We start from the raw sequence: 120,029 nt of genomic DNA on the forward strand, positions 1-120,029 counted from the left end.
GCTGCTGGGTTCCTGCCAAAGGGCCCCACAAAGGCAGCCAGATCGTCTCCCTGCAATGCAAATACGATGACAGTGGCAGCAGGGGAAGCCTGGTTGCGCAGACACCTCCTCCTCTCCCCTGCTCACCCTCCCCAGTGCTGGTACCCAGAGACTATGCGTACTGAAAGGGAGGTCACCGGGGAGCGCTGACTGCAGAGGGATTTGGGGAGGCAGCCTGCCTTCAGAGCTCCAAGCTCACACCTGCCTTGGCTTTGGGATGGGACTAGTAGCATCCCAGGTCCCTTACTGATCCTTCACGTCGGGTGCCTTTGGTGTTTGGCTGGTGGCCAGAGTGGGCAGGACCATTCCCCGCGTGAGGCCCCAACACAACTTTTAACAAAACCTCTCTTCTCTGTGCCTGAATGAGGAGGCTGGCGGGAGCTGGGGGAGGAGCACCAGGAGGGCAGTGCAGAGCCCTCTGCCAGGGAAAGGGCCCACGGAGAAGTTGCCATCACCAGCGTGAGCGAGGGGGGCTCCTCAAGCAAGGATCCCAGCCAGTCACCCTGCGCAGGAGGTACGGCAGCCCTGGGACAGGGGGAAACTGGAAAGAGGGAGGAAAGGGAGTTAGAAAAGTGCTGAGCAACTAGGAGGTGAAGATGACAAAGAGAGCAGAGAAACCAGGATGGAGGGGCTTGGAAGAACATGACTCACTGCCTGCAAGGAAAATGAGATTCAGTGAAAAGCTCTGCTATGCAGAAAGTGGGGAATAGTGATGCTGTGCGGAGCAGAAGGAGAATTTATTGTAGAATTAAATGGCTTGATTCAATCCTGAGTATGCAAGGACTGAAGGATTTGAGTGGGAATACCCACATTATAGAGGCAAATCTGATGTGCATTTTTCTTTAAATTTTTACTCTGCTTACATTACTTTTTTTTTTTTCCCCTGGTTCCCACACGTCTTCAGAGTTTAACAACATAAAATTGTATTCTACATTTCTGATCTTCTCCTAAGCTATGAAGTTTGAAAACTGTCTGAAAACAACTTTCAAAACTAAAAGTTTCCCTTCCTGAAATCAGCAAGTAAGGGATTCACTGCATCTCGGTCCATCAGGTTTCCCATCTGTTCAAAAGGTTATGGCTGCTTCCATGAAATTAGTATGTTTATTTATTTATGGAGGAGAGCAGTAAATGTATGTAATTTGGGAATAAGATGTAAGAGATGGTATCCTCTTCTGAAGGGATGGATAGACCTGTTCTTTAGCATGTGATAAAGTTCAAATATGATTTTTTTTTCTCTTCGATTTGAATGTCTTTGAAGCCCAGATGCCCAAGGATAAAGGAGGTTTTTGTTTGTCTGTTGCTTGTTTTCTGAGTGGAGTTTTATTTATTTATATATGTGCAGAATGATCTATTCTACTGGGTAGGATGTCAGACTATTTATTTTGGCACCTAGTTTGAGAAATAGGTGCTTTTACTGTGCAGCTGAAGTGGTTTTGCTTCAAGTACTCTTAGGATTATAAAAACCCACTGGAGTAGTGGTTCATTGCACAGTGAAGAGTGAATAGTACTTGGCTTTATAAATTTCTCAACACTTCCTACGCTCTATGTCAGATTCATGCATATAATCTTCCTTTTTCATGAATCTCACATGAGTCAGCATGCTTTGATTTACTGGTATTCTTTTTTTCATTTAAATTCTTATTGGAAAGCTAGTTATGTAGGATATTAAGTTCCAAATGTCCCTATACAAGATTGCTTACTGCTTGATTAGGAAAACTTGTCCAGAGTAACACTGTATATCTCATGGAAGAGTACCTTCTATACAAAATGTTATTTTACAGTATTGATATTTCTCATAAGACTTGTTGGGCACTTGGAAGCCACACTGGAGACAGATGGCCGGTACAGCCATGGCTTAAGCTGTATTCTGTCACTGTCAAACACACAAACATACAGCACCATATACAGGATAGGATCTCTATCCACGGGCTGGCTACAAGCCAGACTTAACTCCCTAGGTAGTTTCTGCTCAAAAAGAGAAATCAGAGCTGGAACAGCAGATATAGTGATGCATTTCAGCCATCTCTGCAACGTGTGAGTGTACGCACTCAGACTGATGGGGCTCTCCCATGTCCTTGGGACACGGGAAACACCGTGGGAGAGAACAAGTAGTAGATTCATCCCTCAACTTCTTTGCTGCCCATCCAGACCGGTGATGGCTGCACGAGGCTCCTCTTTTACCTCTTCAGTAAATACAAATGAGGCAGCTTACAATACAGCCTTGGTCTCCAGCTGGAAGAGAAGTGGTGACTTTGTGGGGCGGTTGGGCTCCCCACTCCCCTGTCCCCCCTGGGGCTGGCCTGTCCCCATGAGCTCTTTGCTCTTCTCAGGCAGTTGGCTGGCCCTATACACTAAAAAAGCATACTCGTTTCTGCCATAGTCTGTCTTGGCTGCCTGCTGCTAAAATCAGTCTGCTGGTATCTCACTTTCCGGAGCAACATTTCAGGATCTTCATTTTCAATCAGAAGGTGCAATTTTGTGTTTTGATTTTTGGTGTGAGGAAATGTTGCAGTTTTGTATTTCCCTAGAGATTAAATTTCAAGCTTTCAGGCTTAAGGGATAGGGTGGAGAAAGTACCTTCCTTTTTTTTACTTATGACAATAACTGTGAATGAAAATCGCTACACTAATGAGACTTAATGAAAGTATTTTATTAGGGAATGTGCAAACCATTAACTTTTCAGTAAGGAAGTGTAAATGGCCCTTCTTATATTTGCATGTGAAACTATAAAACTTAATTTCCTATGCATATAAGAGCATTTTTGTCCATCACAGTAGCCAAAGAACTTTAATAAGTCATTTTATTTTGAAGTAGCGCTGTTATTTAGTACTGTCATTTTTTCCTCCACCACCTTACACCAAATTTTCTTTTAAATGCAACACTTACATTCCCAAATTCTTTCATAAAAGACAGCATATGATTTTGTGAATGTAAAATTAAAAACATGGGTGAAGTTCTGTGGGTAGAATCCTCATTTTGGAAACTGCTTTGGAGAGTGGTTAAGCACCATTACTACTGAATGGAAAATTTTCTTTACTTGAGCAGCCAGTTCTTTTTACTAGTGGCTTGACAGAACATTTTGTTGCATTTGTTTAAGAATTTCCCAGTGTTATAAAGCATGATTATTCTGCGGTTCATGTACACGCTAGTAGCAAGATACAAGTAGACAATGTAGAAAGAAATGAAAATGAGGAATTGATTAACCTAGGGTATTTTCATAGGTCTTGAAAATAAATAACAATTTTTGTCACCTTATTAAATCTAGTGAGTTCATTTTTAATGAAATGGACTAAAAGATCAAGCGAAGTGTTATAGTATATATCTTTAGTATGCTCCAGTTCTGTGTTTGCTGCTATTTGCAACTATAAATCAGCTTTTTTGAAGCTTCATAGACATAATTTCTTGAAAATCTTAGTGGTCTTGGCTCTCCAAAGTGCTGATTTTTTTTTTCTTTTTTAGTTGCTTATGTCACGTTAAATTTTGATTATCAAGAACTTTCTTCTAAGGGAATGTATATGGCATAAGTATAGAGCATCAGGCTCTGGGAATTATTCAAAATGAGTATTTGTGTAGGTATGATATGCAGAATAGCAGCAGTGGTAGACTGAGGCACAGAAAGAAGACCCTTTGAAGAAGGTGGAGAAGAAGGGTAGGCGCGCTCGTCACAGAGAGAAATGCCATGGCAAAATGAAAACAGAATATGACTAGAAGACAGAAACCTAACATCAGATATGGGTTTTTTTCCTAACAGAAGAATGTAATGAATGCTTTGTGTAAAGGTTGTAAAAGATACGGAGAAGGAAACCTCATGGCAAGAAATAGTTGTAGAAGCATACCCCATTGAGGTCTAGTGCCATTTTTATCTACAGTATTCTTTGTTGTTTAACTCTAATAGTTATGAAATGTATTAAATTCATGTGAAAGAGAAACAATTTTTCTTGGTCCTAAACCAATAATTTTAACATCCTCCCAATTTCTAAAAGAAAAAAAAAAAAAAGTTGGAAATTACTTAAGTGCTTCTCTTTTACAGATGCACATATATAACACATAGAAACCAAGTGTCATGGTAATAAAAATTGTCACCTGCACTTGACAACAGGAGGCCCCTGTGTGTTTTCCCTTAAGGTTTGAGTCAGCTGAGGAAAAGTGCCACGTTGAGCATTACACTGTTTTTCTCTGGATAATTCAATGTGTGAATTGTTTTACTATTATTTCACTGTTTCCCGATATACTAGATTTCAAGAAAGCAATTTTATGTATACAGTATTTAAGCACCCGTGAAGGCCTGCTGACATTTGCTGGGTTGACACATAAAATCCCATCACAGATGCAGAGAATACTCAGCTTCTTCCTCCAAAAGGCTAGTCATATCTTCACATATGATGAGATATTTATTGAGTACAATGTTAACAGCTACCATATTGCTGTACTCCCACGTTGACACAAAATGTTGGCAAAAGCTACTGTGCCAGCTGCCCACTTACACACTCTAGTGGCACCTTTGCTATTCCACAAATCCACAAATTGCCATTCTCATCCAATTAATTCTTAAACACTGGTGGGTTTTTTCGGCCTCACATATTTAGCAGATTTCTGACAGTAAATAAAAGATGAAAATGGATACACAGGAGCTTGTCAAACCAGACCAAACCCAGCAAAGTTAAGACTTTTTCGATGCCAGAAAATACCCCGGACTGGTCTGTAGGAATATAATGAAAGAGAATCAAGGATTAATGCAGAGGTTGAGGAGATTAAACCTTCTTTAAAATGAGCACTTGTATACAGTACATATGGCAGACAAATATTCTTATAGCTCTAATGGAGCAGAAGTCTTCCTGCAGTTACACAGGTCCTCCCTCTCATCCTACCCAAGGAGGGGGTTCCTGCAGCGGCTGCTGGGGGACACATTGTTTAGGTCACTACAGAGACATGCAACTACAGAAGGCACCCCAGGGCACAGTGCTTCTCTGTAACAAGGCGACTTCCATAATCAGCATTTGTATCTAAACTGCACATGCAGTTTTTGCCCTCCTGCTCATAGGCTGTGGTGCTCCAGCCCATGATGGTATGTTTACTACCAAGCCAAAGCATGGGATCTGCATTCCCCTCCTGAGTGCACCAAAGTGGAGGTGACGATCATTTCTGATAACTTTTCATCTTTAGAAGTATTTATCTCAATCTAAGACAGTCTCTGCCTGCTGACCTCCAAAATATGCTGCAAAGCATATTCAAGACTTGAATTTTTGTCCCTTTTTACTTCTAAACATGTTTACACAATTTTCTAATGAAGTTACACTTCTCATGTTTAAAAAAGAAAAAAAATCATCATAATTTTGTGCATGTCCTTTCTGTGGTTGTATAATAATTCTTCTCTGTCCATGAAGCTTTATTTTGATTATCAGGAGGGATTTTATATTCTACAGACTTGTACAAGAGGCATGTACATGAACAAGAGGCATGTAAAGATCATACTGCAGTGATGTTGATCATCAAAATGTGAGGAAAAAAACCCTGCAACTTGGTGTACATCCTTTCAGAACTCAATGGCCACTTCAGTATTTTGAAGTAGAAATACAGAATATCAAAATATATCTAGATGACATGCCAACATCTTTCCAAAATAGTGGCACTACCATTCTTGTCTGGAGTTTGTGTACTAAGTCTAGAGGGGTTCTTCTGTAGTGTCACTGTGTGAACGCTTCCAAAACTCCTGATGTTATCCAATTGCTATCCAATATCTTGTTATTCTCCGTTGAACATTTATTGGAAAGATGATACATGAGTAGGCCATAATTAATCGTTTCCAGCAGTTCCAGTTGCATACTCACAGCTGCATGGAACTATTTACTCTTAAGTAGGAACCTGAAGGGTCTCTACATTGCAATGGTGTTCGCCAGTATTCCCTTCTGATCTAGTCTGTGTTTTGGTGTAATGTTATTTTAGGGGCATGTTTGATAGTTTAGAAGCAAAGTCTAGAAATAGACATCTGCATGTACATTGCTCAGAGAAGCAGGGCTTCTGCAGCTCAAGCTCTGATAACTTCATTCCTTTATTTTACTCAGGGCTTGATGCACATAAAGCATTCCTTCAGATCACTGCCAAATTATTTGTTTATTTCAGGGCATGAAATGTTTAAATTACTTGAGATAGTATCATAACAGGCAGAAACTGATTATTCTAATCAACACTGAAATACAGTGCCGTCAAGTTCCAGGTGTTGCTTTAGAAGGTCTTTCTGTGAAAATCTTTCTGTTCTATTCTTCTGAGGCTAACTGGGCTGGATCCTTCTGTTTCAACCCCTGTGTCAAAGGCAGAGAATTTCCTTCTTGCTATCATTCTGGGAAGAAAGAACATATTCTCATTTAGGGGACTTTGTAGGAGATATTTTATCCTTACACTTTTCCCTACCCCCTAAAAGTTTACAAAAGCAGAAAGAAACTGTTATTTCAGAATTCTAATAAGCAGTATTAGTGACTTTTAAAATAATAATGTCTGCTGGGGCACATACAGAGGAACACTAAGAAAGCTCAGCTATCTGGTGATTGCCAAATGATACCGCTCTGCAGCCACTGCCTCCAACACAAATAGCTCAGCTACATTTAAGTATCCTTATTGGCGGCAATAACTCACATATGGAACAGAGCAGTTATAAATAAGGTCTGCCCTTCATATACATTCAGTTATTTTTGCAACTAAGTTATATTTGTGTCCAAAATAAATATTTGGACAACTGAATGTCTCCCTCCTAGAAGCAGTAGAGAAAAAGAGTGCAAATTGTCAGCATAGGTCAAGAAATAATTCAAATCCAGAATTCAGTCCTGGATGCATTTCATCTTCAGAACCAAAGCGTTGCCACCCTGTGCAACCTTTGGAACGACATTGGTGCCTTAGGCTTAAGTACCTAATGTCACAGTGAATGAAGAGATCCAGACAGCCAACTTACTGCTTATGACGGAAAACAATGCAGCAAGTGGAAGGAGGAAAAGCACTGTAAGGATATTATAGAAATTGCAGAGATAGTTTAAAGAAAATCATTAATAAAAAAGATATCCTTGAGCAGAAAATTAATTTCTGGAAATTTCCTGTGTGTGTCTGCTTCTCAGTGTGATGACAGCAAAATGCTTTAAAAACATTGATATTTTTTTTTTCTTTGCTATCAATGTCTGCGCCACAAAGAACACTTGTTTTAGAAATATCAATCAAATATATATCTGCCCACTGTGGGCTACCAGCTCTCCGGGACTGTCTCAAAGACTCCGTCTAAAGTATGATGAACTCAGTTTGCATACATAGCACCAGTGAGAGTCACAGACAGATTCACTTGCTGGGCACAGGGCAGCAAACAGGAGACTCGCAGTGCTGGTGTGTGCAACAGCAGCACTGAGCAACAGAGCCAGAGAGCTCAGCGGGGCTAATGCCATCAGCACCGTGGTGACAGGTCTACTCACATTTAGTGATTCGGTAATAATCATGGGAAAATCTCATTTTCTTAATTGACTGAATCTAGTCAGATGATTGATATGTCATTAATGATTTTCTCCCATGAAACAAGAGCGTGCGTTATATCTTGCCCTAGTTTTAGGGTTTTTTTCTCCTTACTTTCCCTCTTTTTGGACATTCTCTCTACTTTATATTTCAGAGCTATTCTGCAAGGCTTAAGAGAAGACGCATGCAAGTATTGTGTTTGGATTTGTTCTGCCTGTGGTATTTCATTGTTAGCTTATAACCTTTTTTCCCTCAAGTCTGGCCTTGAACTTGCTGTCGAGGAAATACACATCGACACAAATATTTTGCATTTTAAGGAAAAAAAACAAGCAGAAAAATATTTGACAAGTTTCTGATAAAATACACATATGTAGGCTGTGGTTTCCATTTGAGAGGATGATAGAATCCAGAATGAAAAACATTTTAATGTTAGCTAATTTCAGAATTACAGCTTCTTGAATAGAAACAAAACAAAACAAAACAGATACGAGCCCTTTTGTTTATAACTAGTGTAGCGGCAAGGCAGAGGTGAAAATTCCTTAGTTCCTTCTATCTTTAAGAATCCAGTCTTTATCAGTGCATTATTCCAAATCCTTCACTGAATAATTTGTATAGTGATTTCAGTTACTGTGAGTCTCATCACCAGCAAATTCATTCATTAGAATGTATATAAGGACAAACATAGAAGGAACTGAACACAGCTGAACTGAATTCATAAAAAAGTTTGAGCAAATACTTGTGGATTTTTTTCCCAGTATTTTCTCATCTCTCTTAAGTAAGAGCAAATTCAAATCTCACCTAAAAGCAGTGAAAAATCTCCATCACTTACTAAGTTTTGTAAATCTGTGAGCCCTCTGTACCTCATGCTCGGAAGTAATGACAGGACAGACCTCCTGATTTTGACCTTTTTTCTGTAGGTATGGAACTTGTTGAGGTATTCTCACATTACTGCAAACAGCCTCCATCCATGAACATTGTTAACCTCTCTGGTATGTTCAGGTCTTGCATGTGTTGGCTTATTGCCATTTTATTTGAGCACAATGTTCTTAAAGCTTGCAGTATGACAGGTGATACAGAAAAGGACGATAAAGAAAGGAACTGAGCAGGCAGTAATACACATACATGAAAAGGACAAAAGAGCCTCTGCATTTTCCATCCATTCTGCTACTCTTGCTCCTTTTTCCTTGTCTATTTCTTTTCTTTTCTGTTCTCTTCTTTCTGCCATCAAGATTTTAAACATTTTAAGTCATTTCCTCTGTCTTTCTCTACTACAATCATGACTTATGAGGAATGAGCAATAATGAATTAATGAACTCTTCCTTAGGAGCAACAAGCAATACACTTACAGCAGGAGCAGAATGCAGCACACAAGGAGACTGAATGGAGTAGCAAAGCACAGTTTCATAAATCAGCATGCAAAAAGTGTCAGACTGTGTGCCACTGTGTGGTAGCTGGTTAGGAAGAACAACGTGTTTTTCTCCAACCTGAACCTACCTCAGGAACAACCCATTTGCAATCTCTAGGCTCATTTTTGGAGCTTTTTGTTCAGTTTTGGTTTTGCTTCACTCAGGATTAAAACTTACTTGCTTAGTTACCTCTCATTTCATTCACTGAATGTTGCGTTAGCTAAATACCAGGTAGAGGATTATCACGCAGGATTCTGTGGTGAGATGCAACTCTTATTTAAGTTTCTTGTGTATATTTAGAAGAGGGTGAATTTTATTTCTGTTGGATTTTTATTAGCTTTAGGTATTCAGAAAAGACTTTCAAGATGGCAATACCTGTGCTGAGCTCTAGATCCCCTGCTGTTTCGCTGTTCAAATTCTGTTCTTTATATGTTTTCTTTCTCGGTCCTTACATAAGGAGATTACATAAGAGAAAACTAATCTCCAAAATCATTTACCATATGAAACAGCAACCACCATCAATGGATCTTTATCAGCTGCCTGGAGCAGAAATGAGACACGTGGTTGTACATTTGGAAACCTGTTGTTTACAGTACTTGTCAATTCTTGCTGCCAGTTGTGGGCAGATGTCGTCAACAGTCATTACGCGGCTCTGAAAATAGAAACAAACTTGACCCGGACAGGTCCTAAAACAATTGATAAACTGCCTCTGAATGATGGAAATGTGTGGAGTCTATTCTCTCCACCAGCCTCTTCCTGCTCGGGGATCCCGCAGACCCAGAGAATAGGGCGGCATGGGGAGGGGGCACTCAGTTGGGGTGTACATGTCAAGCTGAAATCTCCTCACCCCTAAGAGTTATGGTTTCTCTGTGTGTCCCTCATCTGTACTTGTGGAGAGGAGCATGACCAGCATGTGCCTGCCGATCCTTGCAGCAGTACTGTGTCACCTCTGGAAGTGGCAAGTTATATCTGCCCCTTGTTGTTTTTTCATTTTCTCTTTTCCCCTGGAAACCGCTGTTAAGCAAAGACAGTGAGCAGGAGAAAGCACTTCGGGGAGGAGAAGGGCAAAGAGGTATTGAGAACACCTCCCTCTGCCGTGAGTGTGCTTCTCTAGCTGTCCCAGCTGCTGTGCTTGCCCTGGGAAGGGAAGAAATAGCATCGGAGTGCAGAGGGGTTCCTGTGCCTCTGTCTTGCCACTTTCCCAAACCGCGTGGACTCTGTATCGAGAGCTGGCACCGTGGCCCTGACAGCACTCCTGCAATTGCTGCGTTGCGTGGAAGGGGCCAACCTGCTGTGGTCTTGTGTTCATACGTTTTCCCAAATCTGGCTTCCTCTGCTTAGCTCCCATGAGAGGATAAAGAGTACAGAGAGCAGTTTCCCTTCCCCTTCCTTCCCCCGCCCTCACACAAGGCTTGAGAGGAACACTGCCTTCTCCTTGTCTTTGAGAAGTGCTGGCGAGCACAGGCTGTTACAGTCTACTGCATACAGTGCCTTGGCATCAGAAGCGGTCAGCTGCTCCCGTGCTCCTGTTTGCTTGCTGGCGTGTGGCAGAGGGCATGAGAGAAAGGAAAGCAATGCTATGCTTCTGAAATGAGGCATAGCAAGTGTTGTGTGCCTGTGGCTCCAGCCCAGCCCGCCAGTGTTTGCTCTTTAGTTAGCAGGTAGAACCTTACAAGTGACTTGCACTTAGTTGCTTCCCTGTGCAAACCTCTCTGATCTCCAGCAGGCCTGGAAGACATGATTTAAGGCTGTAAGAAATGTGTTGCTTAGCTCATTTGGAAGTGCACAGGTAGCGTTCATGTGGTAATAGTATCTTTGAAATTACAAGAGTGCTTTGTAAAGGCTACCAATACTGCTAAACGTAATGACAGAAAAAAATAATTTTTAAGATATGTTTCTGCCAGAATGATACTCCGTTTGTCAGAAATAGCCAACAGTCCTCCCACAATGGAAGAGGGCTGGGTTCCTCTTTGCCTCTTTGCTTCTCCCCCTTTACAGTCTCTAGAAGGGTGCATGCAGATGAGCTTTCTCTCTATTTGTCTACTTTCCCCAAACAAGGGGGACACCACAGCAATAATCAAAAGGTGACAAAAATGTTGGACTGAATCAAAGTTTGCTATGAGCTATACAGCAGAACATACTGCTATGCTTTATCTGTGCAGGGAGTGATCTCTCTATTTAACAGCAGTTACAGCAACAGAAATGTTTCTGACTACAGTTTTTGTTTTGATGTTTTTCCAAGTATTCTCCTTCTCCCTTTTGGTTGTTCTTGAAGTTGTGACATGAGATCAGGGAAGCTTAAGAGCTTAAGTGACTTCTTAGCGTACCATCATTTCAAGACGAATAAGTGTTCATGAAGACAGCCTGCGGGAAGGGAATTGATGTACTATCTGAATGCCCTGACTTTATAATTCATACAAAACTCTCTCGGCAGGAGTGTGCCCAGTGCTGAAAACTTTGCCTTCCAGTTCAGATGGATCACGCAGTAATAAGACTCCATGGCTAGTTGAGGGGGAGGAAGAGGAGAAAACAATTTAAAAGCAATGAAAGAAGATACCCACAATTATTGTTCCAGCAAAGCTTTTGCTCCCACAGCCTGTGGAACCACCACATAATAGGTTGGAGAACTGACCCCGCTCTTAGTTGCCTGCCTTGCAGCTGCATGCGGGATTGCAACCTTGGTTTGGGAACAACTGGTTGAAGGAGAGGCGGCTGGCTGCTCTGGTCAGCTGTGGGTTTAGGTGAGCAATTTTCTGCTGAGGTCAGCGAGATTGACAGTATATGGAGTTCAGACCATCATCCCTAGAGAGGGTGAAGAAATCCAAAATGAGAAAATAGGGATAAGACCATACGTTCTCTCTAAAACTGGTTGCATGATCTATTTCAATCTGAATATACGTGTTGATAAAGTGTTTTTTCTCAACAAGATACAGGAAGGAGGTTTTACTCCAAGATGAATTCACAGTTTGCATAAAGCTTGCATAATATTTCCATTTAGACAGGGCTGTCAGGCAGTCATTTTAATGAGTGCTGAAAACCCCAAACTAACTGTAGTCTAATCCCACTGCTTGCTCCTATTTCTGTATTGACACTCCTGGCACCTCCCGGGCATTTGTCTTCTGCAACCAAACAGCCACACTTTGGGAGTGAACATCCTTGCCCAAATTGTCTGCTATTTAATAATCCTTGCGGGTAACAACTGTTCTCATAAGTTCTAGGTGGCTCGGTTTCAAATGCTGAAGCACTGTGCACCAAAATAAAACCAAGACTCAGATAGCTTGGTTTTCCCCCCATTAGCCATCATGTTCACTGCATTTTTTTTTTTAAGATCATTTTTTGCAAGTTTTAATTAAGAAGGTAGTTTTGAACTACCTGGTGAGAGGAGTGGGGAGACCAACCTCTGCTTTTACAGCTGGGCTTCCCAATGTGTGTCTCATTTGTCAGTAAGCATCCCTTACCCCTCCTAAGCATGGGAAGAAGCCCTGAAAACATCTTGGAGCACCTTCCCATGTTTTCTCCATTAATTATTTGCTGTCTTGTTTTTATCAGACACCATTGTTCCAGTGCTGGAAGCAGAAAGGTTTGCTTACAATTCATGTAGAGGCCAGTCATGTGCATTTTTTGTGTTTGTGATAGCCCTGTTATTAACTCCAGGGAGCATAAATCTCAGTGGTCAGGCTATAGATAGCCCATGTGTCTGATAGATGTAAATCTCATTAGCCCTCAGACTTAGCATGATTTGTACTTCATTGGCTTCCCCTAGTTTATAGTGATATATTACTCAACTTCAAGAAAGAACAAAACCACAGGGTAGATGATAAAAAAGTGGTCATGGAGCATTTTGCTCAGGCCTCAAACTCTCTGCAGAGAATGGAGGATTTGGATATAGTTTAATGCCAGTGGCACTCATTTCTACTGCACTGTTAGGCAAATGTGAATAGTCCTTGGTCCATACTAAAGAACTTAAATTTTCAATCTCTCCTTAGGCTCACTCAGTGCCATATTTGCTTTTTCTGAATAACTTTGCTTGAATAAATATTCTGAATGTAAATGCACGTGTAGTAATAAGTTTCTAGAGTTTTTACTATAAATGAACATTTGGCTCTGCACCAAAAATATGCACAGGTTTCAGTACTGTCTTAATACCAGGGCTAATGCATTCCTGGCAGGAACTCTTTAGTGGTACACAGAAATGAAGGGGGTTTGGGGCTGAGTTTTTGTATGACATTAGCTAGATCACTGTAGGCGTGTATAATTAGGCTGGTGCAACCTCTAAATTATTTTGATGGAGCTACAGCTATAAAATATGTTTAAAAAGGTAGTGACTGTTTCAAAAATGTAAGGAAATAAACTGTAGCAATGTAGCTATTGCCCACACAAAATAGTAGGACTAGGGGACTACCATCTAAAGTACAAAACTCTCTATAGCTCCACCTTACACCATTACTTTTGTCACTCTGTTGGATCTGCTATTGTAAAACTTTTCTGTCACTTATATGCACAGATTCATACTTCAACAGCATAACAGGGAATGTGTTATGAGAGAGATGAAAGCCATAAAGACACCTTTCTTGTCTAGTGACAGCTACTGTAAATAGTTATGCTAAGGACAAGGCACCAGAAAATTTAATTTCACTAAATAAAAATGAAGACTTCAACACTGAAAGTAGGTTTTCCTTTTTTGCTCTTCCCTACCTCCTTTCCCCTCCCCGCCCCAGAAATGACCAAGTGGATGTCATGTGGTCAAACCTAGAAAAGTCAGTGGCTAAATTGAACTTCTGCAGAGATATATTAATCAGAAGCTGGCATTGAGACAGAGAGAAGCAGATGATGTTAGACTAAAAATGGAGAAAAATAAGAACAGAGAGAATTAAGAAGAAAAATACTGGTATTTAAAGGAAAAAAAAGGAGAAATAATTCAAGTAGATGTGGTAAAAAAACCCTTATGTAAGGTATCAGGTTAGCAGTTAGCATGGAAGAAAAGGAGGAAATTAGAGAAAAAAGAATTTACAGATGATGGGGTTTTGATGTGAGTTCAGCAGGTCACAGATAAGCAGTGATCGGACAAGTCTGAACACAGACGCGCGTTCCATCACCCAGGGGCCACTGTCAGACCTCTGTCATTTGGCAACAGCTGTGCCTGGATAAATGACTACTTGTTCTGCTCTGCAGCCAGCACCGTCCCTGGGAGCATGTGTAGTTTAAGCCCCCTGAACTTTGGACAAGGAGGTGAAGGGCTAGTGTTAGCCAAGGAGAGAGAGTTTTGCCATATTTATTTGCTCTTTTCATTTCTCATTCCAGAATATACTGCAGATTATCAGAGACAGCTGTTGCAAACACATATAAGAATAATTTAGGGGGCATTCACACAGACTAGGTTTAGCCTCAGGATGCTTTTCTCTCCCAGCCTCCTGTAGAATCAAGAGAGAAAGCATTCCCTCTGGGGCAACGCTGAGCACCTACAGTGAGCTCCCATTGAGACACTCTGCCTGTGCAGCTTGGTTTAAGAACGAGGAACCGTGAATCACTCACTTACAGATTTTGGAGTCAGTTCTGTGATTTCCAAGGCTCACAGAATGCCACAGTTCCTCCACTGACTTTAAGTACTGTGAGGCACTGCATATATACAGCAACCGGAAATCTGTAAGGTTTGCTATAATATCAATAAATAACATACTGTAGGGCTGTCATATACTCAGAACACTGGTAACGGTGACAGGACATCATTCAGAGCAGAACATGATTTAATTAAAATGCTTGTGGGCATTATTAACAAAACAGTGTTATAAATGAACAGGTCACTTTATTGCCTGTTTGTGTACTCTCTCTATCAAATCTGCCTGTAAATGGGTGCTAAATGGGCATACATTCCCACCAGAGAAGAAACATGTGAAAACCAGCTCTTAATTGGTGTTTCTAATGTATTTCCTAGTGAAATTCTAATTGTGGATCAGATATTTAAGTAATCGCAGATCTGAAAGACAGTGTAAGAGCTTGTAGTAAGTGACTATGAGTCGAATGAAATTTAAGACTAGTCTCACTAGGCATCCAGGCTAAGAGCCAAGGAGAGTGAATGTCTGGGTGTTTCTCCTCTCATTCATTTAACATAATTTTCCCTCTGTTTCTTAGCAGTTAATTAGCTGTGTTCATGGTAGCAGTGGGGGATAAGACAACGGTGTCTTTTCTGTCTTGCCACGTCACCTCAGTCATAGCAGATCTTGATGGTACAAAAGCAGGCAGGCAGCAACATTAATCTAGAATGACCATTGTCTGTGCTTATACAAACAGCTTAAAGCTCTATAGTTACAAAAAAAAAACTAGATCGGTAGATAACGTTGAGGAACTAGTCACTTGGACTTCTTTCATTAACTTCATATATTACTGAACTGTACCTCCTTCTTGGCTGTCTTTGAAGTGTTTTGACGTCATCCAATTAGAGGATGTAGTATTATGAGGAAAATCCAATTCCCAGGATGAGTCAAAAGAGCTTAAGCAAAGCTTTTGTGGAAAGGGGAAAGGGCAGTAGGAAAGACTTGAGAAGATACTGTAATGGAAAGCCAGCAGAAACATGTCTTGTTCCAATGAAAATGGGAAACACTGAAAAGAGGATTGGTCACTGTGGGCTACTTAAGCAAGTGAAAGTAAAATATGAACTGCAATGGAAACAGAAAACTGGAGGGCCACCAAAACAGGCTTTTATATTCCAAGTTCAGTGCACATGAGAAAAACAGGGACAGCATGATGATGCACTGAAACTGTTGCCGAGAGGTTGAAGATAATATGAAGAGACTGTGTTAGAAGTCCTGAAGGCACAATAATGCAAAATGACTTGACCAATAAAACATTAATTGTAATTAATTTGTATTGAGATAAATTTTGAGACCAGTTCTTATTCCCACTAAAACTAATTGGACTTTTGCCATGAAGTTTATTGGGAAAGGGATTAAACTTTGGATAATGGCTTGGTTAAGAAATCACTGATGTAATTTGGAACTGCTGGGAAAAAGTAACTAAGAAATACATAATGAAATATCATCACTTGAACAAATGCATCTGAGGTGTCCCTCTGGGTATTTATAGACTGACGGAACAACTAGTTGCTAAAAAAGCCCACAGAGAGTTGAGGAAGTATCAGGAGATTAATAAAGTGTCAGCATGCTACAAGTCTTTAAAAATTGAATTAACTATGGAAACTATTGTCTTATGGGCATGGATCCAAAGTGAAATAAACATTATAAATATTAAAGCAGAAGGGGAAAATGTATTCATATGGCCATGAATAGTATAAGGAGACTCAGATATGACACAGGTGTACTACAGTAAACTAAGCCAGACAAATTAGAACATTTATCCCTCCACTTCTTTTTGAGATGAAGCCAGAAGATTAGTAGAGTACAGAATAGCATCAAAACTTTACAAAGGCATTTGACACTCTGCCACATAATATCTTAAGGGAATTACTGATACAAGTCAGCTTGGGCTAAAATTCACTTAAAGGTATCACAGGCTGGCCACTGAACTGTAGACAAAGTAAACCTGAACAGCAGTCAGCATTGTCAAGGATAAGCAGACAGTAATATCCCTTAAAAGTCAAGATATGGTCCACTATCTGGAGGAAAGCACTAATTAAGTGTGAAAATGATTACTAAAGTAGGAAGAATGATTAACAGCACAGAGGAGAGAGGAAATACAGCAGGTTCTAGTTGTTCTCTAGGGATACTTTGGATCTAATAAAGTGAGGCTAAACTTAAAAGAAAAGTAAATTAATAAATGATAATGCTAAGCATTAACAGTCCTTTGTGCCCATTAAGCAACAAATAAATTTTATGAAGCTGCAAATACATTATTTTTGTCTGTGAAAGAATTTATCTTTCTTAAATGCTTATCCAGGCTTTATAAAGCTGATCAGAAAACTGGAATTCAGAAAGCATGGGCATAAATAGCATTAATGATAATTTGCTTGATATCTTTATCTGAGAAGAACACTTCCTTTTGTTTACATTGCTCAGAGTAGGTTGGGAGTTGCAAACCCAGATGATGCAGTTGGAGGGCTCCACACTCTAAAGTGTTCATTATGAGCAAGGACAGCATGGTGGTGAGTGGTAAAGAAGGAAGGCTTAAATACCAGAGTATTTCCTTGTCTGTTATGGGTCAGACCAAAGACTGACCTAGGCCAGTATAGTAGTCTCTTTAGCAGTGGATGAAAATGGATGTTTGCAGGAGATGAAGAACAGGACAAGCACACATAACAGTTTTCAGTAACTCTTCCCCAGACTCTAGTAATTTTCAGTTTAGGGCATCTGAATCACTTGTAGATTTAGTAACTGTAAAGGATTTCTTTTCCATTAACCTTTCCAGCCTCTCCTTGAACCAATTAAAACTTTTAGCATTGACACTATCCTTTGGCCTTACAACTCTAACAGAAATTGCACGAAGTCCCACCTCCTTCTGTTTGTTTTGAAGCTAGTTGCTGTTAACACTCCCTAATTCCTGTACTGGGAGACTGCAAGTGGTCAGATTTTGGCTTATCCTGGTTGTGCTACTCCTGCTTTTAGTGAATCTTTGTCACATATCCCCTTGGTTGTCTCTCCCACAGACCGACTGTCTTTTTATCTTAGTAGACGACTAGCTTTCCCCCATACAGAAGCCGTTCTCACATCATACTATACAAAAAACTGCAGATTCATGAGTAGGTCCCCTGGCACCAGAAGTCACAAGATTACTTCAAAATTATATCTCTGACGTTTTGAAGTATGCTTTATGGCCTTGCAAGAAAAGCCTGAATGCATGAACTGAATGCAACTGCTGAAATAAAGTCTTCCTAACAGGAAAGGGGAGACATTTTGATGTGTATGAACTACTGCATACATCTCACTGGAGAGTTCCCAGAAATAGCAAGGGCTTTCCAGCATTGTGAGCAACATCAAAGCAGAAAACAGCAGACAGGCGCCTTTCCAAAACAGCTGCAGCCTCACTGCTGGACTTCGTGTCAGGGTGTCTGGCTGCGGTTGTTACCTTTGCAGGGAGTGGGAGAAAGAGGAAGAGAGACACTTGCTCCAGAGCTAAGACTAAGCACTGCTGCTCTGCAGATTTTCCTAGAGCAAAAAGGGAGACCTGTGCCATCATCCTCCTTGTTTGAGCATTTGAGGAGGCTCTTGCCTTGCTGTCTGACAAAAACAAAGAGGTTCCCAGTGTGATACTGTGCCTACTGCTCTAAATTGTCATACATCAATGTCTGTCTCCGTGTAGAGAAGGAAGCTGTGTCACACTGCACATTAACTGTACGTAGTCACAGCTTTCACTTAGGATCTTAAAACTTGTTTTTTTGTCTTTCTGTCAGCAGCTTGTGGATTTTATTTCAATCCTATGGTATTTCAAGAATATCTTGCACACAATCCTTTGCAAGTTTGTGCCTTCACACGCTTGAAACACTTGGCATGTCCGCTAAAAACAAAGAATGACCGTGAAATTGCAAAGCATTTTTTTTTCCATGAAATTTCAGGAGTTAGTTGTTAAGCTTAGTCAATGCTCCTTTTAGGACTAACCCAAAGTGCTGGATACCGGTTTTGACCCTTTTGTTTATCTGTCTTAATATTTTGTTTTTCTTCTCAAAAATGACATATTAATAGGGAAAAAAAAAAAAAAAAAAAAAGGCTGTCTTTATTTCCTCCCTCGTTTTTCTTTCCTGAAAACTATGTCTGTAGCCTTTCTGCCTTCTGCTTGCACAGTCCACTGAGCAATAATACAAGTCTTTTTTTATTCCCAAGTGGGAAGGAAGAACTGGAACTATGAGTCTTACTGAAGTCTGAGAAAGGAGGTTTCTTTTATAACTTGCAATACAAACCTGCTACTGTGAAATACAAAAGTGTTTTCAAATAGGAAGAATGGAGCTACCTTACAGCTGAGTGCTGTGCTCTGCTGCTGCTGCCAAGCAGTTTTCCCAAAATGAAGTGCAACACAGGTGGGACAGAACTTTGTTATGGTGTGTGGGTTGGTTTGTGAGGAGGAGAGGAGCACACAGCACCTTTTCCTCTTGCTCTTATGGCTAGAATGAGGTTGTGGCTTTTAGGAAAGAAGCCATGCACCTCTCCAGATGGCTGGCAGCCTCTCTGCCTGTCTGCAGTAGAGTGGTGGCCCTGCAGCAAGATCTTGGTGACCTACCTGAGGGGCTGCGAAAGCCAGGCTAAGGCACGAGAGCCAAGACACTTGAACCTAGCCAGGCAAGAGGTGTGTGTCATACCTCATGTTTTTTGGTGCATGCAGCATGCTAGAAAATTCTTCTCTCTCTTTACATGAGGTTGTGGTAATGACAGACACGCTTTTGTTGAACTACAGAAATGGGTACTATCCTATTTATCCAAATGTTGAAAGTGTGAAAGGTTGCTGTTGTGGCAAATTCTTTGCAAGCTTTTGCAGTTCTAAGCATGTGACACCTTGTTGTCTCTAATGTTGTGCTGCTATTGGCAGACTTTCCACTACATAATGTTGACCCATATTTGTGATATGTGACATTTTGTGCTAAACACTGTCAGGGATAATCCATCATAGAATAAACTTACTGATTGGATGCTGAGACTCTGTTATCCTTTAGCACAAACGTAATTTGTGCCTCAGACAATGCTATTCCTTGTTAAGAAAAGCAGAGTACAGTTCTTTCAGGTAAGAAAAACACTAAGAGAGTATTGTGTGCTTAGAGACTAAAATACCTAGGAGTAAATTCGGCGCCAAGTGATTGCACGGAATCACATCTGGGAGTAATCTGAGCTTTAAAAAATGTTGAGCTGGAGCCCAGGTGATGGGAGTAGCGATTGGCTGAAGGAAGCGTGAAGTCTGAAGTGTGACTCTGCAAAATGCTGTCTCAGGCGGGTCCAGCTTGTTTCATGCTTTAGAAAAGCAGATATATGGAAAAGGTTTCTCTGCTCTACTCTTCCATTGGCGTCTGCCTGCATTTGTAGATTTAACCAGTCTTTTATTAAAAAAAAAAAAAGGTGTAATGGTATGGGGAGATAAATAGATACAGCTCAGCCTGGGGTTATTTCTATAAGGCAGTTGAGAAATGGCAGGCCTTGGAGGAATGGGAACATCCCCAAAACGGTCTGCTTTCAAAGAGCTATGCAAAATCCATTCATTCTTAAAAACCTGATTTCATTTGCATAGAATAAGAAGCAGAGGAGAGAAAGGTGTATAAAATAGAGGCAGAGAAAATAAAATGGGAATTCTCTCAGTATTCAAGAATAGGATCTGCTTCAAACGGACTGTATATAATGTTGTAGCCAAAGAAGTAACAAGATGGTATGAGCTGCTGAAGTGTCTGCCACATTGTGGAAAGGAATGAGTGTGGAACATAAGGCCGAGAGACTAAATACACCGTCTTCAGAGGAAGAAATCTTTCTGCCTTATGTAGGAGATGACTCTGTGCTAAGAGCAGTTGCAATACCAAGGAGAAGGATTTTGCTTCTGTGCAAGGAATGAATGCTTGTCAGAGCCAAAATTAAAACCTGATGAATGCAGTCTCACCCACTTTCATGTCTTCCCTCTCAGAGTCTACATTTGTCCTCATTCTGTCTGTGCATTCATTCATATATTCCTCTTCCTTCCCACCTCCCCACTGACTCACATTCTCCCTCCCTGTTTGTTATCACTTCCTTTTCATTTTCTCTTCCTTTAGGTTTCCTTCCCACTCATTCCATTTCTCCTCTGGCTGACCCCTCTGTACACATTTTCCTTTGTGATGAAAAAACAGCAGAGACACAAAGAGGAGGAAAAAATAGAAGACAATGAGGAAGGGAGGGGGTGAAGAGTAGACAGCACAGGAAGGGTGCTCAGCGTTGCACTTTCTCCCCATGCTGCACTACAGATTTTTGAAAATGTCATAGAAGTCAGGGCTCCTAAAACCTGTTCCTTCCTCCCAGGCAGCAGCACTTGGCAGTGGCTTTGTGAAAGGCAGCATCAGAATTCATTTCCCTAGATTAGTGTCCCTAGAAACCATCAGAAATGATAGAATAATCCCAAAGTCCAGTGGCAAGCCACCTCTGAGTGACAAACATCTGGCTGTGCATGGAGCTTGCTACTGCATCAGATCCGTAGTGATGGGAGGAGACTGGCTGGTCTCAGGATTCCAAAATGGGAAATGGGAGTTTTAGGGACTCTTTGGGCATGACGGCATGCAATGCTGCCCAAGAAACATCACGGCCTCAAACTTGTCAGGGGCCTGTGTGCAGTGAACTGGTGTTTCTCAAAGCAACCAGTGCTGGTGTCTCGGAACCGATGGCCAAATGGTGCCAATTTCAGATTAGTGAAACAACAAAGGGATGCCAGGAATTACATTGTTGTAATGTGTGGTAGGAAATGGGCTGAAACCACTTTATCTGGAGACTGGTGATCCCATCCCAGCACGATGAGCTTTGATCCCAAAGTCAGTCTGTAACCTGGAGAAAACACTGTGCTCCAGCAGCCCCCGAGGCTGCTCCCGTGTCCAGCCAGCAGCCCTGTGGGGGGAGAGGGAGCTGGGCTTCACAGGTTTAAATTTATCCTCCTCTTACTCTTTATGTAATTTTTCTCATTTTCTGGCCCAATTCTTGTTCCTGAAACTGCTGAGATGGAATAGGTTCTCCACGATTAAAAAAAAAAAAAAAAATCCTTTCAAAAGCTTGGTAGAAATAGCACCGGTACACTGCAGGTTATTATTTCTCCTTTCCAAAATAAGCGGGGGGGGGGGGGGGGGGGGAAGAGAAGGGGGGGAGGTGTGTGTGATGGGGAAGCGTGCAGGACAGATAGCCAGAGAGGCCGCATTCCTGCACCCTGTCCGGCCACCCGTAACCTTCTGCCAGCTTTTCTCGGTTTATCGGTTTCACAACGGCTAATCTTTCTTCCTTCAAATTCTTGCATAATTGAAGGATCCAAGTGAACGCACGCAGCCCTTGCCGTTCAGTGGCGATTTATGTGCAGCGCCCGTGGTGGTCTGCGCGCTGAGGGGAGGGGGAAATCTGTAACGGCGGCTGCTCGGGGGGTTTTGCCAGGGATGGGACTCTCCGCGCGTTACGGAGCAACCTCGAAACAAAACGTACAACGGCGCCGAGCGGGGCAGGGGCGGGCAGCGGTGCCCGGGTGTTCGTAGGGACGGTACCCAGCGGCGCCTAAACCGGGGAGGGGGGGTGTTCGAGCCCAGCCGGGAGCGCAGGCCCCGAGCCTCCGCGGCCGCCCCCCTGCCCGTGGGGGTGCGAGCCGGGGCCGGGGCCGGGGCACGGGAAGGGCCGGGCGGGCGCTCTGGGCTCCTTGCCGCCGCCGTTACATAAGGAGGGGCGGGGGAGGGGAGCGCTTTGCGTCGGCGGCCCCTTTAAAGGCGGAGCCCCGCCGCTCCCCCTCCTCACTGCGGTGGCAAATCCGCGCCCAGCCCAGCCCAGCCCAGCCCAGCCGGGAAGGCAGCGCCGGGAAGCGCTGCCCGCGGCCCCGCTCCGCACCGCCCCGCTCCGCACCGCCCCGCCCGCCGCGGAGCCGGCCAGCCCTCGCCCCAGCCCCCGGCGGCGCGACAGCAGGCAGCGGCGAGGGGCGCGATGGAGGCTCCGCGCCTGGCGCACACCATCAGCAGCCCCACCAGCCCCTGCGAGGAGGTGATCAAGAACCTGAGCCTGGAGGCGATTCAGCTCTGCGATAGGGACGGTAAGTCCGGGTTCCGCACGGCTAATCCTTGCAGACGCGAGATGCTGCTGCCCTCATGGACGCTAATGCAAATTAATCCCCGCGGCGTATGGTCCTTTGTTATCCCCCATGTATCTGTGGGTGCAGGTGTTCCCCACCCCTCCCGCCGCCGCCGCCACCCTCCTGCCATTGAGAACAAAAGAAAACAAGAGAAGGTTGCACCTTGCCGGAGGGAAGGGAGGGAAGCCCGCCGCTCCCTAAACCATCCCTTGCGTTGCGGTGCCTTTACCCCTGGGTGAGCCTGCTGCACAACCCTGCCCCTGCCAGGAATGGACGCTGGGGCTTATTCCGGGAGAGGCGATAAGGAGAAGTAGAGCCGGCGCTGCAGAGAGTCGGGATCGAGAGACGGGGTAGCGGCCCCGGTGGGTGTTTTTGCTTATCCGCGATCTCCAAACTCCTTTGTAGTGTAGGGCAGCCCATGCGCTTAAAACACAGCGGCGAATCTGCAGGCTGGCGTGGGCTCACGGCGAAACTTGTTGCCGGTGGCTTGTGCGAGCGATAAGGCGGGGAGCGGAGCGACACTGGGGCTCGGCAAGATGGGGCGCGGGAGGCGGCGGGGCCCCGCGGTTCAGCACCGCGGACAGCACCGCGCCGCCGGCGGGAACGGCCGCGCTGGGCTGGGCTGGGCTGGGCCGGGCTGGGCTGGGCTGGACTGGGCCGGGCTGGGCTGGGCCGGGCCGGGCTGGGCTGGGCCGGGCCGGGCTGGACTGGGCCGGGCTGGGCTGGGCTGGGCCGGGCTGGGCTGGGCTGGGTCGCGTTGGGTCGGGCCGGGCGACCCTCAGCCGAGGGAGCCCGCAGTGCCCCGCAGGCAGCGGCAGCCCTCCCCCGTCAGGCACAGCTAGACCGTCGAACCCCGTGAAGTTTGTTTTTAGAGTCGCGGGTGCGGATCTTAGAGCTTATCTGGGTCGAAAGCAACCGGAGAAATGTAAGGGGCTGGTGAGGGGCAGCCGAAACAAATCGACATGCTTGAAACGACACCGAAAGCTGACTGTGGTAGAAGAGCGTCGTATTGTTTATGCACGACTACGAGTGGCAAAACTGAACAGCCAGGAGTAAACAGGGAAATGGAGAGTCAAACAATGAAAAAATATTCTTTTGTAGAGTGGCATATAATTTGTGTTCCTATACTGGTTTATTCTCATCTTCTCATTTGACACTGAATCATCAAAAATAACTTCTAGTTTTGTGATGCAAAATGGGCTTTGGATGTAGCATATATTTTATATGGTAAATATACCGAGGAATGGAGATACTGTGTCAGTGAATGGTACAGCTGAATTTATTACACCATTTCCTTGTTGTGAATGTATTCTTGGAGCACAACTGATAGGTGACGGTTATAGAAGGAGTCAGTCCAGCTGTCTCAGTTATTTTTTTATCAATTTAGTTGTGATTAAATACTTCACTTTTCTGACCTAGGCAGACTTGATATTTTAAATGCTGGATTTTTGTAAGCTCTTATTTTTCTTGAAATATTCAAGAAATTGACAAGGCATTGGAAAGCACTTTCAGTAATTATTTTTATAGCTGCATTGTAAATTCTTAGATTTTTTTGATGTTTGAATTAAGATTTAATATGCACTTCCAGCCATTCATGCATAACTCACTGCCTGGAGAAACTGAACTGTGTTTATAGTAGTAGAGGCTAGACAATTATTTTTTAAAACACTTTTCCCCATACATTTCTTTTTATTAATACTAGAGAGAAAGAAAAGTAGATAAATTATGCAGTGCTTCATATTTGTCTATCCTAAATAACTGTAGTGAAGTACTCCATGTTAATCATTGCAGACTCTATTTGGTTCAACATACTGTAGTTAAGGACTGCTCGATTTCTATGGAATAGTGTCATACAGACAAGCAAATGGAAGAATATAGTATTTTTAATTTTAATTCCCTTTTGAATAAGCTTCACTGGAAAACAACAACTTCCCTGTAGATCTGACTTTACAAATGAATCTTCATCAAGTAAGCCCCTATCCTGCAGGGTCATTGCTTCCTAAAATACATGATCGGGTTTCTGAAGGAGGCACCTATACTAGGCATGTGTAAGATAAGCAACTCAGTGCCTAATTTGACACAAGATTGCACTTGAACATACTTCAGTATTTCCTACAGGTGGCACTTACGCATCAAAAAGCTTGTTTTAATGGAAACATAAAAACAAGCAAACAAGGGTTAAGGAATTAATCTTTCTAGGTAAGTGTGCAAATGTATATGCAACACATTTAGATCCCTCATTGGCTACGTGGGTTTAGTTAGTGCATTTATATCATAAATACTTACAATTTATTTTAGGATGTCTTTGTTGTAAAAGATGTAGTTCTTAAGGTGATATGTTGGCATCACTGAGGTTAATCAAAGTTTTGTGATAAATATCAATATATTATCCTTAGTGAATTAAAAATAGGCTAGATTTTCATATTCTGAAAATGTCCTTGATCTCGAAGCTGTAGTAACTGTAAAGGCAACCAGTGAAATTACAACAGTACATATCTAGCTATGATAAATTCTGCCGCACACTTAGTTTGGAATTGTGGGCAGTATTGCAGTATAAACATAAGCAATAATGGAATATTTATGTAGTTAAAAAAATATTTCTCTTGTTTTCTGAGTGAGTGAATATTGAAACATTTTGTATCCAAAAAACTGGGTTATAGCTACTATAGAGGTATATGCAGGTGCCAAAAATTCAGAAACTGGAGCGAGCAATTAATAACATCACAACAATTCATATCTTTTTAGATTTTTCCCCTGTTTTTTTCAATGTTTTTTTGCAAACGTTGTCATCTCTCTTAATGAATCAGGATCATTTAGAAAACTTACAGATGTCAAAACAAATGTATGCATTTTGGAGATTTTTTTTTTTTTTAATAAAAACACTTAGTACGATTTGGTTTGAAGTTAATGCAACATTGTAAAGCCAATTATAAGCTTATATTTTCAGCATTCTCTGTTATTTACAAATGTACCTTGCATCATTATTTTTTTATTATTTTTGGTGGGTCTACTAGCACAGCTCAGTATTAGTCTCTTGTACAGCCCAATGTAGTTAGAACGTTACTGAACTCACTTTGTGTATAGGAAAATGTGTATCATTTGTTATTCTCCTTTGCCATATTTCAACATTTCAGCCATATTTCTGTAAATTTAGGTCAGGAAAGAAAGCTTAATCTGTGCTAAAAATTCTGGTGACCTTTTTATAAAATTTGTATTAGCCCTAGCCAGGGATTAAAACTAGTAGATGCGATGCCCTTCATGTCATGAGCAGGCCAATTCTATGAAAATATATCTGACTTCAGGAAATCATAAGCCTTTGAAAAAACTGTGCTTTTCACAGACTTGGTAGAAGAGTCTTAGATTTTAGCAGCTGAATTTCCTGAAGCTCCCCACTGTGGTTGCACAGCGCTCCCCCTACAGATACCGCACTTCAGCTGCTGGGGTCCTGCCAGAGCCAGGGCAGCGATGCTGTCATCTGCTTTCCGTGCTCTCACAGTTGGCAAAGGCAGCTGGCAAGTGGAAGATGCCTATCAAAATGCAGAAGGGAGAAAAGCAAAGCAGCAAACCTTCAATGAGGACGTTGGAACTTGGGAGACACAGATTGAGAAGGGGGGCAAGGAAACTGGCCCCAAAGGCACTAATAGAGGCTGAGGCAGTGGCTTGTCAAGCATGGAAGAACAGGAAAGACTTAGAAGCTGGGGGTGTTTGGGAGGATTAAATTAAATGGGAAGGCAAAAGTGGGTACAATGACCCTGAATGAGAACAGGAAAAGAAGCTAAAGGAGCAAGGAAAGTAATCCAAATTCATGCGGGGTGCCCAGGGAAGAAAAACTGGGGGGAGAAAAAAAAAAAAAAAAAAAAAAAAAAAAATGGAGGCATTTACCCAGATTAGATGAATGAGGATGGAATGAGAATTGGGAACCTGTGAAGAGTAAACCTGGAGACTTGTTTGCAAAGAAGAGATGGAAAGTACAAGAATGTGGAGTGGGGAACTGGTCAGTTTGGAACATTGAAGTTAGGAGTAAAGGAATGGAACTAGGACTTGCTGAGTGAAGAGACTGAGACTGAAAGGACAGCCTTAGGAATGCAGAACAGGACTTCTGAAGTGTGACTGGGGTGTAGAAGAAGGGGTGGGACAGGTACAAGTTCAAGGAACAAGGCAGAAGTGGCCACGTTTTGGTGTGACAGCCAGCGAAAGGTCAGTGTTTATCAGCACATGCCATCTCCCAGAGCTACACACGACCCCCCCAGGATACCCATTTCTTGTTCATTTTCCAGCAAAGAATGGTACAGTGGTATCAGAGCTTCGGGGGAACTGAGAATCGCCAGCTGCAGCTGACTTCAGTGAGAGCAGGACTTTGAAAATACAAAGCATGGTGCTGAATGATTTGAGAAAAGAGATATTAACCACCTTAAACAGGCACTGAAAGTTAGCAACTATCTTTTAACTTCTCTGTGCCTCAGTTTTTCATGTGTAAAATGGAAGCCGTATTATTGCCTCCCCTCATGGAGATGTTTTCAAAATAAACTAATGAATGTTTGTTAAGCAGCCAGGCACTATAGTATCCTAGAAAACCCATGAGGTACATGGAAAAACCCATGATGAAATGCATAATTTTGTCTTCAGAGCAGCATATGAATAATGTGTAGCAAATAAGTCCTGGGACTACACACTGAACAATAGCAAATAGCTGTTATAAGAAAAATAGTTCATTATGTACGCACTATTCATTATGTATGCTGGATGAATCAGAATTTATGTGGAAAAAATTGTATGTAATCATGTAGTTAAAGACTATATCATAATCTGAACAAACAAAGAGGCCAATTTAAGGTTATTCAAGTATGCTTCATTCTGATATTTTCTAACTACTGATGGCTTGAACTATACAATCTCACTAAAGTGCTTTTACGTTTTTTCCTCTGTGTTCACTTCATATATTTGAAGACAGTATTTAGGTATCAGGATCAGAACTGGAATTGGTGTCTTGGCCAGATTCAGTTGCATAAATCGATTTCATCACCTTCCAAACACTGGACACCGTCAAAATTGTTTAGTCTAACAAGCTTGTATGAAAGCATTACATCATACAAGCTAAGTTGTCATTTCTGTCTTATGTAAACAACTTGCATCGTTGGCTTTACATGTTAATTGAGCATGTCTCGTGTTTTCTTACTTATTTCAGAAGTTTATTCTTACACTGGATTTATTGGAGCATTCTGAAGATATTTCTAGAGTTTGTAAATGGGAGTATTCATGGCCGTGTCATGTACACATTTACCTTCCAAACAGAAGGGATGAAGTGGCATCATCCAGTCTCTGGGTGCATTCTTCAAATCCCTTTCTTGGCATTATACAACATTGCTGCTATTTCTGAAATGTTATCCTGTAAGCCTCAGAGGTGGAAAAAAATTGAATTTCTAGATAGACTCCCACATTGAGGACAACTGAGACACCCAAATTTCATAGTAATTCTTAGTGTCCTGAATGGTTGGACTTGCATAGTTAGTTGGGTTTTTTTAAACTATGAGAGTTCTGAGCACAGGAATAAACGATTCATGTTTTTGTATCTGGTATAATAGAGAGGTGCTCTCTATTTTGATAGGACACAAAATTCAGAGGCATCTTTATTGTTTTTATTCCTCTTCCAAACTGCAAGTCTGGAGATTTAAATTCACTCTCTTCAAAATACAAACTATCACTTTTCTAGGGTTTGAATGATCAAATGGCTAACTAAGACATGTATTTCTTCCATTCCATGTAATATTCCTTACTGTTACAATACAGAAAAATACTAAATGGAACCAAGCAACCATTTTAAAGTCTTCATAAATGATCTTTAGAATTGTGGAAGAGAAGAAAACTAATGATTTGCTTATGTCTTTCACTTCAGCTCACCATTGCAAGTATTTTATCCTGTCTTGGTTTATATCATACTCAATGGCACCACTAATAACTAACGAGGCTCTGCTAGAAACTGACACTTCAGCATCCCTGTGTCAAGAAACATAGTCATCCCCATTCTTCCTTTATATTCCCTCATTTTTAGAGTTATTTTCCTCCCTGCTAATCTCATTTTAGAGCTTTATGCCACTCAAATCTGTGTAATGGATTATTAACTATTTTGAATGGCAATGACCAAGTTATATATTATTAACTACTTAAATCTTGCCTGGTATTCTATTTGCACCCCTACTGATTCAAATATTCTTCACTGAAACATTTCTAGATCCTTTATAAAGCAAGTGAAATGCTTGATGTGTAATTATGCCAGATTCACGTACAGAAGCACTGTTCTCTCCCAGTGTTATACACTGATATGGGTAGGTTGAAACTCAAATGTATAATGTGGGGTTTGTAGTTAATTTCTACTCATTGTTATAATTAAGGGTTTTTAAGCATCACTGTCATCCATGTATGTCCCTTCTTCTTTGTGTTTGTTTCAGATTATAGTTCCCAGATGCATTATTTTATTTATTCTGTAACAGAATCCATTTTATCATTTTCTGCCTATGTTTCTAAGCCATCTTGTGCTTGCAGCTCCTTCTGCTTTCATGTCTGCAATACAGAAATGTGATCTCTCTTTCCAGATCATTCATAAGGATTCTTATTTAGCCTGGAACTAGCCACAGGATCTATGATAGCCCAGTAGACACCTGAACTCCTTAGCTGTTTTGCCATGTATCAGTCTCATCCCTGCCAGCCAGTGTTCAGCCCTGCAGATAGGTAGTTCTTAATAAGTATGATGGCAGGAGGAATCATTTAGGGAAGAGAAATTCTACTCCCTCCAGCATCTGAGAAGCAGGAAGGCCGAGCCAACTCCTCACTTAAAATTTCATATATCTTCTGAAAATCTCAAAGGCAAATCCTGTTTTTCTTGAGTAAGAGTTAAGCCATTAGTATCCTTTTCATCTGTTTCATCTTTCACTTTAAACTAGATGTAGCAATTTTTTTCCCAGCCTACTAATCTGATGTCTACCACCACTGATAAACTGTATTCTGAGCTCACTTCTCCGAATTTGCTATTTGCACTGCAATTGTGTCTATATAATCTAGGTCAGAGCCTGCCCTACAAGCCACTTCAGCTTTTACAGCAGCTTTCCAGTGAGGTTCCTGGTCCCAGAGCCATAGCTTCTAGAACAAGCAGAATACCACTTTTGTCATGTAAGGTGGGGGGAGGAGAGACTATATCACCTTCTTATTTAGAACTCTCTAGTATTTCATAATTCATTTTTTGAATGGGTTCCAGTCAGGCATTGTTGTGTTCAATTGTGTCCAAAGGCTTGCTGAAGCTTATCTTCCTGACTTTGCATTTTCCTTCTGGGACTTCTCCGCCTCATTAATTTTCTAATTTTTCTTCCAAAATCTAGAAAGATCTCTTACTTTACCCATTCTTTGTAATTTCCTCCACCTTTTATTTTTCATGGCCTCTATATAGCAGGTTTGGAGGCCCCAACTTTTCTCAATAAGGTAGTTTTCAGTTCCTGTTGTGCTGCTGAAGTGCCAGCACCTTCGACCACAGTGAAGGAGGTAATCTTGAAAAGTCCTTACAGTCTGGGTTTGTTTTTCTTAGTCCACTTGGTACAGTAGGTACATCTGCCATCCTGCCAGCACGCATGGCCTTTTGTGCTTTATGTGACCTGGAAGGCTATATTTAATTCTGACTGAACACAGCCCAAAAACATCCACTGCATTTTCTTTTCTCTTTTCATAGAAGTTTTAAGCATTTTACTTGTAGACTGCTTTCTTCAGAAATTTATAAACACATCTGAAAAAATAGTACTAACATTGCCCATACATGTTACATGTATAAAATATGTCACTGTCATAGGAAAGTATGAATAAATGCAATGTTTATGATGTTGGAACTAAAGAAGGCACTTCTCCAGGATCACTTCCTGTGGTTTCCACATTAGGTTTTGTTATACAGTGGAGCATCCTGAATTTGACCTTGACAAACATTTCCTTCAGCATGGAAGGTTTGGTCAGAATTCACTGTAGCGTTTGTAGCTGGATCAATTTTCACGGTGGTGTTTGTAGTTGAATCATTAATCAATTTTATTTTATTGTTTTCACAGAGTGTTCTTGTTTTATTTGTGCTTGAATGAACAAGCTGGTTTGCATGGATGTTTTCAAAAATAATGATTAGCTATACTGTTTTTATAACCTAACAACAGTTTCTCTGAGCTTTGACAGTTCTAGCTGCTATCAAAAAGGGGAAACCTTAAAACTCATTTGGTATTACTCTTTCATTCCTGCAGAATTACAGAAAATATTGTTGGAGTTGCACTCTTTCTTAGTTCCTAGTATGGAGTGGCATCTGGAGTTCATTTCTCCAATACTGTTAAGTCAGACACAGCTGGCACCTCTGGGAGAAGCATAGTTTGAGGCATTCCCATGTTAAGCTTCATATATCAGTGCACTCTCATTAGGAGAATTCTGCAGTTTCCCATTGTCAGAAGCATCCCATGAATTTATTCCCTGAGCTGTTTCGCTGGATTCGATAAGACTTTCTGTAAAAACAAATTTGTTTTCATAATGCATCATTATTAAGATCTTACAACTACTGTATATTCCTAACTTCTGTTGTGTCTGTTCTATTTTATTTCATAGATAGACATCTAATTTGCAGTTTATCTCTTTAAGTTGCAGTTTGTTTGTATTCCATCTATCTTAAGTTTTGTCCTAGAAATAACATTTTTAAAAGATCATTCTGGGTTTTTTTGCAGTTCGTTTCTGTGTGTACTCGTAGTTGAAGACCTACGGGCTTCAAAATCAGCAGGATAAAAAGATGTTAAAAGGCTCTTTCAGTCTTGGCCAGCCATAAGTACTAGTGTATGAGTATCGGTGGAGTGATTCATGCTGTGTCATTGGTCCTTTTAATCAAACTTACGTAAAGGGAAAGTATACATGAGTTTGTATAAACTAAGGGATAAAACTAACAACAGAGTGTGCAGCAGATTGTATTTTAATGCTGCTAAGGTGCATCTGATGACATAAAGTAAATATTATGCACTTACACTTTTATGATGGAATTTATACTGGTAATTTAATATAAATGCTCAGTAGTAAACATGTGGCTTTCAGAGCGTTAATGTTTCTGACAAATTTCTAGCCTTTGCACTTTCAGTGTAATTTCAAGGCATATCTCTAATCACAGGAATTGGAAATCCCCAAGCCTATCTGCTCAGTGAATCCATTACATCACAGAGAAGTTCTGTCCCTCTTGTGTGGAACATACTGGAATTTTAGCCCGTGTTACCTCAGCTCTGACACAGCTACCACTTTACCCATCATGAAACGACAAATCTGAGCAGTAAGACTTCACACACCATTTATTGGGATTGTCTCATTTCTGTCTATGTGTAGAGGTAACTTTCTCTTCACCCCTAGATGGAGACACCTGAAACTCCATGTACATTTATTTGTTTCCTCTGTCTATGAACAGCTTTGTACCATGCTTTGGAACCTTGACCCATTGAATATGTTGCTTCTGTACTTCATGCTGTCACTCTGTTTAGGTAGCATGGAGTTCTTAAATCATATTTGATTTACAGGGATCTGACTATAGCAGCCTCGTTAGAGTATGAAGAGTTTAATTTCAAGTTTCATGATAGCCAGGTGCCCCAGCATGACTTATGTAGTAGGAACATGTCTGATACTCTGTGCTTTCTCATAACTGTAGAAGTGCAGGGAAGACAGAATCAGGTCCCGTATGTGAAAAATAAATACTGATTAACCTCCTGTTTTTGTATATTCTGTAATTCTCAGCTGGTTTCTGGGTTGCTTCCTTGAGCAAACCAACAGCAAACCATCTAGGCTGTTTGGTGAGGCTGTCAGCCCTAATGCGAGTGAGCAGTGCTTGAGATGGAAGCCATACAGTGAGACTAAATTCTTCAGTATATCTTAGTAAGCTTGTTATATTTAGCTCATATAGTAAGTGATGTAAGTTGAAAGGCATTTTTTGAGATGCTCTAAATCCAAAAGATGAAAAATGGATCTAAATATGAGTTCTTTTTAAGTAACATACCCAAGGGGACTTCTTTGTCTTAGTGAATTTGTAGTAGGTTGTGAAGCTATTCCTATAGGTAATAGTTTGGTTTTGTCTTACCATGGTCGTGATTGATCACTTTTTACAATCCAGTGACTGTTTTGATAGCCTGAATGACAAGACTATGGAAGACTTTGTTTTGTGTCTTGTTGCTGCATGCTTGCCCACCTTAATGAAACTGGCAGCAACCTAAGTTATCTATGAGTTCTCTACTCTTGTCAGAGTTCAAAAGTTTGTAACAATTAACCAGTGGCAGACCCACCTTGACAATGTTTGATTGCCCTAGGAAACCAGCTAAAAATGAAACAAAACAGAACAACTGCAGCTCCTGCCAAAAAAAGCTCTCAAAACCCTTATATCCTTTATTTGTCAGGGCCTGAAAGTCTGAAACCTGCATAAAAATTAAATTAAGAAAAATAGTATGTTACAGAGTAGAATTTCCTGAACTATTGTGAATATGTAATACATTTCAAATCACAGTTAAAAAGCACAGACTAGTGTAAAACAGAGCCAAGTCCTACTCCTTACAAGAGATCTGTGTGAAAAGCACACCGTAATTGCCAGTGCACTGAAGTAAAGAAATGCTCGTTCATGCTGCAGACTGCCAGGGTATCCAGTGAGTTACAAAAGCCCACTCATGCTGAGCACCCTACTTTCTCAAGAGAAATGCTTAGTAAAATTGTGTTCCTCAGTCTTGAGTTCTCTCTGCTGCCCTTCAAGTGGAAAAATTTGTCTTTCTCTCTGGGCTTCCCTTTGCTTGAAAGAAAAGTTGGTCTTAAGTGAAAATCCTTGTGCCATCAAGGCAGTTACAGTGTTCAGACAAGCTGGCAGATCAAATTAAAGTTCATGTGAATACAAGGCTGCCTTTCCTTACTAGATTTGAACTCACATGACTTAACTTGAAGTAGAGAACGCATTTTTGGTTTTGATTGAGACACAGCTGCAATAAATGGCACAAGTGGTTGCCAGCCAAATAAGAATGAGGTGAACAAATATGAGCGTGAGGTTCATAGTAATCAACTAAAATGAAAGTGTTTGTTTGTCTCTCTCTTTTTTTTGGTGACACATGAATGTGCAAATCATGAAAGCCCACTCACTATTCTAATATATGATTAATATTAAAAGCAGTAGAAGATTAAGGCCAATGCTTTTGCCCTCAGTTACACTGTGTTAGATGAAGAGCATTGAAGAAGCAATCAGGCCAGTGACCCAGAGCAGTGTAACTTGGATCAGAATCTGACCGCAAGTAACTCATCCAGAGTAATCTGTTTTCTTTCGCTGTGAGTCTTGGAGACGTAGGCAGTTCCACATTCTCAGAGGCAGCTGTACTTGTTTATTCATCAGAAGAGAAAAACCTCATGCCATAAGAAGCTCCATATCCCTTCTGGCTCCAAAATCTGCCCCTTCAATAATCAACAGGGTGGGAATCTGCCACAAAATGTTACTCCCTGTTTTCTAGCAAAACAGTACTGAGATATCATCCTCCTGAAAATACAGTACAAAATGGGTCTGAGTGCAGTCAGAATTACATAAGGATGCATAGATGTCTGACAATGCAGGCTAAATGAATAGAGTACATGTGAGAAATTGATCTGCTTTTGCAGTAGTGTTTCTGATGTAGTTACTTGCTTTCAAAGTCTGAAATTCCATATAACTGTAGGTATGCACTATATGCAAATTCTAGTATATGTAAGTGGCTGTAAAGTTCATCTTAATTTTTAAATTACATTGAAATTAAGCTAGAAGGTGGTTTAGAGTCCTTTACATCCCTTAGTACCTTCTTTACCTTTCAGCAGCTGAGAAATGCTCATTTTAATTAAAATTTGATTTTAAAATGCGTCTTGTAGTCAACACATGCTGAGAAGAGCCAGTTACCACCCATGTACTGTATACTTGCTGTGCTGAACAAAATGGGAGCATTACTTTAATTAGTAGTAAATGCTGTGGTGGCTTAGTGTTTGCGGTCTACTACAATGTCCTGTTTGATTTCAAGAAGGTAGAATTTCACTAGCCTAGCTCTGACGGTGAGAGGCATGAAAACCAGAGTGGTGTGCCAGCAGGAGCTGTAGCGTGGCTGTAGCTGTTTTTGCCATGCTGCAGTTCTCATTCCACAGAAGGTCACAGAGAAGCTTGTTTAGTTTCAATGTGACAAGATACAGTAAAAAATAAAACCGTGTCTTTAGTATAAGCAGTCTAAGAGAACTTTAGTGGGAACAGTGTGCCGGTGTAAATCTTTTTGCGTGTATGTGTCTCTCAGCAGACAGGATGAGGAGCAAGATGCTGATGGTTGGTGGTGTTACTTGCACTCGGTCTCAGCTTATCTGGCCAATTCATTTTACTTGGTTTTGATAGTTATGGGTCATAAAAGGAGATCCCACCGTTTCTCCTCAGCTATCTACCACAAAGATTTGATCAGTCCTTAGAGCACGGTAGGATCAGTAGATCTGCATATCCTAGATAAGGGGGAAAGCAGGCATGATGGCTTGTCAATTTAATCTTCTGGGCTAGGTGTTTTTTTAGTGTCTTACAGTTTTCCCAGTCCTTAGTGAAGAAATGTGTACCTACATGATTATTCACAACTTTCCAATTGCATATTTTTATCAGATAATAAAGTTCCTCCTTTTTTATAATTTCTCCATATATTTTTTAACACAGTGAAAATTAAATGTTGTATGCATGTGTGTGTTTAGCTTAGCATTTTACGGAGTTAACACTTCTCAACTTACATGTAATAAAAATGTGAAAAGGAAAGAGGAAAAATTGGGTAATAGTGGCCCAGCCTTGTGGAACACTAAGTACTTTATAGAAGCATAGAGGCATCCAGTTTTCATTAAAATTTTTTTCTAAAAAATACCCATAAGGAGTAAGGGAAGCTCTAAAAGGGTGTCACTGTATCAACGGGGACTTGCATCTATTTCCATTTTAGTCCTCAGTCTATCAGAAAATCTAGGGGTATGGCTGCTATTGACATTCTGAAAATGTGGCTTAGTTTTGAATGAGTAAAGTATAAATACTAACTACTTGCAAGAAATCAGGATACCCAATAGGAATTTAATCTTAGTGAAAGAATAAGGTCAGCTTTGCCATATTAGTCATTGATTAGATTTTCAGTCAGGTTTCGTCTTACACTTTGAGTTTGTGAAACTTGTGTTTGCCTCCACAATTCAATTTCAGCTATAATTATGAATTGTTAGATATTTGCAGCCAAGATTTCAGAAGCTCTCAAGTAACTCGGCTTAAATCCCGTTGATTTCAGTAAGATTTTTCTAAATTATTCAGGTTCTTCTGAAGATGTACCAAATGTTACTTAAATTTTTGTTTTAGGTAAGGATGGGTCAAAAATCAAAGGAAGAATTGGCACTAAATTTAAACAGTTGGCTGCTAATAGCAGAGGGAAACTCACAGTGATATATCTGAATTTTCTTTATGGTAATAACAAAAGAGGAAACAATTATTTTGATAAATTAGTCTAACGATGCAATTGAATGCATTATTTATTTTTAATTAAAATTAATTAAATTACTGTTATGAAATAATTTAGCTATAATTACAGTTAGCTAGATATAAATTCATCCACATTCAAGCTTAAATGGTCCTGAGATGTTTGATCCTTCTAGTGCTTTCAGGAAAAATACAATGGGGATAAGTGAAAAACTCTGAAGTATTTGACGCAGAAATTCAGAGAAAGTATTCTTGAAAAGTTTATCCCTTTTAAAGTGTCAGTCCAGAGGATGTTTCTGAGTCAGTGAGATGTAGAGTTCTTTGCTATGGGAGTTCAGAAATTGGCTGCTGTGTAGTACTTACTTTTATCTCCCATGTTCTTTTTCTTGTTTCTCTTTGGCAGGAATCTTGCAAATTATCAGAGGCTGTTGTTACATCATGAGAATCATGAGAACTGACGAATGTAGTTTAGGAAATAATTAGCAATGGTAACTTCAGCAAGCTCTTAACTTCTGTGTCCTCGCTCTCCAGTCTCTGAAAAGAATTAGAGTCCTCCAGGGCAAAGTTAAATGTGAGCGCTAACTGTAGATGCTCAGATTATCCAATTTAGGAGACTGCCTTTCTTCACTGAATGGAAAGTGAGCCCAAGGAGACTTGCCACCCAAGGCTGATGTTGGTCTTTGTCAGTGTTTTCTTCTTTCTTAGCACAGTAAGAGTACTAGCGGTTTCCAGAGTAGTACATCATATCAGTATTGCACGTGAACATAGTCGTCTGAACAGTAGCCTTTGCTTTTGAATTAGAGGATGCGTCTTTTGTATAAAATTTAATCAGAGTGTAATTCCACAGACTTGTGTGGTCTTATTGCAGGAGTGAATGTTGTTCTTGTTTTTTCCTTGCTACTGTATCTACTGTAATTTTTAAGAAGCAAAGAAATGTTTGGGGTTTATTATCTCTAATTTTGAAGGACTACATATGGCCCAACAAATCCACTCCTTTGTAGATAAGCCAAAATTTATATTCCACAGAAATGTTGTAATTTGATTGCTGTAACTTCTGTACAGATACACTTGATTTCCTCTTGAACCTAATGTTGCATTCAGTGTCTACTGAGAGAATGCTTGAGCTGTAAACCAAAGCCCTGCAGTTCTGATGGTGTATTCATATTCCAAAATTTACCAGTGTATCCCTTTTTTTTGTTACTGTCAGATTTGCCACACTTGCATTTTGTATTCCCATTGGTGTTAGTGGAAAACATACTTACACACGTTTGAGGGAACAAAGCCCCTGAAGCCCCATCTGCACAAGATCTCAAAATACGTGATAGTCGAGTGCTTTTGCTAACGGCAAATGAGCATCTCAGTTGAGTTGGTATTCAAGCAAAAGGCAAAACTTCAAGACTGTGCTGAATGCTTTCCTTTCATTATGCAGTGTCTTCCTTCAGTTGCTGAGCTACACCTCCTGTCAGGTAGCAACTGAATCTCTGAGCCGTCTTCGTGAAATGAGAGGCTGCTTGCAGAACAGGGTTTCAGTCCTGTAGTTCACAGCAGGCAGTGAGAAACGAGGCTGGGGAGAAAGCGGGGCACTGCTCGGTGGGAACTAAGATCCTGCACATTTGTTGCTGTCAGTGGCAGGATTGAGACATTGAGCTGCTCCTGATTTGAATCGTGGGACCGCTGCAGAGTACAGTTGTTCTCCATGTGAGGTGAAGAATTGAGACCTTTGTAAAGAGGCTGAGAGAAATTCTTTAATATAGAAACTAAACAATCTGGAGATTGCTCGGTGCTTTATGTAGGCAGAGTTTTGGGGTACCCTCTCTGCTGAAGAAGATGGCTATACTAAAGGCACCGTTGTTCTCACAGAGTCTAGTTGTGTTCTCTTTGTTTTGCAGTGTGGAATATTCTTGAAGTCAATGCTGTAGGAAGCAGATAAAGTAAGCCTCGAGTTACAGCAGGTAACAAGATAATCTGAATGTATATGAACATTTCAGAAAGCACTCAGTAAATAGAGATATACGTATTAGAGTTATAAATAAGTAATGCTTTATTTTCAAGACTATTTTTTTTTAATTTTGGACAGAATGCACATTATCTTACTAGAAAATGCACAACAGAATATCAGGCATGGGAGGAAATGAGGAAAAGATTTAGAGGGGTTTATCCCTCTAACAGGATTTATAGAGCCAGGCATATTCTCTTTATCTAATGTAGGAATTGGTTTTGCAAGGATACTTATTTATAAAATAATCTTAAATATCCTTATATAAATATAAAAATCTGTATTGGGAGTTAGTTTCCCAGGAATCTGGGAGGAGGAGAGACAGACATTTAAGAGTCTAGGACTAATCACTCTTTTTTTTGTACATGAAAAGAAGCACAAATAAAGAATAAATGCTACTTATGTGGTTATGGATAGCAAGCTGAACTTTGAAATAGAATAGCTATCCTGGAGAAGTGATACTTACATAGCCCAGCATATAACAGCCTTGATTTGTTAATTTTATAAATGCTATTGTATTTGTATTTCCTCTGTGTTATTTCATTGTCTGTCTTGAACAAGGTGTTGCAGTCAACACTGAAATTCTTGATATTCAGGTTAATTATTTGCTTGGTAGGTACATATTGTCCTGTGCCTGTAAAACAGTTTTATAAAGCTAGTAGTTGTACAGGGACCCATACATCCCAGAGCTCAGGAGAAAAATACTATATTGTAATTTTGCTTAGTTAAAGTATGCAGCTAATATGTAATTTCCTGGCACTTTCTTGTCATTTTTGATGGTTATACAGAAGAATCCTCCTTCCTATTGATTTTTTTGAGGAAATAAAATACCTCCACAGTAAGTTGGAGAATTCTGTCTGAACTATAGCACTCAAATATTTTCAGTCTAGATCAGTTTTCTCGAATTACAAACTTAATATTTTACCTTTATAGAGCTGGTATATAACCAATCAGCTGAATTATCAAAACAAGGAAAGGTAGATTTTTTTCTATCAGCTGAATTATCAAGACAAGGAAAGGTAGAATTTTTTCTGTTTCAAAAGGTATAAAGATGTCTCTGTTCATTTTCTGGGAGCTACTGTTTCTAAATTAGTTGTTTTCAGTTGCTAGTACCTAGTAAGAGGATTTCTTATGTCATGGTACCTTGGTGCTCTTTATGATGTTGATCCCCTCTCATCAAACATTTCTACTTCAAAAGGTCACAGGTAATGTCTCTCATTGTATTGAAAATGTTGACTTGAGAAAACCACTTCCTGTTTTTCCCAATGGATATATTTTAAGATCTGAAAAAGGTGGCATTTTTTTTAAATGTGATTTGTATTATAAGTTTTTGTTTGGCTTTTGGTGTGTATATTACATGTGCAATTGGTACCTGTTTATAATGTAAACCTGATCTTTTGGGGTCTCAAAAATTGCCTTATCTTCTAGTTTATTCAGTATGGCTCTCATCCTTGTCTACATATCTTTAGATTTTCAGATCTCTTCCCAGAATGTATCCAGCATTAGCTTTTAATTTTGTGCTATCTGGGTGCAGTCTCACCTTGATTATTTTCTGACTGATTTATATTTCCATTATCAAATTCCTAGGTTTTCATGGAGCTGACACTTCACAGAAGTAACTGCAGGGGTTAATATCTCATGGGTCTTTCTAAAGACAGTAGAGTACATCACTTAGTGCACTATCTTCTGCATGACAGCAGCCCAGATAAACCCCAAACTGTGTGAACCAGATGAGTGAAATTGCATCACTGTCGGAGAATGTCATGGTGACACAGAAGTGTCATGACAACTGTTCCACTGGTTTCCTCCCAGTTACTAGTTGTGGAATATCACCAGGGCTTTCTTGTGCTTTTGGCATTCCCAGTTAGTTCTGTAGCTTCCAGGTGTCATACCTGCCATAAAAAATTGCAGCAACCTAGAGGCTGCTCAGAGTTGCTTTAGCACAGATAGCCACAGTTTGGATGAATGGAACAATTTCCAGTGAATCTAGGCTTTCTTTTTTTGTAGCAAACTTTCAATCCTGGGCCACAGGTCAGTGTTAGAGGTGGAGGTTCTTGAGGAGCTTGGCATGTTATGTAGGCTAAGTTTTCTTTGTTGCCTGTATAGTCCCCTTAAAAGATATGGTTTGTATCACCTAGTTTTCTGTCACTTTTTTTTTTTTTTTTTTCCCATCACAAAGCCATTTTTCATGATATAACTATCAAAAGATCTCAGTTTTTAAAAGTGTCTTGAACTGTTGTCTCCTTTGTTGCTGCTAGAGGTAAACTCAGAGAACATTCAGTCTTCAGATAGAATTTGAGTAGGACCTGTTATTTACTTTGCCGTTCATCTACCGAGTTTCAGTTGAGCCTTAAATGAGTGCCTTGGCTTTAAGAAGTAGTGACATTTCCATATTTTCAATTAAATTCTTTGGGAATTATTAGATTCCATGACTTTTAACACTATGTTTATTTGAAATATCTAAATATATGCATGTCTTTTGGAAGATTAAACTTTGGTTTTGAACAGATGTTTTTTGCAAATAATTATGAAATCAAAGTTTCAGAAACTGCAGTCTTCAGGTACATTGCTGTCACCTCCTCAGCTGAGAATGTGGTAGCTCTTAGGATGTCTCAGTGTAACTTATAGCTGGAAAAGACAGGATTGTAACTGGAAATAGCCATCACTAACAAGCATTCCACTGATTGTTTTGTGTTGTGTTTTGTTTTAAATCTAGACCATATTAAATGCAGAGTTTCATCCTCACATAAAGAGGCTTGTTAATAGCAACCATTTCAGATGCAAGGACAAGCATGAGATATACAAAGTACTAATTGACAGCCCAAAATGACATAATGTTTTTTATGAATCCTTTGGGAACATGTTTTCAAAGATCCATGGCAATGGTGTTGGCAGCTTAGGAGAGGCAAAAGAGGTTTTTTTGAATGTCTGATCCAAAAGCATCAGAAGTCCATGTTTCCCACAACATGACTCTAAAGACACTGAAGATTTATCCCTAAGTACAAAGAAACTTAGAACCAGATGATTTGTCTTTGTCTCTACAACTGGAGATTTTCCAGTGTGATGCCAAAAGAGGCCAATCTGTTTATACATGTTAAGAGGGGTTCCTAATGGGTTTAAATAAAAATGTAAGTTACACTTCGTTAAGCTGATGTAATTTGCATCTTGAGGGACAGAGGGACAAAGCCTCAGCAGGAAACACAGTCAATAAGAGATTTTAAAGTAATGCAAGGAAAAGCCATTTTATCGCCACCTTCTCTTTCCTGTTGGTTGTTCTCCTGGCATGTTTGGGCTCTGTGATACAAAGCTCATTTACATCACTTCAGTGACGTGTAACTTACCACCACTACTTAGGACAGCTCTGAATTTGATTGAGTGATGGTTCAAACAGACAAACACCCCCACCCTTTATTCCAAATTCTGTTTAGATATTTACATTTTTTTCCATGTATAAAATGATTAAATATTTTTTGCCCACATATTGAACAAATACCTGAATTGGTTTGATCCCCCTAAAGGGGAAATAGCAGTCTGAAAAGCTTTCTTATATTGCTTTGATGGTCATTCCCCCTAGTATCCAAGTCTAAATTACAGATAAATAGTAATATTTTAAAGCTACATTTTTTCATCCATGATTACTGAAGGGATACTTTCATGGCTTCAGCAGAGAAAATGATTTCACCTGGCCCTGCCGTCTTTTAATTTCTCCAGATCTAATGGACATCATTGCAGTTGAATGAATGTTTCACACTGAGTACAAGCAATCACTCTCATTAGGGCTCTAATATTTGTAGTTTTTTCCCCGTTGATGGATAGCTATTATGTCATTGTATTCAGTCATTTGAAGGTTCTGTTTTCTGTGAATTTGCTTCTTGACTGCTGGGTAATTTTTTTTTTATGCTTGCATAGTGCAGCAAGCTACGTAGTTATGCTGTGAAAAGCCACATATGAGTGTTACCGGTGGAGTTACAGGAAAGAGGGTGTGATTTGGTTGCCGAATACAAATCATGTGAGTTCTGAATATTTAGTTCTGCTGCAGTGTGACTGGTATACAACCTTTGATCATGAACCCATCTTTGTAATGTTTCCAAATGATGAATTACATTCAAACTATGGGAAATAGACGTATGTATATGGAGTCTATATCTTCATTACATGTATATCATACTGCTTTGGTTATTTTTTCCATTGTTAATGCTTAATAGCAGGAATGTATTTGCCAAGATATCATCAGCGTCAAAACTTCTATGAGCAAGATTACAGGTACCCAGAAATATTTTATTGGTCCAGTTTCATAAAACTCTCTTCTGTGAGCTGAAAGTATGCTTAGAGGTTGGATTACAAATTAGCCCTTTCAGAATTTCTTCTGTGGATAACATAAACAGTTTGTCTGTGAAAAGAAAAATCATGTACTCCCTTGCCCTGCTGTGGAGTTCTGCATTTTTAGAACTAATGAAAAAAAAAAGATCAAGTATTCTACAATTATAAAAATCCAGTGATTGTGAATGCTCAGTAACTACCAATCAAAGGTTCTGTTAAGGTTCTTTTCCACCATCCTTGCATGGCTGCAGATGTGATGGTTCAGCTTGTTTCGAGCAACGAGGCAAATTAAAAAAAAAAAAAAAAATCCATTTCCAAATCTTTTTAGTGTGGACTTATCAATTCCCAAGTCTTATCATTTGTCTCCAATAGTGACAGATGAAAGCCATGAATGTTCAATGGGAATTTTCTGCCTTTTTTTTCCCATTCAGAGATAATTTATGTAAGTAGAAGATATAATGAGGATACTAAATTAAGTGTGTCTGTGTGTATATAAATAAAATTGTTTTGTTACCCATTTGCTGGCATTTTGGCTCAGCTGCAGCAGTGAGTATCATAACTACTTCAAAATTGATTAGACAATTTAACTTGAAATTTAACTCTGGATATGGCAGAGAGAGATAAGCTTCTGAATAGAATCATAAAACATTAATCATGCAGTTCTCCGGCTGATCTCAGTATAGCTAGTATATTGTATTTATTCCTTGGCTTTGAAGAAATTTAAAGTCTTATGCTTCCAGTGTAACCTATGCACACACACGTGGTCTTTGCCTTTTTATTATACACGTCGAGAATCACTGGGCCCTTTTGTGTGTTCTAAAAGTGAACTGTTTTTTTTGTTGTTGTTGTTGAAACAGGTTTCTGCAGCACACAGGGATGACATGCTTAGTTTTTTTGTCAGGAAAGACCAGCTTTGTTTGACTACTAGCTCTTCTATAAGTTTCTGCCCAGGAGACCTGAAAGCAGTGTTTCTATCCAGTCCCACAGTGGCTTCTGGTGTTGAAGCAACATGAATGTGCAAAATGATGTATCCATTTTAATGGGAAGCTGATCTATTTTAATTTGATATGAAGCTGTTCAGAGCAACATTTCCTATGATACTTTCATTTTCAATTTTTGTCTGCATTGTGATGCTTCATCAAAGACAGATCAATTTAGCCTCTGAAGTGGCAAAGCGACTAACATGAAAGCAGCCAGTTCTAATGCCTTCTCCACCTATTTTCACATCCATGTAGTAACTTCCTTTCAGCTGGAGTTTTGGAGTGCTTTAGGGCAACTATATGCTGGGTTTGAGTAAGTTCAGCTTCCATTTCTGCTTTTAGTAGACATCCAATTTCCTGATGTTGATCTATTCTTTAAATTGATCCTGCTATAAAGAAGTGGCTTGAAGTGGACATGCTTTCCAGTATGAAAACCAATTCAAAAATATTCACCAAAGCACAAGTGGAAAAAAGGCAAATGTGTTACTTTTTTAGTCAGTTATATCTGTCAGTTTTTGATCTCCATGACACCTGTAGTTCACTTACCACACACTTGAAGTCTCCAGTAGCAGGAAGGCTGCTAAGCAGTCTTTTGTAGCAGCCCGTATTTTTAAGTGGTTTGGTTGACAATTATTATCAGACCCCCACTTTAACAGCAGATAGTATTTTCTTAAACACCTGACTTACAAGTTTAGCTCAGTTATCTTTCTGCTATTGAAAGTTCTGCCCATTTTATTATTTTGTCTTATAATTATATATTTTATAGCCATTGTAATGCTTTTTTGATATTGATAAACTCTAATGGAAATATTCCACATTATGTAGTTGTTACAAGTGGTGTACGTACATTGCCCGACTGGATGCGATATTATTCTTTGCTTCTGTGCTATCCTGTCATCTTCATGTGTTTCTAGTTAACTACGGTGCAGTGATGTCAAGCACTGCATCTCACATTTTTATGTCATATTCCAGTATGTCTCAGGATAGAATGCTGTTCCTAACATTGAAAAGCACTATTTTTTGCAGGACCCAGATTCTGAGTTAGAACTTACGGTTTACAAGAGAATGCTTCTTCAAAATTTCTTAGTGCTAGGGTGTCTACTGTGTGGGCAAAGCTCATCACCTGCATGTTTGATTCCTAGGATCAGCCAAATTTAAGAGAGCAAGAACCATGCTTTTCTTGCTCTGTCCTTTTTTTCCTTGTTCCCATGCAATGGCACAACACTATTCAGAAGACACCATTTTAACAATACTCACTGAATCATCATCATGCTTATTAATACTATGTATTATTATCAGGTTCCTATTACTGCCTCTCAACTCAATGGAATTTGACATTCAGGACTATGCATATATGTATCAAAATATAAGTATGCGTTACAAATATCACTGATATTTCATGTTCTTAATAGAAGGCAAATTGGAGTGGGTAAAATGGAATATTGCTTTCTGGTGATGACTGTGAGATATTTTACTTTCTTATTTCATACTCTGTTTATATTTCAAAATCTGTAAAATTATTTTTTTCCTCTTTCAGAGAGCTTTAAAGATTTCAGCCTTAAGATTTTGGATTTTGTTCCATCACAAAAAGAGGCTAGCTTAGCATTTAGTAATACAAGTGGTTTCTTTTTTCAGACTTATATTAAAATGTTGCTAAAAATTACCTGGAGATTTTCTGCTAGACATTTACTTGAACTATTTATTCACTTATTAAGCAAAGAAATTAAAAGGATCAGGAGAGCAGACATCTAAAGATGTGTGCCAGACATTAATTCCAAGATCTGGACAGAAAGCAATACCCATTTACAGAAGCACTTTTGCTCTTTGACTGTCATCAGTGTGCTCCAAAATCTTTTTTCATCTCTGTTACTTTTTGTCATTATTGCGCATGTCTCCTGAGGCTTAAACTGCCTTGGCTGTTTGTAACATGGCTGAGGCTCTTAGGAGTGGAGTATAGAAGCTCACTTTTGAAGCAAAGTTGTTGCAAGTTAACATACTGTGGATAGATATGTCTTGGATTTCCTGACTGCATGTCTGTTCAGGTCTTTATTCAGTTATTCTGTGTGCTGGGATCTGAGTCCAGATCTACAGGAGACCTGAGAACCTCAGCAGCATCACTCCATCTTCTGCTTAAACACAGAGCCTCACTCATGGATGAGCAATCATATGTAGCTTTTCAGTGAGCCAGGTAGAGCATTCAGTCATTTTTCAAATAAAAAATTCTCACAAAAGAAAGCAATGCCATTTTCTCCCTGCTGACTTCCTGAAATCGCATGTTGGGAAAAGCACTTACCCTGTGTTTCATATGAACAGAAAGCTTTCAGTGATGACTGGTATTTCTGCAGCCAGTGCAGCTGTTGAAAATGTCATTGTGGATGGCACAAATAGGGCAGGATTTTGAGCAAGACCATGCACCACCTGACTAATATTAGTTAAAAAGGCAAAAAAGCAATAGGATGCTTGAAGAATGGACAACCTGTTGGATGTAAATGCATAAAATGGAACAAAATAGAAAAGTATTACTATTGGTTTCTGAAATCATCAGTAAAATTATTTTATTCAGAATACTAGCTGGAAATCTATGGATTTCACAGACTCCATGATTGAATTTCATATATCCATTAAGAGAATTTGGAACAATCAACCCAATCTTAATATTCCCGCATTGAGGTACTGGTGCTGGTATAATTCTTTGACAATGTACGCTGAGAGGTTGAAATGTCCCTAATGTTTACCAAGTCATATTCTTAGCATTATTATTACTGACTAGACTCACCTTCTGTGTCCAGTTTTTGATGGAAGTATAAGTACTATATTTTTCTATAATTAGATGTGACTAGAAATAACTCTGACAATATGTTCCCTCACATCTCTGCATGGGCTTCTTATTTTCCTCATCTGAACAGAATTTGGGCGCTTTCCTCTCTTTCTTACATAGACATTAGCCTTGTTTTTCGCCTTTGTTTCTTTCTATTCTTATCTCTCTATGATTTTTATTTTTTGTACACTCCCTTTCTTTACTCCTACTCTTACATCATCATCTCGTCTATTTTTTCCTTTTTGCCCACTGATTTCTCTTACCTCTCTGCTTTTTTTTGTTGCTTGTTCACTTTTCACTTGTGTCTTATGTAGTGCAAGATCACCTAATGTTTTTGTTCATAGAATGCTCTACAACAAGGTTACATTGGGAACTAAGGGAAGACCTCGCTTTAGAACTTGTCATGCTTTTGGGGGTCGATGGTAATTTGTTCATCTACCATATGCACATAGAGAAATTAGAAAAAACTTCTCAAGAAAACTGCAAGGTCTCAGCTGGGCAAATAGAATAGAGAGAATAAAGACCAGAAAATTAAATTAGTATTGAGCCCTTTTACTGTGGCTCAACAAAGGGATCACTGTTAATTGTTTCACTGTGAAGGAGACAGTATTATATATATGTGTATACATATGTTTATATACATATACCATGTATAAATCTTGAAGAGATTGTCTTTAATTTGTGCTTGAAAAATAGGTTTAGGTTGAATATGATTTCTATTTGTATTTATTTCACTGATAGGTATGGATAGGGCCATTGTGTTAACACACACGTTTCTGGCATCTGGCATCTTAACTAAACATTGTAGCACCAGATAGCTTCTGATGTTTCTTCTTGTTCTCAGGCAGTTGTGTTACTAGCCAGTCTATGCAATCTGCTTACATGTTATGAGCGCTTATTCAAGTGAGGAATTTCATCCATTTCCAATATTTCCTATCACCAATACTGAGAATTGAATATTTGTACCTCATAGTGGCTTCTGAGTACCACTTATGAGACTTTGTGAAAGGCTTTTGAGAGATGTGATTGTATTGGAGCAGAGAAAACAGATGTCTTATAGGTTTTTAACAGAATGAATCATGCTTATTTTTTTATGCAGGGAATAAATCACAAGATAGTGGGATTGCAGAGATGGAGGAACTTCCCGTCCCACATAACATCAAAATAAGTAACATCACATGTGATTCCTTCAAGATTTCTTGGGACATGGATTCTAAGTCCAAGGACCGCATTACTCATTACTTCATCGATCTCAACAAGAAAGAAAACAAGAATTCCAACAAATTTAAACACAAGGTAATTTTCATTTAAAAATGAAGGTGGAAATACTTTATTTTAAATATCACTGTTCTATTAACCTTTCAAAGCCAGACCATGGGACACTGGTATTGGACATCCAGCAAAGGTGGGTTTTGATTAATCCGACTGACTTGTTTTTTATTTGGAATACCTTCTCCATCTCTAGCCTATGTGCGTGTACACACGAATACATTTGTTTTATAGAGAACTGCGCATTATCTTTTCTATTTCATTTTTAAACAGTTTTGGAATCTGTACAATGTATTGCAGGACAGACATTTTTATTCCTGACTAGTTCTTAATCATTACTTAAACAATTTCTGTATTCTGTGCCGGTCCTTGTTCAGTGACAGACTCATGAGAGCAACACATGTCATTTCAACAGAAGAGTCACAAATTCTAATGCACTTCCAGGAAGGCTTCCAGCAATTTTAGTTTGCAGCATTCAGCATTGTGACCTGAATATTCATCTAGCCTCTCTCCTCAAGCCACTGGTGCAGGGACATATTGAATGCCATGCAGAATCTGTACTTATCAGATCCAGCAAAATTTGCTTTGACCACAGAACAGTTGAAATACTGAGAAACATCTCCAGAGAAACATGGAATGAGATAGAAGATCAAACAACACAATCATCTGCAGATTTAAAAACAATGTTGGCAATATCTCTAAAAGATAAGGTTTGCCAAGGCACAAATAACCATCCAGACAGACACGAGAGCTCTAATTCTATCAGCACCTAAATTATGATTGATTTATAAACCAGTGGGATAACCAGGCAATATTTCCACCCAATTTCTCTGAGTCTTTTTATCATGACAGTATTTTTTCTGTGACTTCTGTTAATAGCAGGTGTATAATTTTCATGTTTCCTTATTTGACTTTTTTTTTTTTTTTAATGTGGTTGAAAGTAACATTTGCATTAAGTATACTGAAAAATCACTTACTACTGCTTGAAATAGAGCATTTTACATGTTTGGCCAAGAGGTTGTAGTTGCTAGGAACCAGTGTGTGAAGCACTACCAAATTTAATGTTCTAATAAACATTTTTTATGACTTATTTTTAATTATTATAGCAAATAATGTAGGGTATGTTTGTTTTTTCTTAATGTCATTACTTTTGTACTGACAGCCTTTGAATTTGGATTCCCATTTTATACTGCAGGAATAAATGTACTTTCTTATATAAATGCTTACTGGGATGGATTATTTTTAATTTATTTCATTTTATTAATGTGCATGTTTCTTCATTCATGTGCAAACTGGTATGAAGTTGTAAAATTTGTTTTTGTAAAAGGTAGAGGCACCCTAGCAGATCAAACCCTATATAGACTTCAAAATCTGTATCACAGTGATGAGACTAGTGTTAAAATGGAGAGCTAAAAAAAGGATATTGGTAGTGTAATAAAGATGAGCCATTAGATTTATTTTGTTTTTCTCAGCAATTACCTGACTTTTTACTGTGATGAAGTGTTTAGTCAAAGGAGAGAGGTAATTGGTTTTGTAGGAACAGAAGACTGAAGTCTATCAATTCAAATGATGACTAAGTTGCATGTCTTGTAAGAATTAACTTAAAATTTCTTGGTACTGATTGTGGTAGTGACTTGGTAACGCTTTTTTTTTGTGTTTTTTTCCCCCAGCCAGAATGATGGAAATCCAGACAGCAGGCAGGGTGGGCAAGAGAACTGCACAGACTGAACAACTATCTGTGCCAGAGCACATATGTGTTTGCTTTCATGCATCTTTAGTACTAAGTAATTTTTAACACATTTTCTAGAATGAGCTTTTGTTGAGAAACTAAAAATTGCTCAAATTCTGAATTTTCCCTAACCCTAGTATGGCTAGGGACAAGCAACCTTCCTTCCTGTAACGCTAGTTGTATGAGTTTCACAGCTGAGGCTTGGCGGCAGAGGTGTGCTGGGCAGGGAGCTGGTAACCTGGAGCTGCAGCACCAGGGACTGAGTCCTCCCAAACTCTGAGGGGAACTCAGTCAGCCCCCACCCACCCACTGCCTGCGAAACAAAGCTGTTTTATAAAGGTGAAGGATACCACTGCCCCCTCTAGCAGAGCTTTTTGGGGGAAAAAAAAAAAAAAAAAAAAAAAGCGAGCCCTACAACTTAGTCCTGAAAAAGAGCATTACTTTTAGAAGTCATCCAGCCCTCAGGCTGTGGAAGAAGACGGGTGTCTTCAGGGGGACAAAAATCATTCTAACTTAGCTTGCAGCTAGCGAAATTCACTGTTTGCAAGTGCTTGTGTCTCTCACCCATGATAGAACCAGATGAGCAGCTGAAACTATTTGCTAACTTGTAGAGAGTTAGTGTGTATGTCTGTTTGCTCACATGGCTGTGAGCAATTGACTTGGGATGTAGCCTTAACCTGACAGATAGGTAGGTAGGTAGGTAGGTAGGTAGGTAGGTAGGTAGGTAGGTAGGTAGGTAGGTAGGTAGATAGATAGATAGATAGATAGATAGATAGATAGATAGATAGATAGATAGATAGATAGATAGATAGATAGATAGATAGATAGATAGATAGATAGATGCGTGCATGCATGCATTCATGCTGTACCTCAGGAAAGGGGGCTGTTTGTTTCCTTTTGTACCCAGAAGAGCATACGTGAATGATTCATCCTTTCAATACTTTTTCTGTTGGCAATTGTGTAAAGTATATTCAGCATATTTAGAGTGCATGTAGTTTTATTATTTATGACTATTGTCATCATATCTGTGAAGGAGGGGAGGTTTGTATTGGTAGTAGTATGTAATGACTAGAATTCTAATAAGACTTTGTCTTTTTTTCAATGCAATTTGCATACCTCCCCTCATTTTTAAGATATGGAAGCATGATTATTCCCATGTAATAGGAAATGAGGCTCAGCTATTTAGCAAAACTAGGACTAGAACCGGAGTGTGCTGAGTTCCCACAATGTGTCCTTACGAGAATACCTGGCCACGGGAAAGATAAGATGAAACGGGAGAAAGCTGAAAATTGAAAGCTGCTTCTTTGGCATTGAAAAGGGACTGCAAAGCAGGCATCTTTTCCCAAAAAGGAGAGAGGTAGTGTGACTTGTGTACTTTGCTTCTTAGCTATTCAGTGCTTCCATGTTGTTCTTGGAAATTATTGGCGTCTAGGTATTTTTAGAGTTGTCTGGTGGGTGCTGCTGGTGGAGCAGCCATCTGCCATGCTGATTGTCTTGGCTGTCCTTGAGCTGGCGTAGAACCTCCTTTGCACTCACTGCTTTGGGGGCTCAGCCAGGAGTGAGAGCGGAGCTAAAAAGAGATGGAAGGGAGAAATGGAGAATCCCCAGAGAAATTTCAGTGTGAAGGTATATGTGAAAGTCAGTAGTGTGACCTTTAAAAACCCCCAAAAAATGTGCTTGCTTAGTGTCATGAAAAAATCATATCTGCCCCTCCTCCCCAGCTGTGCAAGAGATAAAACCTTCTATGTAATATGGTTTTAGGTAGTCTGCCCTTTTTTTGGTAGTTAGAAGACTTTCCTGCTACACAGCTGGAAGGTTTGACACACGGAGGCAATGAAGCTTTTAATGTTAAATGAAAACTGACAAAATTAATGGGGGCAAAAACCACCACTGGGTAGTCGGCACAGAGACCTGACCCAGGCGGAGGTGGTTTTTACTATAGCCAAAGAAAAGATGACAGGAAGACTAACGATTGGAACTGTCGCAGCTGCTGACTGCATTAGCAGTAGCAAATGCAGTCCAGTGGGATGCCTTTGCAATGTAGATCTAGGGTGGTAGTTTTAAACGTCTTTCGGGGTTTCTTTTATTTTTCCTTGTAATATTTCTTTATCTTTTTGTCTGGGTTTCAGCTGGGATAGAGTTAATTTTCTTCCGAGTAGCTGGTGCAGTGCTGTGTTTTGGACTTAGTGTGAGAATAATGTTGATAACATGCTGATGTTTTAGTTGTTGCTGAGCAGAGCTTACCCTAAGTTAAGGATTTTTCAGTTTCCCATGCTCTGCCAGTGAGCAGGTGCACAAGAAGTCGGGAGGGAGCATGGCCAGGATAGCTGACCCAAACGAACAAAAGGGGTATTCCATACCGTAGGAGATCATGCTCAGTATATAAACCAGGGGGAGTTGGTCAGGGGGTGCAGATCGCTGCTCAGGCATGGATCTGCAGGTGGTGAGCAATTGCACTGTGCATCACTTGTCCTTTCTTGGGTTTATTTCTCACTTTTTTTTTTTTTGTTATATTCCTTTTCACAATTACTGTGATTAATATATTCACAATTACTGTGATTGTGTTTCACAATTATTGTGATTAGTATATTTTATTATTATTGTTATAATATTTTAGTTATTAAACCGTTCTTATCTCAACCCACAAGTTTTACTTTTTTTTTTGGATTCTCCTTCCCGTCCCACTGGGAGCAGGGAGGAGTGAGGAAGCGGCTGCATGGTGCTTAGCTGCTGGCTGGGCTTAAACCACAACACTTTTATATATTATTTATTTTAGAGTGCACAACTGAATCTTTTACAGAGAAGGTTTTCTCCCAGCTGTTATTTGATTTCAATGAGAATTAGGAAAAAAGAAATCATGACAACAAAATCTTACCCTTGATTATCAGTCAATCACATTTCAGTTCTTGTAATACCACAAGTTGCTAATTTTACAGTTTCTCAATACAGAAACTGAGGAATATTTTTTGCTGACAGAAAAACGATAAACGTATTTTTCCATATTAGATGACAAGGAAAAAAAAAAATCTTTAGGTCTTGCTACAGATCTTGAACAGAAAATTTCTGTTTTCTATTTCTTTTTTCCTTAAGGGACTACTGTGCTAGTATTTATAGGTGGCTGACTATGTACTAGTATTAATAGGTAGGCAGCTATGGATGTTATCTAAAATGTCTACTTTTCACATGACAGCCATCTTACTATTCTGTGATTACTGATAAATATTCAAGAATAAATACCTCTCTCACTCTATCACAGCTCCTTGGGTACACCATGCAGAGAATCATTCAACTCCACCACAAGGCCTTTCACCCTCCATTCTAGCATAAACTATCTAGTTCTTCAATTTTTTCTTCCCCACGGTGGTCCTTGGTACTGTAGAAATTGGGTATTTCAAGAACAAGCAGCAGCTACTCTTTGTTTCACTGTGGTGCGATACACTGGGAGAGCAAAACGGAGTGTCTGAAATGGTAGTGGGGTAGGAAGCAAGACAGGCACAGGCAATCTGACTGTATGTTTGCCTTCTGGCTCTTCCTGTACATAAGGGCATTTTGATACATGTAAAGCACACAAAGTTACTCTGCAACATATTTAATTTTCTCTGTTGAAGTTTGGCTTGGAAGGTTATCAACAGCAATGTAGGTGGACTGATTGATGGCAGGAGGAATTTTGTTTGGTTACGCTGACTGACAGAAAACAACGGCCATGAGAACACAAGAAGCTATTAAGACAACCTTGTATTCAGTAACATGTCTTTCTCTGTTTGCGTACTTACTTAGGCACAAATGTCCCTAGTCTGAATTATATATTTGGACTACATATAATAGTATCGGTCTATAGGCACTTGTAACCAATAATAAACTCATACATGCAAGTTATCACCGTAGCTCTTAAAGCAAAGCTTACACCATTGTCCTCGGCCACCCTGTTAACTTTGCTGCGCCGATGGGCTCTGAGAAGTAACTAAAGCTTACACAGAAGAGCCAGGGGCTGGGGATTACATTGCAAAAACAATGAAGAAAGGGGTGCCGGATTGGTTTGGTTGCACTGCTGAGTTGTGTGGTGTTGTGTCTTTTTGTTTCCATCAGGATGTACCCACTAAATTGGTGGCCAAAGCTGTTCCTTTGCCTATGACAGTCCGCGGGCACTGGTTCTTGAGCCCAAGAACAGAATACACAGTAGCAGTGCAGACAGCGTCAAAGCAAGTTGATGGTGATTATGTTGTTTCTGAGTGGAGTGAAATCATCGAGTTTTGCACAGCAGGTAATGCAGCTGAGGAAACACGCACACAGGATGTGTGCGATTAATGCAATCAGTGCTGCCTGAGTGGAGTAGCCATCTACCAGTGCCAGCTAGGCTGGTAGCGTTACAATAGTCACACCTGGAAACTGGAATCCTATCTTTAGGCTTTGTATGTGCTCAGGTTTGGCACGTTAATGAGAGGCAGCCGGACTGCCCCTTTGTTCAGCAATATTTAGCTGCCCCAAAGTGCTGTTCCCAGGGCACCACTGCTTGTCCCAGGCTAGGAAACTGGAGAGCCGAGGTGGAGCAGGGCCACTTGCGCGCCTGTTGCTGGCTACTAGCACCTGTAGAGAAAAGGCAGAGTGGCAGCTTGCTTAAGACATTCTGCTGCTCTCCCTTCTCTGCACGCTGCGAAGCCTGAGCACCACCACCCCCCTGTCTCGAGGGGCAGTTGAGCCTGTCCGTGATTTGTAAGTCTCTTCCTTTGGGTGTTCATCACCTAGTGCCAGTGTGCTTGCCTGTGTGAAAGCTGAGTGCTGAAGCGAGCCCTCTGTGAATCCCATGTTGGGTGAAATGCCATTTAGGCTGGGTCCTGAGCAAGCTTTTTCAGTTACGTGGATTGAACCACATACGTTGTAGCAGAGAGTTTATGAAATGGCGGAAGCCAGCAAGGGCAGTTCTCTGCTCCTCTGCAGTCCCGAATACAAGGGGAACCAGCTCTAACACAGGAAAACCTGAGCTGAAAGTTGTTGTAAGCTTGCAGAGGATTTGTGGGGAAAGGAGTGGGGAGAATCAAACATGCATGTTCCTGCCATTTGTCTGTTGGCACTGTTAGAAGCTGGTGCTGGGCTATATAGTTCTGTCTAGTTGCTGTGTGGTGTGAGGTATGTTACTGAGTCTCTGTTCCCAATTTTAAGTCTGCACAGCTGGGTAGCTTTTGGAGAGTATTGTGTTTTTTCCTGCCCCTCATACTAGCAGATTGTCTTTTCTTTCCAGATTATTCAAAAGTTCACCTAACACAGCTATTGGAAAAAGCTGAAGTGATTGCAGGCCGTATGCTTAAACTGTCTGTTTTTTATCGGAATCAGCACAAAGAATACTTCGATTATAGCAGGTAAGAAAGTAAACATATGCAAAATTGTTTGGCAAATTAAGGGAGCAATGAAAATAAGTAAATGGAGGCATCTGTGAGAGAGCTAGAGCAGAATGACTGTATGGGGTTTTTTGCCAGTTCAGAAGAAGGGAAAAAATAAAATATAACTAATTTCTTTCACCTTGCTTAACTCATCACTTCCATTAGGCAGTAAAAGTTTACATTTTGAAGGAGAAACTGAAGTACTGACAGGGTCTCCAGCCTGATTGCAAAGTGTCTGTTGTCATAATGGAGTGTTTAGTAGCCAAATATTTCTATTGTACTGAGAAGCTCAGAGTGAGATGTCTAATAGTAGGAGTGCACAGCTGTGGGCATAGGCGTTTACCTGCATATAAGAGTTCCATCTCAAGTATTTGCTCTCCACGTGCAATCATCCCATAGTAGGGATAGTAGTAATTGGGGCTCTGCAATCCAAATGTTAATTTACAGATCATGTGAGGAGAGAGAGGGGATGATGTTTAGACAATTTTACAACACTGTGCTTCAGCTGGAGTGAAGAAATGGGATAGCTGGAGGTAGGTTCCTTATTCCTGTGGGAGACCCTGTGTGCCTTTGCACACGCAACCTGAAACGTTGTTACAATAGAAGACGATTCTTCAGTAGAAGGAGTGAAAGCTCATGTTCTGACTGAGCAGGAGCAGCTACCATGCAGAGATAACCTTCCCCTGTTAGAAGAACACGGCTGAGAGGTAAGCGGTGTGTCGGCATCTGTCTCAGCACTGTCAGAAGGGTGGGGGCACAGGCTGTGCTGCTTTAGTGTGCACTGAGATAGGGCTGCTGCTGTACCACATAATTCCAGTTTTAGGTGGATGTCACACGAGTACCTGTCTAGAACTGAAAGTTTTTTAAAACTGATGAGGAAAAAAAATACTCAAGAGGCTCCGACTCCAAAGAGCAGACTCCACCACCCTTGGAACTGTTCCCCCTTTGTAGTCATGAGTATCTGCCTCATTCCAGGAGTGTCTTGTATATTCCAGAGCATGGGGTTTGCTCTTTCCTCTCTGTCCTTTGGGAGAATTATTTTATTGCACATAGTGAGCAAGCTGCAAAACTCAATGGAGGTAGAGAATGAGTTGCAGTTGTTGAGGCATTTTGAGGACCTCGTAAATCTCTGTTGCCATCTTGGACTAGGTACCACAGAAGTGAAGTGCCTGTGGTGGTTCTGGTTCTCACAGAGCTTTGTTTCCAGCTATATAATCATAGTGCACCTGCCTTTGTGTTCACAGAGCTTTGCCAATTCCCACTGAGGTGCATTTCATAGCTGTGGTTTTGGCCTTGTTCTGCCAAATGAGACTCTAATTGATTGCACTGTACCTTTTCCCCTCCCCTCCTCTTATGTTCTTTCTTGGTTTGATACAAATAGAGACAAGTTTGTTTTCCTGTCTGTTAGTGAGTTAGAGACAAAAAGCTGTGTTTTCCTAGGTCAGTATGAAGCTACACTACCTGTAACTGTCTGATGGTCGCCTTTTCTGATCAGAAATGTACTAATATGGTCACAAGGGCTTGTCTTGCCACACTACACCCTTCTGAGTATTACGTTACAAACCCTAACCAAATGCTTCCTTTTAGGCAGAATTCCTTGTCATACCATGCTGCCAATGGCCTCTGTGGTGTCATAACTAGTGAACAAGCTTGGAAAAGCACAGAGCTCTGCTAGCACTGGCAAACATGCAGCTGTCACGGTGCCAGAGCAGGAACCCCTCAATGCAGGGTTTGAAGTGTGAGCTTGTAAGCAGTGCTCATGGCACTCTGCTGCTTACCTCGGCTGGGAGCGCCGTGAAGCAGCTCAGCTCCCCAGGAAGAGTTGACCTATAATTAGCCTAATTGGCCACTGGATGTCACTATCTTGCCACAGCAATGGAACTGCCAGAAGCCTGGCTTCTCAGGTTGCAGTCGGTGGTTAGTCAAGCTGATTTTTTTTTCTCCCTAATAATCGCTTCAGTCATAAAATACTAATTGTACCTCCCCATCCCACTCAATGGCTTGAGACAATAACTATGTAGTATTTGAGTGGCCCAGAAAACTTTTGAAATGTATCTTAGAGTGAAATTAGGATATGCTGCTGAGGCGATCAGAAATAATGAAAACAAAAATCATAGTTGGAGACATTACTGAGTTGATTTAGAGCTGTTTTGTATTTATACACTGAATTTGGTTGCTTCAACTGCTACCTCCTGCTTTAACCAACTAAAACCCTCTCTCACTCAGCACCATTTTACCTGGAGCTGTTGCAAGTTAAAAGCAGAGAGAGAACAGTCTTTCTTGGCTAGTTTCCCCTCTCCTCAAAAAAAAAAAAAAAAAAAAAAAAAAAAAAAAAGAAGGAAAGAAGGAAAAAACGAGAAAAGAGTAAAAAGTAAAGCAAGAGGGGGAGGTAAGACTCTTCAGCCCCACAGCCTCATGCGCTTTTAATCTGTGTCTGAAGGCATCGTTTAAGGGTGCCTAGTAAATCTTGTGTTTTGCAGGACTGACTTAAAAAAGGGAATGTTTCCCTTTTTGGTATCACATGGTTGCAGGCGCAGAGTGCACCAAAGCTGTCACCACAGCACTTCCAGAGAGCTGTGGGACATGAGTTCTGGGGAAGGGCCTGCTATATGTAAAATCCCAGGTGCTAAGGAGGATTAGATGGGGTGGTATTGACTGTTCTCCTAAATTTAGCAGCCTAAAGCTGCTGAGTGCAATTTGGGATTTAGGGTTTTAAAAATTCACTTGGTACATTGAATGTTTCTTTTCACTGGAACCAAATTGATCTCAGCTTGCAAAAAAAAAAAAAAAAAAGTTAGCCTTGTACATTTTTTCTCCCTCGGACTAGTGACTGCAGAAGCTGGATACCAACTGAATTGCCTAATGCTCTGTGCCCAGCTCAGCTCTGACTGAAGTCAGCAGTAGACAAATTAGACCCAAAATTATAATTTGGGGGGAAAAAAAAACCTATGGCAGACAGCACATTCCTTCCTATAAGCTCTCTGAAAAACATTGTTCAGAAGTAACTTTCACTGCTAGTTTTCTACGTGAAATATATACTGCTTATGCTAGAAATACACGTTAACAAACAGTATATTCAGCATATTGAGACTGACTTGCAATTTTCATCATGTGATTAAACTAAAATGTGTCTATTGTTAGAATTGTAGTGGAAAGCTGAACAAATCAGCTAATTAAAGATATTGGTGGTTTGGGGGCTCTTTTGTTTGTGCTATTCTTTGCCTGCATATAATTCCCACACAGCTCACAGCTGACAGAGAAGCCAGACTGGAGAAGCAGATTTTTCCCTTGAGCAGGAGTTTTTCCAGCTCTTTCTCAGCCTGGCATCACTCGATTTTCTCGGTCCTAAGATCATGACGCGAACCACAGTTTTCAGTTGAACGGTTTTCCTTTGTTGTCCCTCCAGTACTGTTACCAAACAGCATGACCTCCTAGCTTCCCACTTTTTCTTTAACATGTGTTCCAAAATAAACAATGCCAGTCATTCGTTTGTAGAGAGCATCACGGGAATGCTATGCAGCCCTCTGTTAAGGATAACAGCGGCAGCCACGGCTCTCCGATCAGCGGGAAGCTGGAAGGCATCTTCTTCAGCTGCAACACCGAGTTTAACACTGGGAAGCCACCACAAGATTCACCTTATGGAAGATACAGGTTTGAGATTGCAGCTGAAAAACTCTTCAACCCAAACACTAACTTGTACTTTGGAGACTTCTACTGCATGTACACAGCCTACCACTACGTCATTCTCGTCATCGCCCCTGTTGGATCCCCAGGAGACGAATTCTGTAAGCAGCGTCTTCCTCAACTAAATATAAAAGATAATAAATTTCTGACCTGCGACGAAGAAGATGGTGTCATGGTTTACCATCATGCCCAGGATGTTATTTTGGAAGTAATTTACACTGATCCTGTGGATCTCTCCCTCGGCACAGTCGCGGAAATTACTGGTCACCAACTAATGAGCTTGTCTACTGCAAACGCAAAGAAAGATCCCAGCTGCAAGACCTGCAATATCAGTGTTGGACGTTAAAACTTCCCTCGTTACTTAGGAGCCTTCAAACCTCTGTTGCCCATTTCCATAGTCAGACGTTTTTGTCAGAAGCATGCACATGCCGCTGTCACCAAAAGCAAACACGAGTCTTCAAAATCTCCAGTAGCGTTTTTAGTACTTCTTCTCTCCCCCTTTCCCTTCTGTTCCCCCGATGCTTTAAATGATTAGAAGTCCTGGATTTCTTTCTGGCAACCATTTATACCTAGATGCTGCAAAAATTGTTTTCTGTTTTTTGCCAAACATAACAAAATCCTATATAAACTGCTTTAGCAAAATAAAAATAACGGCTTATAAATGGTGTTTAAATATACGCATTCATTTTAACTACTGAACAAATACTGGGATAACTCCAAACAGCATGAAAGGTTGTAATTGCAGCATGATTTAAATTTCAGAGCCTAGAAACGTCAGCACTTCCAACGTGTTGTTTGACAGTGTTATTTATGTTATTTATATTAGCTAACTGAAAACAGAAACTGTGTCTTGACATAATAAATATAATAGAAAAATATTTTATTTGTACTGTTGTATAAAATATTATACAATCATATAGAATATATAGATTACATTTTAATATCAATTGTATACATACGTCATGAAATCATTTTCCCTTATCAAAGATGTAGTTTGTAAACATCAAATAGCTCTGTATCTGTTCCTGTTGCTCTAGATTACTTTAATTAAAACAGATTTACGAAGGAAACCATTTCTGATTCATAAAAGTTAAGTTATAAAGTATTAAGTCAGTACACTGAAACAACAATCCTCTGAGAAATAAAAAAAATTCCTTTTTTAGTGTTCATACTCTTTCCTCCAAACTACTTGAAAATGTGTACGTCTTCAAAATCATGCCGAGCCATTACATACAATATAAATACAAACATGGTTGGTACATAATAGGCTTTATAAAATGAAAATCTTATTACCAAGATAGAAAACAGGTTGCTTATACTATGTGGTCAATACAAAATGACAGTTAAAGTAAAACACTAAACATGATCCAACTTATTCAAGTCCCCTTTTTTAAAAAATTCTTCCTTCCTTTATGTCTGGGCTAAGTATTTCCCAGAATCCCTGCTTTTCACCTCTAGTACAAAACCTACTGATAAACCGTCTGTTAACAGTTCACTTTTCACACAAATGGTCTATCACAAATAGTGAAAAAAATCTCCTTAATATTACAAAGTGTGGTGCTCTGCAATTTAAGAAAGATGCATAATTCCAATGGAAAAATAACTTCTTTATATTCTTATTTTCAGTAAACAAGAAGTCTAGCGTTCCTCATCAGATAACTGTGACACTCAATTATATACCACGTACTTTATCTATCCAAAATATCTTAGCATAATGCAATAATCTAGTCTTGTTTTAATATATATATGTGGAAATTTATAACACAAGAAATACTTTGACATTTTACAAGGTGCATGCGTCTAAACGAGCTTTGGTACTTAGGAAAGCAAATGTTATAGTGTCAGGCAAAATAAAGTGCAAAGTTTAATACAGAAATTAAAATTAGCACATAGTTGATCTATTTACTGATTTTTTTAAGTACCATGAGCCAGGTCCTGTGAACCCTAGTGAAAAGGACAGCAGCCAGTATACAGTAAACTGTATCTATCCTGTTTTAGCAAACACTTTCTCTTATTTCTAAAAAAAAAATAAAACAAAAAAACCCCACAATAGTTCCATTTGGCAGTCATGTTCCAGCTTCCTTTTTTTTTTTTTTTTTTTTTTTTTTGCATAGGCAGCATCACTTTGCTCTATTCCCAGAAATTTAGACCAAATCCTGGCACTGATTCTTTCTATGCACCTTTCTTTGAAGCTACTGGAATTGAATGGCAACTCTGTCTTGAAAGATAGTTAGAGTACGGTCATGACTTTTTACATCATTTGTTTTAAGCTCGTTTCTTTTTGTTTTTTGTTTTGTTTTGTTTTGTTTTGTTTTTTAATCTAGTGAATCAGCACATTGAGAACTGACCTTAATAGTCAATTGTAGTGCATGTTAATTCTGGAAAGAAATGTGTGGTATGTTATCATGTACTAAGATGTACTAAAAACCTGGATGCCATTTCCTCACACTTTTTAAAACTAAGAGCAGGTCAAACTAAGGATCTACAATACTTCAGTGTTCTTTTAATCTCTAACATTCTCACAGTGCACTTCAAGGCTTTTTCAGAAGGAAAAAATATATACTATAGTCCACTCACCCATGCTTAATATTCTTGCATATTGCTGTCCTCTCTCATCCCAGCTAGTATAATTGGTAAAGTGCATCAAACATCTCAGTGTGTTGAATAATTATGCAGCAGACCAAGACCTGTAATACTACTTCCTTTTTCATTACTTGTTTTCTTGGGTTGTTTTTTTTTTTTTTTTTTTTTTGCTAGAGAACAATATCACGGCATTGCATTTGCTTCAAATCGTTTTGGAAACATCATGCTTACTGATGAGAACCTCCAAGAGCCTGATTTTGGCTTTAGTGTGCTTGTATTCAGAGTATTCCTCAGCCATTGGCACCCGATCTTCTTTTTGAGGACTCCTACAAAAAGCAAATGAAACTGCCATCACTTTTATGACTAAGAGGAGAAACAGTCTTTAAAATTAATTCTGTAACAACTAACGAGGATTGGGTTAGATTATTATTTTTTTTTCCCAACTGTAGATGACTAAAGATAATTTGCCAGGACCAAAAAAGCTCTAATGGACAGAAATGAAATAATTGTATTTAAATGACTGAATTTTCATCTATCAGGTGATTTCCTTTCTTGTCAGCTATGCAAGCATAACTACCTCATTCTCAAATATGCAGAGAAGTTATTACATAGTGCTTTGAAAACTGTTAACAGAATACTACATGCCCGTTTCCTCCATGGTTTTCAGCAAACACATTTGCTAAAAGAAGGGAGGAGGATAAACAAAGAGTGAAAAGTAGGCAGTATTCATCTGCGGGTGAAGGAACAGTGGCTTCTGCTTTTAAATCTGTCTAAAAGTGGCCCAACTGCCAAGTATAATCCCTGCAGCTCGACATCCTCAGACAGACCCTTTAGCATCCTCCCCTCAGCTGTGCTGGGGAGGGGTTTATACCCATCTCAGGCATGTCCTGGAAGCTCCGCAGATCCACTCCATCCCCGAGGTACTAAGCAGGGAGATGGACGTCTCCACGGGCACCAGACACCCCCATGGTATCTTCCAGGCCCTAGCTGCAGCTGCTTCGGCCCCCTCGCCCAGGAGTACCCACCCTAGCAGAAGCAAACACGCCTGCATAGGGCCCCAAAGGGGAGAAGCAGAGGGCTTTTGGTGAGCCAGTTATTTACCTTCCCGTCTGTTTGTAGAATTGTTCCTCAAACTCTCTCAGAGCTTTACGGAGCCTTTTCTTATCTGCTCTTGTTTCTCTGAGATGTTCAAGCAGAACGGGCCTGTGAAACAGAGATAATATGCAGCTGGTATTTTTTTTCCATGATAACAAAATGCACAGAAGTATCTTCACAGCATTTGTGACCAAATTATTGTGTACATCATCGAGTAACATAGAAAATCAAGACATTTTTATTTACTCTCAGTTTTGGTAGAGCCTAGTCAACTTCATTTATGCATCTAAAAGCGCCCACTCAAAACAGAAGAAAAAGATACCATCCCATAAGCTATGGGAACACATTGTTCCTGGAAGGCATATTCCTCAACAGGTTTCAGGGCTGTGATAACAGCTCCATGTGCATCTTGAGCTTTGTTGTCTCATGCACCCTGAAATTCTTAACGACAAATCAGGAAGAGGGCTTTATTCTGGTTTTATAACGGAGGGTGGTGGCAAGTTTTGCAGGCGCCCAAAGACTACTAACTATTCTTACGCAAGGAAGAACTTGAGCGTACAAACATTCGGTGACCCCCCACGTGACCATGTACTGCGTGCTCCTTCACTCAGCTCCCCGGGGCTGCTCATCTGCCTCATGTCTCTGGCAGTTTTACATCACTCACTCAGTCCTGGGACACACACACGTGCACACACACACCCCCACACTCAGAGGAGGAGACTACCCTGCTTGGCTAAACTGTGCTTTCTTTTGTGACTGCTTTGCAAGAACATACGTAATTAGATATCTAAAAATTCTGCATCAATTATAGGTAGGTCCACATATCTTTACGATGCCATTATGCTGCATCTACCGCTCTGTATATGTACTTATTTCTCCTGTCTGCTTACATTCCCTCACTTTTCATGGACTTGGCACAAAGTTGTTTGAGTAAATGGCTCAAACCACAGGTATGCTGCCAAAACAAACTGTCCTCTGTGTCTTTTCTCCCATAAAAAAACACTGAATCACTTCTTTGATATAGAATATTCCCATGCAGTAAGCATGGATTGTGTTTCATTTACAAAGTCTCCATGAAATATTTTAAAACATTTGAGGAAAAAAACAAAACAAAAACAAAAAACAAGACAGAACTTACATTGTTGCCTCATGTAAATTGGACATAGACAAGGCTGTTTGCCTGAAAACTTTCTTTTCATCCAGAGGTGAAACATATGCAGGCTCACTCTCCGCCTGAGAGTAACACAGGTGCTCATCGACAGGGAGGCAAGATATCGGACCAGATGATAACTCATGGCTGCTTTGAGAATGGTCTTCATCTGAGTCTTCCTCCTCCTGCTTTTAAAAAGTAAAGCACTATTGAATTAGTTGTTTACACTACAATATTAACAATTAATAGGATGACAATGTAAATAATTTGGATCTACCTTCCTGGATGTATTCACTGAAATAATTACATGTATTGAAAGCTTTACCCAGGTCTACCCGAGATTGTTCCTGAGCCCTCTCGTGGGGCTCACTAAGTTACTGAGTATTGTCCACCGTGACTAAACAGGACAGAAGTCGGCCCGGCTTCTGAGTATCTCCAGCCAGCAATTTACGTCTGTTTACTCAAAGACCTTTATAAGTAACAAAGATTTAAAGAACATTCTGTATTTGTGTAAGCAGCATAGTCTTGCTGAAACTTGTACTCCGCTTCTGTCGCATCTACTGCTGTATTATGTCCAGAAATTCTGACTGTAATGAGTTGGAGGTAGCAATTCCACAGTTTTATAGCTACAATTGTTAACTACCAAAACAGTGATGTCACTCTCTCACACTCCTTCATCCACAGAAGAAAACCTGAGCTTTGAAACTAAGGCTTAAACATAAAAACTCCTAAGTAACACAAGGGAACTTCAGTTAAATTTTTAAATAACTTATCTGTGTGCATGTGTACAAAGATTTACACTGGGATTTTTCAAAGAAATCTAAAGCTCCACTGTCATCTAACAAGGCAATATTTCATAACTTTTAAAATCAACCCAGCCCCAATGACTATTAAGATTAGTATTTTTGATAGTGACATGCTAATGAACTTCCAAATAGCCAGATTCCACTACCTCTACTCACAGTGAGACCAGTACTGTTACATTACATCGACATGTTATTAAAGTACTACAGATGATATTTATGTGCTACATGATTGATAAACCTTTATCAATAAAATATAGAAGGTAACTACAGTGACACTGTAGTGCTTCATGGAGAGAGAGTCTCTTTCTCTGTTACGTGTGTTAGTCATAATAGAAAATTAATGCCAGCCCGTGATCTCTTAACCAGGCGTTTGAAACGATTGCCTCAGAAAACACTGCCGTACGCTGCAACCTCTGGGATGCTTAGAAGTTGAATTTTACAGAGCATTTGCTCTGTTTGAAATACCAGCACCCTGTATTAACCGGTGAGCAGATTCTTCAAATATTGGTAGTCCTATTGCTGCCGAACTGACATGCAGGTGCAAATCAAACATAGCATTGAATATGTTTTCTTGACAATGAACATGAATTCTTTCCAACTTACAATCGTTGTGATCAAAGATGGAGTTGCGAGAAGTTTCTTAATAATCCTGTATCTGTCGTAAAGAGGTTTCATGAGACTCTTTTCTTGCTTAGTTACCTAAAGAGAAATAATATAAAAATATACTCCTCAAAAATTAAAAACAATTAAAAAAAACCCAACTTCTCATTTGCTCCTGTAAAGCTGAGATAGGTATTAGTAGAATATGAGCTGATGTGTATTTTGCTTCCATAGATATTTCATGGGAACTGTAATTTAATCTATGCAATTTCTAATAAGAAAATGGCAATCTGTTTTCTAATGGAAAATAACCAATGTGGATTCCTCACTTCCTTGAGCCGCATCTGAAGATGCCAGTAGAGTTGTATGAGTTAAGGTGTGCTCCTGCTGTGCGTCACCCTGATACCTCCCTCACTTCACTGTAACAGTGGCTGCAGGCTAGCTGCAGTGCCGTGGCAGTCTGCCTGGGACACGGCACTCAGCGGCCCCACACGAGTGTGCACAGCCCCACAGCCCCTGGGATTAAACGTCTGTTCGTTTAGTTTGCTCTTGCACTGTTATGAGCACGAGGAAAATACTATTCTCAATCAGGTGTTAAGAGCCTGATCCAGCCACAAATGTTTATAAATACAAAAAAGAAACCTTATGGAAACTATCCATGCAGTAGACTGACTTACTGTGTTAAGGAAAAACAGAGCAAATCCCACAAAGAAAAGAAAAAGGAAAAACAAACAAACAAACAAACAAACAAACAAAAAAACCCCCACAAAAACAGATAAACAACTTGTTCCTCAGTGAATAAATGTCAAAACAGGGTCATTTGCAAACTAGTCCACCACCAGCCTCTGCTGCTCAGCTCACATGCCTGTCAGCGCTCACTGGGTACAGTTTCACTGTCTTTTGGCACTGCGGCTGCGCTGCTGCGTGGAAGCCCAGCGCCACACACCCAGGTGAGAGAACACTTGGCAGGTTTGAAGAGCCACAGACTGGCTGACGACATGGACAAGAGTCCAGAGTTGCTCAGAAACGGACAAATGCCTGGTCAGCAGGAGTGGGGGTGACAGCAGGCAAATGCAGGTTGATGACACCGCATCTGTCTGGCTGATTGTGGAGGTAGAGACTGTTTCAGAGGCACGCTTCGGTGCAGAACATCAGGGCTTGCCTATCCCAGCTACTCCTCTTCCCCAGTCTTCATGTCCCACTTGATTGCAACACGTAAGAGCGCCAGGAAATGCCAACAAGCCAGAATAGCTACCTTTTTTGTTTTAAACCTAGTCATTGCCCCCTCTGTCTGACTTTGCTCAGGTAAGTCTGGATAAAGCTATTGCTCATCCATACTATACATCAGCAGGGCAAACATCATCACGAGCACTCTCTGCTGTGTTTTAAGGCTGCTGTAGTCATAATACTCTGAATATGCAGCAACTTGATGATTTTTTTCTGATGGATTCCCTCTTTGGTACTCCCAAACGAGGTTTCTACAATACCTGTGACATTGTCTAGCACTGAATTTTGCTATTTGCTTAAAAACAAACAAACAAACAAAAAAACAAACAAACAAACAAACCAAACACCAAAAAACAACAACAAAAACCACAGCAAACGCAACAAACCACCAAATTTTCTGCATAGTAGGCTCAATTCCTGATTATTTTCTTGGAACCCTCGTACACTCTATTCAGATCAAGCTTTTGATAATGCAATGGTGTGATATTTGTTAAATGACAAAGCATGTCATGGCTTGCTAAGTTCAAACGCCTAAAGCAGAGAATCTTGAGGCTTCAGCAATCAACGTTCAAGTATTGTGAAAATCCATTTTCTACACTGGCAAATGTCTTTGATAGCAGAGAAGCTCCTGTTTTGTTAGCTAATGTCACCAGCGTGCCCCTGCCCGGATAGTGGCTGATTTGCCTTCTCGGCCTCGTCACGCCCCGGCTGTTCCAAGCGGCGGGAGCTCCCCCGGCCTCGCTGGCCTCGCTCTCCCGCTGTTCTTGCTGCCCAGGAAGCATGCAGGCTCTTCACCCCTTTCCCTCCAGAAAATACACGGGTATAGATACAGAGGTTAAAATCTGCTTCTCTAAGAGACAGGATTATTTAAGTATGCAACTCTAACTGTGTGGAGCGCATCCAGGCTGTTTGTTTATTTTCAGCAACAAAAAAAAGTTGTAAAATCTTGCCTAACTTCCATTTTCCTGCTTTAAATTCTTGACTGTCTCTGTGCTTTCTGTGACTTTAAGTCAGAGCTGTTTGTGAGACCTAGCGTTCCCTCATAGCGGCTTAGTATCACCGATCAACTCTTTCCTTATGCAGTTAGCATCTTCTTGCTTAGCTGGTTACAGAGCTGCTTCAACCTTGAGAAGAAACACCCTCTCTGAACCTCGTGCTACAAAACATACTCTCTTATTCTATTTTCTATCTTTGAACCTTCAGGTCTCTTTTACCTCTATATAGTACTAATAACTCCATTTATTTTTTGTTCTTCTTCTTAGGAAATATAATTTCTTCATACCTTTCCTATATATTCTCTCCATTCCTCATCTCTCACTCCAAGCCCAAAGAAGATGGACAAAAATGATGTTATCCAAAATGCCAAGAGATCAGGTAGAGATCACAATGATTTTAACGGCTGGCCTATTTTTAGACACATGCTGATACCACACCCCTTTTCCTCTGCCACAATTAGTAGTCCGAAACAGAGACAGTGATCAGAATACAGATACAGACATTAAACAGGAATTCCTCAGTTGTGTATAGAGAAACTCTCAAATCATCATCTCACCAAGGGTGGCAGTTTTTTTGTTTTGCACCTACATACAGCAATGAAGCCCCTTGAAAGGACTTTAATGAATAGTTTTAAGTGCTGCTGTGAGATAAAGGAAAACACAGATGACAGGTCATGCCGTTTTTGCAGTCCATGTCTCAGATGGTGCCCTATAAACCTTTCTCAGCCTCTGTTCTAACCTTTCATACATTGTAGCACCGCTACAGTCTGCATGAGCCAAGTCTGCTGTGGATATATAATCTTCCACCTTTATCATCAAAACCTGCAACTTTCAATCATGAGGAGAGATACGGGGCCACTAGAAATTTGTCTTTTTTTCTCTTTTTTTTTTTTTTTTTTAAATGTAAACCAAATTCATCAGTATCAGGCACTAACATTTATACCTGAAGATTAGTTTCAAATAACTAAAATTACATTAATCATGTAAAATTCATCTAAATGTATTTAATCTATGAGTCCAAAAATATTTGTTAGAGAAGTTAAATAATTTTTATTTTACCTATCTTTCCATGGTATACTTACAGGTTGTCCATGAATACTCTCAAAATATAGTAGACATTTCTGAAGATTGATTTTTTCCAAAGCCATTTGCTTTTTTGTCATATCCTATTTAAAAAAGTTATTTATAAGATTATGAGTCAGGATTTCATGACAAAGGTACAGGTACAGATCTGTTTAATAATCTATTCTCCCCAGATAAATGTTAATAACGAATTCTGTTTCTGTCCACACTGAGGTCAGTGGGGACTTGGCATTAGCTTAGCAAGAACAGAGTCCAAATTTACATGACTGAAGTTTTAAATGAATCAAAGCACATGTTACCCCCTTAAGGCCAAACGCAAAGCTGATGAGAGCTGTGGAGATACTTCTACTGATTAGGGTAAGCTCTAGGTTAGGCCTTTACCAGTGGAAAATACCCTGTGTTTACTTTGTCTGTCCAAGGCAGATAAATGCCGAGCCTGCTAGAAAAAGGTGCGCTCTCTAAAATGAAATGGAAAACTAATCTGATCAGCCCGCAGGAAATTGCACCTGGACAGCGTGCATCTGCAGAACCGCTATGGGGAGGCTGCAGAAAGAGCCGCCCTTTAGTGACAGTGGGAACAGAGGTGGGCTTCCTTCCGCAGCCACAGTTCCTGCCCTTCGGGGCCGAACGCCCGACACTAGCAGTTTGTTTCTGTTCAGAAATCACACTGTGAATCACAGGTACCAGAAATAAGAATGCTGATTTTTCAGCAATGAGGTTTGTCAGGGTTGGTGGTGTACCGGTATATCTACAGGTGTCTGCTGCAGGGAGCACACAGTTTAACGGGTGTTTCTCTCCTCCCCTCCTTCTTCCCAAGAAGATCTGCTCTTGACACTTGCATATTTTCATCTGGGTCAGAACAGTAAGGAGCAGGTGAAGCAACTGCCATTTTCCAAATTCTCTGCCAGATCACGACAGATCTGTATGAAGTCGGGCCAAGCGTTCGGCAGTTTGGAGGAGAGCTCATCCTGCACAGTGAATTAATGTGAAGAATGGTGGAAGGGGCAGGGTCCTTCTGCAGAAAGCCAATGACTAGGTTTCTTTATTGACAGCTTGGAGAAGTATTTTTAATAATCAGCCTCTACTTTTCAAAAATACATGAAGCCCTGAGGAACTAATGCTCTTCTAATATCAGAGTGACTCGCTATTAACTTCAGCAGGAGCAAAAGCTTTTTTGTTTGCTGCCAAATACAAAAACAGCGCAGAACCGCTAATCACATTTTGCCTTAAAGGTCTGAGTTAATCACTCCAAAATTATCTGTCATTCACATTAAGGGAAGAGCTGCTAACTAGAATGCAGCAGTATTATAAAGTAGCTAATTTGTTTATTTATTGCTAGTTCTACAATTAATACAAGATTAATTCTTTCAAAAACTATTAAGCCTGGAGCAGCTGAATGGTTAGGAGGAAACAGGGGGTGATCATTAATATTGATTTTACACATGAGGAACAATCTCAAGAGGGTTTAGCATGTGCGCCTATTTCATTAGCTCATTTTATTAGCAATCTCAAGATGGGCTTGTGTTCAGCTGAGTTTGAAATGGGTGATAACTTCAAAATCTGAGAAGGGAGGTGGAATCAAAATACAGAATTGTATGAGACATCTTAGGACTGTAGGCTGAATACAGCAGCACAAAATTCAATGTTAATTAAATAAAAACACTGCTTCACTGCCAAGGAAAAGATGGACTGAAGCGGGTCAATAATGAGAGGACAGATACACAAAGGGAACCAGTCTGAGAAAAGTCTTGGGGGACAGAATGTTCAAACTAAACATAAGGCAAAAGTCGTTGCAAATAAAGAAAGAAAAAGGAGATTGCACGTAAAGCTAAGGTAGTAGTTTGGTTTTCATAACCTGGGACAAAGGCACACAAAATAGTGTATGCAGTGGTCTTCCTCACTAGTCCTCTGAACGCTTATATGCTTTTTGAGCTCGCTGTTGTTTTTCCTGGCTGCAAAGGCAGGCTCTGAGGACAGACAGTGCGACAGTGCGGGCTGGGGCCGGTGGAGGACCCTCACTCCCAGAGGCAACATTTTGTGTCCACGCGGGCGCCCAGTGCGGGCTCCCAGGGCCCACCGAGGCTGCCACGTGGGGATGCGCGGTGGCTTGTCGCAGAGCGGCATGGAACACAAAAAGCAGGAAGAAAAAAAAATTAAAGGAAGCCCACAAGCGGTGTGAGACATCCACAGAACAGTGCCGGTTCACCTCGGCTGCGGGTCAGGCCCAGCCTGGCTGCAGCCCCGCTGTGAAAAGCCGCGCCGGCTGGCGAAGCACCGCTGAGCACCACAGGGCTGCTGCTCCTCCTCGGTGCGACCCAGGCAGCAACCACGTCCCCGGGCAGTAAACGTTCAGGGTGGCTTAAAAGTCGGGAGTTGGGTTTTGGGGATTTGGTGTTTTCTCGAGTAGTGTGGTTCACATTCTGTCTACTTGACTTTTGGCTACTGAAGTCCTACATTTATCGTTTTAATCTTTTTTTTTTTCCTGAAGCCTTGTACCTAAAAGCGAGGTGAACTGTTAAATAAATCACCAGCTCCCAGCACAAGGCGCTAGTGACACAAAAATTAACAGGTGGCCACCACTTTTTGGGTCAATGAATCATTCACAGGCCAATCCCAATTTTCTCTACATCTTCTCATTCAATGACTTTACTCACAGGCTTTTTTGCAGGAGGGGTCTTTTGTTCTGAAAACCACATTCTGCTATTTCATATTCAGATCTTGTGGTTTGTCCTCTTTAGACACACTGGGTGGTTCAGGATTTTCCTCTGCACCTCTGTTAAGGGCCCGTGTTCTCTCATCTGTATTTCAGCAGGGCCTTAGGGGCTTTCCACAGCTGAACTTCAGGGGAGAACTCGGCAGGCTTTTATAGCAAGGCTATCCTCGCCCAGAAGAACTAAATCTTGAAAAAAGAAACATTTAACTGCTACTAGTTTACTCTTAATCTAGCTCAGATTCTGGTAGAGGTTCTAACTGTTATATACAAAATAAAATGTTGCACATAAAAAATATCTACAGTAACACCAAAGTCACACATAGCTGAAATGAAGACTGATCTTTGCTGTAGCCAGCAGACATCCTTGATTCATTTCACATCACCAGTGCTATAAACCTCATTCTCCCCCAAATGTCCAGGATGACTTATAATCAAAAATCAGTCATTTTTAATGTTATACTTAAGGACCTACCAAAATATATCATTTTGAAATAGATCAGTTTGACTTCATATTATTCCTTTCCAAGTCTCCGTTCCACAGCAGTTTCATGTAACTATTATCAAACACCTTTGCTAACAGTTCTCTCAACAAGAATACAAGAAGAAAATAAATAAGATCTTTTTTTAAAAAATTGAAAATATTAACTTGTGCAAACATTTAATTTACATCACTGAGTTCTCTTGTAAGAATATTTCAAGATTGCACTGCCATTGGACAGATTTAGGAGGTTCTTTCTTGGAAAATCAGAAGTCTAATTAATTGAAAAATGAGTGGGACAGAGACCCACACCCAACTTAAGTCTTATAAGAGTGTTTTTCTTGACAGGATTTCCTCACTGACATTTGTTTTGGTGTCATCTGATCTCACTCCTTGCATAATAAAAGAATATGTAACAACTGAAAGTATTATCATGCAGTCTGCACTATTGGGATTTTAGGACTATATACAGAACAGCATGGGTTTGTTGTCATCTTTTGTTTTCTTACAAAGGACTTCTGGTTATGAAACACTTTTTCCATTTCAGGTTTTGAAATAGAAGTTTATAAAAAGAAACAATTAAAAAATCAGTCATGTATGCAGAGCTCAAGATCTCAGAAGCACGGAATCTTTACGCACAGTTCTAGTTTTTATGCAGTAACTAGTTGTTTAAGAACCAAGAATAGAAGCAAAACAAAACGAAAAATTAAAAATTATCTCTTCTGGATACTTTCTGCTACTGAAATCCACCCAGAATCATTTCTTAGTTCTTGCATAGCTTAGCATTTAGTTTTTCTTCACTCTCCCTTGTCCCCCTCACCCCCTCCCCCTTTTTGTTCATCAGCCAGAGTCTAAATGTCACTGTCAACATGTATATTTTTAGGTATCTTTGAGGATGGAATTTATTGTCTTGCTTGGCTGCAAAGCATCAGGAATAGCATCACTTGACAGCAAAAATAGCCAAAAATGCCTATATATTTATGGGCAACATGTATTGCAGAACAAAGTCGCTAGACAGATCCTATAATGTGCCAGCAGCGTGAAGGTACAGCAGAATTTTTAAATATGTACTAGTTTAAAAACAAAAATAAATTGCTCAGCCAAGCAGGCATGTTTCATGGAATACTGCTCCTACATTTAGAAGAGCACTTGAGAACGTGGAAGTGCAGAGGCAGTATCAGGACAAGCAAACATACAAGATCAGAAGGGCAAAGCAGTGTGGGTGGTTGTGCTATCCACGTGGCCTTAGTGCAGTGCTGTCGACTGGGCAGAGGCTTTCAGCATTTCTCAGCTGAGAGGGAACCTTTATTGTCCAAATAACTTCAGGAACATTTTAAATCACACAGTTTACGTGGACTCAAGATAGAATTGCTTTTGCTGTCACCATCTTCAGTACACTGTGGACAAAACCTCACAGCTCCCATCTTTTTAGAGAGAAAATGCACTGGCAGTGCCAGAAGACATGGGATGCAGATGCACCAGCATACCCTGAGACAGCTACACACTAATTAATATCTGCCTCAGAGGATACAGTTCTGAAAGAAACAACCATACTTGTTAAATACCTTAATAGTCTCAGGAAGGTTAAAGTGTTGTCTTTTCTCCTTTAATCGTCTCAATACACTATCCATGGTTTCTTCTACTGAGGGAGCTGGTTCTGTGCTTGTGGCCTCCTGTGTCCCAGCCTCTTTAGAGGTCCCAGTGCTTTCACGATGATCATTTCTTTGGGGTGCTCTAGAGGTACAGTTTTGCTCTTCTGACATTTTGAGTTTCAGCTCTGAAAGGCAAATTATTTGGCAAGTAAGTAGATTAGAAATATTTACAAAGAAGTCTCCTCTGACACTACAAGAAAAAAAACCTACTTCTTGCATGCAGTAATTATCACACCACAGTTGTGTAATAAAGTAACTCTGCTTCATTTCGACACATAACAGCTTTTACTTGGTTAAAGGGAAATCCAGTGATCAAGGGATGGGATGTGTCCAAGCCAATGAAATTTACAGCATATATGTACTTCTCTTTTTCCTCCAAGTCCATCTTTGACACAAAGTTGAGGACTGAAGAGGCACTGGGATAAAGAGAGGCGGGGGAGGATTCTGGGTAGGAATCAGTGCAGAATTTCAGTGGGAGTGAGCTTAGGAAAGGGGCTTAAAAGGACAAACAGCACTTGAGAATATTTGTGGGAGGTTTGGGTGTTGTGGGGAGGGATACGGAAGAAGAGCTCTCTCCCACTTCTTCTCCTTAACCCATGCGCTCTCAGTCGATGTGATGTCTGGTCAGGTAAGAACATGTCCAAACCCTCTGTGGGGATTGCTGTCTAAGGATGTGCTCCTTCACAGATGCCTTCCTGGACAAGAGGCAATGTCTCGGCAGCCACCCTCCCCACTCCCACCCCAGCTGTGCTCGCCTGCCCTCCTGCGCAAGGGAGGGGGAGAGCGAAGGCCCATCCCTGAGTGGGGCCGGGGAGGCTCAGCTGCACTACAGAGCCCGCCACACGGCTGGGGCCACGTTCCCCAGGTCTGCATAACCAATCCTGCTCCTCTCTAGTGCAATTTAAACCCTAACCCTCCCGTCCAGAGGCCGCATTGCCATCCCAGCCGGGCTGCTGAGCTGGTCTTCACAAAAAGGATCAGCCACTTCCCTTGGCAGAAGAGCACCTGAGCAACCCAGCAAAAGACACAGGGTAGAGTGTGTCCTAGTTTCCCGCTCTGCATCCTGCCTGGACACAATAAAGCATGCAAGTGTATCAGCTTGACACCGAGCCAAATACCCCGGAGCTCTAGGAAGCTGCACAGAGCAATAAGAAAATTGAATCAGGGTCTGAACGAGCTCCTGTAAAAGCAGACTTTGTTCCTAGCACATACCTGACTGGTGAAGGACCTTGGGCAAGGCAGGAGACTGATGGTTCCAAATGTGTTAAATTTATTGCAATCCACGCAGAAGCAGTAACATAATTTTTTAGGTATGACAGTCTGAGGATGCAGGCTAGGTTTGTAGGGAAAACCAAGAATTTTTAGTAATCCCATAGAACTAGGAAGGATGGACAAGCCTTACAAACTTGAAGGTCCTACGAGCCCTTGAGTATTTTTCCATTTTCATTGCGCCTGTCTCATGAGCCTCATGAATCTTACTTCACTTAAAAGCAGTGTCATTATTCAGGATAATAAAATCAAGGGTGTTCACAGGATAGAGGCATTTTGGGTGTGAAGGTGAGGCTGATCTATGAAAGTTAGACGCCCTGGCTAGTTGAGGCAATGATTGAGTCAGAGAGATAATTTTTGGAAAGTTAACTGTATAGTTTGGCCATTTCCTCTCATTTGCCCTTCATGGATTTGCAACACAAAGTTCAAGGAGAAAAAAAATAAATAAAAAAACTAGTAATCATGCATCATACTATTTAAGGAAGAACTTTCCAGAAGAAATTTACTGAAAGATGAGTTTCTAATTTTTTATTTACCGCGATCACACCCTCTATACATACATTCTTAACTATATCCAAAACAGAGATGAAAGATAATACTACAATTTAATTAGTAGTGAGAATTCATTTGTAATAGGGAAAAAAAGATTTAGATAAAATATAAACAGTCTTTATAAAAATAAAAAAATCAGTCAGTCTTGACTACATTGTCCCTGAGGGCAAGCATGTGATATACCCATAGACATTAATGGAGTGGTATGCAGACAGTCAAGGGCAAAACTTGACCCTCTAGACCAAATCTAGTATCAGGGAAAGCTCTGTTTTTATACTCAAAAAAATAAAAGCTTTAGAGCTGTGTAACCTCAGTCCTAAAGAAACATTTTGCATCTGTATTTGTACTATCACAAGGACACTTTTAATTTTGTAGTTCTGTATTTCAGACGCTCACAAAAATATTGAGAATAACATTGCCTTTGCATGAATGTTTATAGTGATGAGGAAGAGGTGACGTCTTTTTCCCCTTCCCCTTTTTGGCCTCGTTATGAGGATTGAACAGGCTTACTTTAATCCCTGTTTTCAGGAATCGAGATAAGTCATATCACCTAATATCTCTGTTGTCATTAGGACACTTACTGCCATGCACTGTGAAAAATAGTCAGAGCGCTGAGGTTAGACAACAAACTCTAAAATATTCCCAGTACACTCATACTTCCAAAAGCTTCAGCAATAAAATGAAATGACATGCTATTATGTACCTTTGAGTTGCTTACGACCTTTGGCCAGATCATTCATCCATTTCAGAACTTCAGGGTTGGAAGTCTTGTCACCATGTGAAGGCTGAATGTAAAGAAAAAAAGGAAGAATAAAACCAGAAGGAATTGATGGTTATACAATCAAACAGAGAAAGACCTATCCACACGCAGTGTGCTAAAAAATGTCCGTAGTTCCAACAGCACTATATCATAGCGTCAGGCAGAGCACTTGGCTTCATCATGGTACTAATTTATCATGACTTACCTCTCCCTGTTGTGGCATAGTGCTACATGGGTCTGAGCATTTTGGCTCTGATCCTAAAAAAAAAAAACATCTAAGTCCCTGACTGATTGGATAAGTAATCTCAGTGACTTCAAAAGAACTGATCAAATAGCTCATGTTAGCTAAGTTTCTAAGTGATTTCTAGGCTAGTAACTGAAGCACCCTGTCCCTTGCAGGTCCCTTACTGCTCTAAGACAATGACTTCTCTTGGGAAACAGCACTTCAAAATTTTCAACTGAACTGTTTAATAAAAATGAAAAAATCCTGTGCAACAGAGTGATTTCAAAAGCAAAAAACAGCAAAATCTTTGTATACCAGTCTTTCTGTGCATTTAGAAATTGCCTTCAAATTAAAATCAATTTACACTGGTTCTTCAAAACTCAGATATTTAAAATGGCAAAACAATTTTTCAAATTAAACCTCTGAAATAATTTCTTTTCTGGTCTCAGTGTGATGACTGTTTAGGTATGAATTTTTACTCCTAAGAGTATATTATGACCACAGGGCAGTACAATTCACAAATGTACGTTTAAGTTTGCAGTCATTGATGAAATTAAAAGGTAATATACAATTTGCTTAATTTTCATTGTAATGTAGTCATAAAATACCACAAACTTCCCTGCTTCATATTGTACACATCCTTAGCATCACAGATGTTTTGATATGTTTATACTGCACAATTCACATTACACAAGCTGGACGTGAGCAATGATCTTGCATACACCGCACAGAACACACCATTGACCTCAATCAATGCCCCACCAGCAATACATCACGATTCTCAGTCCCCTAATTTCTGCCACCAGCCTCTATCGAGCCCTCTGCTTCGGAGGTTTACAGGAGTCGGCCTGAATGAAGCAATCTGCTCAGCAGAGCAACAGTTTCCAAGCAAATGACTTCTACAAAGTAAATAAGCAGGTTTTCGTCTTTTGAATCATTTTGGTTCACAAGCCTCTCAGCTATGGTTCACTGATTCACACTTCTCACACATCTAGAAGATGGATATTTTGCAACCAAGGTAATCCAAAGAAAATGTAAGTTAGAGTCTCAGAACTACTGCATACACTGAAAGATGATAAAAAGATATTCCCTCATTGATGATTTTTTAATTTCATTTTACCAAAAATAACCTTTCTCTCATTGTTTTGCATAAGTTTAAATACACTGAGATTCTTGCCTGCCTCTTGTGGTATTTCCCTTTATCTTTTCAATTATTATCTTACCAGGTATTTTTTTTCTTGCTCAAACTTTTCTTCATACTTCCTAATTTTCCTCTTGAGACTCTGCAGATGTTTGGTAAGTTGTGTTACTGTTTGTGGTTCCTTGCACTCTTCACAGTTACATCTAGAAGAACTTCTCGACCTGCAAAAGCCCAGAACAGAGTAGCTGGATCAAAGAACTGGCTGTAATGGACCATGCCCTGTTTCAGGCACACTTAATGCTTTCCTTGCACTTCAGAACTTACAGCCAGGTTCTTTCAAGGACACAGACAGCTTAGTTTTACAAAGGAAGCATAAAATAATTGCTTTTGCTTGAAGGTACCCCTAGGGTATACTACTGGGTTCACAATCTGTCTTTCACTCTCTTTTTTAATTGGGGGATTTCAGAATATTTTTCAAAAGTTTAATCTAGTAGGTCACAACCTCATCCAGTATTTACATTTAACACCCACATCTTACTTTGAGAGTCTTCCAACTATAATGGGAGACTGTAATGACATGATTTGTAAAAGTAAGCTCAGGGATATCTCTTATTACTGGGAATAAACATTATCATTTGAAGGCAGTTTAGTTTCTGATTTTTTACTATTGCAAATCAATAGATCTGATTATTATTCATATGCAGCTGACAGCTATGTATATAACCTTTTAAGAAAGTTTGGTTTCTGTCTGAAACTCACAGCCTGGTTTCTAGAGATCACATATATATAGACTGTTCATATGTTCTATGACACTCATATCTAGGGAATGACTCAAATTAGAGTTGTCTAAAAACCCCAAATTTTTAGTATTATACCTTGATAGCCCTCTCTATGTTATGTTCAGTCATCAGATTAATTACTAGCTAACATTTAAAACTGTCCTCGCTAACTATAATTAAGAAAGTCTTCAAAGAATATTGTACTGTCTTATGACTGAAAAAATGCTAGATAGTGTTTCTGATACTGCAAACTAACCATGTCAAAATACGTTACAATACGAAAATTTCTTGTTTATGACATAACAGCAACTGAAAAAACATGAAGAGTCAAAGATTTTGGACTGTACTAAAGTTATTCAAAATATGTAAGAATTAAAATATATTTTCTTACATCATGAAGGGTTGAGCACTGGGTGGGGAAGGGGCAGACTCTGTATCTAAATTAAATCTCTGACTTTGGCTAAAGATAGAGCAGCGTGGTGACAAAAGAGGATTGTCTCCATCCGTGATGTGATACAGCAGTCGACTGGTCCCTAGGGAGTGATGTTCTTGAGGGCTGCTGTCCATGTCATTCTGCCAGTCTCCGTGGGCTGGCACAGGCTCTAGAGAGAAAACATAAACCAATATGGACTAAGGGTCACTCACAAGATATTTACCTACCTAGATAAATACAAATCTATACTTAGAGAAGTTTTCAAAGCATAAGTATGTAAAGTAAACAGCAAATACTTCAGCAAAGTGCCACATGCAGGATGGGCATAGTACTGAGGGTGAGACGATAGAAAGGACAGTTTCTAGCTTAACATAAAGCATTTTTGAGTTTCACATGAGAATGTGGATGGGTGTGTTTGTAAACTATGAAGTATATTATAAAGATGGAGAGTTTCCCAGAATCGATTTTATTCAGAATTAATTATTTTTTCATATATCTGTTTGCTTTTGAAAGCCACATTCCTGAAGAAGACAATGGATGTAAAAAACAAGTTTAATTTTGTCATTTAGCATTTAGTCCTTTGGTCAAGAGAAATGCAGATCAAATATATATGATGTCCTGATGCTAAGAACCTTCAGTGTTGCTTGCAGTATCCTGCAGAATTTCTTTAAGGTTTGAATAACATATCCATGGGTCTAAAGAAGACACGATATGAAAATAACAACCAACAACAACAACGTTGAAGGTAATTATTCCAGGTAGTGTGCAGTGATTGCTACCTGGAGGAGTCACGCTTATGGTACTATGTTAATATTGTCTTGGACTATAAATGGAAACCTCACCTCAGGTGCCTCAAAAGGTAAAATTTTTTTTTATAGAGATGGTCAAGCTAGAAGTCAGGATGATTTATTCTGGACTGAAAAAGTAGGAAGTGGTGAACCTCATCACTCTAATACTGTTAATGGGTAACATGGAAAATAGTGGAACCTTTGAAGTACATTTTATTTGACCTCTGCCCAACAGATACTGAAGCTACAGATCCCTATCGCAGCACTAGGACAGTGGGGACAAACCAGCTCTGAATGGCACCCATCATAAAAAGCAAGTATTGATTTCAACAATAATAGTTACAATGGGCTAAAATACCATTTAATCAAGCATTCTGCAACTATTTTTCCTTTACAGACAAGAAAAAATCCAATTGTTTATTGCATAATCACAGTTTAGCCTGTCATGCAAAAGTTACACATGACTTTGGTATCTAAAAGTTCATCTACTCTAACAGCACCATCAGTTATAGTCACATTAAGCATTTTCACAATGAGACAATGTCATTGATTATTAATTCTAACCTAGCACCTTTCCTGTAAGTACTTCATACTCTGTAGGTCAGATTCAACTCTCCAAGATACTGGAGCAACACCCAAAACTTTTAAACCATTTATAAGGTCCAAATCCTCCCACAGAAAGATCCAGAAAGGCATCTGAGAGAAGCAAGGGTAAAGCACGGTACCAGTCATGGGAAATTATGTATGTGGACAAAATATAACGATAATGGATGGAATAAATGTTGTTCTGTAAGCAAAAGTGTCTTTTTTCTTTCTGGCAAGTAATCTTTCCTTATCCTGTAAGACATTAAAAAAATTAAGTTTTATTTGGGTTTTGTTTTGATTTCAGAAAAACAATATTGTCAATGAGAAAAAAATGGCTTTCTTTTATTTCACCATATCTGAACTTCAAGAAACATATAATCACTGTGAAGTTGACTAAGAACAGTTTCACTATTTCTCATGCTCTGTTATTAAAAGGAAGACATTCTTTTATAGTCATATGAAGTAGCAATCTCCACATGAAGTTATTAAAAAATATCATCCAGTCTGTGTATGATAGGTGCAGGAAAAGTTTCCAACATTTGAACTCTGATTTTCTGTGGACCTTGAAGTACTCCTCTTTCAGGAGGCAGCCTGTACACTGCTGATAAACTATCTGGTCACAGACATTTGCTCCTTTTCACATTTACAGCCAGGCAATTTTACTAGGCCCAACCCAGTCTCAGAAATGAAAGAGAAGTACACATTCAGGACTAAACACTCCTGGAAGATAAATGCAAAGGACAAGTAGTGTAAAACCAAACACACAGAGCTGCAGACAGTTCAGAGAAGGTTTTTTATTCAGCTAGCAAAAGAAAGGGAGACAACCCTCATGCCAGGTGAATTTGGGAATATTTCCCAAAAGCCAGGACTCTTCCATTTCCTTCACACCAGGGTTTCCTGACACCATTGGTCCGCTAAAGCTTGCCAACTGGTCCAACTTTGTTATGGCCACAAGAAAGGTTTTAGTCCCAACCCTACTACAGATGCATTAAATTACTACCTACTGTCCAGAAGTGGTCAGAAAGTCATTCAAACAAACTCATTTACATGGGCCGATTACTATAAGAGCAGAACGTCTTGGGATGATGACAAGTTATAAGCAACTCCGTTTTTAATTAAAATTTAGGGCCATCATCCCGATTCCAGTTCTGCGTAGATCCTAAACAAGACACTAAGCATTATCCTGAGAGTAGCCCAAGAACTGACCAAACACCTAGCTATGTTCATGTGTCTGATCTAATTTTAGCCTCTATTTTTGCCAAAACTGTGAACTCAAGCCGCCTCTAGCCAAGCTGGTAATTTGTCCCTTAGCCTGCATCTACTCAGTCCAGTTTAGCACTGACAAGAGCTCACCACAGGACTTAAAGCCAAGATCTAGTATCTTATACTACGCAGTATGCTTCATAATGTGGACTTCAATCATACCATAAGTCATATGGTACAAATCTGTATTCCTGCATATGTTATTCTGTAAGTAAAACAGTAATACACTGAACTCTGTTGTATATAAACAAGAATACATAGAGCTGCAGTGTGTTCATCCCTCAACACATTATAACTGTGATTGCCATTATCAGGATTTTTAATTTAAAAGACATTTAGATCATCTTGTAGTTATGTTCAGCTGCTCACTGCTTAAGTCACATACTTGATGTATACTCATATCAAAAGCTATAGAAATTACTCACACTCTACTTTTTTTTCCCTTAAAAAAACTAGCTTAATACCCCCTTGCAATTCTTTATGGACTCACTTTGCCAGATCTAATTCAACTTTTTACATATTCAAAAATAAACTGGAAATTGCTGACATTGCTCAGAGATAACAGTTACTGCTCACCCCTTTAAAATCTGCATCCTGAAAAACCCTGTCATTTTACTAGACTGTTCCAGCTTCGTTCACCATATATACAATGTATTTTTTCTAATTTTTGTTGACTGGGATGTGGAATAAAAGAAATTAAATCAACAATCATGTTTATTTTAAAAATAATATCTTTGTACATTGTTGATACTAAAATTTTTATTGCCTGATTCATCGAGCTAAGGCTAATAACTAGAGACATACTATATATGGCACATCCTCTAAAAACTCTGTCCCTAGCCTGATACAAATCTCTGGACTTCCATTCAAGTTTGAGCTGAAATAGCCAGTAGTCCCATGTGACAACTGTACCTAAAATCAGTGTATCAGAAGATTTCATTAGTAATTTAAGAGACAGAATGAGGACTAGCTCTATCTATGCAAAATGACAAGTTATTAAAAAACCCACAAACCAGATGTTAGCAGGATTGAGCATACACTGAAATCCATTAAATAGGTAAACTTTAACTAAAGCGCAAGTTTGAACAGCTAGAGTGACAGAGCATGCTCTGAATTGTGTGAGAGAAATGATACAGCATCCAGTATTTGCCTGTGTAGCTGGAGATAGGCAAAGAGGAGCTAGAAAGGGTATTGGAAGTAGGGGTCACTAGCAGTATGAATGAAAAGAAAATCCAAACAAAATGGCAAAAAATAAGCAAAGGAAGCAATTATGAACCATCCTAACAATGAATTATGAAACTACCAGAACAAAATAATTCCATAAACTACTGGAAAAGGAGGAAACCCCCACCCTTCCATAAAGGAAAAGAGTCAGTGCAGATTTCGGATGGGCTGCAAAATGTCTCTGCTTGTGTGGCACAAATACGAGACCTGTCTCTGCCTCAGGTGCACGCCAAGGGACTAGCACCAGTGCAAGTTCCATACCTGTATCCAAGAGCTATTAAGGTATTTGTCTAGCTGGGCTAAAGCATCCATTTTTCTTTTAAAGTTAAAACCCAGGATATTTAGTATTTTTACATTCCTTTGTCTTTCCCTAATTGTGCAATGCAAACCTCGAACTTTATAATTTCTTCAGTTGGAATGCTATCACTTCTGATTTATTTTTTTTTTTAGGTAAATAACCTACTGTTATTTCTTCCTGAAAATTCTGAACAAACAGCTTCTGAAATAAGTTCTTCTAAACCTAGCCTTTATTCCGACATAATACATCAATTGCAAAAGGATTACTGACCAATCTGCCTTAATTTGGACCACACATGGTGAACGATTTAAGTATTTGTGTATTCATGCCACTTGTCTGTGAGATGTGTTAGTCATATTGCCTTTGACCTATTTTTCACGAACAGTGATTCCTCTTCTACTGAGCATCACGACTCTGCCAGCCCTGTGACTACAAGCTGTGAATTGACAAAAATAGTGCAGAGCCTCAGGGCTATTTATTTGCAAGGAGTGGTTTCCATATTGAGGAAGGAGGGAGAGATAACACATCACAGTTTGCCCAGGTGGATAATAATACAGGTTCATGAATGATTAAAAATTTGTTAAGCTGTAAAACTCACCTTTGCTATCTCTCTGATGATGCATTAAATTAAAATCAATAATAAAAGAAATGAAGTGATATTGCTCTGACAAAGAGAATGACAAAAATAGAATTACATGATATGGCAGGTGATCTCGCACAATACAGACACAGGAAGTAAAAAGCCTAAATTTACTTGAAAAAAAAAAAAAAAAAACAAAAACTGAAAACAGAAGAATCGGGATTCTTAAAACCTATCTGAAAAGCAAGATTCCCTCTCAAAAAAACCCCAGAAGGTTATAGCCATTAATTTCTTTTAACAGGTATCACCCCTTTTTACATTACACAGCATTTGCATCAGGAAATGGTGCTTTGCATTAGTTCTGCACTGTATCCCAGAAGACTGCAAATCTGATATTAAACAGCAAGTCACAAGGCTTTTTCATAATTGCAAATGAGAACACATCATGACATGATCACTTACCTCCACAGCTGGCCCCATCAGCTTGCACACTGCTTTGGACTGATGAAGGGGCTGGATTCTTGGGTGCCGGCAGCTGAGGAGTTTCTTCCTGGGTTGGCAGAAAGGCAGAGCACAGATCGGTTTCAAGGGCTTGTAGCTTCAACAAAGAATTCTGCAGACAAAAGCAGAACATTGGGCTAGATAGAGAACAACAGAATACAGCGATAGCTCTTCAACTCACTGAGCCCATTAGCAGCGCCTGCAAAGGGGTGTTCCACTAGCAGCTTTGCGAGGACACGCAAGAGAACAAACGTGCCCTATTCCACGAGTTTCCTGACTTCTGGTTATTTAAGTCCCAATTTACATGGATTATTCATGACACGTGGGAAAGACGACTTCGTCAGCAAAAGGCGATTTATTCTAGGAAGCCAAACTGAGATGGTGTCCCTTTTCTTGGTCTTGAAGCAATACATTAAGGAAGTATTTCATTCATTGGGCTGACATCACGATCTGATGACATTATGTCCCTCCCCGTTTACCATTCATAAAAAAACAAATCTCCCCCTCCAGCCAGTGAGTGCAGTATGCAGCAGTAAACAAAGAGTTACTAAGAACACACTCCCTCATGGGATTCTTGAAAGAGGTATTTTTTAATTGGCTTTTTTAGAGACAGTTCTTTATGTAGGCATAGCTTTTATGTAGGATGCTGCAGCTTCTACAGGGCAACCAGATCATATCCTATCTGCTGCAAAGGTAAAATTAACAGATCATTATCACTTGCTGCAGATGAATCAATGAGGACAAGGCTCATAATCCATAACATCACTTCCAGCTACTGTGTCATGCTTGGTCCATTTCTCATTTTAATCTTTAATGCCGCATGCAGTATTCAGCTGTACAATCTGACACAAGCATCTTGCTGTGATGTAAATGCTGTGAAAGCCCTAATCACCATCTGACTGGGCAAAATGAGTCACTACTGATACCCCACACATTCAGTTCCCCTCTCTCAAGGGAAATACAGCTTGCAACATAAAACAAAATCACACAAGGCTGTCTTAATAATCACACAGCTGGCACACACCGAATATACGTAAAATGTTAAGTCTCTCAAGTGGTACATATTTGTGAAGAGAATTTTCTGAGCAAAAATCTGAGTTGCAACAGAAGAAAAACTCCTCAGGTTTACACCCTGAAAAGCTCCTTTCCCCACTCTCTCAAAAACCTGAAACCAATTTATTGATTCATTTAATGAAATAATGGATTTATTTATTGGAATAATTTCCTTTGTGTAACAATATGTCACCTATGTAGTGAGTAGGTTAATATGTCTTTGCATTATTTTTATTATAATACAGCCCTTTTATAAACTGAAGGATGCCTGTGGTTTTAGGTTAAAAAAAAAATATAAAAATTTAAAAAGGAAACTATTTTGGCTGAGAACAGCAGGGAAGACATTCAGCCCTGATCCTTTCATTCCTTTTATAGAATTCAGGCAGTGAAAAGGGAGCAGATAGTTCCTTCTAGGAGATACCTCAAAATAGGGAAGTTTTGAAAAAGCACAAGATCACCATAACTAGATCCTGCAACCCCCTGCATGCTGTCAGGAGTGCTTCAAAATCCATATCCCGTTTCACAAAATGTATTAGGTTACAATTCAACTCTTGAACTTTGACCTCAGCTGAAGTCAAAAAGGAAATCCAGGAACACCTTCCTTCTCCTGGCCCCAGAGTGAACAGGAGCTCTGGCCATTCCCATCAGAAGAAGCTTAATATTAGAGATGTGTGAACAATGAAATGGCTTTGCCGGATACAGAGACCCCCCTGTATCCTGTGGTGAGATGGCAGGGCGGCCCCCCCCTGCCACCCATGGAGATCTACGGTGGAGCAGACACTGATTTATGGCCTGTGGCTTCTGCTTGCCTGATCAAGGTTCTGTGCCCGAAGAAGGCCGGGGTCTCATGGGAAAAGGTATCCCCGCTGCTGTAATTCAGCGCTGGGAGGATTGCAGCATGCGGGGGAGTCCCACGCCGGAGCAGCTCGGGAAGGGCTGCAGCCGTGGGAGGGAATCCAGTTGGAGGAAGTTAGTGACCCATGACGGAGCAGTGTGGGGAACGCTGCAGCCCATGGGAGGAACTCATGTCAGAGAAAGTTTGTGGAGGACTGTCTCCTGTGAGAGGGGCACCACACTGGAGCAGGAGGAACAAGTTTTGGACACTCCCCTCACCGAAGATGAAGGAAGTGGCAGCACTGACTGCACCCCCCATTCCCTGCCCCTGTGCCACTGGGGGAGGAGGTAGAGATATCGGGAGCAGAGCTGAGCCCGGGAAGAAGGGAGGGGTGGGGGGAAGGTGTTCTCAAGATGTGGCAATGCTTCTCACTGTCCTACTCTGTTATGTGTTGTTAGTGTCTGTAATAAAGGTATGTTCTATTTTTCCTTCCCCTAATGAGTCTGCCTTTTGCTTGTGATCATAAAGGGAAATTTTTCCCCATCCCAGTCCTATCTCTAACCCCAAGCCTGGCTCTCTGTCCCTTCTCATTGCCGGAGGGGAAGGGAGAGAGAGCTGCTGCATTGTGGTTGGCTGCCAACCAGGCCTAAACCACGACAGATATACATTTATTTCAGAATTAAGTTCCTCTCATCTGTTGTCAATATACATTTTGACATCTCATCCTATAGTACCAGGAAAAAAAAAATGATTGCAAGATCAAGCACTGATTCATAACTAAATGCCTCTTCTTTAAAAATATCATGTGATATAGAGGCAGAAGATACTTTTACTATTCTCAGGTGCAGGTTGTATTAACAGCCTACCACACTCTGGCCTGGCTGCTATTTGTAAGGATAATTTACCCATCTTGACCAGCAGTGCCTCATCTTCACACCTCAGTTTCTCCAGGACTATTGAATGACTGGCATCTTTTCTTCATCACTCACTGACACTGGTCCAATATTTTGCATATATTACTTCAGACTGATCTGGCTCCTTTGACCTGTCTGCTACAAAGAGTATACCAAATGTCCCCAACATGGGCTTTATCAGTGAAGACCAATATAACGAATTCACTCCACTTCTCTATTCACAGCTGTATCACCTTAGTGCCCATTTTACATGTCAGCCAGCCAGCAGCCCCAGCAATACCCTGACTGGAGTTCTGCTGTTCATACATTTAGTAGACTTCTTACCATCAATTTGATCATTTTTTATGAGGTACTTTCAAAGTCTTCTTTCATCCTCTACAGGGCTTTCTTCAATTAGAGACCGAATGATGGAAACCATCTCACCTTCAACAGCTTCCAAGTGGCAGTGAATTTTCCTTGTGAAGGAAAGGGTACTGACTTGAATCATAGCCAGAGCACTGTTTTGGGAAGGATTTTCATGACATGACAGGCCTCATTTTCCACTGCCTCTCATCCCAGCTAGGCCCAAATGAATTGGCTGTGGAATTATCACAGCAGACAAGCAGTGTTTTACAGTCATTAATGTCTTCTAGCAAAAGATGACTATACCAGTTACAAACCGGTGAGGACTCTTATCCCAGCCCAGACCTTATCGTGAGAAATGCTAATGGCAAGGTAAGGAGAGCAGAGGTGAACATACCAAAAGAACATACCAATAAGGAGAAAATAGGCAAATAACTGACAAAAGTACATAACCTTCATGAACTGTTACTTTAGGCATTTGACAAAATATTCCCATAACAATAAAATACATTCACTTTGCATCACTGTGATACATTAATATTTATGGCAAGTTCAGTATGAAAAATGATTCACATAGACTACATTGTTAAACAATACATTTTGGCAATGTTTATGTTGCAGTTCACCAGCTGGTTTATATTCAGTTGCTCTAAATGTTATTTTTCACCCATTTGTGGAAGGTGGGTGGATGGCAAATTTCCAGTCACTGCCAAATGCTAAAAAAAATGCATATAATAATAATAATAGAAATACCTTATATAATTTCGTGAATGTGCCCTTGACAGGGATTTGATGTAGGGAGAAAAAGGGAAAGTAGCTTTGATCATTTTGATGTTACCAGGGAGACGACAAATTTGGAGTATGCCATCAACCTCATCTTACTCCTAAAACACAGCTGAGTACTATGGCACTGCCACAGTGCACTCACTATACGTGAAAAGCCACCACTTATTTATGGGAACGCATGTAAGAAGACATAGCTTTAAGCAAAGGCCAAGCACAAAGCTGCCCAGGGTCACCAACTGATGGGCAATGGGAGCGTCCTAGTAAATGGCAGGGATGCTGCTGCTGCCTGCCCTGCCTCCTGTCCTCTCCTGCCCCTCTCAGAGGGCTGCTCGAAGTGCCGGCAATGCCAGAGCAGCAGGGCTGGGTCCTGCCAGCCTCAGACCTCCCGCTCTGCAGCAGGAGCAGTGCAGGCCCCTGCTTCTGCAACTGCAGCCCAGGCGGAGCAGGAAAGTGCTCTGAGAGGGGACTCGGCCATGTACCAGCAACTTTCAGCAGGTCCTCTACCCTTGTGCTCACTGGGGGCAGGCCAACATGCTACCAACTGCCAGCAAAAGGAAGGTAAAAAGAGAGGAAAATAAAGTCTGAGCCCTGTCTTCATCTTCTCACACCTCCCAAGTTCATCTGAAATCTTACCGACCCCTTCCAACTTCCCCCTAATTCTCCAGTACTTTCCAGTACCTGCACAGCCCTGATGTGGCTGCAGGCATCCTGCCACAGTGGTGGGGATCTGTACTCTCCTGTGCTGCACACACTCAGCAACACATCTAACCTGGAGATGAACCAGCCTTTGCACATGCTACTTAAAACTCTCCCATGGCCCAGACCTGCCCCTGGGGCCCAAGCGGGCCATTTGCAGGAAGTTGTAAAACACGTTAGAAGTAAATACAAACAGCTAAAATACATAAAGAGGGAAATCTTAGGTCATGGTGGGTACCATCATAAATTTTAGTAAGCTCTTATATGAAAAACCAGTACCACTGAAGTAACTTAAACTATGGCATATTATGTCAGCTAATGATCTCAGTTCAAATACTTCAGATTTGATGCTCATTCCAGCTTTACTCTGGTGCCTAACATTAGCGTTTCTGATGCAGTAATTCCTGATTCCATGCTAATGCAAAGGAAAGGACATATTAATATTTAAAATGTATCCTTAAGTTCCTTCGGAAAAATAATCATATTGTTGCCTCTTAAGAATAGTATTTTGCAAGTTTGAAAAAGAAGGAATTGTCTTGGACAAAGGTTTCTTATCTCTTCTTATGTCCTCTTACAGTAACTGACAATTCAAAAAACTTGAGCTATGCCAATTCCACTAGAAGAAAAAACATCCTGCATTATTCCAGAGCAAAGATAATGGAAAAATAAAGACATTTACAAAATGTCCAAGAAAAACAGAAGAGAGACAGTGTGGTACTTCTTTCCTATTGGTTATCTTTGTTAATGCTTTAAGGAAACATAGTCATTAAAGTACCACACTCTTGCCTGCTGGAGAACCACAGTACAAAAGGATTGCCATTTGCAGAGGGAGCTCAGCCTGCAGAAAAGAAACCATCTTTTCAAAGAAGTAAGCCTGTAGACTGTACCACTCTGACCATCTCTCTTTGCATCCAGTGATTATTGAAATCAAGAGTTGAGGTCTTAGGACAAGGAATTATTGAGATAGGTAACCTCTTACATCTAGAGATAAATACCCCATGCCTACATTCACACTGCTAAATCCCTCTGGAGAGCAGGTTACTGAATGAACAAATTCTCCCTATTTATCGCCAAGATGCTGTGGCAATGAGGGGAGTCCCCTCAAAGAGCTTTATGAACTTTTCCTCTGTAGGTGCCATCCGCACCGCCCTCCCCAGCTGGAGGTGCCAGCGTGGGGCCTGTGGGATCAGCACCGCGGGAGGCGTTGCTCAGCACATCCAGGGGACCACAGCCGGACGGGAGACAGCGTGCCAGACGGAGCCTCGCAGCCCCGCGCCCGCCCTCACGGCATCACTGCCAGACCTGCTCACCAGTCAGGGCTCGCTGCATACCCACGCAGAGAGCAGATAGCTCACAGTGGCCAAAAGAGAGCCACTGCTGTTAGAAATAATTTCCTTCCCTGATAAAGCATTACTATTATCACAGCATCCTTCGTCTCGGCCTTGTGGACATCCCACAGTCTGGTAAATTTAAGAACTAAAGGAAGAGGGAAAGGGAATAGGCCTGCTCTACCCACAGACCCAGCCTGGTCTCAGTCTGGAGGCTGACGGGGAGAAGGGAGGAGAAGCAAAGCCCATACTAGGTGCTTTCTGCATAAATTGAAACTGCCCTGCCTCACGCACGGTGTTTCTGAATACTAAGGATGCCTGCATGCTGCCCCTGGGCCTGCTCCTGCCCCTCTAGGGCAGAAAGGCTGCTATTCTGTTATATCCAGTTTATTGATGGATTTACTGGATTTATGACAGCAGCTGGGGCAGACAAGGAGAATAATCCAAGCTTTCAGAATTTAATGGCCTTTGAAGTGATTCATATAGGAAGGAAACTGAGCAAATATCAACCTGTTCAATTTCTTCACTCTGAGGAAATTAATGCTTTTATATGTCACATTAGAACAGCAGTGTATAAAAGCACCTCTCTTGCTTTTTAATCTCAGAGTTCAGGCTAAAATACAATAGGCATATTTTATGTGAACATAAATAAATCTCTGCAGTATCTGTTATGGCAATATTTGTGTCTTGAGGCATATGACATTTTCAGTTCAAAACTTCCTTTATGGGGAACAAACAAGCAACAATAAGATAGAACAAGATATGCCCTGGGTCTGCATAATGCCACGGGTGAGCAGTGAAGAGAGACAGCACTTTCTCTAATCCAAGAAGGGAATTTATTTTCTTATGACACATGTCCATTTAGGTTTGCAGTAGACCTGAGACACAGTACAATCTAAGATTTTGCAGAATAAAGCATCAGAATGTAATCTGTACTCATTCCCATAAATTACTAGCAATTCATTTTAATTTTTGATCTACTTATCTGTTTTGATACTGTACACTGATTTTATTTATAATAATATTTTACATTAACATTTAAAGAAGCCTTCGCAAGAATTTTAAATGGAAGCTTTTAAGGGGAAGCTTTGGTGATTTTTTGCAATGGGATTCTCAAAAGAAGCACTAACTTAATGATTTCTCCTAGGGCCTTAATTGACTAGACAGAGGCTGAGTATACTGCCTTATATAAGCCATGGAATGTGCCTTACTGGTTAGCATTGAGATTTTCAAGTGAGCCACACAACAATGGCACAAATGCACAGGAAATAATTCATTGTAAGGAGAAGATTAAGTCTGAATTCCTTTAAAAGGACACATTGTGGTTTTCCCCTAATGAAAGTCAGGCTCCTATTAATAGACATAGATGTTCTCTGGCTCATGATGGAAACAAAGCTATCTTTTCCATGGTTTGACAGGAATGGGTTTCCCTTCCCCCTCTTTTTTTCCCTTCTTTTTTTTCCACTGCTTCTGTTGTTCTGTTGTCTTGGTCTACGCTTAAAAATACTGTCTGCTCCTTGTTTAAATCCAGTATTGTGCCTTGCCCTTGCAGTGTCTAAGCATACTCTATACTAGTATGCGGATACCGTTGTTTGTGGGAGATGCTTTATAAGGTTTCCCACTTTGAATAATGGCAAAACTTGCTTTTGGCCTCTAGTATATTGCTGACTGTGAGAATCTAGCCCAGGCTCATCTGTTGTTTGACATGATCACACAAACAGCTTCTTTGTGCTCTACTGTCACACCACCCTGCTAGCATACGCCCTGTGAAAACAGCTCTTGTTTCGAGTGTCACAGGTGGTGTTTGGCTTTCCTTGCTCCTCTCTTCACTCCAACTCTCCCCTCTTCCCTTCTTACAACAAGAGTACCTTCTAGACTACACTGCACTGTTCATAGTTTATTTATGCAAGATATAGCAACCTCGAGAACTCCTTATTTTTAAACAAAACATAATTGATAGCTGAACACTTTTGAGCTGTAATATGAGGAAAAAAATCAAATGTTCCTCAAAGATGACATTTCACTCAGTCAATATTGAATGTTTAATTCTTTTCTGAGCACAAACAGAAAGCAGCCTAAAGTTGGCTTTAAATATTTTTTAAATTTCTTGCTTTTGGCTTCTAAACTATTATAGCAGTCTTGTATCACATTTTTAAGCTTTTCTCCAAAAACATGACTGAAATGATTTATTAAAAAGCCAACCTAAGATTCTCAAGTGATTACATTATTCCAAGACCTTAGAATTAACAAAACCCAAGCATCTAATTCAAAATTTGTAACAACATATTTCAACTGTTGGTTAAGCTTACCTCATTTAAGCTGTTAAATTGCTCATTTGCTTCTTTGGGTGAAATGCATGAGTTCTCATCTATTCTACAAAACAAAACAAGAATTTTCACTCAATAGATTGCTTATCTGTGCTGCAAATATTTCAAGCTTTTCATCATGTCTGTACATAAATTGCAAGTTATGGGATAAAGTTGTTTTATTTAAAAAGTAACATTTCTGTGAAAGTTACAGGTGCATTGTATACCTCATTCAAAACAACAGTGACTTTACTAGAAACCTAAATAACATATTCAAACTGTGAATGAGGTCCTGGAAACCATGACATTAAAATCCAGGCTCACCCCATCACACAGAAAAAGTCCTACAGAAGCATGATCAGCTCTCAGTATCTTGGTGAGCTAATAGGGTTAAAGCCCAGAAAAAGCTCAAACATATGTTTAAATCTAAGCACGATTTGTCCCACATGCTTTAAGTCAGGAACAAGAGTTTTCCTGTATCAGAGTCACAGAGAATAAATCTTCCCATATTTAAATTTGATGGTATTTCAGGCTCCCAATCTTCAACTTTCTGCTTCAGTTCTGTTTTGCAAATTTCACAGGAGAGACCCAAGGGACTCTCATGAGGAGCTGGAAATCATTTGAGTAGGAGAGATGTCCACATTTTCTAATGAGTGTCACTTTGCAGCCATCAGAGATGTTCGTACCTTTGGTTTTCCCTCACTGTATGCTTCTCCATGTGGAAATAGGAAAGGAAGGTCCTGGACAGGCAGGAGGAAAATCTCTTCCATCTGACTGTGGATAATGAGACATCTGTGCCCCATCCAGACAGATGTGTTGTGACCTAATGCTCCACACAGCTACCAGCTTCAGGATTAGTTACAAATTCACTCTACCAATGAATGAAACCGAAGCCTAAAAAAATTTCCCATGGGTTAGGTGAGCAACCTGAATAGCCTCATACCACAGCTCTGTCCTTCCCCAAAGCAAACAGAGGCTTTCCACACTCAACTGCAAAGCCTGGCATGGGTGTATCACAAGTTGACTCGCAACTCACATGAAGCAAGAAAACTATTGCTCTCTCAGAGAATGAGATTTCTCGTTGCTGAAAAGGTGGCAATGTTTGCTGGCCCCTGTGAGACTCAGTCACAGACACGACCAAAACTAACACAAAACACAGATTCCTTTGGACAAAATAATTTATATTTTTCAGCCTATTGTGCTCAGAGTCATCCCGGCAAAACCACATAGTTTTAGAAGTCTCTAGAGACTGCAAAAACAGTACAGACAGAGGCACAGGGCCTTTTTTGGAGTTCTTTATAGATTCATGAGTCACTTAAAAGACTGAAATGTTGGATATGCCACTTTCCTTACCAAAATAGACACATCAGATAGAGTGAACAACCATTTGCTTCCAAACAGGATCCAAGGTGTACAATTCACATTGGAACAAAAATGAGTAATTTTGTTGGTGGTACATCTAGCATCAGAATGGGAGGTCTCACGGGCCAGACAGCCTGCACCTCCCTCAAGAAACACAGGTTAGCGATCTACGAGAAACATAGCCAATGTCTCCATAATGTGAAGAGAGCAGAAGGAAAATGGAATTACAGAAGCAAAAAGGTTAATGCCTGACAGCCAATCTCTAGCTTTTAGGCAGCAGAGAGGACAGTATGAGGCAGCAGAAGAGAGTTAAAGAAAACTGAGAAAAGCATGGGGAGAGCAAAAGGACTAATTTAATATGAAAAAGTGCAATCTTTAGCGTTTGGTTTACTAACATGTAAAGAAGGACCTTCAAGGATACAAACAGATGAAGAATTAATTCACTAATGAAACATTTAGAGTGATTTACTGCATTAAATTAGAGCTAGACATAAAGGAAATTAAGGAAAGGACACCTGTCAGATTTGTACATTTTTGGTGTTCATTTGGATCACTCTTTTCAGGGTGTGTAACACAGAGGAAATGTGAATGCTCCTTAAAACAAACAAACAAACAAACAAACAAAATAACATAAAGACTTGCAGCTGTTCTTACAGGTGCCATACGAAGTTCTACATAATTCACACCTGTATCACTCATGAGTCTTGCACTCTGGAGAGCAAAAAGCTTACAGCATCCCTGAAGGACCACCTCTCTCTCATTCAGGTTGATGTTCTTGTCTGCTGTTTTAGGGATGCAGAAGTCTGGCATTTTACTGGAATTTTTTTGTTTTGTTTTTTTCACTAAAAATACTGGATGCTCTTAGTTTTACATTCTTTGGATTCTGGAGATACTGAAATCATCAAAGTGAGTAATCATTTTTGTGTGAAGACCATTTACACCAACAGTCATATACGTATGCTGAGCTGATCTTACTCTATACAGAGACTTTTGGGATGTGCTTTTTTGTTTTCACCAAGATTAGATGCTCTGCTAGGCAAATGCAGGTTATCTGGCTGTCATCAGGCAACAAAGGGCTTACAAGTTAATAACTAAGGCTTGGATCCTACTCTTATTAAAAGTCAATCAAAAAATATCCATTAACTTCAAAAGCAGCAGGAACAAGCCCTAATTTTCCATCTGTGCTGAGTACATTAAAATTATTTTAAGCCTTAGCTGAAATTTTGAATAATTGCAGGGAACCCTTATTTTCTATAATTTACATCACACAAAATAATGAAAATGGAATTCTCTCCATGGCTACTACTCACATATATGTTATATCACTCTTTATAAAATATGAAAGACCCTCCCTACAGACTCTGGCTTTGGCAGAACTATCTTGTTCTGCATGGCATGGATGACAAAGATGCAACCCAGTAATATGTATATTTGAAGCTTGTGGACATCAAAAAAAAAAATATTCTAAATTCTAATTATCATAACAGAGCTCCTACCTGACTTCAAGGGGAAGATCAATTTGCATGAGCAGTGTGCTGTTTAAAAAGCAGACCAGAACACGTGAATTATTGAATTATGCATGATATCACTTCTAAACTTGCATAAATTTCAAATAAAACCACATAATTTTAAAAACTAAGAAAAATGTTTAAAGATAACCTAAGCAAATTCACTTCTTATTTCCCAGACGGAACCCAGAAAGGAGCATTACATTCTGTAATTTGCAAGTCTCGATGCAATCCAACCCTGGATCACACTAACCCCATCCTCAGGAGACTTACATGTTTATGCACCACAATGCCACAGTGCTCAGTGTCTCAGGCCAATTAATGCATTAGTGATGCCAGGATAAATCCTGGCAAGCAAACCACATGCTGTGCTGTGGGATGAACCCCCTTTTCCAGATTCTCTTTCAGTCTATCCTGGCCCAAATGCTCCTTCACTTTCTCCAGCCTAGCAATCAGTTTTACCCTTCCCACTGTGAGGGTGTCCTACCAGGTTAAGAGCTCAGAAAGGGTGGTCTCTGTACCCCCTCAGAGGACTTATTTGCCCTATTCAGAGGCTACATCTCACATGTCCACAGCAAGGCAGACCCCACGACCAACACACCTCAGCGTCAGGAAAAGAAAAAGGTCCTTTCCAACACCTCCACAGATGGCAAAAAGCATTATGAAATTCAAACACAGGCACCACCTTAATACAGGGCTGCAGGTGAATGCTTCAAAAGTATGCCTATGACTCCTTCCAAAGCAATATAAAACTGTAACAGGCTTTTGGATGAACATAAAGTGCACGCCTGCAACGACAGAAACACCACCACGAAGGACCGAAGGCTGTTTGGGTACACCCTAGGCTACTCCTTGGGCAGACTCCAAATGCTGGAATATGCAGCCAGACAGAGCGCCAGGGTAGCTGTGCCTGTCTCATCAATCACAGCAGTTATGTAAAGGCTGGCCGTGGATGGCCACACTTGTTTTTCTTATTATAAACGTTTCTCATAGCACCAGAAACAGTCCTTACTTGGGCTACAGTAAGATGCCTTTTTTTTTTTTTGTCCCCCTGTCACCCCCACCCCTTTTTTTTTTTTTTTTTTTCCCTTAAGTGTAGTGCAATTCAAAAGCTTGATCAGGGATTTTCCATGCCTTCATACAAGACCTATCACTGGAACCATAAACACCAATATTTTAATATCAAGATTCCTGAAGAAACCGTTCTTAGGAACTGGTCAGTCGTTTCCCAGCAAAACAATGTTTCATCAGCAAATCCTGATTTGCTGACAGGGAGCTATTCTCAGACATGTACTGGTCGCGATGAATTTTCGCCAGGTCTGAGGCAGGACTCTGAGGGAATCTGGCCAAGTTTTTTCCCTGTTCACCTGGCTGCCTGTGCGGGAACACAGCCATACAAGCTCTGCCTCACCAGGATGGGCCCGCCATATGGCATGGGGACATCGGCACTTCTGCAGCTTCCCTGCTCCCTCCCACGCATCCCTGAGTTGTAGCTGTTCAGCAGAAAGATTGGAAACTATGAGAGTCCCCACCTGAACTGCACCCTCAAAAGCTACTTGCCTTGAAAACTTAAATACTGAAAGCCTCACTAGAGCTTGGCGTCCCTCAGGGCAGCACAGAAACCTTGGGACACTGGCTGAGCCCAATATCCAGGGCAGCCCAGGGCTCCCAGTATTTCCAATTTTCCTGGAGAACCGTCATAGTCCAGACAGCAACTGCCAACATCCAGCCTCTGCAGAAGTTAGAGACCAACCCAGGAACCATGTGAGTCCTATTAAATAAAACCACTCCGCTCCAATTTTATTTGAGGAATGGGAAAGAGGGGGAACTTTCAGGAATTTGTCTTTGGCAGAAACCCCCAAAGCATAGTTCCCACACTGACTTGGAATACAGCTTTCTCTGAAACACTGATAGTCCTACTGCCCAGTAATCCTATGCTTCAGCTCCCTTCTCTGTGTCACAGACATTTGAAGAAAACACCATCCTCTATTCAGGTAACTGTGTACACAGCTCTGTGATCCACATCACTTTTACTGATTGCCTTTGAGAACGCAATCAGTAAGAGAAGCTTTTTGTAATCATATGCATTGTTTCATACTGGCTTTCCTATTCTCTGTTAAAAAAAGACAATTCTCTTTATTGTAACATTTGTTCCTGGGGCCTGCATATAACTTTTATCTCACAAAGGTGCTGATTATATTACTCTTATCCAAACCCAACTACACACAATGACTAGAGCAGTATTCGATCAAAATGTAATACAAGCATTAGAAATCCATGTTCTTATCATAAAATGTAAAGGTTTCCTTCAATGAAGATGGCATTTTGTATTCTAAATTGATGCTGATGCTCATAAATCATGCATTATAATCACCTCCTGAAATTAAAATCCTTGATTCACATGTCAGGGATAGCTTAGCCAAGAACAAGAGAGTATATGCCCTCATTCTTCTGACTGTAAACCTCCTCACCAAGTGTGTTCTTCCATTTCTCTCAAATCCCACTAAAATTTTTCCTTCACTGTTACAGCGGTTGTCATAAAATGAAAGTACACCCCCCCAAAAAAAACCAATCATCAAATACACTTCTGAGTTGTATTTCTATAGATTGTTTCTCTTATATTGCCTGTTCTGTTCCTCTTTGTCACATATCTGTTAATGAAGATCCCTTGTTAGGTTACTCTGTTATAAGGAATGTACTGAAGAGTTTTTCATAACTCAGTATTTTATAATCCATATTTAAACAAATTAAAACAATCCTGTTTTTAGCTGCCCCACACTCACTGAAAAAGATTTAAAAAAAAAAAATACTGTTCAGAAACATTTAAAACTTTAAACTGTAATAAGACAAATGACAGAGCTATAGCAGTCTGCAGAAACTAAATTAAAGCAGAAGTAACAATAAGCCATACTAGAAATAAGCAACTTTGCTTCCTAGGATGAGACAGAAATAAATCCTTCTTCTCCCATGCTCCCCACACACATCCAATAGACAGAGGAGCCTGCCCAGTGGCACCCCTGCAGCAGTCTGGCCATCTCCTCCTTCTCCAAAAGACCAAAAAGCTTTTGGTCTATGAGTTAGGGATCCTAGGCAGATGTCGTGTTCCAAAGCATCGCTAATTTTACCAGCAACCTAGCAAAACCAGGGTGGAAAATAGTGAAACTCAACTTTTATGGGGCTAGCAGACGTGTTCTGTCAAAATCTAGCTATGATTGTTGCCTGCTGCCAAGACTGAATACTTAACCTTTGCCATGTCACAGAGAAGAGAAGGCAGAAACCAAGGCAAGACGTCATACCCTGGGAGCTATGTTTCACAGCCTGTTGCACAAGCCAGTTCTGCGATCCTGAGGCAGCGACCAGCGATGCGCATGAGCTGAGACATGGGCATGTAATTGCTCTGGCCCTGTCAAAGCTGACTGACAGCAGAAGGATGGGGCAAGCTGCTGGTGACCCTGAAGAGGAGTCACCAGACACAGTTACCCTCAAATTGAAAGTGGTAACTTCAGCATATGTAATTCAAAGTCCCCTGCCCCAGTTGGGTGGTTGTGAACTTTTTTCCAAGGACAGTGAAGACAGTTAAAGTAAATAAAGTGGGTGAGAGAGGCCAGGGACCACACACTAATGCTTGTTTACTCCAAGTTTGAAGTTCCTTATTTGAGAGCAAAGTTGCCTCCATTTTGTGGCAATATAATCAAACTAAGACACGGACAGAGTTGAGATTTGATCACTACGCTTTCACAGCTCTTAGCATGGTAAATCCAGGCACCATTATTTAACAGATTTAGCACTTGTGGATAGCAGGCTTCCTAAGGAGCTACCCCACTGTTAAGCAGGAATAAACAGCATAGTGAACAATGGTTTAATGCTGGGCAGACTAAAAAGTCCAAACTATTGAAGTGGACAGGGAAACTTTGCTGTGTTTGCTGTTTAATTCATGCACACTCTACTCTGGTTCTTATCTTTAAAGTCCTTGTTTCTTTAAAGTCCTTGTTTCTTTCATCAGTCAAAATTAACCACTGTTATTTCATTACCTGTCCATACACAGACCTCCTACCAGCAGAGCCGCTAGGTACCAAACTCATTATACTCCTTTTTTTTGTAGCATAAAGAATGCCAGAAAATGAGAAGGCAGGCTTCCTAGGCTGGGGCTAATTAGAAACACTTTCTGAGATGCAGTGTCTCAATCGCACGTACAAGCATTGGAGGGTGAAGGCAGTTCTTTGAGAAAGCTAATTAAAAACTTGGTCATTCTGCAAAAGCTTCCTTTGAGAGCACAAATTAATATCATTTACAACGTTGCCTACTAAAAGCTGTGGCGAAGGCAACCATTTCATTTCACCTGAGCACGGCGCTGCCATAGGATGGCAACCATCTCTCCTAGCCTAGTCCTGATGTGGCACAGACCTTAGAGGCAATGGGCTCTGTATGTCAACCAGCTACGCCCCGACCCGCTGAGCATCCCTGGGATGTACAGCTGTTGCTCCACTCCCTCCAAAGAGAGCCAGAGCCTCTGCCACACAGCACCAAGGCTGTCATACACCTTGAGACAGAGAACAGAGACCTGGGTCACCTGCCTAAAACTGTATGTGCACAGCAAGGCAGGGCCAAACCAACACCTGAGCATGGGAAATCTGTAAACTAGTGCCCCAAAAACTGATGGCTGTGAAGAGCATGATTTTATTTAACACAGTCTAAGCCTGCCAGTCTTCGCTGGTAGATTGGGCCAGCTGTGGGAGCTGAAACCCCATTTTTAGCCTTTTGCACAGCCATGAAGGATCAGAGAAGGAACTGTGACTTCCAGTGGTTACCAGAGCTGAGTTACTTCGTTGTCAGATGAATTACCTGCCGTGGAGACTCAGCTAGTGACTGACCTGAACACCCTGTACCCTTCACAGCACTGGAACAAGCACAGTTGCCACAGCACCCAAGGTCTAAACTATTCATAATTGCATACCCATACTAAAATCAGGTGTGCAGGTTCCCATTCTCATTTCTCAGTGAGAATACAGCTCTGAGAAAGAGTGAGGCAAGTCAGCACTGAGGGAAAAAGAAAAGAAGTGCCAAGATATTTTTGAAACTTGGCACAGAGGAATTGAAGTTTCAGAACTGAGGATGTTCATCCTGTTTGAAATGTAAGGGGTTTAAAGAATTATGAAATTGGCATTCTTATCTACATCCCTTTCACTTTCTCCAAACAGTTCTAGCCATATAAATACAGAATACAACTGCCAATGAGAGCCAGGAGTCTGAATAATTTATACAAAAGGCAGCAAATTAATTAGGCTTTCCTATAGTTAATCAGAAATTAAATGTGCTGTCTTATCCCAAGGCTTACCTTGGTTGAAATCTCACGACTGCTTCCTGGCATCTTAAAGCCACGTCCTGTGCATAGTTATCAGCTGAGGATCCAGACTTCCCCTGCCACTCTGAGAAGCCTGGCAATGTGCTTTCCAGCTCCTGCACAAAGCAGAAAAAAAAAAAAAAAAAAAAAAAAAGAAAATGTTGATTGCCCTGTCAGTACCAATCAGGCTTATCTGAATATTTTGCTTTAAGGAAAAAAGAGCTCCACAAAACTAGATGCTGATTGTGGTTGTTATTTTTAGTCATAATCTGGAAACAACCAGAAAACACACAGTAGAAAAGGTTCTAAACAAAGCATCTTCTTTCACTGTAAAACATTTGTGGAAACCAAAGCAGACTGTAACCCATTTCCTGTTTATTAGTTAGCTAATAGATGTCAACTTCTGAGCTAGGAGGTGCTATACACACAGTTCGATATTTTTTTGCTCATGTATACACTCACATTTAATTTGAAACTATCTACTCACAAGTCAGTAGCATTTTATTACTTGAGCAACATCAGAAAAATTTTGCCTGACAGAAGCAAATGCAGTTCACTTAAATAAGCTATGTAAGGTTTAACCAGTTTCCTTTTTCCTTTTGCTTTTCCCTTCCCTAGCATATGCATAGCTTTATGAGTAGAGTATTACTGCAGGAGGAGCGAAAGGCAGAGAGGAAAAAAAAAGTCACATCAGCCAACCTGCCACACAGAAAATAAAAAAGGTAATTTAGTCCAGCAAATTGAGGGAGTAGGAATTAGAAAAGTTTTTTAGAAATTAGAATTAGAATTTAGAATTATAAAAGCTTTTGAAAACCAGTTGTAGAGCTGTGACAAGATGTGTTCAGCACATCATAATTTCCTTACCTATAAAATGGGTTATAATATTCCCCTTGCGTTACAGAGGGGTAGATTAATGAAGTTCTTTGAAAATGTCATAATCAAAGTGGGAATTTTTCCTACTTCTTTATTAGCTTTTATCATTCAATATTTCATTCTAATAGTTTACAGAATTAAAATACCATGTGCTCTGCAAAACAACAGTGTTCACTTCCCTGGTAATGTGTCTGGTTTTGCTCCAGCTTCAAAGCTTAGTTGGAAGCCTGGAAATCAGAAGTTTGGATAGGGCTGTTCAGATGGGAATTTGGAGGGCTGAGGTCATTCTACATTTATAAAAACAGTGGGTGCTCTTATGTCTTAGTTTGTTCCATCTTTACAGATAATAAATGAAGCTTGTTTAGAGACACATTGTATTTAGACAAAACCAAATAACACTTTCATAAAACTGTCAACTTTGTAAGAAGTTTTAAATCTGATAAAGTTGTCCAATTGGTCTCCTCTTGCGAGAAATATTCAGTGCCTACCTCTCAAAATTAGTGATGGAGAACCAAGGAAAAGGAATCTTGTTTAAAAAAACAAAAAAACAAAAAACAAAAACAAAAAACAAACAAACAAAAAAAACCAACCACAACTTGTAAAAAAGATTAAAAATCTGATCACTTGCATTTTACTTCCTCTCCATAATGGCATTTTAACTATGGGATATTTGTTGCATAAATGAATGTTAATTCCTCCTACTTAGCCAATGAGATGAGTATAAAAAGAGTGTTGAGGAAGAGTCAGTTGTCACCATCACAGTGGAAGCTACTCAGGAAGAAGCAGCCGTGTGTGAGCTTGGACACAGACGTCCAACCGTGGGGCATGGCCGCACCGCATGTATGAAGAGTGGGCCTGCCCTGGAGCTGAAAGTACCTTCCCTACCAGTTGAAACACTTGCACTAACATTAAATTAGTTTTCTTTGTACCAGCCACTGCAGTAGAACTGACCCAGAAGAGGTTAATCGAGCTTTACCAACCATACTGGCTGCCTGCAAGGGGCAAATTTCCAAGACAAACCTCCAAACAAGAGGCTGGGTTTTTTTCAGACTAGATGTTACAAAGCTTTGGTGACATCAGGGCAAAAGGAGTGAAATCTTCACTCAACTGACTAGAATTACTTTTGCTTTTGTTATCCTTTCTCTCTTTCAGAGCTTTGTAGAACAGATGTCTCTCCCTTTCCTCATGTCTATCCAATGTAGTTTACCATTGAATTAATTATATTTTATCCAAAAATGGTAATAACAATTTGGGTTACAAATGGACAGCAGTTTTTTGCAGCTGTCCTAGTTTTTCCATTACTATCTTAACATTATTTTCCCTTATATAAAAAACGATCATATGTTCTTGGGGACTAAACAGGTCAACACAACAGTTTTTATTAACATTCAAGATAGAATTGGATTGAACCAGTTCATCTTATTTTATTTGCCCAGAAATTTTCAGTGCTTTGATGGTCTCCAGGTAGAAACAAGCATTTTCTTAATTCGTGCTTAGAATCTCTTGTAAGGGCTGGGTTACATTTTTCTAGGTATTGGACATGACAGAAAATAAAAAGAATAACTACATTCTCTGAAAAGTGTAACTTCTATATTGGCAAGAGCAAAGCTGGAAGAAAGAATTCTGCATCATCATCGTGATATGCATACTGAAAAAATTATTATTCAATGAGGTTTAATAGCAGAGACACATAAAGAAGACTACAAATGAGATCTCAGAAAAAACTCTGGAACCAAAACTGGGAATTTGTATTATTTGTAAATCGGAGGGATGAAGACCTGGGGGATATAGGGAAGAGGTGAGGACACTGAAGTTCAGGAGGTGACTTTCTAATGACTGTAGTAGTATCATTAGGGGATAGTTTTAGTCAGGATTTGAATCCTAGCTTTTTATGCCATCATATGACAATATGGAGCTTCAGGATACAGTAAAATACCAAAAGAGGCAATAGCCTCAACATTTACGCTTACACATGCTTAGCTTCAGAATTTGACTGCAAAAGCTGTTAATACAGATAAAATCAAAGCTTTGGGTGCTATGTAAATAAGTGAAACAAATGCATTTCAAGTTAAGCAAACGTATCTTATGGATGAAGGCCTCTCAGTGTGGTACTATCTAAGTTAATCAAAGAAAGTCAGTCCAGTTACGTTGCAAAACCAAACCTGCATTAAAGTGGTAAACTTGCTTCAGCAGAAGCCTCTTCCACAAGAAACACCCCTCTCCAATATCAGCAGAGAGAACATGGCAATTCAAGATGCTTTCTGCTAGATGAAAGGGAAAGCTGATAACAATAATATATGTTGGTAATAAGCTTAATATTTGAGGACTTGGGTGATTTTTCTTTTTTTTTTTTTCTTTTTTTTTGTGTTGTTGTTGCTGTTCATAAGTTATGTCATTGGGGTGTTAGGCTAACCTTAGAGAAACACCCTTGGTGGAACCTCTATTTCTTAAGAGCAATGAAATCCATTCCTGATGTGTCAAAGGCATCCAACAGCATAGTGCTGTCTTCCAGTGCATTTTTGTTTCTTCTTCACTACAGAGAGTGAAGTTTCTACAGTGAGGCCGTATCAGGTAAGCAGTGTGTGAAGCGGAAAATCTCCAGGCACTGCTAAGAAGTCTCAGTGCTGCATGGTCAATACTATGATATTTGTTTTGTACACAAAATAATACGTGGGTTTGGAAACAGCCAAAAATTACCATCATGGATACACACGTTCAGATAAATAAGCTTCTGTTTCACAAACTAAACATTTTTAAAATCTATTTCCCGCAAAAACATCACAGCATGTCATAACCCATCTCTGTCAGAGCATCTGAATTACAGTACGGGCATAGAAACCTTTGCTGTGTTTATGCAGCAGCTTAGTTTGCTCTTGAACTCCAGAAAGTGCCCTGCATCTTTCATATGCTTTATGCAACACACAAACACTTCTGTCCCTCTTCAAATGCAAGCACCATGCAAATATTGTACAAGCACTTGGGGCTGCAGCCCTGGCACACCTCATGGTGCTGCATCAATACAGAAAATAGCCAGGACTGAGTCCTGAGCAGAAGTGCCTCCCACACCTCCTGAAAATGCCAGTGCATACAGGAAAATAAGAGGGTACATTTAATAGACAGTGAATTGAACAGATTTAATCCACGATGTGAGGTATGATTTAAACATAAACAGAGTATACCTAAAAACTGAAGTGGAACTTGCAGTCTGCCTGACGTGTTCGTGTGTTTGTGTAGCTAATGTGCTAACATCAACTCTGTTTTTTTGATGCCTGTGCATTTAAAACCACAATTTTAATGTGAAATTACTGGAAGTTCGTTGATATCCATGCAATGTGCTCAATTTATATTCAAAATACAAAATTTTACATGGCAGTTTTCAGCATTCCCATCTCTAGGCATTGATTGTCAAGCCGCCATTTCATTTTTACAGTCATTTATCTTGATAATATGACTTTTAAACCATCTCTACCTATTAGGTATCATGTTCTGTGTCATTTTATAAGTATGTCTCAGTATCAATAAGGAATCTGAGGATGACTCATTTAATAATCTATATTCATGACTGTGCATCGAAGGTGAGTGACAGGAGAAAGGATTAGGCAAGGAAAGCAGACTTTCCGTTCCTCACCATCTGTTCTCACACTGACACCCTGGAGTATGTTCGGAACATATGCTTCCTCACCTCTTGAAGTCAAATAAATCCTAATTAATTTGATTTTCTACAGATTAACATTGCAGAATTGCTAAAGAAGCTCATGAAACCATGGGAAAGATGAAACCAAGTAGCTAGATTACAGTGGTATAATCACATTCCAGCAGCCTGCCTCTCTTTCCATATTTTGGAAAAGTTACAGCTGCCCCTATACGCAGCTCCTGCCCCCAGAGAAATAACTGCATGCAATATCCAAGGTACAGCTTCACTCTAGTGACATTTTATCAGATGTTAAGTGGTCAAGTGAAGTCATTTAGTACTGCACTTTTATTAGACTTGGTACTATTAATCATCACTGTAAATTTAATAACCTATTCTTCATGAAGACCTAGGGTACATGACCACAGTACTACACTTGTGTCAAAAAAAATCAGAGGCACAGGAATCGCACTTCAGCAGACTGAGAGCCTTGTGAAGCTCAAAATCCCCAAGTTGACCATCTTTCCTCTGCTTGAACACAGCGGTCTGTTCCCTCTCAGTGACCTTTCTGCAATGGAAATCCCCTGGATTCTCACTCACAGAAAGGCACATAAGATTGGTTCCCATCCAAATAGACTTTAATCCTTCCAACAGATGCAGCAAACTTATTTATCTCCCAACAGTATATTCTGATTTTAAAGGGACGTTTTTCTGAGAAAGCAACTCATGGGCTTACAACACATAGGAGCAAGTAGCAAACATTGCCTTGGCCTATGTAAGGAACTGAAGGAGTTAATGCCTCAAATATTCATCGATGCGGAAAGCCTTAAGGGCAAGTTATGGCCTTTGGGGTTAGTCTAAGGAACAAATTATCTGCCTAGAGAAGGGTAGAGTGCATCAAAGGGTTCACAGCTCCACTCCCTTGCCATTGTATTACCAGATTCCTTAGATAAGCCTCAAAGGGGGGACACGTAAACTGAGTAAAATCATATGTTTGGGTTAATGCCTACACTTTAATTTACAACTATAACCTTGAGGAAGTGCTAAAAGAGTGATAAGAGAGGTAAACACCCAGAACCAGATGGAGCTAAAGGCTGGATGATTGCCCAAGAACCAAAAACTGAAGAAAAAGTAAAGGTGGTAGGGAGGATCTCAACCACCGACTCAACTGGAATGCACTCCATCACACCTTCAATGCACATGAAGAACCTATTTTCTACCTTTTCCTCAGCTTTCTTGGAAATGAATTTGTGGACTACCTGCCTCTCTTCGTCTAGTATGCAAATCAGCCAGTAAAATGAAATTAAAAGGCAACAGAAATCTTTGCTGGGTGTGCACCCACCACCCAAGATTGTAACAGTCTATCAGAGCAACACCTTTAAAAGAGACACCATCACTGCAATATTGTCACTGTTGCTTTCTGATGCCACAGAACAGTCAGGCTGGGAAATTGAGGAAACTGTTGAAAAAGCATTCTATCAATAAATCCAGGAAAACAAGGATGAACAGTTTAATCACCATGTGCAGTACATCATGCTTTTCTTTCATAAATGCGTGTGCTCAGATATTGCTGTTTGTCAGCTCAACATCAGCTGCTTGTAAGTACATCATTTATCTCATTGAGTGGCTTGATGGCAAGGTGTTTCACAAAAGGAAGGTATATGCAATTGCAGTGTTTCAAAGCATCGGTCTTTCTGGCCCACTTTTGCAGATAATAACAACCTGCCATATACATATAAACAACAGCTACTAGAAACAATACAGCAGCACTCTGCTTTCAACTTCAAAATGGAGAGAAGCAACTGCTACCAATTCTCAAATAGGGCTGCTAACACAGACAGCTGCAATAGGGTTTGGGAGGTCCTAACACACCAAGGATCCCAATGAGAACCCCCACACAGAAACAAACCCTTTGCAAAGCTCTTTTGCAAGCAGAGCCTTGTTAACAGATGCTTGCTTCTTTAAGAAAAAAAACCCTTGAGGTAGCTGAAGATGCAGCAAGGTGAGCACTCAGGGTCAAGGAGCATGCACATCCTTACGAGTAAGAATGAAAACTATGTAAAATGAAGGGCTTCATAGGTGCATTCTCCTAAACAGGTTCCTTCTGCAAACCATTCCAAGAGGCAAACACTTTCCTCTACGGCAAAAACCACAGAACTCAGTGTAGATATAAGATACCCATTGAAGTGTCTTTCTCGGTTCTAGGATACAATTCCCTCTATGAATGAGTGGAGTTTCTGTTATGGAGGGATGTTTGCTTTGTGTTTATGTTGTATATTACACTCAGAGCTCTACACTAGCTCTCATCCCTCAAGTACTCCCAGCAAATCAAAGGTGAGATAAAATGGTGCCTACACATCTTATCTCTTCCAGCATGACAGAGATGGGAGCAGTGGATAGTGTGGGGGTGCAGGACTACTTTTGTCTTTGCTAATTCAAGTCCTTGAGTCATGTGAAAATTATCTGCCTGACACTGTTTTTTTCCTTCCAGAGGCTGCATATCTAAGTCACACTGGTATTTACGGCAGTCTAATTATATGCTCAAAAAATTTCCCATGAAAAAATATCAACATTTTCAGTTAACCACTTCAGGCCACATAAAGTATCATAGAGCAGCAAATCTGTGCAGTGTTAGCTTTCATTGAGTGAGAGATATAAGCATGACATACACAGGGAGCAGACAGACAGGAGATTCAGAAGTAGCTGAAAGAGCTGAAGATAATCTATGAGACAGATCTTGCCCTGTTTATGACTTCTTCATGACTCCTGTTTCTGATACACCTCCACTTGCTCGTCATAAGGAAAAATTTCCCATTATTTTTCTTATCTGCTGATAAACATGCACACCTCATCTCCCTGCAGCCTAAATAAAATTTCCTAGTAACACGATACATTTGCAAAAAAATCAGCAGTTATTAATTCATGTCAGGGATGAACTCCAGAAAAACACGTAAAAAGATTAGGACAAAAGTTGACATTGATATTCTGAAAGAGACTGTGATAATACCATTGGGATGACATTTGCTTTTACTTTCTCTTCTGGGATTCAAAAGGATATTCCTCACTTAGAAGGTAAGACATGCCAGCCAAAATGATAAATTACCATTCTAAATTTGAAAAAATGAAGCAAAATAATTCATGGTCTATGATGGGTTCAAAGCACTTCAGAAAGAGCTCTGCAAATTTCTATCCACAAACAAGAAGGGAGGAGAGACAGAATATAGCCATTTATATATCAAAGAACAGATGTAAATACAGACAATCTGTATTTACAAATGTCAGGCCTTGTGCCTACTGCAGGCTGACAATCTACCAATGTTAACATCAACTATCTTGGTTATGAGAATATTTCAAGCTGAGGGGTTAAACCTGGACCAGAGGTCTATCCCTTGCACTGCACAAGGCATGACTTGGAAAGCACCGGGCGAGAACAGAGGCACTTCCAGCAGCTGCTGGAAGATGGTATCTCTAGAGTCTACATGGCAACGTACCTCCACCGACACCAGCAGACTCTTCTTCATTTCTAATCTTCTTTTATAGCTTTTAGAAAAATTACAGTTCTGCTCCCCTCAGCTCAATATGGGAAGCCAGCGGGCAAAAGTACCAGTACCAGAATTTGCATTGGAGTAGATTTATTATTTAAAGACAAGAAGAAACAGAAAGTAAGATAAAAGGAAAGTATGAAACCTCTCCATTGGCAGCCAAAATACCAGCACAAGAGATCCTCAGTCAAATGAAAAAAAAAAAAAAAACAAAACAAAACAAAAAAAAAGCAAAACAAAATAAACAAAAAAAACCCAAACAAACAAACAAAAAAACCAAACAAACAAACAAACAAACAAAAAAACAGAAAAACAGAAAAAGTCCAGTCAAGTACTGCAACTACCAAGATTTTATATTTGGTGCAAAGAGTCACAGGAAATCTGAAAAGAGATATTTGAACATCTTCAGTTATGCATTCCACTTACTTCTGATAGTCAGTTGCAACACACCTCTCTGCAATTCACTGGCTGAAAGAAATTGTCTGTTGTTACAGGAGGGTTCTAGGACTCCACATCCCTAAAAATTGAAGTAGATTTTTGTGGGCTCTCAGTCACATCCTGGATTACCAGGGAGTCCCACACTGCATTTCTAAAGGTATGTTTGCTCAGACATTGTGTCATAATCCTACTCTCAGTAAGTTTAGTTCTTTACCTGACTTTCCCCATGGCTTTTTCCATTTTCTAGCTTTGCAATGGGCCTAGGCTTTCTTAGCTTTAAGTTGCCCATTTCAGGATTTAGCGAGTAGTCAGTTACAGCTTGCTGCTTGTGCTGCTGAGTGTCTTGCAAAGGCAGCTGCCTTTCCTCTAAGACAGCAGCGTTGTCCGGATAATTTTCTTTGTTATCATCATCTCTGTAAGAAAATAAAATTGAAATGCATCAATCAGGTCTTCAGACACCTGTCAAAACATTATGAAGGAAGAACAGCAACAAGTTCTTAGCTATTCATGGCATTTTAATTTTACCAAGTTGAGTAGTCTACACATCAAACACTGCATATGTTAGTAACATGAATCTGAGAGGCTACTGTTTATTGTCAAATCTCAAACTAAACTGTTGTTAGTACTATTACAGATTCAATTGTGGAGCCATTTAAATAAGACTAGTTTTAGAGGCACTCTTTGGCTTCAGCTCTATAGTTCATATTCCCCAAATAAAATCTGAAACTGCCTTTTTCATGCAGAAGAACTTTCCATATTCAATGATTCACACTAGGTTATAATGTCACAAAGATGTTGTCACATAGAATAATGCCTCCCTATGATCACACTTCCTTTTTGACAGTCTCTGTTTTTGAGAGCTTTTGGACAAAGTGAGGGAGGTAGGGATAGAAAGTCAGGTTTGAACAGTCAGAGATGCATTTGGGTAGAAGGGACAAGTATCCTGTGCTCCCAATTTAGATAAAAGGTCCTGTAGAACAGCATATCTGGTGGTTTAAACAGACACCGTTGCTCATGGGTGCTCAGGTAACTACTGAATCTGGGACAAATGTTTTCAATCTAGCCTACAGAGTGCAAGCTGTCCTACAAAGACCTTGCTAGTCTTACCCACATTCGGTCAACCCAACCTTAGACAGGTCTAATGCCTTCCACTGGGAGCGTCTCCTGGGCTCCATTAAGAAAGCTACCGCGATTAAGAATGCAAGGCTGCCTGTTTAGTTGTCGGGATAAGCAGATCGGCATTACTGCTCTGAATTCCCTGGCTGTTGCTTAGTCTGAAGGTGGGATTTCAGATGTTAGCTTCAGATGGTAAAATCCTAATGGTTAGCTGAGAGATGACCTCTCTCCTGGTGTGAAACTTCCACAGCTGAGGGAGTCAAGGACTATTGAATTAACCACCCCGGAGATTTTTTTTTTTTTAGAAAGCATAACTGGCTAATTCAACATTTTCTCCTAAGGATCCTGAGCTGACAAACTCACTTTCCATCTGTGGCCCATCAGCATCCAGATGGATGCTCGCAGGGTGCCTATGGAGTTAAACTCCAGTGCTGCCATGCCTTCTGCAAGTGTGCGCCAAGGCAGTTGTTATAGTTACAGGGTAGGGTGCTTTATATCTTAGGGGCATTTCAACAGTGTGTAGAAGTGTTGCTAATTTTAAGGTATCATCTGATTTTAAAATCTTTCTGAAAGGTTAAGTTGCATCCTCTAGCAATCAACATATACTAGCATAGCCATGAGAGATGCATGCCTCAAGAATACTTCAGTTAAATTACAATTTGAAGGATTTTTTGTCAGAGACATTCATCGATGAGCATATCCTCACACAGTTGCAAAACTGATTGCTACTACTTTGTACCAGCTGCTGTACAGTAAAATTAATTGTATTAGCATCAGAATGAAAGTAATATGATGTGAAGTCAAGAACACAGACCATAATATATTTACTCATATAGTAGAAACAATACTTAACATTAATATTGCTTACACAAAAGTATACAAGACAAATATGTATTTCCCAGAAATACTAATAGCCTTAGCAGGTGGTACCCCAGAAATTCTGCATTTCCTTGAGAGTAAAGGTTTCTTTCTAATGGTTTAACAGAAGCACTCTGGCAGCTTCATTTGTTGCCAATGGATTTCAGACAAAATATACAGTAGAATACCTGAGGCTGGAACTGCCTCCTTGATCTTCATGTACAGAGTCTGAATCTCCATCACACCTTGAAAATGGATACAAAATAATTGCTGATTTTCTGCCAGCTGCAGAAATTTAGCTTTTAATAACATGGCAGTGCAGCTCAAAGTATAAACATATTTCTCCTTCTCACACCTTAGCTGGGGTCATTTAATGCCATAGCTGCTCCATGATAGTCTAAATCTCAGAGGATGAAGAGAATTTGAGATGTACAGTGTACAAATTTGGTATATCATTTTCAGCCAGATGGAAATAATGATGACAAAGAATTCAGATGGTACTATAAAAATTACAGGAAAATTATGAGAAATTCTATATTTCAATTGCTTATAGTATACTTCACATTAAAAAAAAAAAAAAAAAAAAAAGAAGAAGAAACAATTAGCTAAGGTTGTTTTTCTCCTGGACTCACAAACTATACTAGAGCTAAACTATACTCACAACTATAATAGAGCAGTGATTCTTTGTGCAGCAGGAAGAAGAATCCCCAAAGACATTATAAAGTGATCATTAGTCTTAAAAAATGAACTAGCAGAATTTTTTAAGATGCCTAAAGAATCATAATCAATCACATTCCCCCAAGTTATAAACAACAGAATTACTATAAGGCTGCCTAATCAAAAGAGATAAAAGAGATAAAAGATAAATATGCTAACCACTCAGTGTTGAGCACTGTAATGTGCAGCATGGCTGAACTCTGCAGAATGATATAACTGCAAAGCCTATGAGCAGTCTTTCTTCAAATAAACATGCAAATATATGCATATATTTTGAACAAATATATATCCACCCTTTCTAGGTATTTTTTCTGGGGGAAAGTCGGGGCCCTCTCCTCACCCTCTGTTCATACTCACAGGGCACAGACACTAAGGAGGCCTGGATCACTTGAAGTTTGCTGGCAGAGGAATCTCTTCATTATGAGGGAAGCAGCCTGTACTTCCGCTGACTTGTTACATTTTCAGAAGAGTTGCCCCGCTTAGGACAGAGCACAATAAGTGATAAATTCATATCTCTGCACTGCAATTTGATGGCAAGGTTTTTAAAATATTCCTCTTTCCCACCAGTCTTCTGCTAGTATCTTTATCAAAAGCCAGACTGCAGCAGAAAATATTTAAAGGGACACTCAAGTGTTTACACTTCCTGAATACATCAGCATATGAATGAAAGCATTTGCTGCTCCCAACTGGAACATATAACTACAGTTGCAGATCTCCCCTAATCACACAATATTCCTGCAGCAGATGCAGTTCTCCCCACAAGGCAAAGCAGGATCACAGATGGAAGACAGGGGTTGATGTACAAAATGGATAAATTCACTGTAGGAATCTAGTTGCCTTCACCTCTGGATGCCAGTCACACCTTCCCCTCTGGTCTATCACTAATCACCTTGGGTGTCTGACACCAGTAAGGTGTGAGGATAGGACATACTGGGGGTATGAAGAAGGAAGTCTGGTACGAAAGGGACCAGGAACCTGGATGGAAAACATGATGGAAAATTTCAGGGAGAGAAAAACATAGGAAGGAAATACACTGTGAGGAAAGAGTGCCAAGGCCAGAGTTGGATGGACAGAGCTCCCATCACGAACATGAGAGTAAGGTGAGATGCCACCAGGTGTTCTGTGCACCATGGGCCAAGCCACAGTCATCAAAGACCAGGACCTTCTAAAGGGACAAATTCTCCCTCCTGCACGTGCCACAGGAGGAGGAGGGAGGAGGAAGCAGCTCTGCTACCAGCTTCACTCACCTTCTCATCTCACCAGTCACCACACTTGGAAACCTTCGGTCCTGAAAGACCATTTTGGTAACTGGGAACACTCTCTGGAGGGACGGTTGATGACTGAGCACAGGTCCATCAGCTAAGTCTATGTGTGCATACTCCTTAACCTGAGGAAGTGCCCTGGGAGCTTCTTTCCCTGAGCTGGCTGTAATAAGGCCATCTTGAAAAGTAGAGATCCTAACTTAGCAACCAGCAACTGATATAAATCATAAAACAAGACCGAAGTTATAAACAACATAAGTGGGCATGACAAAATGTATTTGAATAACTGGATAGCAGTAGATAGGAAAGATAAGAGATAATGAATCAAAGAACACTGTGTCCATCATGTAATAAAAAGACTGTGAGGAAGTTCAGAAGTAACACACTCTGAAATAATTAACAGAAATTTTTCTCTTCATGAGAATAAATATTAACCAAGAAAGCTCACTCACTTAAGACAGTGCTTGAGGCTAAGACCATAGCAGGATTCTTAAGAAGATGAATTCACGAATTAATGCATATATCCATCATTAAAGCAGAGTCTTTTTACCTTGGCTTCTTTAAGAAATGCAACTTATGTGTTCATGCCACCTGTCTGCACATATCAACACAGACATGCACACACTCCTCTCCTCTCACCAGTAACTTATAAATCTTGTCCAGCTGTAGCTATACTTAACAGATGGAGGGATAATCAAGTGTCTGGTTAAGTTTTGTGATAGCTTGTGGCCATGTAGTAGAGAGTTCCCACCAACCCAAAAGCTGCAGTGGCATGTCATTCCTAAAACATCAGAGAATGCGCCAGAACAGTTATAAGTCATAAATCCATATGGGTTGAATCTTACATTTGGCACAAAGTATGTCTTTTGACAAAACTAGTGATGTGAATCTTCTTCCTTCAGTGCCCGATCAAACTACTGACTGATGGATATGTCTCTTAACAGTAAGCACATCCGTTACTGATCTTAAGGTATGGGCCAGTCAGGTCAGAGTACTGCCTCTTTATGTTTCTTCCAAGGATCTCTGGTTTAATGGGATTGGCTTTTTTTAACTTTCTTCCATTTTCACCTTTCCATAGGAGCCATTTCAATACTGCTTGAAAACTGCTTCCTTTTGCTGATTTGACCTTTAAGATGTTCACATGAAGAACTTCTAAACCAGGCTGCACGCATGGATTGCTGAAAGCTGAGCAGCCCCAGGCACTTGTCTTGTCCAGAGAAATGTTCCTGAAAGTATTGTATTTTTTATCAGTCCGGAAGCCCTGATTTTGCCTTTGCCACAAATAAAGACAGAAATTGTCAAATGAGGATGTCTAAAGTTGCACGGCAAGCTCTCTCTTTATTCTGCTAAATAAAAGTAACCTATTTTCAGATATGGCCAGCACAAACAACTAGTGCTGAAATCAGTAAGAATTGTGTGTCCTCAGCAGTTCTCAAAACCAGGCTTTTGGGGGGAGGCTCTAAGCAGGATTTAGAGAAATCAACTCTGGAAACCAAGGTTGCTCATTTGGACAATGCTTTTTCAGATGTCATTGTTCACTTGCTTTGTTTTGTAAAAGCATGTTTCTACTTCTATGGTTGGAAATTTAAGAATAGAAATTAAAGCCCCTGAAACAGAACCAACAGCAGCTTAAATGAGGGAGACTCACCCCTGGGGCAATGCCATGCTGCTGCCTCTCAGCTGGGCACAGCACAGCACCCTGCAACCCGCTCCCTTTCCCCAGGGCTGCACTGGCACTAGGCAGTCAGCTTTTGTGCCATCCCGGCCCTTGTCTTAGTGGCCACATGAAGCACCACAGAGAAAGGCCATCACCTTCAGGTCCCAGAAACCTTAAGGGTGAGGCAGGCACAGGAGGTGCTCCAGGGAAATCTCTACGGGGAAACAGTGGTTGTATTTAGGGACAGAGAAAAGAGAAGGAGAAAAAGGTATGAAAAATGGACTATCTGTAATCTGGTTATTCTTCTGTGAAGGGGGAGCATCCCTGAATCTTACAGACTGCAATTCTTCACTTAACTAATAGGGACACAGGAAAATAATAAAAAAATACTTAATGATTTTTATTACCTTCTGTTAAATCTTTCTGTATCTGTCACAGCCACACAAAAAGCAACTAAGTTAAAATATTAAATAAAGCAAGGCAATGTAAGCAAATAAAGCAAAGCAATGTAAGAGAGGGAAATTATTTGGATCCCAATGAAATGTTACTTATCCTGGAGTGACTTTGACAACACCCAGGGATGGCTCAGAAGATTACAACTTGGCCTGCTTTCAGAATGTATCCTGTCCCCACAACACTTAGTCAAACAGCTCACTGTCCAGCTAGGGCTTTTTATATTATGAGCATTTTAGCAGTGTAAAACTCATCTAATACACAAACAAATCTATAAATCATTTCATTCCTGAGAAACTGCTTGGCACATTACCACTGAAGAATCTTCCCTAGAAGCTTCTGAAACAATCAAAAGCATGCAAAATAATAGAGAACATAAAAATTTCAGTGTTTTAGACTAAAATAAAACAAAGACCATTTCATTTGTAATAGTTCCTAAAGTCTTTGCCTTTCTAACTTTCTAATGTTCTCCCTTGTCCTGTTCTGTTGTCTCCATAAAACAATATCAATAAAAATCAACATATATATCCTTATGATCATGATATATATTAAAGGCCTTCTAATGAGTTTATGGAATCCATTACAAAGAAATTATATATTTGGTACTTGGCTTGTTTTAAATAATGTATTTTTTTTTTCAAAATATTTGTCTTTTTTTTTTTTTTTTTTTAATAATTCTTGCAGGAAGTAAAGACCATGTGTTCTTAGAAAACTGACATACTTGTGTTTGTCAGGATCACCAGGACCAGAAATGAACAATATTTTCACATGAGATTTATCCTACACTGAAAATTAAGTATTTAAACATGTGTGATGTGCATCAAGCAGATATTCTCCCAGAAAGCTATTTCTGTGCTAAATGGTCAGGGAGCATGTAAAGGCAGCTGCTTCATGCAATCCTTCCCATAGAGTCAATAATATACTTAGATTACAGAAAACTGAATCAAAACATATGACAGACAGCTAGGGACTTTGTACATACTACTTACAATTATTCTCCACAGTAACTAAACTCATAATTCTTATTTAAAAATAAGGACATCTTTAAAGAGTTCACTTACTCTGCTAAAGCTGTCGTGTTGAAGGAATTATCCTGAATGCTGAAACAGAAACAAGAAAACATCAGATAAGTCAGCAAGGCAGGCAGGCTCCCTGTATCCTTCTCAGTTGTAGGAACACACACACAAACATGGCATTGCAAGGCAAGTCTCTGTGCGTTAGCTCGACATGCACGGTTGTACCTTCAGCTGCTCTGCACATGCTCATAATCAAGGAACCGTAGGGATTAGTCCGACAACACTCACACAGCCCATCCAGCAGCGCTTTGAATTAGTACGAGGATGTAGGTAGTCTACAAGGCTCAGAAAGAGATCATATTCTTTTATAACTGTAACAGTGCTGCTAATAAAGGCTTATGTTTACAAACAAGTATTTGGCATTCTGTCCTTTAGAAGTTTGCTCTGTGTAATTGGGTCATCAAACACAGTTGTTTCTATTACTTAAATGGTGTTGCTCAGCTAAGATCTCTAGCAGTTTTTTCTTCTTGTTTAGTGGTGTCTTACACACTCAGCTCATGGCCAAGCCCCAGGGGAATCTATGAAAAAATAATGTGGCAGAAAGGACAGTTCATGTAGCAAAGGGTTATTAGGCTAACAGCAAGCAATAGATGAAACCATTCCTCTGAAAGGAATAAACTGCTGTGCTCCTGAAACAAAACGTTTCAGACGTGATGTAATATATTCAGTAAAAGTCAAGTCAGGATACCGTAAACTGCTGGTTTTGAGGCAGCAGTGGAATTCCACCCTCAAACAACACCTCTCAAAGCTAGTAAATACACTGCTGGATCATCCTGAAATCTTATAGCAGCAGGGGGAAAAAAAAAAAAAAAAAATGAAAGTATCACAGCTACCTACCAGACCTGGGATTTTTTTTTGTTTGTTTGTTTGAGTGGGGGAGGAGAAGGCAGTGCAGACACCAGTGTTTTATGAGCCCTCCTGTTTGTGACAATGGCACCTCGCAGACAACAGCACCAAGCAGAGCAGAGATACAGAGGGGTGCAGCGTCCCCCTCCCTGCAGCAGCTTGTGCCGCTGCGTGGTGTTGGCTCACATTTCCCAGGCAGCAGCAGCCACAGCCGTGATGATTTCCCTTCTTTCACCAACAGCGCTAACCGTGTATCTTATCTTCACCTTCTTCCAGCCTTCCTGCCTGCTTGCACACACTGTTTTGCTGTTTTATTTCCCGTATTTGTATGTAAATATCAATTTATATAATGGCTCAAATTACCTGGGGATCAGAATATCACAGCCAGTCTATAGGGACTTCTGCCCTACAGAGCAGCAGGCTTTGTGAGAGCAGGGCAAACAGAAAAGCTAAGTTTAATGGTTAGCATTTAAACCTTGCCTTAGACCTAAAATTTCAAATTTTTTCTCCTCCTGTTTCCAGTGCCTTGGGTCTGGCCGCACAAACACAATCTTTTAAATTGCTTTTCTATTTGCAGGAAAACACCTGAACAAAAGGTACGCTTTTAGCTATTGTGGCAATCAAAAACTTAATTTACATGCTCAAAGAATAGGGGTCCATTAAACAAATGTGATAGAATCTTAATAAATATCTTCCAGAATACTTAAATGCTTGGCTCTTTATTTTTAATGGTTAGGCTAGGTTTACAGCCAGCATTTCAAGTGTGTAATGGACAAATCACAACTTTTTGTGACAAAATCACATTGATCATAGCTTGTTTAGAGTAGAGCTTAAAGAGACTGAGTATTCATCCCCACTCCCCTACATACACCCACACAAGAAGGAGAGCAAACACAGAATGCTCTTGTAAACATGACTTCTTGTTTCCACATGCAAAAGTTAAAGTCAAATTCTCTGCTAAGATGTGCCCTCTGTAAACATACTGCTGGGCTTTGTTGTCATTACTAGTAACAGAATACGACTGAAGATCAGTTTGTAAAATGGGGATTCTTTGGACTGAGATCAAGTTTAAAATGTCATCACTTTTCCATTGTTTGTCTGAACTTCAGTGCTATACAGCTGTTGTTAAATCTCTTATAAGCAAACGCTGTACAATTATTTCAGGTCACTCACAAACTTTCGTCTGTTTTAGCTAGTGTTACTGGATACTTTCTTCTTGGAAGGTTGTGAAATCATCAACAGAAAACCAAATTTCATGTAGAACACAATATTATTAACAAATGCATTAAAAACCAAGTAAGCCCAGGATCCTGTTTCAGAGCTATTCTCCCAATCAGATAGATGAAGCCACCGCACTCCTGGGGCAACCCTAGAGAGAATCTGCAGTAGACTCACAATAACTTTACTTCTTTTCCTCCCAGAAGGAAGTAATTTCTCCTTAGGGACAAAAGCTTATTTCACCGACAGTGTTGGCTTGTGCCCATCCACTAACCCCACTTCCTTTCACCTCCTTCCCATCCACATGCTCGGGGTGAAGCTGGAACAGACAAAGAGCCTCTGGCCTTACCCTGCCTTACAAGGGAGAGCCAAAGATGCTTGAACCTGCATCTCTGTTTCCCTCTAAGTCCCAGGCACAGGGACTTAATACTGCACCACACTGCTGTTACCTCTTTATTTTCAATAATGAAGTTAAAGTCAATTAGGCCTGTGATGCTATAAAACATCACTCTTCAACATACTGAAATTCTCAGTGCCAGATATATTTCATCACCACATTCAGAGGACGTATCAGGTCTACCATCATCCTGAAGTTCCAATGAAAATAATGCTACACTTGTGTGTGAAGTAAGCTTTGGACTTCACCACTGAGTAGCAGACAGACATTTAGGGACTTTATGTTTTGAAGTCATTAAAATATATATTTCTGGAATTCTGAAAATAAAGGTTTTTAAATCTGTTTTTCCTTATTTACCCTTAGCAATTTAAGTGATTCATGTTTTTGCAATATCATATGTATGGAAAGACACTTCCTTTGTTAAAAAGCATCCCATTTTATACCCTGTTTTGTTCTTACCCTCTTGCCAAATGTTGATCAAGCCAACATAAATATCACATGCCTGCTTTCAGCTGACAACAAAAATGTTGAACTGCAAAGCAAACATCTACATATATTTTGGAGATGCCAGGATTCAGAAATACGTTGCTGTTCACTTCTGAAAATCTGACTAATATATTGCCTATATAAATTGGCATAGAAATTCCATTCTTTATTTGGTTTGTATCATCAAGAGAATTACTGCTAGGTCAGGAGGAAGACTGAAACAGGAATCACTTAGCCTCCAGCTCAGTTTTGCTTATGATAGACAAACATGCTCAATATTAATGGTATGTTCATAAGCTCAGAACAGGATCAGTTGCCACTATAAACATGTATGAGACAGGAAATACTTTACAAAGACAGTATGGTCTAGTTGTACAAGACTGCAAAAGAAGAGAGAGGTAGTGAGATGAAAGTGGGCAGTTGAAGTTCTGGCTTCAAGAGAACAGAAGAGCATGCAACAATCAAAATCAAAAGGCCAGGGAAAAAAAAAAAAAAAAGGTAGAATAGTGAAGCTTGTCAAGCTACAGTTGTCTAGATAGTCACAAACACACACACTCCTGCAGTCTCTGTGGCAGCTTGGTTTCATCTGCAGAACAGAACCTTTGCCTCAATTTCCAGAATTTGCTCATCTCAGTAAATGACTGTTTTCTTAAGGGCATTTCTGACTCAGGTAGATGATGAAGACTTTTAGCCTTAACTACAGAATAATGAAGAATTTATATTGGGAAATAAACTATGTTTAGAGGGAGAATTACATATTTACAAAGAACTCTAAACTCTCTAAGGTTCTGGGAAAGTAAGTATTTCTGCATTTAATATCTACTATCTAATGACAAATTCAGTACAATGCTATAGGGGGTGATTAGCATTTATTGCAAGACTGTTTTCTTTATTATTATTTGTTATTCCACAGAGTCCAAGGTGTTTGTGCTGAAATTGCTGCATCAGAGGCAATTACATTTTGCACTACGGTTAGGCCATAAAAGGGAGCTGCACTAGGCACTGTGGAGGGACGAGATAGACACGGTATGACACACTGTGCGTGACAAGGAGCCCAGGGCAACTTCCTTCAGCTCTGGAAAGAAGTTACTCATGTTCCACTACCCAAATAAAGGGAAAGTTGGAATGATTTCCCCCCTACTGTCTCTCTGGATGAAGTCAAGTCATCCCTGCCAGAACCAGCTGAGCTCAGAGACTCATAAAATTATTGAGCAAATTCGTTTGCCTTGGAGTATGTGTTTTCCTGCCAAGTAGCAATACCCTGAAGTGCTCCAACAGTCCTTCATCTCCCTCTCAAATTGTACCAACAAGGAGATGCACTCACTCCTACCTGTATGAATACACAGCGTACGCTTTCATGGACAAAATACATTCAACTCTGCCAAGGAGCAGATTAAATATGCTTGCTTGTCAGGTCACGCTGCTGCTTCTGAGGTCACGCTTACGACAGAACACTTTTATTTAAGCAGAAAACAGACTGAGGTACTCTGCAATAACTCATCTCTGTCTTCAGCAAGTCCATTCTCTTCCAATACACTGGGCTTCCTTATGGAGTAAGAGCAGGGATCATTCTGCATCAAAACATTAGCACTGCGGATTGTTCTGGTGTCTTGCCCTTTCTTTAAAAATGGTCCTGCAGGATACTTTTTCTATTTTCCAATCAGCAAGGCATAAACCAAGGAGCTGCCATGTGAGAGAGAAGTCACATGCCTCTTTCCTGTAGTGATAAATACTGAATGCTACACTCTGCAGCTCAACATATTCATGTGTTCACTGACTTGCTTTCTTGATGTGCAGTTTGTCTTTTTATGGGTTACATTCTCAGAGACATCAGAAAACATCTTAAGACAAATTAAACTAAAATACAGCAATTACATGTAGGAGCCAGTTGGTGAGCTCAATCCTGTTTCTATGTCTTT

The 120,029-nt window shown here is 40.1% G+C and overlaps 2 protein-coding genes across 6 annotated transcripts; one reads left to right on the top strand and one right to left on the bottom strand.

Moving 5' to 3' along the window:
• Nucleotides 1-226: 226 nt before the first annotated feature.
• Nucleotides 227-60,337, top strand: PHYHIPL (phytanoyl-CoA 2-hydroxylase interacting protein like). Of its 4 annotated transcripts, none has more exons than XM_033004241.2 (5): nt 227-553; nt 47,334-47,530; nt 53,319-53,493; nt 54,469-54,586; nt 58,103-60,337. In XM_033004241.2, exons 2-5 carry the CDS (start codon nt 47,366-47,368, stop codon nt 58,635-58,637), a joined length of 993 nt encoding a protein of 330 aa, XP_032860132.1. In that variant the 5' UTR covers nt 227-553; nt 47,334-47,365; the 3' UTR covers nt 58,638-60,337. The 4 variants fall into 4 exon arrangements, with proteins under 4 accessions (XP_032860132.1, XP_032860131.1, XP_032860134.1 ...); XM_033004240.2 differs by lacking the exon at nt 227-553 and adding an exon at nt 22,353-22,589; XM_033004243.2 differs by lacking the exon at nt 227-553 and adding an exon at nt 22,759-22,990.
• Nucleotides 60,338-61,007: 670 nt separating this feature from the next.
• FAM13C (family with sequence similarity 13 member C) lies at nt 61,008-115,275 on the bottom strand. Of its 2 annotated transcripts, XM_033004239.2 has the most exons (15): nt 115,149-115,275; nt 110,187-110,243; nt 108,239-108,437; nt 99,535-99,656; nt 91,333-91,396; nt 83,031-83,118; nt 77,789-77,999; nt 76,701-76,839; nt 75,198-75,279; nt 72,587-72,798; nt 67,830-67,913; nt 64,529-64,624; nt 63,108-63,304; nt 61,976-62,077; nt 61,008-61,200 (listed from the first exon to the last, which is right to left on the bottom strand). In XM_033004239.2, exons 1-15 carry the CDS (start codon nt 115,208-115,210, stop codon nt 61,077-61,079), a joined length of 1,839 nt encoding a protein of 612 aa, XP_032860130.1. In that variant the 5' UTR covers nt 115,211-115,275; the 3' UTR covers nt 61,008-61,076. The 2 variants fall into 2 exon arrangements, with proteins under 2 accessions (XP_032860130.1, XP_032860129.1); XM_033004238.2 differs by lacking the exon at nt 110,187-110,243 and having other exon boundaries at nt 63,108-63,307; nt 83,031-83,181.
• Between the last annotated feature and the right edge of the window lie 4,754 nt (nt 115,276-120,029).

This window comes from Tyto alba, unplaced genomic scaffold (genome assembly GCF_018691265.1).
Source record: "Tyto alba isolate M040663 unplaced genomic scaffold, T.alba_DEE_v4.0 Super-Scaffold_1, whole genome shotgun sequence".
Taxonomy (NCBI): domain Eukaryota; kingdom Metazoa; phylum Chordata; class Aves; order Strigiformes; family Tytonidae; genus Tyto; species Tyto alba.

Excerpts from the sequence above, each read along its gene's own strand:
- FAM13C (XM_033004238.2), bottom strand. The coding sequence starts at position 115,210 with ATGTTTTCTTGTTTCTGTTTCAGCATTCAGGATAATTCCTTCAACACG. Across the intron at positions 108,438-115,148 it reads AACACGACAGCTTTAGCAGA|AGATGATGATAACAAAGAAA; the intron begins GTAAGTGAACTC and ends ATTTTCTTACAG. Across the intron at positions 62,078-63,107 it reads AATTTACATGAGGCAACAAT|GCCCGTTCTGCTTGAACATC; the intron begins GTAAGTTCTGTC and ends TCTGTTTCACAG.
- PHYHIPL (XM_033004240.2), top strand. The coding sequence starts at position 22,484 with ATGGAGGCTCCGCGCCTGGCGCACACCATCAGCAGCCCCACCAGCCCC. Across the intron at positions 22,590-47,333 it reads TCAGCTCTGCGATAGGGACG|GGAATAAATCACAAGATAGT; the intron begins GTAAGTCCGGGT and ends TTTTTTATGCAG. Across the intron at positions 47,531-53,318 it reads CCAACAAATTTAAACACAAG|GATGTACCCACTAAATTGGT; the intron begins GTAATTTTCATT and ends TGTTTCCATCAG.